The sequence below is a fragment of the Panicum virgatum genome, chromosome 7N, assembly GCF_016808335.1.
Source record: "Panicum virgatum strain AP13 chromosome 7N, P.virgatum_v5, whole genome shotgun sequence".
NCBI classification, from domain to species: domain Eukaryota; kingdom Viridiplantae; phylum Streptophyta; class Magnoliopsida; order Poales; family Poaceae; genus Panicum; species Panicum virgatum.
The window spans coordinates 37,589,188-37,707,573 of NC_053151.1; the positions used below are offsets into that span (position 1 = coordinate 37,589,188).

A 118,386-nucleotide genomic window follows, 5' to 3' on the forward strand; every position below is an offset into this window, starting at 1 on the left:
TTCTCAGAATACCAGGTGCTTCTGATAAACAATTCTGCATAGTGGGATTCCCATATACAGAAGGAAATGGAAATTCACCCCTTTTCAGGTGGTAGAAGGGCAGGCTGTGGTGCATAGATGCAAGGGAGCTGTCGAGATGGAGATTGACGGCTACCCGATGCACCCTGCTGTCGTGAACGACGAGAAGCTGCATCGCCACGTGGAGGGCGTCGGCAGGCGCCTGCTTGGCCTGGACAAGGTGAGGCCTGGGGAGAAGATCATGGCGGGCGAAGACTTCGCGTTCTACCAGCAGCTGGCTCCCGGGGTTATGTTCGGCATCGGCATTAGAAGCGAGGAAGCTGGCTCCGTCCACCCGGCTCACAACCCGCATTTCTTCGTCGACGAGGATGTCGTGCCCGTCGGGGCTGCACTGCACACGGCGCTTGCAGAACGGTATCTCGCCGAGGGCTCCGCCGTCAACCAAGGAGACCTGCATACCCCTGGCTGATCCTGAGGTGAGTAAATGGTTTGGCGAGTATAAAAACGCACTGTAAATTGAACTGTCGAACATGTTATTCAGAAAACTGAAACAGAGTTGAGTTGGAGTTCAGTTCAGAAAACTGAAACATGCCATCGAGTTTGATCTTCCTGCGATTGTTTATTTGCACTCGTGCCGTCGGTGATCACCGGCGGCCAAGCGGTGATAGTCGATCTCACGCTACGTTCCGAAGACATACCCCTGCAGCAACGCCTCATGAAGGGTGCACGACAGGATTCTTTTTTTCGCACCGGGCGTCGGGGTGCAGGTGTGACGACGGCCGCTGGGATCCAAAGCCCAAACCTCGCACCGTCCATGTTGCATTAGAAAAACCCTACCGGATCAGAATTCCATGCGCTGCTGCTGCTGCTCCGGTCCTGGACGAATTTAAAACAAAATCGGCGGATTTGAAACCTTTCTCAAGGGCACGAAATTAAACGGACCTGGATTGTGAGCGGACCGGGCCGGGCCGCCCGGCGTTCTAAATGCCCCCTATATAAACCCCGCTGCCGTCCCTTTCGGCACCGTGAATCCGTGAATCCTATGTATCTTCCGGAATATTTTTTCTTCCTCATCTTCCACAGTTTAAGATTCATGCAAACAATCATAACCCTTGGATCCATCTCAAACCCTAACTCCTCTCTCTCCTAACCTTCTCTCTCCCCCACCCGCCGCCATCTGCTCGTGCTGCACTGTGCCCGCCCGTGCCTCGCGTCGCGCCCTCTCCTCACGCCGCACGGCCGCCGCCCGCACCCCATGCGCCACCGCCGCTCGCGCCCCAGCGCGCTGCCCCGCCGCCGCGCGCCGCCGTCGCCCGCGCCCCCGGGAGCTGCCCCGCCGCCGCACGCTGCGCGCTGCCCGCTGTCCCGCAGCTGCGCGCTGCCCTGCTCCGCGCACCGCCCGCGCCGGCGCCGGAGAAGATGGCGCTCTGAGGGACCGAAAAGGCGACCAGAAGGGGGGGTTGAATGGGAGCCTCAAAACTCGATCCGAAAAAACCCGATACACACACCACACCACTGCTCCTAAAATGAGCCAACACTTCACAGCATGGACAAGCTGCTAGTGCTAGGAACACAATCGGAGTGTCGCAAAACTCTTGCGGAAGCAAAACCCGAGAGCACACGCAATCAGAAAGCAAAACGAGTTGAAATCAGGCAAAACGAGAACAGACCAAAACGAGAGGGTTAGTCGAACAAAAACTAAATTAAATGCTCAAGTAAAAACTAATCTAACCCTAGCATGCTAGTAGGCAAGATTAAAAGACTAGCAACTAATTTTTAGAGGTTTTTCTGATTTTAATTAAGCAGGAAATTAATTATGGCCTAGAGCAAGAAATTTAATTCCACAGCAAAACTTCAAAAGCTAGAAAGAACAAACTACGAGAATGTGATTAGGTGCATGACTAAATCCTAGAACAAATCTAACAAAATCAACGGAAAAGGAAAAAACCGGTGAAGCATACCATCGAACACCTTATGGGCACAGTTCTATTGTTGAAGAACGATCTGCATCAAAGCTGGGATTTCCCACACACGCACCCGAATCCAAGCACCTGCAAAGACAAACAAAAGCCAAGCATACATGTGCACACAGATCACAAGATCATTGATTTAATTTACTTGTGCTTGCTGCCGTGCAGTGCTGCACTGCCTGCTTGCTCTCGTCTTGGGCCTTTCACGAGGGCCGCTGCCTGTGCTCTGAATCAGCACTCGGAGCTCCCCCAAGAACCTGCGCAAGATCAGTAGCAAAGGGCACGGAAAAACCAGCACACAAGGAGACACAATAGAGCACAAAATTCACACGCAAATGAATGGCACGGAAAAACCAGCACACAATGAGGCACAATAGAACACAGAATTCACACGCAAATGAGTCGAATTAAAATTCCGGAGGACACTAGGAGGGAAGGACCTCCATTTCCGCGGATCCAAGGTACAAGTTCTTCAAATCGCAATGGTAAAATTCTAACCCTAGAGAGGAGAAAGGGGAACCAGCTGAACAAAAAAGAAAACTGAAGGGGGGCGACGGGAGCTGGTGGATGGATGCGGTTGGCTGCCCTCCTCTCTCTATTTTATCTCCTCTAACTCTCTAGACTAAAGACTAAACTACCCCTATACTCTATTAGACACTAGAAAGCCCGTAGGGGCAAAACCGGAAAAAGATACAAGGACTCATCCGACGGTCGAGGTTCTTTCTTCGAGTCGAAGTCTTCTCCGCGATGCCGCCGTGTGGATGAAGATCCGGTTTGCGGTTTTTGGGGGTCCGCGAAACCCGGGTAGGTGGCCGGTTTTGAGAAAACCGCCAAAACTCCACGCGCGGGAAGATTCCCGCCTCCACGCCGTGGCCCTAGACGCCGTTCCCGCCTCGGCCTTCTGACGGCCCTAGACGCCGCCCGACGCCCGTCACCTCCTCGCCCGCAGCGAGGCCCTAGACGCCGTCGACGCCCGTCGCCTCCGTCAGTCCCGAGACCGACGCCCGTGCCTCCACGACTTGGCGTCTTCAACCGCCGTCAGCTTCCTTGGTTTTGTGGCGCAAACCAAGAAACCCGCCTTCTGTCGCCGCTTGCGCCCTCGATCCAGGAGTGGACGCCACAGCTGCCGCCCGGCCCGAGCTCCTCCACGTCAACTCTCCGTCGACACTCGACGCCCGTGTACCTGCAATCCAAAGACCAAGCGCACGATCACACCGCACGGTTGACAATTCACTCATCACAAGCAGGATAGAGTACTCAACATTCCTCAATCTCCCCCTTGATGAGTGCATTGTCAACACACCACAAACGAACCAAGAGAAGTGAAACCAAAGAAGAACAAAGAAGCACGAAAGAGAAGAATTCAAGCAAGTGACGAAAAGCTCAGAAAGGCAAGAACAGTCACTTACTCAAGCAAAGATCGATCCCCTAAGACAAGGGCAACGGCTCGACGCAATCGATCAAAAGCCAAAACATGACTCCTCAAAGACAGAGGTAACGCTCGACGCAGTCAAGCAAGAAGCAGAGGGAAAACGAGGAAAACCCGGAGCCAAGAACAAAGCAGAAACTCCTCAAGCAAATCTTTTCCCTCTCACAAGTGCAACTCCCCAAAATAATGCACTCTCAAAGCCCTGTGCACAACAAGTTTTTCCAAAAATCAAACAAGTCTCCCCCTTGTTCGATCACTTCTCTCAAAATTCTCCCCCTTGTTGGCACATGCACACATCAAGTCTAAAAAGACCTAAAGCTCCCCCTGAAGCAAAAACTCCCCCTGAACAGATGCTATGCCATGAATGCAATGCAGGAGGTGTAAGTGAAAGCATTCAGGGATACAAAGATGTGATCAACATCTAGTCTTAAGCACGTGTGCATCCATAAACTAGACCTGCATCTAGCTCAACAGGGTATATCAAATCAATCTAGAGCTAGGCAAGTTCAGTTTAGGAGAAATAAAAGCATCACCCATGATCTAGCACTAACAAGTAGGGAATGAAAAGCAGTGCTACTCATACTCATACAGGTGAGCCAAATCAGCCAAAACAAGTTGCCAACATTCATTTTTCAATCAAATTTATATCAAGAAATTCTTTAATGCCAGGGGTTGAAAGCTTGTCATGCTTCACTTAGCAACAAGGCCAAGCCTATGCCAAAAGACAATCAGAAGCTTAAAGCACTCGTTTCAGTCATGCACAGCCTTGCCCGGGTTCTCACAAGTGCAAAGTGAGCCGTCCCGAAAGCTCGATCAGTGCGACAAGCAATCCCACCTGGATCTTTTCAATCCATTTCATGAACAGTTCAAGCAATTTTATCAGATTTATATCATTTCAAGTATGAATTGCTGAACGAAAAGGCACACTAGCATGAATAAGATGGCACAGCACATCAACACGCCCTAACATGCTAGTAGCCAAGACATGGTGATCATGTTTTCAAATTTTCAAATCAAAATAGCTTAACTCAGATGATGTCATATACACAGTGGAGCAAGCTAAACATGATCAAATTTATCAACTCACACTAGCAGGCACTAGAAGATCATAGCAATGTATACAAGAATGCTAGTGCAAGTGAGGCAATGCAAAATGCAAACATGTACAATGCATATGCACAATGCAACTACCAAACCTAGAAAACCAAGAGAAGCAAAACAAAGACCTACAAAGCTAACCAAAATAAAAGATAGCGATCAAAAGGGGTAACAAACCCCAAGCTCCCCTCGCAAGCGAGCAAAAGTGTCCTGCTCAAGCGGTTTGGTGAGAATATCTGCGGTTTGCCTCTCTGAAGGGACATGGATCAAGTCTATGTGGCCTCTCTCATGGTTATCTCGCAGGAAATGGAATCTGATATCTATGTGTTTGGTTCTGGAGTGTAGGACAGGGTTCTTTGCAATGCTAATGGCTGACATATTGTCTACAAAGATGGGAACCCTACCGAAACTCAAACCATAATCCTGCAAGGTTTGTTTCATCCAAAGTATCTGGGAGCAGCAGCTGGCAGCGGCAACATACTCAGCTTCTGTGGAAGAAAGCGCTACGCTAGCCTGCTTGCGAGAGGACCAAGACACCAAAGATGTACCGAGAAATTGACAAGTGCCGGATGTTGACTTGCGATCCAACCGACACCCACCGAAATCGGCATCAGAAAAACCCACCAAAACCAGAGAAGAATCCGCAGAATACCAAAGACCAAATTCAGGGGTGAATTTCAAATACCTGAAGATGCGTTTCACCACCTGCCTGTGGGAGGTGCGCGGCGAAGCCTGATACCGCGCGCAGAGGCAGACGCCGAACTGGATGTCCGGTCGCGTCGCCGTCAGGTACAGGAGAGAGCCGATCATGCTCCTGTACTCCTTCTGGTCCACCGCCTCGCCGTCCAAGTCCTCATCAAGCGTCGTCGATGTGCTGATCGGAGTCGGCTGAGGAGACAAGTCGCTCATGTCGAACTTCCGCAGCAAGTCTCTAGTGTACTTGGCTTGATGGACAAAAGTGCCCTGAGGAGTTTGCTTTATCTGCAGCCCGAGGAAGAACTGCAACTCATCCATCATACTCATCTCGAACTCCCTGGACATCTGCTCAGAAAACTTGGAGACAAGAGCGTGAGAAGAGCCACCAAAGATAACATCATCCACGTATATCTGAACCAAAAGAAAATCAGTGCCAGATCGCACGAGGAACAAAGTCTTATCAACACATCCCATTTTAAAGCCCTGAGCCAGCAAAACGGTTTTCAATCTATCATACCAAGCTCTAGGTGCCTGTTTCAAACCGTAAAGAGCTTTCTGAAGTTTATAAACGCGGTTTGGAAACTTGGGATTTTCGAAACCAGGGGGTTGCTTTACATAAACCTCTTCTTCGATAAAACCATTCAAGAAGGCAGATTTAACATCCATTTGGAAAACCTTAAAACCCTTGGAAGCAGCAAATGCAAGAAAAATTCGAATAGCTTCCAAACGAGCAACAGGGGCAAAAGTTTCCTCAAAATCAATACCCTCTTTTTGACAAAACCCCTGGGCAACAAGACGAGCCTTGTTTCGAACAACCAAACCATCCTCACCCTGCTTGTTTTTGAAAACCCACTTTGTTCCGATGGGATTACAAGCAGGTGGAGGCTCGACTAAGACCCAAACTTGGTTTCTTTCAAAATTTTCAAGTTCCTCATGCATGGCATTGACCCAATTAGAATCAGAAAGAGCGTGTCCAATATCTTTGGGCTCAAAAGAGGCAACAAACGCTGAATGGGCAAAGCCAGCGATACTTGTTACCTTGGACCTGGTGACTCGCTCGTTGAGATCACCTAGCATCTGTTGAGGTGGATGGCGACGCTGAATATGTCGTGGTGCTTCCCGTGTCGAAGTCGCCTCCTCCTCAACTAAAGCTGGTGTCTCCTTAGGATCAGCTGGTGTAGCCTGAGTCACCTCCTCGAACAACCCCCGTGAAGTAGACGTAGTCGGATCGGGGCCGTCTTCATCGTCCGAGCTCGTAGCAGAGATAGCTGGGTCCACAGCACGCGTGGTAGTCTCAGCCTCGCCATCTACAGCTTCTTCCTCCTCGTCTTCAAAGATGGAGGTGCCGAGCTCATCATCTCCTGCAACTTCAAAGACAGAAGAATTGCACGGTGCAGTCTCGTCGAAAGTGACTTCACAAGTCTCTCTGACGATGTTAGTATCAATAATCAGCACACGGTACGCTCTAGAGTGAGAAGCATAACCGAGAAAAATACCGTCAGACGAGCGAGACTCAAATTTATCAAGATTTCCATCTTTCAGCACAAAGCACCGGCAACCGAAAACTCTGAGATGGTCAACACGGGGCTGGCGTCCAAATCGCAACTCATAAGAAGTCCTGTGCATGAAAGCACGCAAGAAAATACGGTTGGACACGTAACAAGCGGTGTTAACTGCCTCAGCCCAGTATTTGCGAGGAGTCCTATGCTCATCGAGCATCGTCCTCGCCATCTCAACCAGCGTTCGATTCTTCCGCTCTACAACTCCATTCTGCTGTGGAGTGTAGGGAGAAGAATACTGGTGTTCAAGCCCTTGATTACTGCAAAAGGCGTCAAAACGAGCGTTTTTGAATTCTGTGCCATTATCACTGCGAATCGCTCGCATGGCCTGGGGTAGCTCGTTTTTCAACCTCAAGATCAAGTCTCGAACAAACTCGAAAGCCTCATCTTTGGTTCTCATGAAAAAGACCCAAGAATAGCGAGAAAAGTCGTCCACAATCACAAGCACGTACCACTTCCCACCAACAGACATCACCCTAGAAGGACCAACAGTGTCCATGTGTAGCAACTCTCCAGGGTGAGAAGTCATCACCTGATTAACAGGCGGGTGAGAAGCGGCAATCATTTTTCCGTGGCGACACGGATGGCAAACAAGGTTCTTCTCAAACTTCAGTTTGGGCAATCCTCGGATCAGGCCAAGTGAGCTCAATCTCGACAATAAATCGAAGCTCAAATGTCCTAGTCTCCTATGCCACTTCCACAAATCAAAAGAAGGACCAACCATCAAGCAACGAGAAGGGCTAAGAGGAGTTCCAGAGAAGTCAACCAAGAAAACCCGATCGTGAGGTGTAATCCGACAAACCAAATCTCCTCTGGAATCAAGAACACGCGAACAGCCCTCCTTGAAGCGAACCTCAAACCCCTCATCAAGAAGTTGAGAAACAGAAAGCAAATTGAACCCAAGGTTCGAAACCAAAGCAACCTCTCTCAGGGTAAAGCGATCAGAAACTCGAACAGCGCCAAGTCCACGTACCTTTCCTCTTCCATTATCCCCGAACACAATGTACTCCTTTGAGCGCATCAGGGTGAGGCTGGAGAACCATTTGTCATTCCCGGTCATATGGCGCGAACAACCGGAGTCCATGATCCACCTGTTCTCCAAGCCTCCAACCTGCACATCAGTAGTGAGACAAAGGGTGAGCAAATGTCTCAACACTGGGGTTAGCAAAGTGAGAAGCAAACCAGTGTCGAGCCATTTGCTCTACAGAAGGGTTAGCAAAACTAGACAAAGCGTATCCCTCGTCCCGTCTACCGCGTGACTGACGAACACCACCGCGAGGAAAGCGTGGAGCATCGAAACCTTCTCCAAAGCCTCGGTCCCGTGGTCCATAGCCGTGCTGAAAACGACCAGGAGCACGACCGGCAAAGCGACCACCAGCTGGAGCACGGTAACCACCACCGTCTCCCTGACCTCCACCTACACGGCGCGCGCTAGCATCTTGCCTACCACCACGCCGAAGAGGACCATGCACCCGAGCAGAGTACATGTCCGCGTTCCGTCTCTCCTGCTCTCGCCTCACAGCCCGCTTCCTCCTGAAGCAAAACTCCTCCAGGTGACCTTCCCTGTCACAATACTCGCAGTGGTACCTCACCTCACGCTTGGGAGGTGGAGGCCTAGCCTGCGGACGGGGAGGAGCAGCCCCCTTCTTCTGGGCAACCTGGGCTGTGGCAGCAGGGAGCGTGTCGAGGGGATTCCTCAGCTCATTGGGCTTTGGAACCCAAACCTGCTTCTGCGGAGGTGCTTTCGGTGGTTCTTTAAGCACACCATCCGCGGGGTCAACAAGCGAAGGCTGCGTGCTCGAGCTAGCAGTGTTTCCAGCAGCCTTGCCAATCTTACCATACAACCTGTCAAAGTCTGACTTTGTGTATGTGTAACCAACCCCAAACCCATCACCACGCTTAAACTGCTTGATCATCATGCCCAACTGCGGCTCACTGCTAGAAACCCAACTCAGAATTGCCCTAAGATAGGTATTCTCATTCTCTAAGTTGGCTTTTTCTACCGCAAGACTGTCCAGATCAGCAATCAAACCAGGGCAAACAGAGCAGTCAATAGGTGGGCTAGACTCTACGACCTTAGTCTTTCCAAAAGACTTGATCAAAGCGTTCTTCTCCTCTAGCTCCGACCTCAGCGTGGGACAAACCTTACAAGCACCAAGCAGAACTGGCCTAGACTTCATCTCCTCTAGCTCGCACACAACAGTAGCAAACTTGGACTGCAACGAAGCTAGATCGGACTTAAATATAGGACACTTGTCACATTCAAGCACATCGCTAACAATAGGAGCGTCCTTAACCAGTTCTAGTTCATGCTTGGCCTTAGCGAGCTCATGAGACACGTCAACAAGCGAAGTCTTAGCAACATCTAAGTTCACGACGTTCTCATCATGCTTGGCACGGAGAGCAACAAGATCGTTCATGTGAGATATGCAGCCAGCGCACTCATCCTCACTAGATTTCTCCATAGCACAAGCCAGCTCAGCCCTAAGCTTTCTACGCTCTCTAGCTGCTTCCTTAAGCAGCCTCTTCTGGTTGTCAAGAGCGGCGTACAACTCCCTAACCTCTGTATCAAGCAGGTCAATCGTGGAGTTTACCTCTGAATCGCTCTCGGATCCAGGAGAAGAGCCGGAGTGCGTCGGTGTAGCATGTCCACCCGAAGACGCACGAGCACCATCGGCTTCGCCCGCCATGGTGCAGAAGCTCTTGCGTCGACCGGCCGCCAAGCAAAGGCCGATGAAGCCGGTGGCTTCCTTGTCCCGCTTCTTCTTCTTCTTGTCGTCGTCATCGGAGGTCGGTGAAGAAGAGCGGTCGGTGTCGGAGCTCTTGTCGAGGTCGCTGAGCTGCGCCAGGAAGGCCTTCTCCCGCTTCTTGGCCTTGTACTGGAAGCGCTTCTTGAGCGACTCCTTGTCGAAGCGTCCTCCCCGGTCACGACTGCGGTGCTTGTGGCGCCGACGCTCCTTGTTGGAGCCTCCCTCGTCGCGGTCGCGGTGGCGGTAGTAGTCGAAGGAGTTGTTCTGGCCACCGCCGGACTTCTTGGGGCAATCGGCGATGAAGTGGTTCAGGTCGCCGCAGTTGTAGCACCCGGGGTTCTTCTTCCTCTGCCTGTTGTGGTAGACGCGCTGGAACTTGCTGATGAGGAGGCACAAGTCGTCGTCGCCCAGCGTCTCCAGCTGCTCATCTGAAATAGAAGGCAACGAGGCAAGAGAAAAGCCAAGAGCAGGGTTAGCGTTAGAGCTCGATCCACCTGGGCCAGTCACAAGAGCGACGCTCTTGGAAGGAGGGGCACCATTGAGCTTGGCTCGTGTCTGGTTATCCACCTCCGTGGCCTTGAGCTTGCTGAAAAGCTCGTTCACGGTCAGAGTCTCATAGCCTGCAGACTCAATGATCGTGTTCACCTTGAGATCCCACACAGAGCGGTCAAGTGCGTAGAGCAACTTGAGAGCCTTCTCGTGCTCTGTGTACTCAAGGGCACCAGCAGATCTGTTCGCATTGACCTTGTTCACAATCGACTGAAAACGACTGAACATCAGGTCAATGCTCTCACCCGGCTCCTGTGTGAAGTTCTCGTACTCACGCCGGTGAGTCTCGAACAGTCTGGCCTTCACCTGAGGTGTACCCTCGTGGTAGTTCTCAAGGCACGTCCAAATTTTGTGAGCTTCCTGAAAACCCTGGACGCGTGAGAACTCCGCACGAGAAACGCCAGCGAACAAGGCATTGACGGCCTTGGCGTTAGCCTCGTGCTGGGTCACCTGAAGAGGTGTGGTCCGAACAGCCAGCACCTCGTAAAGCTGATTCGTGGTAATTTCCCAGACCTCGGCTCCCATGCTCTGCAAGAAAGCTCTCATGCGAACCTTCCAGTAGGCATAGTCCTCGCCGGAAAACACCGGGATCTTACCAAGACTCGCCATAGTCGCCAAATGGTTTTCGAACCGGTTAAGGTACTGAAAACCTCAACCAAGCTCTGATACCAATTGAGGGACCGAAAAGGCGACCAGAAGGGGGGGTTGAATGGGAGCCTCAAAACTCGATCCGAAAAAACCCGATACACACACCACACCACTGCTCCTAAAATGAGCCAACACTTCACAGCATGGACAAGCTGCTAGTGCTAGGAACACAATCGGAGTGTCGCAAAACTCTTGCGGAAGCAAAACCCGAGAGCACACGCAATCAGAAAGCAAAACGAGTTGAAATTAGGCAAAACGAGAACAGACCAAAACGAGAGGGTTAGTCGAACAAAAACTAAATTAAATGCTCAAGTAAAAACTAATCTAACCCTAGCATGCTAGTAGGCAAGATTAAAAGACTAGCAACTAATTTTTAGAGGTTTTTCTGATTTTAATTAAGCAGGAAATTAATTATGGCCTAGAGCAAGAAATTTAATTCCACAGCAAAACTTCAAAAGCTAGAAAGAACAAACTACGAGAATGTGATTAGGTGCATGACTAAATCCTAGAACAAATCTAACAAAATCAACGGAAAAGGAAAAAACCGGTGAAGCATACCATCGAACACCTTATGGGCACAGTTCTATTGTTGAAGAACGATCTGCATCAAAGCTGGGATTTCCCACACACGCACCCGAATCCAAGCACCTGCAAAGACAAACAAAAGCCAAGCATACATGTGCACACAGATCACAAGATCATTGATTTAATTTACTTGTGCTTGCTGCCGTGCAGTGCTGCACTGCCTGCTTGCTCTCGTCTTGGGCCTTTCACGAGGGCCGCTGCCTGTGCTCTGAATCAGCACTCGGAGCTCCCCCAAGAACCTGCGCAAGATCAGTAGCAAAGGGCACGGAAAAACCAGCACACAAGGAGACACAATAGAGCACAAAATTCACACGCAAATGAATGGCACGGAAAAACCAGCACACAATGAGGCACAATAGAACACAGAATTCACACGCAAATGAGTCGAATTAAAATTCCGGAGGACACTAGGAGGGAAGGACCTCCATTTCCGCGGATCCAAGGTACAAGTTCTTCAAATCGCAATGGTAAAATTCTAACCCTAGAGAGGAGAAAGGGGAACCAGCTGAACAAAAAAGAAAACTGAAGGGGGGCGACGGGAGCTGGTGGATGGATGCGGTTGGCTGCCCTCCTTTCTCTATTTTATCTCCTCTAACTCTCTAGACTAAAGACTAAACTACCCCTATACTCTATTAGACACTAGAAAGCCCGTAGGGGCAAAACCGGAAAAAGATACAAGGACTCATCCGACGGTCGAGGTTCTTTCTTCGAGTCGAAGTCTTCTCCGCGATGCCGCCGTGTGGATGAAGATCCGGTTTGCGGTTTTTGGGGGTCCGCGAAACCCGGGTAGGTGGCCGGTTTTGAGAAAACCGCCAAAACTCCACGCGCGGGAAGATTCCCGCCTCCACGCCGTGGCCCTAGACGCCGTTCCCGCCTCGGCCTTCTGACGGCCCTAGACGCCGCCCGACGCCCGTCACCTCCTCGCCCGCAGCGAGGCCCTAGACGCCGTCGACGCCCGTCGCCTCCGTCAGTCCCGAGACCGACGCCCGTGCCTCCACGACTTGGCGTCTTCAACCGCCGTCAGCTTCCTTGGTTTTGTGGCGCAAACCAAGAAACCCGCCTTCTGTCGCCGCTTGCGCCCTCGATCCAGGAGTGGACGCCACAGCTGCCGCCCGGCCCGAGCTCCTCCACGTCAACTCTCCGTCGACACTCGACGCCCGTGTACCTGCAATCCAAAGACCAAGCGCACGATCACACCGCACGGTTGACAATTCACTCATCACAAGCAGGATAGAGTACTCAACATTCCTCACGCTCCGATCGCCGGAGAAGAGGTGCCTGTTCAACTTTCAATTTTAGTATTTTTCAACATTCCGTGACTCCAGTTTCAACATTCCGTATCTATACAACAATTCGAAGTTAAATGTTGAACATGTTTATGAAAAATGTTGAGGTGATTTTGTTGAAATGTTGAACTTATTTGCAGCAACTAATTGGGCTAAATGGGCTTTAAAGATGAAAGACTTATCTACCTTCCACAAGATGTATAGGAGCCCCCGTTCGGCACCGCGCAAACTGCAAGCCACCAGACACCAGTCCACTTGTAACAACGCCGTTCCGAGCCCGTGACCCGGTCTGAGAGTAGTCGAGCAGCAGGCAGCGAAATGGTGGCGTCGATGGCCTCCCGCCGCGCGGCCGCGCGGCCGCGCCCGTGCTCTTCTTCTTCCTGCTGCTCCTCGTCGCCTCAGGTGCGCGCACGCATGATTTCTCCTCGCTCGTCTCGTCTTCCTCACGCGCCCGCGCCCATTGTTAGTTTGCTTTTTTTATTCCTGATGGCACGAGACGGAGGGACGCGTGGTGTGCAGAGATGGGGCCGGCGCGGGTGGCGGAGGCGCGGCACTGCGTGTCGCAGAGCCACAAGTTCGTGGGCGCCTGCATGAGGAAGAGCAACTGCCAGCACGTGTGCCAGACGGAGGGCTTCCCCTCCGGCGAGTGCAGGCACCACGGCGGCATCCTGCGCAAGTGCTTCTGCACCAAGTCCTGCTAGCCGGCGAGGCGAGGCGAGCAGGGTCCGATCCAGTAGCGTCCCGGAGTTATTAGCACGCACCCCGCGCCGCAGCCATGCATGCTGGTGCATTTGATTTGCTGTAGCGTCCACTCAGTCGTCGTAATCACCCTTGCGTCTTTAATTAGTTTCCCGTGCTCTTATCGTGTACCGACTTAGTGTTTCTCATTTGTAGTAAGTTATTCGAAAATGCTAAACCGAGAGTGCTTGGCTAGCAGCTTCAACTGCTGGAATAATAATAAAAAAAACTTTGGCTTTGAGGTGTCAAAGGAGCTGTATGATCATTACATGTTAATATCCTTGAATGCATCTTGTTCTGTGGAGGAAGTATCTCGATCTACCCCGCTGATGGATTTGTTTACCATCAGTTTCCCGTAGATGTTGGCCGAGCATTCAACTTGTGGATGCTGAGGTCGGAATTATCCTTAATCTAAAATATCAGTTTCTGGTAGACGTAGAGTGGTGTTCTATGTAATTTAGCACTTCTTTCATTCTTAACTACATGATGTTTATAACAAGCAAATTATTTCAATTTTATTTAAATAGTTTGTTTTAAATGTTATATAATTATGGAGGAGTTACCATAAAAGTTGATAAAAGAAAGATATTCGACTGGCTCATCCTTTCAAAAGATATTTATTCACATGACTTGTGAACATCTGGCTTTCATTTAGGATAAGAAAGAAATAAATTCTCTTAAGGAGGAAAAAACAACATGATACCAGCAGTGCCTTACTCAGCACCTATGACTTACATGCATATACAACACACATAAAAAACAAACCTACCATGGGCCGATGGGCGGACCATAGTGGAGGCCAGAGGCGAAACTGGGCATCAGCCCCTTCTTCCTCCACGCGCTGCTTCACTGCAAGTCAACTTATTTTGTGCTTGTTTGCTGATGTTAACAAGCAGAAATTTACAGAAGTGAACTTATTTGGCCCCCGCTTGGTTTGGCTCCACGTTCACCTACTATATATGCTTCATCCCCATCCCCTTTCGTAATTGTTATCTACAGCAGTTTTATACTCCATCCGTTTCAAATTATAAGTCATTCCAAGAATCTTGGAGAGTCAAACTATCTCAAAGTTTGACCAAAATTATAGAAAGAAACACAAAGATTTATGACATCAAATAGGTACACTATGAAAATATAGCTAACAAAGAATCTAATGATACTTAATTGGTTTCATAATAAATGTTATTATTTTGTAATATAAATTTGGTCAAATTTGAAAATTTTTGACTCTCCAAAATTCTTGGAATGACTTATAATTTGGAACGGAGGGCGTATTAGAATTTGTGTAGAAGAAACTTTCCAAAAAAATGTATTAGAAGGAATTTGCAGGTTATTCTAAGATTCTTTTTCTATGAAACTTGTTCTAAGATGTAGCTAATTTTCACGTCATGTTTAAAAATACTAAAAACAAATTACAAAAATTGTTTGAGTGAGTTGTTTAATTAACATGTTTGAACATATATAATAAAGCTTCCGCGTTGTCACGAATATAAGCGACAAAAGTTGTTTGAATGTATTCGATTGCTTACGTGTTGCTGTTGCTGTTCATCTTCTTATCTGACGTGTGTGACCTCGATCCGCATGGTCGTACATGGATCACTCCCTTCACATCCTCCATCGAGCTACCATCGCATAACAGTACAGTACTAATATATGATACGCTAAACCAGCTCTACCAGGAACATATATAACGTAACACTCACTGCTAGAAAATCTCTCATTAGAACCGGTCGGGAACCCCCGGTTTGTACCGGTTTCCCGACCGGTACCGCTCCTCCGGTACTAAGTGCCCACGCAATCGTTGATGGTAACAAAAAGCAATGCTCGTAGGTCAAAATTCTCCTGTTTGTACTCGTCCCAAACACGTACACCTTCCTCCTTCCACAGCAGCAAAAGTTCATCAACCAACGGTCTTAGGTACACGTCAATATCATTGCCCGGTTGTTTTGGGCCTTGGATAAGCACCGGCATCATCATGTACTTCCGCTTCACGCATAGCCAAGAAGGAAGATTGAACATACAGAGGGTCACATGCCATGTACTGTGACTGCTGCCCCACTCGCCGAATGGATTCATTCCGTCCGTACTTAAACCGAACCTTATGTTCCTTGGGTCGTTATCAAAATCTGGGAAATCTCTATCCACGTTTCTCCACTTGGACCCATCCGCATGGTGTCTCAGCATCTGATCTTGCTTACGCTCTTCTTTGTGCCACCGCATCAATTTAGCATTGGATTTATTTCTGAAAAAGCGCTTCAAACGTGGTATTACTGGGAAATACCACATCACCTTAGCGGAAACTTTTTTCTTAACGGGCTCCCTGTCGACCTCACCAAGATCATTTTGCCTGATCTTGTACCGTTTTGCATCACAGACAGGACAAGCATCCAGTTTCTCATATTCTTCGCCTCGATAGAGAATACAATCGTTAGGACATGCGTGAATTTTCTGTACCTCCAATCCAAGAGGGCAAACAACCTTCTTTGCTTCGTATGTTGTAGAGGGCAGTTCATTTCCCTCTGTAAGCATGTTCTTTACGATTCCAAGTAGCTCATCAAATCTCTTATCGGTGACACCATTAGCTGCCTTCCACTGCAGCATTTCAAGTGTGGTACCCAACTTTTTAAGCCCCTGCTTGCAATCTGGATACAATAAGTTTTTGTGATCCTCCAACATCTTCTCAAACTTCTTTGACTCCTTTAAAGTTTCACAGTCTCTTTGTGAATCCACTAGAACCTGACCTAATTCATCAGGTGGTTGGTCTTCTGCTGCATTTTCTCCAGCCTCGTCCATTTCTTCAGCATCGTCCATGGGTTCGTCTTCAAAGGCTCTCGCTTCATATAGATGAGCCCAGTCTGCAATATTATGATCATCATCTTCTTCACCATCTTGCATCACAACTCTAGGTTCACCGTGCTTGGTCCAAAGAGTATAGTTATCCATGAAACCCTTTTCATAAATGTGGGCGTGTAGAGTGCTCCTCTTAGAGTATTCCTTTTTATTTTGGCAAACGCAGCACAGACAACACATAAACCCTTTTGATGACTTGTGAGCCTCCGCCGCATCGAGAAAAGACTTTAGACCATTAATCCACGCCATGGTGCACCGGTCGTCGTACATCCACTGTCGGTCCATCGATCTACAATTTTGAATTAAGTAACAACATTATTTTACTTGTATTCATATCATTTAAATTGGCACATAACATAATGAAATACAAAAGCTATTTTTGCGAATTTGACATTGAAATACAAAATTAATAGAAGTCCAAATTAATAAATACATGTTGCAAAGGCTTTGTTTCAGGGTCACTTCCTCTAAAACCATCGAGGATTTCATTATTGGGACCAAGACCGTACTCCTTCATCGCGTCCTCATATATACCGCACTGCATCGTGGATATCGATTCTAGCCCCAAATATCAGAGTTTTCACCGAAGGATCAAGGATATCGATTCTAGCCCCAAATATCAGAGTTTTCACCGAAGGATCAAGGTTAACGACATATTCATGATCCGAAACGTATATTTTTTAAACTTCTCGATGGTTTCCATATGAGCCCCAATAAATACATTATTAGAGTGCCAAAATAATACAACTAAATACATAACAAATACCAAACGATGCATTCCACAACACATACATAGATTCCACAACACATACACATTTTATTCCACGACACATACATTCCACAATGATCACCCCCACCGGTGCCACTCCCTCCAGCTGCTGAAGCCATATTTTACTGGAAAACACTATTATTTTTTACAATATTATAAATTCTTACAATTACAATAAAATCTGAATAAATTAATTAAAATAAATCACATTAATTTGCAAATTGATTGAAAAAACTCTTACAATTACAATGTAAATATGTACATCATTATATCCTCATATTCGAATTGCACAGGCACTTACAATGAAGTCTGAAATGTAATGAAATTAGAGTTGCTATTGAGGTATTAATCATCATTGTGTGCCGTGCTATGTCACAGCTCTCTCTAAGCCTTTATTCTTCGTCGGTCTTGACCTCACCCTATCTACATAATGAAGGGTCTAGAAAGAGCTATGACAGAGCAGGCACAATGTGACTAATGCCCCAATAGCAACACTACTTCGTTTACATTTCACACTTGCTGGTAAGTGTCTTTGAACTACATTTCCGGTTAATATGAACACAGCACTTGGCACTTGGCACTTGGCACAGACAGCGTGCTCGTTGATATGCTCTCAGTGCAACAACGGCCACGCTGACTGGGTCAAATGCTGTCTTCGTATCAATCGGAAGTGCTGGTGATGCGACCAGCCGATTCACGACGTCCATATAGCGCATAGTGTTTCCCCGAAAGGTAGTGTCGTCACTATTGGATGGAGATTAACGACGTATACTTGTTTCGAAATAAAGATTTTTTTAGCTTATAGATAGTGTCGGTACCCTGTAATAGGGATACCCACTCTTACTGCGGCAAGGCAGGACCCGCGTAGTTATCCGTAACTGCGCGCAAAGGACGGAGTAGCCAGGTCCCATGGGTCAGGCTCTTTCCTCACCAGGCCAATGGCCCCGGACCCGTTCCCCGCCTGGGGATGGGTCCGGAGATGCCACGTGTCCCTAAGGAAGGAAAGCTCCGAGCTGACAGCCGAGGCCTCGGACCCCCCATAGGGGTCCGGGACCTCCTGCGTCCATCCGGACCTCCCTTACCGTGTGGGGGTCCGGAGCCGCCATGTGTCCCAGAGGCACGGCGCGCGGACTCGTGCGCGAATCTTCCGCTGGAAGACTCGCCCACCCACCGCATTTAATGCGGATGGTTGAGGCGTGCTCTGTCGCCGCGGCACACGGGACAGCCTTTGTCAGGCCTCACTGTGCACCGCGTATTACCAAGGTACACAGTGCAGCCGCCTGTGCCGCACCCGCGCGGAGCCCATCTGCCGCATTAATAAGATACGACGGCACGGCACTTTTCCATCATGCCGCCTACGCCGCAAGCTACGCAGCCTGATCAGCTACGTGGCAGGCAACGCCGCTAGCTATGCCTGGCGCCGTTCCGACAAGACAGCGCCTGGACACGCTGAATGGGGAACTCCAGGAGCTCACAATGGAATCCAGGAGAGAGATCTCCTTCGCCTACAACGCCATAATTATGAGCAGTACGTTATCTTGTACTACATCGTTGGGCCCACCTGTCGGGGTCCCAACAGCCATGTACGCGTCCCCTTGAGATATAAAAGGGAGACGCTCGCTGTACACAATAGGCTCTCGGGAGACACACAGACAAGCTCTCGCGCACTCTCTCGAGGCAAGGTAATACAACACACAGTGGACGTAGGGTATTACGCTCCGGCGGCCCGAACCACTCTAATCCTGCTGTGTTCATCGTGTTCTTGAGCGAGGTCGAACTAGGACTAGCTAACCCCCGAGTACACACCCTCTGGGCTTAGGCGGGTGCTTTCCGCCACCCGGCTGTGGGTTAGCACATCACTACATTTGGCGCGCCAGGTAGGGGGCTTTAGCTGGTCGCAGTTCATCTCTTCCTCGTCTCCATGGTTCGTGTGGACGACGTGGAGATGACTGCGGGTGAGGCGTCCTCCACGCCACACGCCTCTCGCGTTCCTGCTCCAGGGGCAACTGTGCCCGTGGAGCAGCCACCGTCGGCGGCGGCGCGCGCTGCTCTCCGGCAAGGGTCAAGGCGGCCGTCACGGGCCCCCTCACAGGCTGCGAGCGGCGGAGCGCTGGCGGCGGCTAGGGAGTTGTTTCGCAACCCTCCGGCTGCTGCAGCCTCGCCAGACGCCCTGATGCAGTGGCGGGACGACGTTGACTGTCTCCTCCATCTGGCTCAGGCCTCCTCCAGTTCTGCAAGGACTGGGCAACGACCTCCGCCCGGCAATGCGGTGGTACCTTACCATCAGCGCCAGGGCGGTGCGTCAGCATCCGTGCACTCCCCCACCGTGAGGGGCGTACGAACAGAAGATCTGCGGGTGGAGCTCAACCGCCGGCGCGCGGGAGAGGATGCCCGCATCTCCATCGAGAGGGCGCGAGAGCATCGTCTCAACATTGAGGGTCGCAACCTCAACGCTGACTTGGACGTGGCAGCACCCAAGCCTCCAGTGAACGCCCGGATACAGGTGTGCGCCCCGGTGGCTGGGGTGGACTGCGCTGCGCTGGTGGAGCACCTCCGTGCAGTGGCATGGCCGTCCAAGTTCCGCCCGCACCTACCGGAGAAGTACGACGGTACCACTAACCCGTCGGAATTCCTGCAGGTGTACATTACTGCCATCACAGCAGCTGGTGGTAACGACGCCGTCATGGCAAGCTACTTTCATGTAGCCTTGTCTGGGCCAGCCCGGACTTGGCTCATGAACCTCACACCTGGGACGATCTAGTCCTGGGAGGAGCTCTGTGCGAGGTTCACAGCGAACTTCGCCAGCGCATACCAGCAGTATGGTGTGGAGGCACACCTCCACGCCGTGAGGCAGAAACCCGGAGAGACGCTCTGGGCATTCATCTCGCGCTTCACCAAGGTACGGGGTACCATTCCTCGTATCTCCGATGCATCTATTATCACTGCATTCCGTCAGGGGGTACGTGACGAAAAGATGCTCGAGAAGCTGGTGACGCAAGCCTTGTCTCTGGGGGTCCGGCAGTTTCTGGTGAAGGGGGACTCACAGCTAATCATCAAGCAGGTCCGAGGGGATTGCAGCTACAACAATCCCCAGCTCGCGGCATACCTCATCCACGTGAGGAAGCTCGAGAAGGACTTCGACGCCTTGGAACTGCAACACGTTCCCCGCGAACTCAACTCAGCAGCGGATGATCTCTCCACGAGAGCATCTACCTGGGCACCCGTGCCCGAGGGCGTCTTCGAAAGACGGTTGCTGAGACCTACCGCCCAGCCTGCTGAACTGGGTGAAGGGGATCAAGCTAGCACCTCGAAGCTAGCTGTCCCGGCAGCGTACCACCTCTGGTGCCCGCTCTGGGTTGTGAGCTTTGTTGAGGATCCTGGAGACCTCATAGAGCCACTCCCACCTGCTCAGGAAGCTCCCGATGCATGGATCTCCGAGATCCGGGACTACCTGAAAGACAATATCCTCCCTGATGACGATGTGTCCGCTGAGCGCATAGTACGATTGGCTAAACGCTACGCGGTAGTAGAAGGGGATCTCTACCGCCGTGGCGCCAATGGGGTCCTCATGCGGTGCATTTCCTAGGGAGAGGGCCGCGAGTTGCTCGCGGAGATCCATGGAGGCGAGTGTGGGAATCAATCCTCATCTCGCACGCTTGTTGGCAAAGCCTTCCGGCATGGCTTCTACTGGCCAACATCACTCCAGGATGCGGCTGAGCTGGTAAGGTCCTGCAAAGCATGCCAGTTCCATGCAAAGCAAATACACACACTGGCTCAAGCTCTGCAGATGATTCCGCCCTCATGGCCATTCGCCGTGTGGGGCGTGGATATCCTGGGGCCATTCCCCTGGGCCGTCGGCGGGTACCGGTTCCTCTATGTCGCCATCGACAAGTTCACAAAGTGGCCGGAGGTTACCCCTGTGGTGAACATCACCAAAAAGTCAGCAGTCGCATTCCTCAAGTCCATTGTGTGCAGATTTGGCGTCCCAAACCGCATCATCGCGGACAACGGGACCCAATTCAAAAGCAGACTCTTCCAAGAGTACTGCGAGGAAATCGGCATCCAGCTATGCTTTGCGTCCGTGGCACATCCCCGCAGCAATGGACAGGTTGAGAGAGCGAATGCAAAGATCCTCAGAGGACTCAAGACCCGCACCTACAACTGCTTGAAAAAGCATGGTGCCAAATGGGTTGATGAGCTTCCGTGCGTGCTATGGGGCAACCGGACCACACCCAGCCGAGCCACCGGGAAGACTCCATTCTTCCTGGTCTACGGGGCTGAAGCATGCCTTCCCCCAGAAATCCACCTGGGCTCACCTCGGGTCCAGGCTTTTGACGAATCCATGCAGGAGCAGCTGCGGCGTGACGACGTGGACTTCGTTGACGAACGAAGGTGGCGAGCAGCAATCCGAAATGCACGCTACAACCAGGCGCTCAGGCGCTATCACCAACGGTTCGTGCACAGTAGGGAGCTCCGGGCTGGCAACCTCGTCCTCAGACGGATCCTGAACCGAGCAGGGCTCCACAAACTCTCCCCCAGCTGGGAGGGGCCCTTCAAGGTTACAGAGGTGTGCCGGCCCGGGTGCGTTCGCCTCTCCACAGAAGATGGAGTGCCGCTGCCCAACCCATGGAACATAGAACATCTGCATAAGTTTTACACTTAGGTAGAGCGGCGAAATGAATTTTTCCTTTGTAATAAGATAGAATCAGCGTGCGGCCCGGAGCGGTTGGGGTCCGCCCCCGTAAACCCGACCTCTGGCATCCATCGCACCGTCGGCTAGCATTAACGCGCGGCCCAGAGCGGTAGAGGTCCGCCCTCGTAAACCCGGCCTCTGACATCCACCGCGCAAGCCATGTATATCAGGTTGCAAAGGAAAGATTTGCCCAATTCTGTCTTTGTGTCAAAATTTAATTTTGTAGTTCAATTCTTGAGATTTTACTTTTCTAACCCCCGCGCGGACCTCTACTCTTGTTGCTACAACTAAGATCTGTATTGAGCTGCTGGATTGCCGTACAGGTCCGGACCCTCTTGCTGCTGGAGAGGGGTCCGGACCCCTAGGGACCTGCTATGAAGAAGGGGTGCTCGTTTCCTGGGGTGGTCCAGAGCCCTGTGTAGCCGCTTAGCCGGTTCCGTACCCAAAGCCTACACACTCCACCACCCTGTAACGAGTGCTCTAGTACCTGGAGCCAGGTATTTAGGGGCCCGGACCTCGTTCCAGCTCAAGAGTTGGCTTCCTAAGTCCTACACGGCATGTCCAGCTCTATTTCTCAAAGGATCGAGTACGACAAAGTGACCTCACCCACTACTGGGAAGGGTCTGGGGTGTCAAAGCCGGGTCCGGAGAAATCGTGTTGTTTCCTGGAGTGGTCTGGAGCCTTGTGTAGCGCCTTAGCTCAGTTCTGTACCCTAAGCCTACACACTCCACCACTCTGTAATAAGCACTGAGCTACCTGGACCTGTGCATCTAGAGCCCCGGACCTGGTACTAGCCTGGGACCCGTCCAGAGTAAGTCCCGCGGGCCTGCTACTAAGCTGTAACTTTGAAGTGGTATATAGGTTAAGCCCTGACTGGTGGTAGCCAGCCTCAAATCATTGAGCCTACCTACCAGGGGGTCCCGGCATCCGCTTTAAAGGTTTCATGCAGATCGAAGTCCAGTCTTGATGGTAGACAGACTCAAAACAGCTGAGTCTATCTCCCAGGGGGCCGGGGCGTTTGCTTTGAGCCAGACACCAATGATCGATCCTGCATACATCAAACAGCTAAGTCACAGTATCGTTACTACCATGCGAACAAGTTGATTCTTCTCTCTGTAGTTCTTTCTGCTCCGCAGGGGAAGGAATAAGACGCTCGCTCGGCTTGCAAACTATGTGGCACCTATGCCCAAGGAGGTCCAGAGTATCTTCTACAGCTCAGGTGGCAGGCAGGTCCAAACAACTGAACCTATCTGCCAGGGGGCCAGGGCGCCGGGGTGCTGCATACCGCAAACCAGCAACTGACAAACAACTAAGTTGAAGGAAAGCTCCGAGCTGACAGCCGAGGCCTCGGACCCCCCATAGGGGTCCGGGACCTCCTGCGTCCATCCGGACCTCCCTTACCGTGTGGAGGTCCGGAGCCACCATGTGTCCCGGAGGCACGGGCGCGGACTCGTGCGCGAATCTTCCGCTGGAAGACTCGCCCACCCACCGCATTTAATGCGGATGGTTGAGGCGTGCTCTGTCGCCGCGGCACGCGGGACAGCCTTTGTCAGGCCTCTCTGTGCACCGCGTATTAAAAAGGTACACAGTGCAGCCGCCTGTGCCGCACCCGCGCGGAGCCCGTCTGCCGCATTAATTGGATACGACGGCACGACACTTTTCCATTATGCCGCCTACGCCGCAAGCTACGCGGCCTGATCAGCTACGTGGCAGGCAACGCCGCTAGCTATGCCTGGCGCCGTTCCGACAATACAGTGCCTGGACACCCTGAATGGGGAACTCCAGGAGCACACAATGGAATCCAGGAGAGAGATCTCCTTCGCCTGCAACGCCATAATTATGAGCAGTACGTTATCTTGTACTACATCATTGGGCCCACATGTCGGGGTCCCAACAGCCATGTACGCGTCCCCTTGAGATATAAAAGGGAGACGCTCGCTGTACACAACAGGCACTCGAGAGACACACAGACAAGCTCTCGCGGACTCTCTCGAGGCAAGGCAATACAACACACAGTGGACGTAGGGTATTACGCTCCGGCGGCCCGAACCACTCTAATCCTGCTGTGTTCAACGTGTTCTTGAGCGAGGTCGAACTAGGACTAGCTAACCCCCGAGTACACACCCTCTGGGCTTAGGCGGGTGCTTTCCGCCACCCGGCTGTGGGTTAGCACACCACGACAGATAGTTTCAATGTGAGCCTGAATAAATACATCACTAGAGTGTCAAAATAATCAATTCATAATAAAAAAATCTATTATAATTCTTTCATTAGTTCATTATAAAAAAATTAACTATCCACATTATGGTTATATCTACTACAATCACATGTTTTGTCTACACTCATTCTAAAAATTTCTACTATCCACATGGTCATCTGAATCTAAAAATAAAAAATATGCTACGGTCATTTGTAATATATAGAAAATGATTGAAAAATATGTCTATAAATTTTTCATATTCAACCTAGCCAATAAACCTACTCCCACATTCAAGTCATCGGTTCTATATATCTCAAATCATTGCATGAATCAAAGAAATCATACTCATCCTCACTATTTCTAAAAGTCACAAATTTATCTAACTATAGAGCATAAAACGAAGAATAAAGAATATCAATAAAGAGAGGATGAAGTTGCAAACCTTTGGCATACTTGGATAACTAGAACACTCACTAAAACTTGAACAAATGGCGGCAACTCTCTAAGGGAAGAACAACCCCGAGCTCGAGCTTCTCTGGTGAAATGGCACTGGCTCGGGCTCGGGGAAGAAGAAGGGTGCCAATTTATAGTGGGAGCATTTGTACCGTCTGGGGGCTCCAGCCGGTACTAACGCGCCACATTTAGTACCGGCTGGAGCCACCAGCCGGTACTAAATTTCCTCGCGGCAGTTTAGTACCGGCTGGTGGTTCCAGCCGGTACTAAACTGTCACTAGCTATTGGTGGCGGATGTCAGAGCCTGTCGGTGGCGGACATTAGTACCGGCCGGAGCCACCAGCCGGTACTAATAGGCTCCCAGGGCCACTGTTCCTTTGGCCCAGTACTAAATTTGCACGTTAGTACCGGCCAAAGCTATGACCGGTACTAATGGCCGCGGACAAATGTGCGTTTTTCCAGTAGTGACTCCCACCAACTTGGCTGGCCACGGGATTGTCCTCCGTCATCGCCATCCGAGACCTGCGGCAACCCGGCCGCTAGGTCGCCATTCACCCACAATCTGCCGCCATCACTGGTGATCAGGGGCGGAGCCTCATGAAGGCGAAACTGGGCTCTGGTCCCTCTTGTATGCAAACTTTGCATTAGTTAAACAGTGATTTTAACACTGTTCATTACTGTAGTAGGTTAATTAACAAAGGGTGGGCCCCCTCATTCTTGGATCATGCTCCGCCACTGCTGGTGATCATCAGCACTAACGTGTTCCGCACTAAGCCAAATCCTGACTACAGGGCAGCCCCGCTGGTGACAAGTCGAATCCGTAACCTAACCGGTGGCGGCAGCAGAGCCGCGCCAGCATCAGCATGCAAGAGGAGGATGAAGCGCTAGCTGGGCGCCCACCTGGCTGTGACAAATAAAGCAGGCGGTGTGGCACGTGATCGATCTCCTCCAGCAGCCCACGCAAGGCAGCATATTCCACCTGGTTCACGCCGCCATGGAATCCCGAGGTCCGACCCACGCTCTCCGTGCATGTTTTTCTTTTCTCCCCGATGACTGCAGCTCCGTCGTCGACGACTACAGAGCACCATGCCGTCCACGTCCCGTTTACCGGCGCCGAGATAAAGCTCCATGGCTCGATCAGCAGCTAGCCAGCCAGTCAGCACGCACCGACTAGTTGTCGTACTATACTGTGCACGGGCACGCAGTTTGATTAAGCTAGCGGCTGCGGACCCTGTAGCGCTGTGCTACATCCCGAGCTGGCGTCGATCTCGCTCCACACACAACACCATGTCAGGTCGGCCGTCGGCAGCAGCTCGATCCTGAAGAGCGCTGAAGCGATGGGAGGGGTGCAAAAACAGGAACGCATCAGCCACTACTAGAAAAAGTGCCATAGGCACCGGTTGAGATTACCCTTTGGTATCGGTTTCTTGAATCGGTACCCCGAAAGTGGTACCAATGACTCGAGCCTTTGGTACCGGGTAAAATAACCGGTACCTAAGGCCTCCAAAATGAGACAAAATATTCTTTCGCTGGGATTTGAACCCACGACCTCTAGCCTCGCACGCTGCCCCTTTACCATCTCAGCTACACAGTTGTTCTGATTGAGAAGGAGATATATTCCTTTTAAAGTAACCCATGTATGAGCCTAAGGTACCGGTTGGTGTTACCAACCGGTACCGAAGGCTCATCTATAGGTACCGGTTGGTGGTACCACCCGGTACTAATATAAAAAATTACCACCCGGTACCTATGGAGAGCCTTAGGTACTGGTTGATAATACCAACCGGTGCCTAAGGCCCATTCAAAGATTCCATCCACCCCAAAAGTACCGGTATGAAGATGAACTGGTACCTATGCTACTATAGGTACCGGTTCATCTTGATACTGGTACTTTTGGGGTGGACCTAAGACTTGTTTGGTGGACCTAAGGCTTGTTTTCTAGTAGCGAGCGTAGCTAGCCACCCCGGCCCCGTGCTCTGCACGCACCTCATCCTGAAAATCGTAGCCTACCCAGCACCACCATCCACGCACGTACGTGCACGCCCCCTGTCTGCTGCCCTGCCTGCCTCGATGCGCACTACATTCCAAACACATCCGCGCGCCAATCCTCAAGAATAAGAATGGTGCACAATACAGATTCTTTCTATATTTTTTCTTTCAAAAACAATAACAATAATTCTTTCTTTCTACGTTTTCCAAAAAAAAACTAGGAGTATAGAGTACTTTACTTGCACCGAGACGTTACTGTCGGGACACGACGAGCAAAGCTCGAACAAATTGCCGAGTTTGGATTTGTTTAAACAGGCGCCCTAATTAAACGTCTAAATCCCCTATATAAACCCCATTCCGTCCCCGTCGCCTCCGTGCCAACCCCTCCAGTTCGAACAGTACTTAGTAGCTAGCCATCACCGCCTACACACGCGCAGACGAGCCACCCCCGTGTGGTCGGACGCAGTTGATCGGACCAAGAGATGGCTTCGACGACTACCTCCTCACGCCGCGTGGTCGCGTCCGCACCTCTTCGTCGTCCTGCTGCTCCTCGTCGCCTCGGGTAATTAAGTGAAATCATCAGCGTAGCCAAGCCAAGCATAAGCATGCACGGACTTACCTGTTTATTTCCCGGTGATGGCACGGCACGTGACGTTTTCTCGCGCAGAGACGGGCCGGCGCGGGTGGCGGAGGCGCGGCACTGCCTGTCGCAGAGCCACAGGTTCGTGGGCGCCTGCATGAGCTACCGGAACTGCGAGGGCGTGTGCAGGACGGAGGGCTTCCCGTGGGGCGTGTGCAGGTGGCACGGCATCGAGCGCAAGTGCTACTGCAAGTGGCTCTGCTAGAGTAGGCGGCCCGGCCCGCGCAGCTTGCTTGTCTTGCATGCATGCATAGCTATAGCTTCGACGGGCCAGCCCAGGCCCGTTTGCTTGTTGACCGGCTGGCCCGGTCCATTTCTTGTTTACTTCATTGCACTGCATGCGCCATCCGGCCCGGCGGCAAGGACCAGCTAGCTTGAATCGGTCGCTCCGCCCCGTTGTTTGCCGTTATTCTGTCGCGTCCGCGTGTGCATCGTGTACCATTCCATGTCGCGTGCTTTATTACCGTGTAAAAGATGTTCTAGCTACCTGGAATCGAATAATAAACTACGTTGTCGCTGAATTATTACATCGGTGTCCCGTTTGCCGGCGCCGAGACGCTCCATCGCCCGACCAGCCAGTTGCTGCTCGACCCGAAGCTGAGGTTGCATCGCTCCACTTGGCAGATCACGGGTACCGCTCAACACTGTGTCAGGCTGATTTGTTATGAGAGAACAGTACTGCTGACTGGCTGGTAGCTGGTGGCTGGTGCTGATTTAGTATGAGAGAACAATACTGCTGGCTGGTTGGCTAACAAGCCAAGCGAACACAACGAATGGTTTGTGCCAGAAGCCCAGAGCTGAGGTCAGCCAGGAGCCATGGATGCTCCGTTGACCCTTCTTCGATCGGAGGTAAAAGAAGCTGCGTGCCCGCATCCATGGCGGCTAATATTTGGCACAGTGGAGCGCGTCTCACGCCGTTTGCTGGTGCTCCGTTCTGCGCAGCCAGGCCACAGCGAACACATGTCCGCGAGCGAAGCAAACATCTCTGGAAGGCCAGCAGCACGCGCGCGTTCTCTCCACGAACACAACATGGCGACGTCGTGTCCGCAGAATTCCAACCGTTTCCGGGCACGCGTGCAAGAGTTCTCGTCTCGCCATCCGTTACCGAGCACGCAGCTTCCTCGCAGGAATAGGCAGATGCTTTTGCCTGGGCCCTGGGGATCGGGGCTGGCAGATGGCAGCCATGCTCATGCACATTCCTGAGCATTGGTCCCTCGCAGACAAAGCAGCGAACACCTGAAGCGCAGCCACCGTCAACATGCCAACTGGCTCACGAGGTAGCAGACAAGCGGAAACGATAGCATCGGGGTCGGTCGTGTGTACCTTGCAGAGTAGCCCGTGCGGACGCGCTGGCTAAGGAGCCGAGAGCGTGGCGAAGACGAAGGCGAACGTGGCCCCAGCGTATGCAACGCAGCTCGTCGAAGCTGAACGGAGACGACGCCTCTGTATCCCGGCCCGTGGCTGGATGCGCGCACGAACTAATCCTCCACGTCGAGGCCGACCCTCCAGAAGAGCCGGGTCAGCCGTCAGCGGTGTCGACGATGCCAGGCCGTTTCGCGCCCGGCGAGCAGGAAGCTCGTGGTGAGTACGCCCCCCGGCAACCCCGGAGGCTCTCGTCACTTGCGGTCGGTGCGAAGCGCGACAGTACATCAGGACATGGGAAGTCGTCCCAGACTGGCAGGCCGGCGCGGCGGCGAGCCACGGCGTGCAGCGAAAGTGGCGTCGCGGGCTCGCGGTCATGACCAGGGTGGACGGTAACCGAAACGGCGACCGGGGGTGGACGGTAGTTGAGATACCGTCCACCTCTGGGTCCCTGCCAGCCGTTGGATCGTGCACGTTCGCTCCAGATCGGGCGAGATACGCGTACGCAGGGATTTGGGTCGTCGTCCTCAGTCGTCTGGCAGCGCAACGGAGCTGGATGGCGCAGGCCGGACGGCGCGGCGGCGTTGCTCGGTGGCGAGTGTCCACCGGTCGACGGCGTGTGCCCACCGGTCGACGGCGCGAGAGACCTCTCCCGATTACCTCTGGGCAAAGCGTCCGTGGACCCGGGCAGGGGATGACCGGCCGGCCGGCTTGGGCACTCGGCAGACCCCAGATGCGCGCGGTCGCCGGCTCGAACCACATCGCCGCCTCGCCGCCGCCCAGCTGCCTCCTGCTCCAATTTTGCAATGCAGGGCCCTAATCGCCGATGGATACAGAGCGTGACAGGCTTGAGTGTTTCACTGCTTTGCTTGTCCGTTCTAGTTCAGAGTTCAAATTGGCTATGCATTCCAGCCAATACACTCCATTTTCTTTAGAAATTTATTGGTGAATTCAGAGTTTAGGGATTTTATTATCCCTATAGAGCACATTGGAGAGTAGCTTCTGCCGAAAAGGAGAGACAGGATATGAATACGTAACTCGTGCTTGAACTTCTTGTAGAAGCCTTGCATACAGAAGAGGATGTCGTCGGTGGGGGACGCGGTGCCGCTGGCACGGAAGTCCGACGATCGACCGCGGACATGGCATCCATCTTGGATCTTTCTTTTGTGCTCACCGTTCCACCACCTGCCGGTGGTCAGCACTCCGGCTGCCTGCACTGCAAGAACTAATCCTCCACGTCGAGGACGGTGGAGACCCGCCAGAAGAACCGGTCAGCGTCGACGACGTCGTGTCGAGCCGTCGAGTACGAAGCTCGCGGTCGCGGCGAAGAGCGAACAGGACATAGGAATCCGTCCCAGATTGGCTAACCAGCGCAGCGGCGCTCCGACGAGCCACGGCATGCAGCGGAGCGCGGCGTCGCGGCCACGACCAGGGGTGGAAGGTAAACGAAATGGCATCCGGGGGTGGACGGTATTTGAAATACCGTCCACCCTTGGGTCCGAGTCAGCCGTTGGATTGAGCGCGTGCGGTCCAGATAGGGGGCAAGGTTCGCACGCCCATGGAATCGGTCGTCGTCCTCGGTCATTCGGCAGGCGCGGGAGCTGGGAGGTGCCACGCGGGTAGGGCCGAACGGCGCGGCGGCGGTGCTCAGGCTCGATGGCAAATGTTCGCCAATCGACGACGACCTCGATGGCGGCGCAGCGGTGGTACTCGGGCTTGAGCCTGTCGTCTGACGGAACAGGTTGAGGTCATGCCGCCCCAGCCGATGGCGAAGAGACGGCGTCGGTCTTCCCAAGCAACAATCTCGACGCAACGCCGCTGCACCGAGACGGCGCGAGCGGCGGCGTCTTGAGGTCGGCTGCCCCACGCCTCCGAGGTCTGGGCGGCGTTTTCTGGCTGCCCGCTGAAGCTCCGCCATGCCCATGCGGCTCTTCCTTCTCGCACGCTTGTGTCCGGACGATTGGTGGAGGCAGCAGCGCGGTGGACGTGCATCCGGGGGCGGCCGGACCTCCGCCGCGACGGCGCGAGCGGCCGCGTCCACATCTAGACGGACCACGGGACGGCGTCCGAATTCCTGGTGAAGCAGCGTGTACGGACTCACGGTCCGGTCCATTTTATGAAGCTTGTAGCCACACTCTCCAACGTGCACGCCGCAGACTTGGTCACCACGCCGCGCTCCAAATGCCGACCGGGGGTGGACGGTATTTGAGATACCGTCCACCCCTGGGTCTCCGACAGCCGTCGGATGGGCCACTTGCGGTCCAGATCGTGCGAGACTCGCACGGGCCGGGACTCGGTCATCATCCTCAGATGTCGTCTCGCAGCGCGCGGGGAGCCAACAATGGCGGCTCCGTTCCTCGATCGGAGAAGGTGAGAAGCTGCGTGCGGAGCGCTTCTCGCGCCGTTTGCTGGTGCTCCGTTCCGCGCGGCCAGGCCACCGCGAACACATGTCCGCTCGCGAAGCAAACATCTCGGTCTCGGAAGACCAGCAGCATGCGCGCGTCCTCTCCACGAAGCCACGAACACAACATGGCGGCGTCGTGTCGTGCCCGCAGAATTCCGAGCGTTCCCGAGCGCGCGCGCAAGAGTCTCGCCATCCATCGCCGAGCACGCATCTTCGTCGCTGGACTAGGCGGTCCGGGCTCTGCGTCAGTGGCGCGCGATGGACGCCTTCTTCAGCGGCCTCGACTCCCGGCTGCGGGTGTCGGTGAAGGCGGTGGACTCCATCATGGTGGGGCTAGTGAACGCCGCCATGGATGACGCCTACAGGAAGAGCCTCTGGAAGGACGGCGACCTGGACCGCCTCTTCCACAAGCTCCGCTTCGCCGAGGTCGCCATCATGCAGCTCGAGTGGTGCCTCCGCTTCGTGCGCGGCGAGATGGAGGACGACGACGGCCAGGAGCAGCTGCTCGACGACCTCCTCGAGACGCGGGACCAGATCCAGGCGCGCCTCGACGAGGCCGAGCTCGCCGTCGCCGAGGCGGACCGAGACTACATGCGCCGGAAGCGCGCGGAACTCGCCCCGGCGCGCGGCCGCGAGACGCCGCCTGCGGCCGGGCGCCAGGGCGCTGAGGAGGAGTGCGGCCGTGCGTTCGGCGAGCTTAGGGTGTCGGTGATCCGGAAGATGTCGAGGATGAGGGCCATGCTGGAGGACGCGAGCTCCACGCTGGCGGCGCTCATGGAGAAGGTGAGCGGCGAGGCGTCGCCCATGGCGAGGCTGCAGGAGGCCGGCCATGAGGGCGAAGGGGTCAAGGGGCTCTCGGGATTCTACGGCATGGCGCAGCTGCTCATGGAGTTTCAGGAAATGGTCCTGGACGCCGGCGTCGTCAGAGACAGCGTCGCGTCTTCGTTCGACGCCATGGAGAGGTCGGTCTCCGCGCTGGGGGCGGCCATGGATGAGCAGCAGTGGCTTATGGATGCAGAGAGGGAGATGTACAGCGCCGTTGTGGAGGGTTTTGTCAGGGAGATCAACGTGGGATCCGATCGCACGTCTTCTCCAGGTGATGGATCTCGTCCACCTACGTTGCATCATGACAGTGACGCTACTGAGAATAGCCTGGAAGAATTCCAATCTTCAGAGGATGAAACTAGGCAGCTGCAGTCAGGAGGGCATATGGTAGCAGAAAGTCAGATAGCAGACAGTGCTATCAATTAGGAGAGCATTGTATCCACCGTGAGGAAGCTGAAAGGCTAACAGGAGTAAAGATTGATTCAGATGTCAGATCTGATCTACAATGTGTGTTATATACAGCAGTATTCAGAGACTTGGTGAGGAAATTGGCTGTTCAGGCATATGATTTACAGAAACTAAAAGAAGAGAAGGATGAAATGGACATCGCAAGTAAACTGCAGTGCGAGATATATGGCTCTATATTCAAAGACTCGCTGAAGAAACTGGATGTTCTTGCTGATGTGCAGAAGGTAACTGAAGTAAGAGACGAGGTGGACATGAGAAGTGAACTGCAGAATGAAATATATAGCATACTAGTCACAGACTTGCTGAAGGAACTGGCTGTTGATTCTGCTGATCATTTTATCAAGACCTTAATCAAAGATGAAGTGCATGCGGTTTTTCTTGCCAAGACTTTAAATGCTTGGAAGAGCGCAACTGAAACGGTTCATAGTGAGAGACACATCAAAGAAGAGATGATGCAAAACAATGTAACCACTGAAGATGAAGGCCCAGATTCCAATCAACATGGAGTACCTGTGAAGCAAGAGATTTTAAGTTTCGGTGCAAACCACGACAGGCGAAATTCAAAAGGGGGTGATCAGCAGGCTGAAATGTCAACAGTCAGAGATGATGTCTCTTATTCAGTTAAGAACAATGTTAAGGACGGATTGGAATACCAAAGGAAGGCACAAAGAGGGGAGATAGATATAGGTTTCAGCATGACCCCTGAAAGCACAATCAAGGAAATGCTCATTCGATCAACAAAATTTCAGGCAATGTCCATGGATTTTGAAGCTGTTACCTGTGGAAAATTAGAAACAGCTGTTCTAAGGTTTGTGAGTCTCCATTCCCTTATTTTCATGGCATTGGGCAATCGGAGAATGATATCTGATCCTTGTCCAGATTGAGAGACTTGGATAAATAATTGGCGAATCTGGTTGAACAAGTGAGTTCTCTTAAAAAAAGTGAACTCATTTACCGGACGGCTTTCACCAGGAGATGTTGCGACCTCCAAACAGCAGAAGCAGAGGTTAGAAATTATAAGAAAACATCTTGCTGCCGATTGCTCCATGGCCAAAGATACTTAAATTTGCCTGCCACGAACCTTAGGTGGATCTTCTTGGCGATGAGGTGGATCTACTTCTGGGACTTCTCAGCAAGACATACAAAGTTCTGGATCACTACTCGCCAGTTCTTCAACACTATCATTGGGTAATTTTCTAGTTTCACCAAGTTGAATACCATGTCCATGTAAATTTAACAGGTGCAGTGTTATGTCATCGTGAAACAAATTTTTGTTGAAGCTAATGTAGTTACTGAATCTGCCATTTTTCTTACGTTCCCTGCCTGGCAGCTTGATAGCTAAGTTTTAGGGGGTGTTTGGATACAAATACTAATACTCTAAATGCTAAACTTTAGCACTAGCCCATCTAAACAAGAGTGCCAATAGGCTGAGCTAAACATTTGCCAAGACTTAAATATTTTAGAAGAGATACTTAAATATTTTAGAAGAGATACGAGTGCTAATAGGTGCTAAAGTTTAGCACTTAATTTAACACATCCAGATAGGCCATAAATACATTTCCATTGATGTATAAATATTTTTTCTCGTTTCATTCATTTTTGTTCGCCAGAAGTGAGGCTGAATTGTCCATTGGTTTGGTGTTTCAGATCAGGGAGACGCTGAGCATGCTTGGGAAGGAGCTTGCCCTAAGGCATCAGATTCGTTAATATAAATAAATAAATAAATAAATAGCATTCGGTGCATGTTGCCACTTATTTTCCACGTCTAAAACTGAACAGAGTCAATATTTTTCCCTTTATAAATATGAAAGAAAAATGTTTAGAAGTAGTACAGTACAAGAGGTATCATTTCGCAAAAAAAAAATTAAAGAAAGGGAAGAGAGGGTATAAAAAACTAAATTATGCCATTTTCAATGTAGCATTTGCAAACTTCCAGCTTGGATACACGTACTGATACTTCTGGAACCTTCCAGCCGTTACAGCTGCCGGCATCGCAGAAAACGGCACGGATTCTTACCGCCCCTCATCTCCGCCGCCGTCGTAGCTTCTCAGTTCCGTCTCCAAGAGTCGCCATGGAGCTTGATCTCCCGCCACAACAGGTCCCGCAGCTCACAGACCACGCCGCCGCCATCCACCGCGCAGCGGCTGCCGCTACCGCGCTCTCCACGCCCTCTCCGTCCTCCCACGCCGCCGCCGCCGCCGCGGTGGCCGCCCTCCGCGATGCCCACGCCGCCATCGGCTCCTTCTTCTCCAGACTCGACGCGGCCGCCGCGTTGTCCAGCGACGATCAGCCCATGGCAGAGGGCGGCCAGGAGCCGGAGGAAGATGGGGAGGGGGAGCACATGGTCGGGGAAGTGGAGGAGGGGCTCCGGGACTGCGTCCTGCAGGGGAGCAAGAGGCGGAAGCGGCCCGTGCCGCCGTCGTGGCCCCTAGGACGCCGCAAGAGCGGCGGTTGCGAGGCCGCAGAGGCGGCCGCCGCGGCGGTGCTGGACGTCGAGGGGCGGCGGCGCGCGGCCATGAATCTACTGCTACAGTTCCATGCTTGGTGCGTAGGAGGTGAGTTACTTTCGTGTTTCGTCGCAGTACTTTATTGTCTGAATTAAAGATTTGATGGTAAAATTGTGAGTGAGAATTGCCATTCTGGGTATTTTTATCCAGAAATCATCAATGTCAAGTTGGTTTCAAATACGATGATGAGATTGAAATGCACTATAACAAGAAATCAACCAAATGTATTCAGAATTTCAGATTTGGCCAACGGCTAATTCTAGATACAGCTCTAGGTAGGTTGTGGAAAGAAAATGATGGTTGATTAAAAAGCGTGTTTTGTGATGCTACTAAAAATATAGAAGCACTAATGGAAACTGAACTGTGAAATCTAAGAACTGATACTCTGCTAGGTTGCTTGCATTTCTGCCTTCTTGAGGAGGATAATTAGTATGTCAACAAACTTTAGATAACTTTGTCCAAAGTTTTCGTACAGCAAAGAACTAAAATCAGAAGTTCATGTGCAGTTGTTTTGAAAGTGGCTGGGGTTTGTCTGGAATAACGAGACACAGAGTTAGTGGCCTCAGTAGGTATTTTATTTGGTGCTCCTTGGCAGGCCAGTAATCTAGAGTGTTGACAGGGAAATTCTTGAAGATCATAGTAAACATTGGGAGTACAAGCACACAAGTATTGGGCTGTGTTTTAACTAATACTCATTCGACTTGATACTAAGCATTCTTGATTTATGTTTTAAAGCCTTTGTATTTACTATTTTAATGATTTAAGTTTTATTTCCTCACTGTTTAAGATTAAAGGCTTTAATTAATTACTATTGCACTTATAATCATCAGCCTTATCTTTATTTAATGCCCATAAGTATTTATTTCATATTTGAGATGTCTATTGTTTATAATTTTGCAAATAAGTTTATTGCTTGATTTTATCTATGATAAATATTTCTCAAAGTATGAATAGTGATATTTTCCATAGTTTTGATGTTATAAGATTAATTTAAAGAGTAACTATGGGAAATTATCACTGATAATGAGAATTATCATTAATAATGAGTTTATTTTGGGTTATTGATGAGTCTTGTTTTTCAGCACAATTAATTCATAATGTTAGATGTGCTTGTTAAATGAGAAAGAATCTAAAGATTAATGAGCCTTATCTTTTGTAAGTGCAATAAAGTTTAAATTTTCAGTGCAATTAAGTTTAATAAGGTTTTATGCACTAATTATATAATGCAAGTTTAAGATTTTATAAGGCTTATATCTACAGTGAAATTTAATCTCTTTATGATTTATGTGTTATTTCACTGTTTAAATTTGAGTTTAAAATTCCAAAATAAGTGTATTTGCCTTAATGTTTCCATTATGCTTTATTGATGAACATTGCATTAGTTTGCATTGTTTAAGCTGAAAAATTATATATTTTCCACCATGTACAATTAAGATGCTCTCTAATCAAATGGAACTATAGAGAAGTTTGAATAGAGTACACTTGTAATTAATTCTGACCATCGTTGTTTTAATTATGAGCTAATGATAAGTTTCGTTTGTTTTCCCCATCGGTGATGCAAATTGAAACTTATGGCATGATTTTAATCAGACCATCGTAGGGTTAATCTTGTGCTTTTATGTGCATCTTATTGTATAAGATTATTGAGACTTCAATTTTATGATTTTTCAGTGGATTATAAGGACTTACTAAGTACCATTGAGCCCTTTTAATGGCACCAACTTTCCTAAGTGGAATAATGAGGTGTGTGCAGTTCTCAGAGTTCTGGACTTTGATTACGCACTTTATGAGTATAAATCTGTCAATCCTTCTATAAGTACTGAGAATCATAATGAGCAATTAAGTTGGAGAAATGGTAAAAATCCAACGAATTTGCAAAATTAGTTATAAAACATTCGATCTCAGATGCCATAAGGGGAGCATTTCCTTACAGGAAGGATGATAGGGAACTAAATGTTAAGGAGTTTATGAACTCCATTAAGGAATGTTATAAAATTAATTATTCCAACTTCCTCATAAATAAGTTGTCTACCTCACGCTATGATGGGCGCAATGGACTAAGTATACACATTAAGAGCATGTACAATATGGCTGCGGAGTTGAAAGCACTTGGCAGGTTCATCTCTGATGATCTGCTGGTGCCATATCTTATGGCTTCTCTACTAGAGAATTATAATAAGCATGCTCAAAATGTGGATACTCCAGTAAGATATAAGTTATGTGAGTCACTTCATCAAGTGCAATGGAAGGATAATAAAGTTGTCTCATAAGCTCTTTTAAGTTAAAGTTTCCCCTAAATTTTGGTGGATTGATTGAGATGCATTCCCAGTAGGTCATTAAGTCTGACCCATAAGATCAGGGGAGTTCAAGGGGAGCAAAGTTTAATGATGATGATGATGATGAAGATGTTAAATGCTTCGCATTGGTTTTATATATTTAGCAATATTTGTTTTCAGTAATAAGTGATTCTGAACAATTGTTAAGTTTTGAGATAATAAGTATATCATCATTGTTGATTTTGCTATCTTGTCAAGGAATTATTTTATTTATTTCTTGCATATTGTGTAATGCTTCAATAAGTTGTTTATGAGACCTTGTCGAAATTGTGATATTATTAGTTAAATCACATTTCGAAGGGGAGAATTGGAATGTCTCATCAAGTATAAGAGATACTCCAGTTGTAATGTCTCGTAAGAATGAGAGATACTCCAGTCATTAGATGTAAGACTATAAAGAGTTATCACCATATTTTATTTGCCCATAAAGATTGATATTCAAAAGGCTGAATTAGAAAATTGGCTCATATAAAGGGTGAATATGATGGAGAACGCTAAAAAAAACCATTGTGACAGGAGAATTACTCCATAAAGCCAATTGTCTCAAATAAAGTTAAGTGTGACTTTATTCATTATTCTGGCCATCGCTGATTAATGGATACATGTTCACAAAGTTTTGTTGCTCTAGTTCATTTTAGCCATCGCTCTTTGACTAGTTCAATGAAGCTCGAGACTTTTGAAGTATGGCTTATATTTATCATTTCTGGCCATCGCTGTTTGGTAAATATTTGACCATAAACTTTACTGCTCTTGTTCATTTCTAGCCATCGCTGGTGTGAGCTTGATTAGTAAAGGAAATTGATCAATGGTATACTAAAGATAAAGAACTTATGTCATGATGAGCTAACATTTATGGATATCCTAATAAGTCTGAGGGTATCATTTCTACCACTATAATTGTCTCAACTATTGTGTTTCTAAAGGAATGCAAAGATTAGTTGTTTCAACTGTTGTGTTCTTAAAAGAATGCAGAGATTAGTGGGAGTCAGTGGGAGCTCACAAAGGAGGAAGAGATGATTTGGAGAGATGTGGGCTTAGTTACCCCGCATCGATGATTCAAGTAGCAGAATCTCATAATATTTAACTCATGACATTAGTTAAGTAAACCTCCATCTTAAGCTACCATATATTTTGTTGAGGATTCTCATAAGTTGATTAATCTCAACATGAATATGTGATATATAATAACGGTTGATGTTGGCATAAAAGAATGACCTCATTCGTTTTGAAGGTCACTATAAAAGAGGCCATAAATTGAGTCTATGAGCTTTAGTATAAATTTGTGATGGAATCAAATTAGTATCTTGCCATGATCATGATTCCGAAAGAAAATTAAAAATACTGAGCTTATAGCTTACCATGATTAAATGTTCATGGATAAAGGTATGTATTGAGATTAAGGTGGAAAAGTTACTATCCTAATACTTAAGTGGATGATGCTCTACTAAGTAAAGTGGTGATTAGAATATGCTACTAATATTGTGAGATTTCCTATCATCATTAAATTAAATTTAAAGTAATCTTGGTGAAAGCCTCTTATGTTTTTGGGCATCAATGTACACTAAGATTGGACCAAGAAAGTGTTAGGATCATCACTTGAGATGTAAGTTGTCTAAAGTGATACAATAAGAATAAATATTAAGATATGCTGTTCTATTAGCAAATTATGTCTAATACCCTAAGAATAAAGTTGAGATAAAGTTAAGAAAGACGTTCCTTATGCTTCAATCTTTTGAAGCTTATGCATGAGTCTCTAAGTGATTGACTTTGCATTTGTAAGCAGGAAATCCTTATGTGTTTAATATTATCCAAAAGAGGTCCATTGGATAATGTACAAGACACCATAGCATGCTTGTTTATTATAAATTATTTAGCTAAGAGTTCTGTAAGAGTGTATGGATGTAAAAGTGCACATTAGATCATGTCCTTCATTCTTGCAGAAAAGAGCAATAATATTGAGAGCTCTAAGCAAACTTGGCATAATGAAAAATTGAGATTGCATAAGGCATGTTTTAAGTTATCAAGCTTTAGAATTATATTCCGGTGTTAAGTTTATGGACAGCAAATTGATACTGATATGATTGCGGTATTCATTCGAGTAACAACATAATTATTGATGATGTCTAGACTACTGATGATTAAATATTATGTTGTGAAAGAAAGGTCCCAGAATCAACTTATTAAAGTTAAAGAAATAAGTTGAGTTTATGCTAGCAAATATTATTCAAGACTTGTCACTCATCCCATTTAATTTTTCGCGAAATTAAGTATGGGATTTGTGAACAGTCTTGGACCTGATTCTGGATACATGATCATTCCCAAATAAGTAATAAGCGTTCTATCGAGGTATTGCAGTGAACTGTGGGTAATGGAGTCCCGGTAGTGAATTAAATACTACTGACGACGCATTGGTCCGGTCTTACTATTGTACTGAGTGTGAACATAAGTTTAAAGCGAACCTAAGTTGTTAACCGTTCGATCAAGTGGGAGAATGTTGGAAATTTGTGATCTCAGGATAACAACCTAGATCTGCATGGCAAATAATTTCCACAAATTAGAGATAACATACCAAATAAGTCATGTACCGTGATTGGCAGGTACACCTAACGTTTCCATCTATAAGTCGGCCCCGGTCCCACAGTGCTGTATATAAATATGAGGTAGAGGGGAACCCTCTCTAACCCTAATCAGCTAATCTCGCGATTAGCAAAACACCAATCAATTAGGGCACTGGAGGGACTGGAAGCGCGACTTCCTCATCTACTTCGTGGTAGGCACCGACGGGAGTTGCTGGTTATCATCGACATCAAGATCTTCATCAACAAGAGATCCAAATCTCTCTAATTGGTGAAGATTAAACTCTACTTCATCTACATCAGCCCTACTACTACAACTACAGAGGCGTTCATGGATTCAAAGGTTCTGGTCAGTATTAATCTAATTAATTCCGCATTAAGTAATTAGTGATCATGATTAGACTAAGCTAAGATCCTGTTCATGGATAATTAAAACTAATAATAGGTGCTAAAGTTTAGCACTTAATTTAACACATCCAGATAGGCCATAAATACATTTCCATTGATGTATAAATATTTTTTCTCGTTTCATTCATTTTTGTTCGCCAGAAGTGAGGCTGAATTGTCCATTGGTTTGGTGTTTCAGATCAGGGAGACGCTGAGCATGCTTGGGAAGGAGCTTGCCCAAAGGCATCAGATTCGTTAATATAAATAAATAAATAAATAAATAAATAAATAAATAAATAGCATTCGGTGCATGTTGCTACTTATTTTCCACGTCTAAAACTGAACAGAGTCAATATTTTTCCCTTTATAAATACGAAAGAAAAATGTTTAGAAGTAGTACAGTACAAGAGGTATCATTTCGCAAAAAAAAATTAAAGAAAGGGAAGAGAGGGTATAAAAAACTAAATTATGCCATTTTCAAGGTAGCATTTGCAAACTTCCAGCTTGGATACACGTACTGATACTTCTGGAACCTTCCAGCCGTTACAGCTGCCGGCACCGCAGGAAACGGCGCGGATTCTTACCGCCCCTCGTCTCCGCCGCAATCGTAGCTTCTCAGTTCCGTCTCCAAGGGTCGCCATGGAGCTTGATCTCCCGCCACAACAGGTCCCGCAGCTCACAGACCTTGCCGCCGCCATCCACCGCGCAACGGCTGCCGCTACCGCGCTCTCCACGCCCTCTCCGTCCTCCCACGCCGCCGCCGCGGTGGCCGCCCTCCGCGACGCCCACGCCGCCATCGGCTCCTTCCTCTCCAGACTCGACGTGGCCGCCGCGTTGTCCTGCGACGATCAGCCCATGGCGGAGGGCGGCCAGGAGCCTGAGGAAGATGGGGAGGGGGAGCACATGGTCGGGGAAGTGGAGGAGGGGCTCCGGGACTGTGTCCTGCAGGGGAGCAAGAGGCGGAAGCGGCCCGTGCCGCCGTCGTGGCCCCTAGGACGCCGCAAGAGCGGTGGTTGCGAGGCCGCAGAGGTTGCCGCCGCTCCGGTGCTGGACGTCGAGGGGCGGCGGCGCGCGGCCATGAATCTACTGCTACAGTTCCATGCTTGGTGCGTAGGAGGTGAGTTACTTTCGTGTTTCGTCGCAGTACTTTATTGTCTGAATTAAAGATTTGATGGTAAAATTGTGAGTGAGAATTGCCATTCTGGGTATTTTTATCCAGAAATCATCAATGTCAAGTTGGTTTCAAATACGATGATGAGATTGAAATGCACTATAACAAGAAATCAACCAAATGTATTCAGAATTTCAGATTTGGCCAACGGCTAATTCTAGATACAGCTCTAGGTAGGTTGTGGAAAGAAAATGATGGTTGATTAAAAAGCGTGTTTTGTGATGCTACTAAAAATATAGAAGCACTAATGGAAACTGAACTGTGAAATCTAAGAACTGCTACTCTGCTAGGCTGCTTGCATTTCTGCCTTCTTGAGGAGGATAATTAGTATGTCAACAAACTTTAGACAACTTTGTCCAAAGTTTTCGTACAGCAAAGAACTAAAATCAGAAGTTCATGTGCAGTTGTTTTGAAAGTGGCTGGGGTTTGTCTGGAATAACGAGACACAGAGTTAGTGGCCTCAGTAGGTATTTTATTTGGTGCTCCTTGGCAGGCCAGTAATCTAGAGTGTTGACAGGGAAATTCTTGAAGATCATAGTAAACATTGGGAGTACAAGCACACAAGTATTGGGCTGTGTTTTAACTAATACTCATTCGACTTGATACTAAGCATTCTTGATTTTAAATTTCACTATCCATGTGTATCGACATTCCATACACTAGATATAATTCTTTTGAATGCTAAGCACTGAATAAACCTAATTTCCCCTTCGGGAGCTCATCTGTTGAAGTGTTACTAATTTTTTGGCCGAGGCTCTATGCTCATCTGCTGCTACTGGAATCTGGGAAGTGATCCTTGCGCTAGTAATATTTTCCTGTTGTTTTTTCATCTGGATATCATTTATTGCTTCGCCGAGGATCGCTTCTCCTGCTAATTCACTCTAGTGATTTTCAGGAATGGGTTTACAAGCGTCTGCCAATCATTGCTTGCTGCCAGGAACAAAGGTTTTCGACAATGTTTGTGGGTCATTCCGTTCTTCACAGAGATGCAGCCAATCAGACAGACAGTAGGCAACATTATCCCACAGTGCGGACGGTTGGGGATTGGGCTGAAGAAAGTGAGATGCCATTTCAGCTGAATCGTTTTCATAGTGAGACTCGATTTTTAGTAAGATTTGACCAATAAAGGGCCTGATCATCTTTCCTCATTGCTCTCAGTTCTGCTGTACCTGTACTGTTTATTCAGTAGTAGTACTTCTGAATGGAGTGACAGTTGCTGGCTCAACTTGATATGTCATTGCAATTGGTTTTGCACAATGATCCTGTTGTCCACTACAGAATTGATTGCTGAGAAGTTTTGTTCGTCGTCATGTTTTTCTGAAGTCGGGTGAAAAAAAGGTGCTGATTCGCATAGCGATCGGTGTAAGACTAAGAAAAAACAACCCCGACGGTCCATCCATTGGTCTGTCAGCGTCCGTTTTCACCGGCGAGCTTAGCAAAGTCCAAGTTCTCTCACCTGCCCGGAGTCCCCGGCCGGCCGCGAGAGCGGTGCCGGTGCGAAACCATGGCGGGTCCTCTCCTGCTGCTCGTCTTCCTGTTTGTCTCTCACGCCTCGGCGGCGGAGTACGGGGAGGAGCTGCTGCGGCGCGCGTGGGGGGAGCGGGAGTGGATGGTGGGCGCGCGCCGCCGCATCCACGCGCACCCGGAGCTCGCGTTCCGGGAGCACCGCACCAGCGCCCTCGTCCGCGAGGAGCTCGAGCGCCTCGGGATCCGCAACCGCGCCGTCGCAGGGACGGGCGTCGTCGCTGATGTTGGCTCGGGCGCGCCCCCTTTCGTCGCGCTCCGCGCCGACATGGACGCGCTCCCGCTCCAGGTCCTTTGTCCTGTACCCTCTCTCCCCTCTCTGATGCCGCTCATGGGTCCTGGCCACCTGGGGCTTCGGGTGTGGACATTGAACAGCAGTAGATGGTGCGAACAGCAGTAAGATGGCTTTTACGACTACGGCAGATGCTTGGTTGGATTGATTTCATTCTGTTGGTTGCGGACGACAGGAACTAGTGGAGTGGGAGCACAAGAGCAAAGTGGACGGGGTGATGCACGCCTGCGGGCATGATGTGCACACCGCGATGCTCCTGGGGGCAGCAAAGTTGCTCAGTCAGCGTAAGGATCAGCTCAAGGTAAAGTACAATTTTATAGTCCTGCTCGAATTCAATCATTCATGAATTTAAGTTTTGTTTATACTAAGTACCTTAGAGTAGAGGCAGAAAATGAAACTACCTGATCCACTAGCACTGCAGTCATTGTATAACATATGCTCTCTAGTTCAGATTTTTTTGGCCCGCATTGAATTTTATTTCTCAGATAAATTCCTGATTTTCAATGGACATCCTTATTTCAGTTGCAATGTTATCACTGACTGTAGGAACAGCTACTAGAATTTGGTTCCATATCCTAGTATTGAGTTTCTTTACCTCTAAATAAATGGAGGCAAATATATTTTTAATTTGATTTCGTCCTAAATATAATCTAGTGGATAGGATATTTCTGACAGAATATCGCATAAAATGAGGTTAATGCTACAGAGCGCGCGGTATTAAGACCAGAAAATTTCCAATAACAAGAAACTAGATTAAAAAAAAACTTTGTTTGACTACATATATTTCAAATTCCCTTAAGTTATGTGGTTTGCATAATGTACACTTGCATGGATTAATTAATAGATATTCATTTGTGGTGAAGGGAACAGTGAGACTCCTTTTTCAGCCTGCTGAAGAAGGCGGTGCTGGTGCATCTCATATAATAAAAGAAGGCGCTCTTGATGGGGGCGAAGCCATTTTTGCCATGCATGTCGATTATCGGATACCAACTGGGGTAATAGCAGCTCATCCAGGACCTACGCAAGCCGCTGTGTGTTTCTTTCAAGCCAAAATAGAAGGTAAAACTGGGATGGCTGATACCCCACACTTAAATGTGGACCCTATCGTTGCTGCATCATTCACCATCCTGTCCCTACAGCAGCTCATTTCCAGAGAAGATGATCCACTTCACAGCCAAGTATGATACTTTTCTTGGTAATGCTATTTTGCTATCTGATTTTTTAGAGCACTATAGAGAGGTGTTACAAATAAACCTAGATCAGAATGGACAGAACAATATTTCTTCTTACACAGTTAAACTGGGTGTTGGTTACTTCCTCAAAAAATAAATAAATAAACTGGTGCTTGGTTACACCTTGAAAAATCTAGGGTGAAGATGTCGTCCTGGCCCTGGTTTTGTTCAGACTTCAGAATCGTCCAAACTGGTGCTTGGTTACTTCCTCAAAAAATTATAAACTGGTGCTTGGTTACTTCCTCAAAAAAATAAATAAATAAACTGGTGCCCAAACCTCGCACCGTCCATGTTGCATTAGAAAAACCCTACCGGATCAGAATTCCATGCACTGCTGCTGCTCCGGTCCTGGACGAATTTAAAACAAAATCGGCGGATTTGAATCCTTTCTCGAGGGCACGAAATTAAACGGACCTGGATTGTGAGCGGACCGGGCCGGGCCGGGCCGGGACGGGCCGCCCGGCATTCTGAATGCCCCCTATATAAACCCCGCTGCCGTCCCGTTCGGCACCGCGCAAACTGCAAGCCACCAGACACCAGTCCACTTGTAACAACGCCGTTCCGAGCCCGTGACCCAGTCTGAGAGTAGTAGAGCAGCAGGCAGCGAAATGGTGGCGTCGATGGCCTCCCGCCGCGCGGCCGCGCCCGTGCTCTTCCACTTGTAACAACTGCTGCCCCGCTGCCGCGCGCCGCCGTCGCCTGCGCCCCCGGGAGCTGTCCCGCCGCCACAGGCTGCGCGCTGCCCGCTGTCCCGCAGCTGCGCGCTGCCCTGCTCCGCGCACCGCCCGTGCCGGCGCCGGAGAAGATGGCGCTCCGATCGCCGGAGAAGAGGTGCCTGTTCAACTTTCAATTTTAGTATTTTTCAACATTCCGTGACTCCAGTTTCAACATTCCGTATCTATAGTTTCAATAATTCGAAGTTAAATGTTGAACATGTTTATGAAAAATATTGAGATGATTTTGTTAAAATGTTGAACTTATTTGCAGCAACTAATTGGACTAAATGGGCTTTAAAGATGAAAGGCTTATCTACCTTCCACAAGATGTATAGAAGCCCCCGTTCGGCACCGCGCAAACTGCAAGCCACCAGACACCAGTCCACTTGTAACAACGCCGTTCCGAGCCCGTGACCCGGTCTGAGAGTAGTAGAGCAGCAGGCAGCGAAATGGTGGCGTCGATGGCCTCCCGCCGCGCGGCCGCGCCCGTGCTCTTCTTCTTCCTGCTGCTCCTCGTCGCCTCAGGTGCGCGCACACATGATTTCTCCTCGCTCGTCTCGTCTTCCTCACGCGCCCGCGCCCATTGTTAGTTTGCTTTTTTTTTTCTGATGGCACGAGACGGATGGACGCGTTGTGTGCAGAGATGGGGCCGGCGCGGGTGGCGGAGGCGCGGCACTGCGTGTCGCAGAGCCGCAAGTTCGTGGGCGCCTGCATGAGGAAGAGCAACTGCCAGCACGTGTGCCAGACGGAGGGCTTCCCCTCCGGCGAGTGCAGGCACCACGGCGGCATCCTGCGCAAGTGCTTCTGCACCAAGTCCTGCTAGCCGGCGAGGCGAGGCGAGCAGGGTCCGATCCAGTAGCGTCCCGGAGTTATTAGCACGCACCCCGCGCCGCAGCCATGCATGCTGGTGCATTTGATTTGCTGTAGCGTCCACTCAGTCGTCGTAATCACCCTTGCGTCTTTAATTAGTTTCCCGTGCTCTTATCGTGTACCGACTTAGTGTTTCTCATTTGTAGTAAGTTATTCGAAAATGCTAAACCGAGAGTGCTTGGCTAGCAGCTTCAACTGCTGGAATAATAATAAAAAAAACTTTGGCTTTGTGGTGTCAAAGGAGCTGTATGATCATTACATGTTAATATCCTTGAATGCATCTTGGTTCTGTGGAGGAAGTATCTCGATCTACCCCGCTGATGGATTTGTTTACCATCAGTTTCCCGTAGATGTTGGCCGAGCATTCAACTTGTGGATGCTGAGGTCGGAATTATCCATAATCTAAAATATCAGTTTCTGGTAGACGTAGAGTGGTGTACTATGTAATTTAGCGCTTCTTTCATTCTTAACTACATGATGTTTATAACAAGCAAATTATTTCAATTTTATTTAAATAGTTTGTTTTAAATGTTATATAATTATGGAGGAGTTACCATAAAAGTTGATAAAAGAGAGATGTTCGACTGGCTCATCCTTTCAAAAGATATTTATTCACATGACTTGTGAACATCTGGCTTTCATTTAGGATAAGAAAGAAATAAGTTCTCTTAAGGAGGAAAAAACAACATGATACCAGCAGTGCCTTACTCAGCACCTATGACTTACATGCATATACAACACACATAAAAAACAAACCTACCATGGGCCGATGGGCGGACCATAGTGGAGGCCGGAGGCGAAACTGGGCATCAGCCCCTTCTTCCTCCACGCGCTGCTTCACTGCAAGTCAACTTATTTTGTGCTTGTTTGCTGATGTTAACAAGCAGAAATTTACAGAAGTGAACTTATTTGGCCCCCGCTTGGTTTGGCTCCACGTTCACCTACTATATATGCTTCATCCCCATCCCCTTTCGTAATTGTTATCTACAGCAGTTTTATACTCCCTCCGTTTCAAATTATAAGTCATTCCAAGAATCTTGGAGAGTCAAACTATCTCAAAGTTTGACCAAAATTATAGAAAGAAACACAAAGATTTATGACATCAAATCGGTACACTATGAAAATATAGCTAATAAAGAATCTAATGATACTTAATTAGTTTCATAATAAATGTTATTATTTTGTAATATAAATTTAGTCAAATTTGAAAATTTTTGACTCTCCAAAATTCTTGGAATGACTTATAATTTGGAACGGAGGGCGTATTAGAATTTGTGTAGAAGAAACTTTCCAAAAAAATGTATTAGAAGGAATTTGCAGGTTATTCTAAGATTCTTTTTCTAGGAAACTTGTTCTAAGATGTAGCTAATTTTCACGTCATGTTTAAAAATACTAAAAACAAATTACAAAATTTGTTTGAGTGAGTTGTTTAATTAACATGTTTGAACATATATAATAAAGCTTCCGCGTTGTCACGAATATAAGCGACAAAAGTTGTTTGAATGTATTCGGTTGCTTACGTGTTGCTGTTCATCTTCTTATCTGACGTGTGTGACCTCGATCCGCATGGTCGTACATGGATCACTCCCTTCACATCCTCCATCGAGCTACCATCGCATAACAGTACAGTACTAATATATGATACGCTAAACCAGCTCTACCAGGAACATATATAACGTAACACTCACTGCTAGAAAATCTCTCATTAGTACCTGTCGGGAACCCCCGGTTTGTACCGGTTTCCCGACCGGTACCGCTCCTCCGGTACTAAGTGCACGCGCAATCGTTGATGATAACAAAAAGCAATGTTCGCAGGTCAAAATTCTCCTGTTTGTACTCGTCCCAAACACGTACACCTTCCTCCTTCCACAGCAGCAAAAGTTCATCAACCAACGGTCTTAGGTACACGTCAATATCATTCCCGGTTGTTTTGGGCCTTGGATAAGCACCGGCATCATCATGTACTTCCGCTTCATGCATAGCCAAGAAGGAAGATTGAACATATAGAGGGTCACATGCCATGTACTGTGACTGCTGCCCCACTCGCCGAATGGATTCATTCCGTCCGTACTTAAACTGAACCTTATGTTCCTTGGGTCATTATCAAAATCTGGGAAATCTCTATCCACGTTTCTCCACTGGGACCCATCCGCATGATGTCTCAGCATCTGATCTTGCTTACGCTCTTCTTTGTGCCACCGCATCAATTTAGCATTGGATTTATTTCTGAAAAAACGCTTCAAATGTGGTATTACTGGGAAATACCACATCACCTTAGCGGAAACTTTTTTCTTGACGGGCTCCCCGTCGACCTCACTAGGATCATTTTTCCTGATCTTGTACCATTTTGCATCACAGACAGGACAAGCATCCAGTTTCTCATATTCTTCGCCTCGATAGAGAATACAATCGTTAGGACATGCGTGAATTTTCTGTACCTCCAATCCAAGAGGGCAAACAACCTTCTTTGCTTCGTATGTTGTAGAGGGTAGTTCATTTCCCTCTGGAAGCATGTTCTTTACGATTCCAAGTAGCTCATCAAATCCCTTATCGGTGACACCATTAGCTGCCTTCCACTGCTGCATTTCAAGTGTGGTACCCAACTTTTTAAGCCCCTGCTTGCAATCTGGATACAATAAGTTTTTGTGATCCTCCAACATCTTCTCAAACTTCTTTGACTCCTTTAAAGTTTCACAGTCTCTTTGTGAATCCACTAGAACCTGACCTAATTCATCAGGTGGTTGGTCTTCTGTTGCATTTTCTCCAGCCTCGTCCATTTCTTCAGCATCGTCCATGGGTTCATCTTCAAAGGCTCCCGCTTCATATAGATGAGCTCAGTCTGCAATATTATGATCATCATCTTCTTCACCATCTTGCATCACAACTCCAGGTTCACCGTGCTTGGTCCAAAGAGTATAGTTATCTATGAAACCCTTTTCATAAATGTGGGCGTGTAGAGTGCTCCTCTTAGAGTATTCCTTTTTATTTTGGCAAACGCGGCACGGACAACACATAAACCCTTTCGATGACTTGTGAGCCTCCGCCGCATCGAGAAAAGACTTTAGACCATTAATCCACGCCATGGTGCACCGGTCGCCGTACATCCATTGTCAGTCCATCGATCTACAATTTTGAATTAAGTAACAACATTATTTTACTTGTATTCATATCATTTAAATTGGCACATAACATAATGAAATACAAAAGCCATTTTTGTGAATTTAACATTGAAATACAAAATTAATAGAAGTCCAAATTAATAAATACATGTTGCAAAGGCTTTGTTTCAGGGTCACTTCCTCTAAAACCATCGAGGATTTCATTATTGGGACCAAGACCGTACTCCTTCATCGCGTCCTCATATATACCGCACCGCATCGTGGATATCGATTCTAGCCCCAAATATCAGAGTTTTCACCGAAGGATCAAGGTTAACGACATATTCATGATCCGAAACATACATTTTTTAAACTTCTCGATGGTTTCCATATGAGCCCCAATAAATACATCATTAGAGTGCCAAAATAATGCAACTAAATGCATAACAAATACCAAACATGCATTCCACAACACATACATAGATTCCACAACACATACACATTTTATTCCACGACACATACATTCCACAACGATCACCCCACCGGTGCCACTCCCTCCAGCTGCTGAAGCCATATTTTACTGGAAAACACTATTATTTTTTACAACATTATAAATTCTTACAATTACAATAAAATCTGAATAAATTAATTAAAATAAATCACATTAATTTGCAAATTGATTGAAAAAACTCTTACAATTACAATGTAAATATGTACATCATTATATACTCTTATTCGAATTGCACAGGCACTTACAATGAAGTCTGAAATGTAATGAAATTAGAGTTGCTATTGAGGTATTAATCATCATTGTGTGCCGTGCTATGTCACAGCTCTCTCTAAGCCCTTATTCTTCGTCGGTCTTGACCTCACCCTATCTACATAATGAAGGGTCTAGAAAGAGCTATGACAGAGCAGGCACAATGTGACTAATGCCCCAATAGCAACACTACTTCGTTTACATTTCACACTTGCTGGTAAGTGTCTTTGAACTACAATGCAAAATCACATTATTTCTCAATCAAAAAAACTTGAATAAATTAATTGAGAGAAATCTCTAATTAATTGAAATAAATCTCTATAACTCCTAATTATTTTGACACCCTTCAGTTCCCGGAGAACACTCTTTTCAATATCCAGAAACCATCTAGAAGAAAAAAAACTTTATTTCGGAAAATGTATATGTCGGTAACCTCGACCCTGCGGTGATGAACAATGACTTTCGGGGGGACACGGTGTGGTACAAGGATGTCACCAATCGGCCAGTCGCAGCACCAATATTTCCGGTTAATATGAACACAGCACTTGGCACAGGCAGCGTGCTCGTTGATATGCTCTCAGTGCAACAACGGCCACGCTGACTGCGTCAAATGCTATCTTCGTATCAATCGGAAGTGCTGGTGATGCGACCAGCTGATTCGCGACGTCCATATAGCGCATAGTGTTTCCCCGAAAGGTAGTGTCATCACTATTGGAAGGAGATTAACGACGTATACTTGTTTCGAAATAAAGATTTTTTTAGCTTATAGATAGTGTCGGTACCCTGTAACAGGGATACCCACTCTTACTGCGGCAAGGCAGGACCCACGTAGTTATCCGTAACTGCGCGCAAAGGACGGAGTAGCCAGGTCCCACGGGTCAGGCTCTTTCCTCACCAGGCCAATGGCCCCGGACCCGTTCCCCGCCTTGGGATGGGTCCGGGGACGCCACGTGTCCCTAAGGAAGGAAAGCTCCGAGCTGACAGCCGAGGCCTCGGACCCCCCATAGGGGTCCGGGACCTCCTGCGTCCATCCGGACCTCCCTTACCGTGTGGGGGTCCGGAGCCGCCATGTGTCCCGGAGGCACGGGCGCGGACTCGTGTGTGAATCTTCCGCTGGAAGACTCGCCCACCCACCGCATTTAGTGCGGATGGTTGAGGCGTGCTCTGTCGCCGCGGCACGCGGGACAGCCTTTGTCAGGCCTCACTGTGCACCGCATATTACCAAGGTACACAGTGCAGCCGCCTGTGCCGCACCCGCGCGGAGCCCGTCTGCCGCATTAATTGGATACGACGGCACGTCACTTTTCCATCATGCCGCCTACGCCGCAAGCTACGCGGCCTGATCAGCTACGTGGCAGGCAACGCTGCTAGCTATGCCTGGCGCCGTTCCGACAATACAGCGCCTGGACACGCTGAATGGGAAACTCCAGGAGCACACAATGGAATCCAGGACAGAGATCTCCTTCGCCTGCAATGCCATAATTATGAACAGTATGTTATCTTGTACTACATCGTTGGGCCCACCTGTCGGTGTCCCAACAGCCATGTACGCGTCCCCTTGAGATATAAAAGGGAGACGCTCGCTGTACACAACAGGCTCTCGGGAGACACACAGACAAGCTCTCGCGGACTCTCTCGAGGCAAGGCAATACAACACACAGTGGACGTAGGGTATTATGCTCCGACGGCCCGAACCACTGTAATCCTGCTGTGTTCATCGTGTTCTTGAGCGAGGTCGAACTAGGACTAGCTAACCCCCGAGTACACACCCTCTGGGCTTAGGCGGGTGCTTTCCGCCACACTGCTGTGGGTTAGCACACCACGACATTTGGCACGCCAGGTAGGGGGCTTTAGCTGGTCGCATTTCATCTCTTCCTCGTCTCCATGGTTCCTGTGGACGACGTGGAGATGACTGAGGGTGAGGCGTCCTCCACGCTACACGCCTCTCGCGTTCCTGCTCCAGGGGCAACTGTGCCCGTGGAGCAGCCATCGTCGGCGGCGGCGCGCGCTACTCGCCGGCAAGGGTCAGGGCGGCTGTCACGGGCCCCCTCACAGGCTGCGAGCGGCGGAGCGCTGGCGGCGGCTAGGGAGTTTTTTTGCAACCCTCCGACTGCTGCAGCCTCGCCAGACGCCCTGAGGCAGTGGCGGGACGATGTTGACCGTCTCCTCCATCTGGCTCAGGCCTCTCCCAGTTCTGCAAGAACTGGACAACGACCTCCGCCCGGCAATGCGGTGGTACCTTACCACCAGCGCCAGGGCGGTGCGTCGGCATTCGTGCGCTCCCCCACCGTGAGGGGCGCACGAACAAAAGATCTGCGGGCGGAGCTCAACCGCCGGCGCGCGGGAGAGGATGCCCGCATCTCCGTCGAGAGGGCGCGAGAGCGCCGTCTCAACATTGAGGGTCGCAACCTCAACGCCGACTTGGACGTGGCAGCACCCAAGCCTCCAGTGAACGCCCGGATACAGGCGTGCGCCCCGGTGGCTGGGGTGGGCTGCGCTGCGCTGGCGGAGCACCTCTGCACAGTGGCATGGCCGTCCAAGTTCCGCCCGCACCTGCCGGAGAAGTACGACGGTACCACTAACCCGTCGGAATTCCTGCAGGTGTACGTTACCGCCATCATAGCAGCTGGTGGTAACGACACCGTCATGGCAAGCTACTTTCATGTAGCCTTGTCTGGGCCAGCCCGGACTTGGCTCATGAACCTCACACCTGGGACGATGCAGTCCTCGGAGGAGCTCTGTGCGAGGTTCACAGCGAACTTCGCCAGCACATACCAGCAGCATGGTGTGGAGGCACACCTCCACGCCGTGAGGTAGAAACCCGGAGAGATGCTCCGGGCATTCATCTCGCGCTTCACCAAGGTACGGGGTACCATTCCTCGTATCTCCGATGCATCTATTATCACTGCATTCCGCCAGGGGGTACGTGATGAGAAGATGCTCGAGAAGCTGGCAACGCAAGCCCTGTCTCTAGGGGTCCGACAGCTTCTGGTGAAGGGGGACTCACAACTAATCGTCAAGTAGGTCCGAGGGGATTGCAGCTGCAACAATCCCCAGCTCGCGGCATACCTCATCCACGTGAGGAAGCTCGAGAAGGACTTCGATGCCTTGGAACTGCAACACGTTCCCCGCGAACTCAACTCAGCAGAGGATGATCTCTCCGCGAGAGCATCTACCTGGGCACCCGTGCCCGAGGGCGTCTTCGAAAGACGGTTGCTGAGACCTACCGCCCAGCCTGCCGAACTGGGTGAAAGGGATCAAGCTAGCACCTCGAAGCTAGCTGTCCCGGCAGCGTACCACCTCTGGTGCCTGCTCTGGGTTGTGAGCTCTGTTGAGGATCCTGGAGACCTCATAGAGCCACTCCCACCTACTCAGGAAGCTCCCGATGCATGGATCTCCGAGATCCATGACTACCCAAAAGACAATATCCTCCCTGATGACGATGTGTCCGCTGAGCGCATAGTACGATTGGCTAAATGCTACGCGGTGGTAGAAGGGGATCTCTACCGCCGTGGCGCCAATGGGGTCCTCATGCGGTGCATTTCCCAGGGAGAGGGCCGCGAGTTGCTCGCAGAGATCCATGGAGGCGGGTGTGGGAATCATTCCTCATCTCGCACGCTTGTTGGCAAAGCCTTCCGGCATGGCTTCTACTAGCCAACAACACTCCAGGATGCGGCTGAGCTGGTAAGGTCCTGCAAAGCATGCCAGTTCCATGCAAAGCAAATACACACACCGGCTCAAGCTCTGCAGATGATTCCGCCCTCATGGCCATTCGCCGTGTGGGGCATGGATATCCTGGGGCCATTCCCCCGGGCCGTCGGCGGGTACCGGTTCCTCTACGTCGCCATCGATAAGTTCACAAAGTGGCCGGAGTTTACCCCTGTGGTGAACATCACCAAAAAGTCAGTAGTCGCATTCCTCAAGTCCATTGTGTGCAGATTTGGCATCCCAAACCGCATCATCGCGGACAATGGGACCCAATTCAAAAGCAGACTCTTCCAAGAGTACTGCGAGGACATCGGCATCCAGCTATGCTTTGCGTCCGTGTCATATCCCCGCAGCAATGGACAGGTTGAAAGAGCGAATGCAGAGATCCTCAGAGGACTCAAGACCCGCACCTACAACTGCTTGAAAAAGCATGGTGCCAAATGGGTTGATGAGCTTCCGTGTGTGCTATGGGGCAACCGGACCACACCCAGCCGAGCCACCGGGGAGACTCCATTCTTCCTAGTCTACGGGGCTGAAGCATGCCTTCCCCCAGAAATCCACCTGGGCTCACCTCGGGTCCAGGCTTTTGACGAATCCATGCAGGAGCAGCTGCGGCGTGACGACGTGGACTTCGTTGACGAACGAAGGTGGCGAGCAGCAATCCGAAATGTACACTACAACCAGGCGCTCAGGCGCTATCACCAACCGTTCGTGCACAGTAGGGAGCTCCGGGCTGGCGACCTCATCCTCAGACGGATCCTGAACCGAGCAGGGCTCCACAAACTCTCCCCCAGCTGGGAGGGGCCCTTCAGGGTTACAGAGGTGTGCCAGCCCGGGTGCGTTCGCCTCGCCACAGAAGATGGAGTGCCGCTGCCCAACCCATGGAACATAGAACATCTGCGTAAGTTTTACACTTAGGCAGAGCGGCGAAATGAATTTTTTATTTGTAATAAGATAGAATCAGCGTGCGGCCCGGAGCGGTTGGGGTCCGCCCCCGTAAACCCGATCTCTAGCATCCATCGCACCGTCGGCTAGCATTAACGCGCGGCCCAGAGTGGTAGAGCTCCGCCCTCGTAAACCCGGCCTCTGGCATCCACCGCGCAAGCCATGTATATCAGGTTGCAAAGGAAAGATTTGCCCAATAATGTCTTTGTGTCAAAATTTAATTTCGCAGTTCAATTCTTGAGATTTTACTTTTCTAACCCCCGCGCGGACCTCTACTCTTGTTGCTACAACTAAGATCTGTATTGAGCAGCTGGACTGCCGTACAGGTCCGGACCCTCTTGCTGCTGGAGAGGGGTACGGACCCCTAGGGACCTGCTCTGAAGAAGGGGTGCTCGTTTCCTGGGGTGGTCCGGAGCCCTGTGTAGCCGCTTAGCCGGTTCCGTACCCAAAGCCTACACACTCCACCACCCTGTAACGAGTACTCTAGTACCTTGAGCCGGGTATTTAGGGGCCCGGACCTCGTTCCAGCTCAAGAGTTGGCTTCCTAAGTCCTAAACGGCATGTCCAGCTCTATTTCTCAAAGGATCGAGTACGACAAAGTGACCTCACCCACTGCTGGGAAGGGTCTGGGGCATCGAAGCCGGGTCCGGAGAAATCGTGTTGTTTCCTGGAGTGGTCCGGAGCCCTGTGTAGCGCCTTAGCTCAGTTCCGTACCCTAAGCCTACACACTCCACCACTCTGTAATAAGCACTGAGCTACCTGGACCTGTGCATCTAGAGCCCCGGACCTGGTACTAGCCTGGGACCCATCCAGAGTAAGTCCCGCGGGCCTGCTACTAAGCTGTAACTTTGAAGTGGTACACAGGTTAAGCCCTGACTGGTGGTAGCCAGCCTCAAATCATTGAGCCTACCTACCAGGGGGTCCCGGCATCCGGTTTAAAGGTTTCATGCATATCGAAGTCCAGTCTTGATGGTAGACAGACTCAAAACAGCTGAGTCTATCTCCCAGGGGGCCGGGGCGTTTGCTTTGAGCCAGACACCAACGATCGATCCTGCATACATCAAACAGCTAAGTCACAGTATCGTTACTACCGTGTGAACAAGTTGATTCTTCTCTCTGTAGTTCTTTCTGCTACGCAGGGGAAGGAATAAGACGCTCGCTCGGCTTGCAAACTATGTGGCACCTATGCCCAAGGAGGTCCAGAGTATCTTCTACGGCTCGGGTGGCAGACAGGTCCAAACAACTGAACCTATCCGCCAGGGGGCCAGGACGCCGGGGTGCTGCATACCGCAAACCAGCAACTGACAAACAGCTAAGTTGAAGTTTTCTTCTATTTCAAAATTTTCAACTAGTACAACGTTTGTTACATAAAGAAAAAAGAAAAAAAGATACAATGCCCAGCTCAAGGGTCTGCAGGCTCCCGCTTGAAGTAGGCGGCGACGAAGTCGACGACCTCCCGCACGCTGTCCCGAGCAGCGGCCTCCATCTCCGCTACAGGGCCATCGACCACGGGCGTTAGCGAGATGGCCGGGTCGTGGCTCCAGAGGCAGGTCAGGATGTGCTCCGCCACTATCCGGATCAGCTCTCGGCCCTCGGCTTCGAGCTAGCCGGCAAGGACCAGCTCCAGACGCCGGAGCCTGTCCGAAGCGGAGCTCAGCACTGGAAGGGCATCAGCAATCGATGCTAGCGCCTCTGCCACTTGGATTGGGCTCATTCCAAAGGGCACCAGTGCTAGGCTCGCTTCGGTCGCCCAGTCAGGGATCCGCTGGGCCCCCATGCACTGGTCCTCCTGGTGCTTCCGGACCGCCTCCTGGACCGCCTCCTGCACCCGGGCATCCAGAGCCGCTTTGGCTACGTCCATCTCGCGGGACCTCTCCTCGAGCTCAGCCTTATTCTTCGCCACCGACTCCTTCTGCTTTTTGAGGGACTCGCGCTGAATCCCAAGCTGCTTCTCTATGCCGGTGGTGTGGGACTCCCGCTTGGAGAGGGACTTCCGGTCCTCCTCCAGCTCCGACTCGGCAACAGCTAGCTTGCTGGCCCTCTCCTCCAGCTGCTTCTGCCATCCGGCTAGGGTCCCAGAGAGCTCGTCCAGCTCTTGCTTACGGATCTCAAGACCCTGGCTGCGGGTCTCAAGCTCGGACCGATGGGCAGCGAACCTGGTCTCCAGTTCGGACCGCTGGGCAGCGAAGCTGACCACCTCCAAGGCAAAAGTCTCCTCCCGCTGGGCCAGGGCCTTCTCCCGGCTCGATACTGCAAGCTCCCGGTTGAAAACCTTCAGAAGGTTGGCTCGATAGGCCTCTTGGTCGGCCTTGAGCTTTGACCGGGCTTTGGCAGCACGGAAGGCTTCAGCCTTCGTGTGCGCTTCCAGGCGGGTGTGCCAGTCCGAGAGGCGCTGGCGCTCGCTCTCCAGAGCAGCCCACTCCCGCCGGAAGGATGCCTCAGCGGAGGAGGTTGCCTCCTCTATCTATCGCCGGACCTGGATCAGCACCTGGGGAAGGGGAGTCGCTTCCTCCTCCGGGAGTTGGAGCTGCAGGAGCTGCCTGCCAAAGACCACCTCCAACTCCTCCTCTGCAACAGGACTGGAGCTGGAGGTGGGAGCTTCCGCTGCAGCACTTGTCTCCGGCGCCTCCTCCGCCGCCGCTACGTCGGGTGTGGCTGCGCCCAGCACCGGCGCCTCCGTCGCCGCTGCGCCAGGTGCGCCAGCGCCCAACACCGGCGCCTCCGCCGCCGCCGCGTCGGGTGCGGCTGCGCCCAGCACCGTCGCCTCCGCCGCCGCCACGTCGGGTGTGGCTGTGCCCTGCACCGGCGCCTCCGCCTCGTCGGGTGCGGCTGCGCCCAGCACCGGCGCCTCCGCCGCCGCTGCGTCTACCGCGCCCGCCACAGGCGCACCCGCCACAGGCGCACCAGCCACTGCAGCGTTGGGGACCACCGGGCTGGCAGAAGTCGCTGCACCCGAGGATCCCGCACCCGCCGTCGCCGCCGCTGTCGCCGCCGAGGCCGCGGTCGCCTGGGCATCAGTCGACGAGCCGGCGATGGTGGAAGGGATGCTTGGGTGAGGAGCCCTGGCGAAACAAAGAAAATGAGCCTTTAGCATAAGCGGTGCACCGAGAATAAGGGGCGTGACCAGAATAACACTAACCCTGAAGCGCCGGGTATCCAGCGTCCTCGGAGGCCCGACGTCCGTTTTTGCTGCTGCTGCTCCCGCGGCTGCGGCGCAACCTGTGACTGTTCCTCCTGCTGCTGCTGCTCCCGTGGCCGCATCGCAGGCGCAACCCGGGGCTGCTCCTGTTGCTGCTGCTGCCTCTCCCGTGGCTGCTGCTGCTGCTGTTGCTGCCCGCGGGAGGTATCTCTCGGCGGCGATGGTGGCGGCACGACAGCTCCGGAGGTCCCGTGAAGACCGGATGCCCGGGAACTACCCTGGCCCGCGTCCTCAGCGCACCTCTGACGCTTCGCAGCGGGCTCCGTGACTGGGGTCCCGTCGCCCCTGAGTAGCTTGCGCCGGCCCGTCTCCCCCGACGATGCACTGGAGCTGCTCCGGGCCTGGCTGGGAACACTCGAGGCGGCACTTCCAGCCACGGCCTGCTTTGCCCTTGGCGGCGAGGCCGGACCCCGCGACGTCCGGCGCATCTTGATTCCCGGATGCACCAGGAATCCGGAGCCCACGGTTCGGGTCACCTCCGGTCTGGCGTGTGGCCAGCCCACCATCGTCAAGAGTCGGCAGGGTGGCCAGCACCGCGGTCCTCAGGCGTGAGTCCTCGCAGAGGGGGACGACACCCTGGGGAAGGATCAGCTGCTCCGGGATGAAGGCATCCCCCGTCACCGCCCGCACCAGGACTTCCAAGGCTTCCTGAGTCAGATCGCTCCCCTCTCCGCGGTGGGTCCTGCTGCAGTCGTTGAGGCCGGTGAAGTTCCAAGCAGGACACGGCCTCTGCTTCAGGGGGGCAATCCGGCGCTTCATGAAATCTCCGAGCACGTGCAGCGAGGTGAGGCCGCTCTCTGCAAGCGACCTAATCTTGCCCAGCACGGAGTCGAAATCCGGCTGCAGGATTGGCTTGGCCCTCCAGGATGCACGGTCGGTGGCGAGTCCCTCGGCCGGCAGGGCGAGGTGCTCGTTGGCTTCGGTGGTGGCCCTCCCACTTCCCGCCAATAAGGCCGGGAATGTAAGGCGTCGGCAGGTCACTCCTCATCTGGAAGTAGTACCCCCCACTTCGTCCTTGCTCCTTCCGGACTTCACCAGGACGAAGAGATGGCGAAAAAGGATGACGCAAGGCTGCACCCCCACGAACATCTCGCACAGGTGCACGATGATGGCCGTCAAAAGGATGGAGTGCGGCGTGAGGTGCTGAAGCTGGAGGCCGAAATCTTCCAGCAGTAGTAGCAAGAACGAAGAGATCGGCAACCCCACGCCATAGGAAATGTGCGAGGTAAAAAGCACAAATTCCCCGGCGCGGAGGTTGCCGAGGGGAACCGAGCCTGATCGGATCCCCCACCCAGTCTCCTATGGGCTCACCCTAGCAGGCGGCGCACCATGTTCAACTCTTCCTCGGTCTAGAACCGGCGGGGATGAACGAGGGAAGCCATCTCTCTGTGGAGGGGAAGAACAATCTGCGTGGGGAGCAAGGGGCAAGAAAAGCTCGAAGGCAAAGGGGCGCAAAGGTTGGAAGGAAGAAGACGAATGCGGGAAAGTAACCGCGGTATGCGGTTCGCCCCATTATAAAGCCTGACTCAACCGGCGTGCCCCGGAACCGTCGCTGGAACCCAAGCGACGCCCGCACCTAATGTTAACTGCCGGCCCATGACAAGGGGGCCCAGGCCCATCTGTCAGGTAGAGCGAGTAACCAACAAAGGTGTGAAAAGGCGGGATCTGAACTGTTGCTCATGCGCAAAGCGAGGCGGAAGCTAAGCTGACGTGCGCGTATTAAGCGCTGGCGTGGCCGGGCTTTTTCGGAACTGCGCCGGTGGTAAATGTACCGTTTACTCCGGCCACAACAATGCCGAGCGTCTCGCGCGTGACTAGGTGAACCACTGTACGTGGGGGCCATGAGTCAGTAAGCCGTTGCGATGTGATGAGGCAGCAAACAACTCGATGGATGGTCAAAGCCGGTCGACCCCTGCAGTAAGAAGCTTCAAGCTATGCAGAGCCAAATCGCAGTAGTGGCCCCACCTGCGGGTTCGTACCTCCCCCAAGGTGGGCCCGGGGGCCACTATCGGTACCCTGTAATAGGGAGACCCACTCTTACTGCGGCAAGGCAGGACCCGCGTAGTTATCCGTAACTGCGCGCAAAGGACGGAGTAGCCAGGTCCCACGGGTCAGGCTCTTTCCTCACCAGGCCAATGGCCCCGGACCCGTTCCCCGCCTGGGGATGGGTCCGGAGATGCCACGTGTCCCTAAGGAAGGAAAGCTCCGAGCTGACAGCCGAGGCCACGGACCCCCCATAGGGGTCCGGGACCTCTTGCGTCCATCCGGACCTCCCTTACCGTGTGGGGGTCCGGAGCCGCCATGTGTCCCGGAGGCACGGGCGCGGACTCGTGCGTGAATCTTCCGCTGGAAGACTCGCCTACCCACCGCATTTAATGCGGATGGTTGAGGCGTGCTCTGTCGCCGCGGCACGCGGGACAGCCTTTGTCAGGCCTCACTATGCACCGCGTATTACCAAGGTACACAGTGCAGCCGCCTGTGCCGCACCCGCGCGGAGCCCGTCTGCCGCATTAATTGGATACGACGGCACGGCACTTTTCCATCATGCCGCCTACGCCGCAAGCTACGCGGCCTGATCAGCTACATGGCAGGCAACACCGCTAACTATGCCTGGTGCCGTTCCGACAATACAGCACCTGGACACGCTGAATGGGGAACTCCAGGAGCACACAATGGAATCCAGGAGAGAGATCTCCTTCTCCTGTAACGCCATAATTATGAGCAGTACGTTATCTTGTACTACATCGTTGGGCCCACCTGTCGGGGTCCCAACAGCCATGTACGCGTCCCCTTCAGATATAAAAGGGAGACGCTCGCTGTACACAACAGGCTCTCGGGAGACACACAGACAAGCTCTCGCGGACTCTCTCGAGGCAAGGCAATACAACACACAGTGGACGTAGGGTATTACTCTCCGGCGGCCCGAACCACTCTAATCCTGCTGTGTTCATCGTGTTCTTGAGCGAGGTCGAACTAGGACTAGCTAACCCCCGAGGACACAGCCTCTGGGCTTAGGCGGGTGCTTTCCGCCACCCGGCTGTGGGTTAGCACACCACGACATATAGTTTCAATGTGAGCCTGAATAAATACATCACTAGAGTGTCAAAATAATCAATTCATAATAAAAAAATCTATTATAATTCTTTCATTAGTTCATTATAAAAAAATTAACTATTCACATTATGGTTATATCTACTACAATCACATGTTTTGTCTACACTCATTCTAAAAATTTCTACTATCCACATGGTCATCTGAATCTAAAAATAAAAAATATGCTACGGTCATTTGTAATATATAGAAAATGATTGAAAAATATGTCTATAATTTTTTCATATTCAACCTAGCCAATAAACCTACTCCCACATTCAAGTCATCGGTTCTATATATCTCAAATCATTACATAAATCAAAGAAATCATACTCATCCTCACTATTTCTAAAAGTCACAAATTTCTCTAACTATAGAGCATAAAACGAAGAATAAAGAATATCAATAAAGAGAGGATGAAGTTGCAAACCTTTGGCGTGCTTGGATAACTAGAACACTCACTAAAACTAGAACAAATGGCGGCAACTCTCTAAGGGAAGAACAACCCCGAGCTCGAGCTTCTCTGGTGAAATGGCACTGGCTTGGGCTCGGGGAAGAAGAAGGGTGCCAATTTATAGTGGGAGCATTAGTACCGGCTGGTGGCTCCAGCCGGTACTAACGCGCCACATTTAGTACCGGCTGGAGCCACCAGCCGGTACTAAATTTCCTCGCGGCAGTTTAGTACCGGCTGGTGGTTCCAGCCGGTACTAAACTGTCACTAGCTGTCGGTGGCGGATGTCAGAGCCTGTCGGTGGCGGACTTTAGTACCGGCTGGAGCCACTGTAAGGATAACCGGGGTGTCCGACCCTAGAGGGGAGGGGGTGAATAGGGTCGCTAATCGCTTTTTAACCTACGGCTCAAACTACTTGCATAAGATAAACCTAACACGTCCTCTACATGTTAGTTATGACTAAAATTTATCTATGCTACTCTCTACTTACCCCTAAAAGACTTGCAACCTAGCCAATCCTAATCAAACTAACTAGGAAAGTAAAGGTACGCAAGATGGAGTAAATACGGAAACGTAATGGGGTAAGTAAAGAGGTAAGTGCAAGAGGGATGCAAACTCCCGAGTAGACACGGTCATGTAACGTGGTTCGGCACAAACGCCTACGTCCACGGGACACCGAGGCTCTTCCGATCACCGTCTTGCACTACGCCACCAAGGCAATGCCGGCAAGCAAAGGCAAGTGCCCACAAGACTCCGAGTCTCGTGCACCGCCACCATCTCTCACGGTCACCTAGCCGAAATCCACTACGGAGCTTCTCCACCAAGGAGGGGGCCTCCTCTTCCCCCGCACAAAGTGTCGTTGTCACTCCACACCAAGACGGAGGGTCACACGACGGATCACAAGTTGCTTGCCGCAGCAAGACTTCTCTCAAGGGAGCTCTCGCAAGAACTAATCCCTATTACAAGCACTAAGCACTCTCACAAGTGTGCTTAAGCCTATATGATGTATAATGAAGCTCTATGGTGGTTGGAGATGTTCTTTAGCTCTTGTATACTTTCTTGAACTCCAGCACTTGCAAATGACCCGGCCTTGGGGGTATATATAGGCAGCATAAGCAAATATAGCTGTTGGAGAAAAGCTGCCAGAAAACTGCGTAACGCCGGTTAATCCGACGTACCCCAAAAGCCATCATCGGTTCAACCGGTGTATGTAAACTGCCATTTGAAAAACTAGCCATTAGCCATCAACCGGTGTATCGCCGGTTTAACCAATGTAATCAACCGGTGTATGTAATATTAGCGTCGGTTTAACCGGTGAGTGTAACTTCTTCACGTTCCTCCAAAAACCACCTCTCTGGACAACTGAACCGATGCAATTGACCGATGCATCGTCGGTTCAACCGGTGTAGGTATTTTCCTCGGTCTTCATCTGCCAATGCACCGACGTATATAACTTTTGTAGCGTCGGTTCATCCGGTGTAAAACCCTAGCCCGCAGACCTTCTTTGTGATTGCACCGGTGAGTTCATTTTGCCCTACGTCGGTTGATGGCTATCTTCTCTTTGTCATCACTTGAACCTAAAAGCCTGAGAATAGTCATCTTAACAATCACATTAGTCCAAGTGTTGTGTGTGTCATCAATCGCCAAAATATTATATTGAAATATGGCATGAGAGGCCATTTTCGCTACAATCTCCCCCTTTTTGGTGATTGATGACAACACTACCAAAGCAAGCAAGATGAATTGCAAGAATATGAAATTGATACCAATTTGAAAAGTTAGAAACTACTTAGCTTGCTTGGATGACATTTCAATGCTCATTTTAAAAGCCCTTGATACCAATTGTAGAAAGAATTGTAGAACAATGGCTTGTGTGTGGTTTGAACCATATGAGCAATGAAAAATTTGTACCTTAGTCCATGGGATCATCAAATTGCACTTCTCCCCCATATTGACTAAGTACCTCCCCCTATCACCATGCATCCTTTTGCATTGCATTTTCCATTCCTCCCCCTTGCTAATGGCATCATTTTACTCCAAAATATTTGCTTGCTTTTAGGATAAATTTCTCCCCCTTTGTCATCAAACACCTAAAGACCCGCGAGGGGCGGCTCCCCCCTCGACCCCCATCCGCTAACCGGGTAGCGGAACCCCCGTAGGGGTGGCCCTTCGGGCCTTGCTACGCTTCTCTTCTCTTTGTCATCACTTGAACCTAAAAGCCTGAGAATAGTCATCTTAACAATCACATTAGTCCAAGTGTTGTGTGTGTCATCAATCGCCAAAATATTATATTGAAATATGGCATGAGAGGCCATTTTCGCTACAGCCACCAGCCGGTACTAATAGGCTCCTAGGGCAACTGTTCCTTTGGCCCGGTACTAAATTTGCACGTTAGTACCAGCCAAAGCCGTGACCGGTACTAACGGCCGCGGACGAATGTGCGTTTTTCCAGTAGTGACTCCCACCAACTTGGCTGGCCACGGGATTGTCCTCCGTCATCGCCATCCGAGACCTGCGGCAACCCGGCCGCTAGGTCGCCATTCACCCACAATCTGCCGCCATCACTGGTGATCAGGGGCGGAGCCTCATGAAGGCGAAACTAGGCTCTAGTGCCTCTTGTATGCAAACTTTGCATTAGTTAAACAGTGATTTTAACACTGTTCATTACTGTAGTAGGTTAATTAACAAAGGGTGGGCCCCCTCATTCTTGGATCACGCTCCGCCACTGCTGGTGATCATCAGCACTAACGTGTTTCGCACTAAGCCAAATCCTGACTACAGGGCAGCCCCGCTGGTGACAAGCCGAATCCGTCACCTAACCGGTGGCGGCAGCAGAGCCGCGCCAGCATCAGCATGCAAGAGGAGGATGAAGCGCTAGCTGGGCGCCCACCTGGCTGTGACAAATAAAGCAGGCGGTGTGGCACGTGATCGATCTCCTCCAGCAGCCCACGCGATGCAGCATATTCCACCTGGTTCACGCCGCCATGGAATCCCGAGGTCTGACCCACGCTCTCCGTGCATGTTTTTCTTTTCTCCCCGATGACTGCAGCTCCGACGTCTACGACTACAGAGCACCACGCCGTCCACGTCCCATTTATCGGCGCCGAGATAAAGCTCCATGGCTCGATCAGCAGCTAGCCAGCTAGTCAGCACGCACTGACTAGTTGTCGTACTGTACTGTGCATGGGCGCGCAGTTTGATTAAGCTAGCCGCTGCGGACCCTGCAGCGCTGTGCTACATCCCGAGCTGGCGTCGATCTCGCTCCACACACAACACCATGTCAGGTCGACCGTCGGCAGCAGCTCGATCCTGAAGAGCACTGAAGCGATGCGGGGGGGGGGTGCAAAAACAGGAACGCATCAGCCACTACTAGAAAAAGTGCCATAGGCACCGGTTGAGATTACCCTTTGGTACCGGTTTCTTGAACCGGTACCCCGAAAGTGGTACCAATGGCTCGAGCCTTTGGTACCGGGTAAAATAACCGGTACCTAAGGCCTCCAAAATGAGACAAAATATTCTTTCGCTGGGATTTGAACCCACGACCTCTAGCCTCGCACGCTGCCCCTTTACCATCTCAGCAACACAGTTGTTCTGATTGAGAAGGAGATATATTCCTTTTAAAGTAACCCATGTATGAGCCTAAGGTACCAGTTTGTGTTACCAACCGGTACCAAAGGCTCCTAAGGTACCGGTTGGTAACACCAACCGGTACCGAAGGCTCATCTATAGGTACCGGTTGGTGGTACCACCCGGTACTAATATAAAAATTACCACCCGCTACCTATGGAGAGCCTTAGGTACCGGTTGATAATACCAACCGGTGCCTAAGGCCCATTCAAAGATTCCATCCACCCCAAAAGTACCGGTATGGAGATGAATCGGTACCTATGCTACTATAGGTGCCTGTTCATCTTAATATTGATACTTTTGGGGTGGACCTAAGGCTTGTTTTCTAGTAGCGAGCGTAGCTAGCCACCCCGGCCCCGTGCTCTGCACGCACCTCATCCTGAGAAACCGTAGCCTACCCAGCGCCACCATCCACGCACGTACGTGCACGCCCCCTGTCTGCTGCCCTGCCTGCCTCGATGCGCACTACATTCCAAACACATCCACGCGCCTATCCTCAAGAATGGTGCACAATACAGATTCTTTCTATATTTTTTCTTTCAAAAACAATAACAATAATTATTTCTTTCTACGTTTTCCAAAAAAAAACTAGGAGTATAGAGTACTTTACTTGCACCGAGACGTTAATGTCGGGACACGACGAGCAAAGCTCGAACAAATTGCCGAGTCTGGATTTGTTTAAACAGGCGCCCTAATTAAACGTCTAAACCCACTATATAAACCCCATTCTGTCCCGTCGCCTCTGTGCCAACCCCTCCAGTTCGAACAGTACTTAGTAGCTAGCCATCACCGCCTACACACGCGCAGACGAGCCACCCCCATGTGGTCGAACGCAGTTGATCGAGATCCAAGACCAAGAGATGGCTTCGACGACTACCTCCTCACGTCGCGTGGTCGCGTCCGCACCTCTTCGTCGTCCTGCTGCTCCTTGTCGCCTCGGGTAATTAAGTGAAATCATCAGCGTAGCCAAGCCAAGCATAAGCATGCACGGACTTACCTGTTTATTTCCCGGTGATGGCACGGCACGTGACGTTTTCTCGCGCAGAGACGGGGCCGGCGCGGGTGGCGGAGGCGCGGCACTGCCTGTCGCAGAGCCACAGGTTCGTGGGCGCCTACATGAGCTACCGGAACTGCGAGGGCGTGTGCAGGACGGAGGGCTTCCCGTGGGGCGTGTGCAGGTGGCACGGCATCGAGCGCAAGTGCTACTGCAAGTGGCTCTGCTAGAGTAGGCGGCCCGGCCCGCGCAGCTTGCTTGTCTTGCATGCATGCATAGCTATAGCTTCGACGGGCCAGCCCAGGCCCGTTTGCTTGTTGACCGGCTGGCCCGGTCCATTTCTTGTTTACTTCATTGCACTGCATGCGCCATCCGGCCCGGCGGCAAGGACCAGCTAGCTTGAATCGGTCGCCCCGTCCCGTTGTTTGCCGTTATTCTGTCGCGTCCGCGTGTGCGTCGTGTACTATTCCATGTCGCGTGCTTTATTACCGTGTAAAAGATGTTCTACCTACCTGGAATCGAATAATAAACTACGTTGTCGCTGAATTATTATATCAGTGTCCCGTTTGCCGGCGCCGAGACACTCCATCGCCCGACCAGCTAGTCAGGCACCGGCCAGATTGTCGCCCTGTACCGTGTACTGCTCGACCCGGAGCTGAGGTCGCATCGCTCCACTTGGCAGATCACGGGTACCGCTCAACACTGTGTCAGGCTGATTTGTTATGAGATAACAGTACTGCTGGCTGGCTGGTAGCTGGTGGCTGGTGCTGATTTAGTATGAGAGAACAATACTGCTGGCTGGTTGGCTAACAAGCCAAGCGAACACAACGAATGCTTTGTGCCAGAAGCCCAGAGCTGAGGTCAGCCAGGAGGAGCCACGGATGCTCCGTTGACCCTTCTTCGATCGGAGGTAAAAGAAGCTGCGTGCCCGCATCCATGGCGGCTAATATTTGGCGCAGTGGAGCGCGTCTCACGCCGTTTGCTGGTGCTCCGTTCTGCGCGGCCAGGCCACAGCGAACACATGTCCGCGAGCGAAGCAAACATCTCTGGAAGGCCAGCAGCACGCGCGCGTTCTCTCCACGAACACAACATGGCGACGTCGTGTCCGCAGAATTCCAACCGTTTCCGGGCACGCGTGCAAGAGTTCTCCTCTCGCCATCCGTTACCGAGCACGCAGCTTCCTCGCAGGAATAGGCAGATGCTTTTGCCTGGGCCCTGGGGATCGGGGCTGGCAGATGGCAGCCATGCTCATGCACATTCCTGAGCATTGGTCCCTCGCAGACAAAGCAGCGAACACCTGAAGCGCAGCCACCGTCAACATGCCAACTGGCTCACGAGGTAGCAGACAAGCGGAAACGATAGCATCGGGGTCGGTCGTGTGTACCTTGCAGAGTAGCCCGTGCGGACGCGCTGGCCATGGAGGCGAGAGCGTGGCGAAGACGAAGGCGAACGTGGCCCCAGCGTATGCAACGCAGCTCGTCGAAGCTGAACGGAGACGACGCCTCTGTATCCCGGCCCGTGGCTGGATGCGCGCACGAACTAATCCTCCACGTCGGTGGACCCGGGCAGGGGATGACCGGCCGGCCGGCTTGGGCACTCGGCAGACCCCAGATGCGCGCGGTCGCCGGCTCGAACCACATCGCCGCCTCGCCGCCGCCCAGCTGCCTCCTGCTCCAATTTTGCAATGCAGGGCCCTAATCGCCGATGGATACAGAGCGTGACAGGCTTGAGTGTTTCACTGCTTTGCATGTCCGTTCTAGTTCAGAGTTCAAATTGGCTATGCATTCCAGCCAATACACTCCATTTTCATTAGAAATTTATTGGTGAATTCAGAGTTTAGGGATTTTATTATCCCTATAGAGCACATTGGAGAGTAGCTTCTGCCGAAAAAGAGAGACAGGATATGAATACGTAACTCGTGCTTGAACTTCTTGTAGAAGCCTTGCATACAGAAGAGGATGTCGTCGGTGGGGGACGCGGTGCCGCTGGCACGGAAGTCCGACGATCGACCGCGGACATGGCATCCATCTTGGATCTTTCTTTTGTGCTCACCGTTCCACCACCTGCCGGTGGTCAGCACTCCGGCTGCCTGCACTGCAAGAACTAATCCTCCACGTCGAGGACGGTGGAGACCCGCCAGAAGAACCAGTCAGCGTCGACGACGTCGTGTCGAGCCGTCGAGTACGAAGCTCGCGGTGACCACGCCCACAGGAGGCTCTCGTCGCTCGCGGTCGCGGCGAAGAGCGAACAGGACACAGGAATCCGTCCCAGATTGGCTAACCAGCGCAGCGGCGCTCCGGCGAGCCACGGCATGCAGCGGAGCGCGGCGTCGCGGCCACGACCAGGGGTGGAAGGTAAACGAAACGGCATCCGGGGGTGGACGGTGTTTGACATACCGTCCACCCTTGGGTCCGAGTCAGCCATTGGATTGAGCGCGTGCGGTCCAGATAGGGGCCAAGGTTCGCACGCCCATGGAATCGGTCGTCGTCCTCGGTCATTCGGCAGGCGCGGGAGCTGCGAGGTGCCACGCGGGTAGGGCCGAACGGCGCGGCGGCGGTGCTTAGGCTCGATGGCAAATGTCCGCCAATCGACGACGACCTCGATGGCGGCGCAGCGGTGGTACTCGGGCTTGAGCCTGTCGTCTGACGGAACGGGTTGAGGTCATGCCGCCGCAGCCGATGGCGAAGAGACGGCGTCGGTCTTCCCAAGCAACGATCTCGACGCAACGCCGCTGCACCGAGACGGCGCGAGCGGCGGCGTCTTGAGGTCGGCTGCCCCGCGCCTCCGAGGTCTGGGCGGGGTTTTCTGGCTGCCCGCTGAAGCTCCGCCATGCCCATGCGGCTCTTCCTTCTCGCACGCTTGTGTCCGGACGATTGGTGGAGGCAGCAGTGCGGTGGACGTGCATCCGGGGGCGGCCGGACCTCCGCCGCGACGGCGCGAGCGGCCGCGTCCACATCTAGGCGGACCACAGGACGGCGTCCGAATTCCTGGTGAAGCAGCGTGTCCGGACTCACGGTCCGGTCCATTTTATGAAGCTTGTAGCCACACACTCCAACGGGCACGCCGCAGACTCCAAATGCCGACCGGGGGTAGACGGTATTTGAGATACCGTCCACCCCTGGGTCTCCGACAGCCGTCGGATCGGCCACTTGCGGTCCAGATCGTGCGAGACTCGCACGGGCCGGGACTCGGTCATCATCCTCAGATGTCGTCTCGCAGCGCGTGGGGAGCCAACAATGGCGGCTCCGTTCCTCGATCGGAGAAGGTGAGAAGCTGCGTGCGGAGCGCGTCTCGCGCCGTTTGCTGGTGCTCCGTTCCGCGCGGAGCAAACATCTCGGTCTCGGAAGACCAGCAGCATGCGCGCGTCCTCTCCACGAAGCCACGAACACAACATGGCGGCGTCGTGTCGTGCCCGCAGAATTCCGAGCGTTCCCGAGCGCGCGCACAAGAGTCTCGCCATCCATCGCCGAGCACGCAGCTTCGTCGCTGGACTAGGCGGTCCGGGCTCTGCGTCAGTGGCGCGCGATGGACGCCTTCTTCAGCGGCCTCGACTCCCGGCTGCGGGTGTCGGTGAAGGCGGTGGACTCCATCATGGTGGGGCTAGTGAACGCCGCCATGGAGGACGCCTACAGGAAGAGCCTCTGGAAGGACGGTGACCTGGACCGCCTCTTCCACAAGCTCCGCTTCGCCGAGCTCGCCATCATGCAGCTCGAGTGGTGCCTCCGCTTCGTGCGCGGCGAGATGGAGGACGACGACGGCCAGGAGCAGCTGCTCGACGACCTCCTCGAGACGCGGGACCAGATCCAGGCGCGCCTCGACGAGGCCGAGCTCGCCGTCGCCGAGGCGGACCGAGACTACATGCGCCGGAAGCGCGCGGAACTCGCCCCGGCGCGCGGCCGCGAGACGCCGCCTGCGGCCGGGCGCCAGGGCGCTGAGGAGGAGTGCGGCCGTGCGTTCGGCGAGCTTAGGGTGTCGGTGATCCGGAAGATGTCGAGGATGAGGGCCAGGCTGGAGGACGCGAGCTCCACGCTGGCGGCGCTCATGGAGAAGGTGAGCGGCGAGGCGTCGCCCATGGCGAGGCTGCAGGAGGCCGGCCACGAGGGCGAAGGGGTCAAGGGGCTCACGGGATTCTACGGCATGGCGCAGCTGCTCATGGAGTTTCAGGAAATGGCCCTGGACGCCGGCGTCGTCAGAGACAGCGTCGCGTCTTCGTTCGACGCCATGGAGAGGTCGGTCTCCGCGCTGGGGGCGGCCATGGATGAGCAGCAGTGGCTTATGGATGCAGAGAGGGAGATGTACAGCGCCGTTGTGGAGGGTTTTGTCAGGGAGATCAACGTGGGATCCGATCGCACGTCTTCTCCAGGTGAAGCATCTCGTCCACCTACGTTGCATCATGACAGTGACGCTACTGAGAATAGCCTGGAAGAATTCCAATCTTCAGAGGATGAAACTAGGCAGCTGCAGTCAGGAGGGCATATGGTAGCAGAAAGTCAGATAGTAGACAGTGCTATCAATTAGGAGAGCATTGTATCCACCGTGAGGAAGCTGAAAGGCTAACAGGAGTAAAGATTGATTCAGATGTCAGATCTGATCTACAATGTGTGTTATATACAGCAGTATTCAGAGACTTGGTGAGGAAATTGGCTGTTCAGGCATATGATTTACAGAAACTAAAAGAAGAGAAGGATGAAATGGACATCGCAAGTAAACTGCAGTGCGAGATATATGGCTCTATATTCAAAGACTCGCTGAAGAAACTGGATGTTCTTGCTGATGTGCAGAAGGTAACTGAAGTAAGAGACGAGGTGGACATGAGAAGTGAACTGCAGAATGAAATATATAGCATACTAGTCACAGACTTGCTGAAGGAACTGGCTGTTGATTCTGCTGATCATTTTATCAAGACCTTAATCAAAGATGAAGTGCATGCGGTTTTTCTAGCCAAGACTTTAAATGCTTGGAAGAGCGCAACTGAAATGGTTCATAGTGAGAGACACATCAAAGAAGAGATGATGCAAAACAATGTAACCACTGAAGATGAAGGCCCAGATTCCGATCAACATGGAGTACCTGTGAAGCAAGAGATTTTAAGTTTCGGTGCAAACCACGACAGGCGAAATTCAAAAGGGGGTGATCAGCAGGCTGAAATGTCAACAGTCAGAGATGATGTCTCTTATTCAGTTAAGAACAATGTTAAGGACGGATTGGAATACCAAAGGAAGGCACAAAGAGGGGAGATAGATATAGGTTTCAGCATGACCCCTGAAAGCACAATCAAGGAAATGCTCATTCGATCAACAAAATTTCAGGCAATGTCCATGGATTTTGAAGCTGTTACCTGTGGAAAATTAGAAACAGCTGTTCTAAGGTTTGTGAGTCTCCATTCCCTTATTTTCATGGCATGGGGCAATCGGAGAATGATATCTGATCCTTGTCCAGATTGAGAGACTTGGATAAACAATTGGCGAATCTGGTTGAACAAGTGAGTTCTCTTAAAAAAAGTGAACTCATTTACCGGACGCCTTTCACCAGGAGATGTTGCGACCTCCAAACAGCAGAAGCAGAGGTTAGAAATTATAAGAAAACATCTTGCTGCCGATTGCTCCATGGCCAAAGATACTTAAATTTGCCTGCCACGAACCTTAGGTGGATCTTCTTGGCGATGAGGTGGATCTACTTCTGGGACTTCTCAGCAAGACATACAAAGTTCTGGATCACTACTCGCCAGTTCTTCAACACTATCATTGGGTAATTTTCTAGTTTCACCAAGTTGAATACCATGTCCATGTAAATTTAACAGGTGCAGTGTTATGTCATCGTGAAACAAATTTTTGTTGAAGCTAATGTAGTTACTGAATCTGCCATTTTTCTTACGTTCCCTGCCTGGCAGCTTGATAGCTAAGTTTTAGGGGGTGTTTGGATACAAATACTAATACTCTAAATGCTAAACTTTAGCACTAGCCCATCTAAACAAGAGTGCCAATAGGCTGAGCTAAACATTTGCCAAGACTTAAATATTTTAGAAGAGATACTTAAATATTTTAGAAGAGATACGAGTGCTAATAGGTGCTAAAGTTTAGCACTTAATTTAACACATCCAGATAGGCCATAAATACATTTCCATTGATGTATAAATATTTTTTCTCGTTTCATTCATTTTTGTTCGCCAGAAGTGAGGCTGAATTGTCCATTGGTTTGGTGTTTCAGATCAGGGAGATGCTGAGCATGCTTGGGAAGGAGCTTGCCCTAAGGCATCAGATTCGTTAATATAAATAAATAAATAAATAGCATTCGGTGCATGTTGCCACTTATTTTCCACGTCTAAAACTGAACAGAGTCAATATTTTTCCCTTTATAAATATGAAAGAAAAATGTTTAGAAGTAGTACAGTACAAGAGGTATCATTTCGCAAAAAAAAAATTAAAGAAAGGGAAGAGAGGGTATAAAAAACTAAATTATGCCACTTTCAAGGTAGCATTTGCAAACTTCCAGCTTGGATACACGTACTGATACTTCTGGAACCTTCCAGCCGTTACAGCTGCCGGCACCGCAGAAAACGGCGCGGATTCTTACCGCCCCTCGTCTCCGCTGCCATCGTAGCTTCTCAGTTCCGTCTCCAAGGGTCGCCATGGAGCTTGATCTCCCGCCACAACAGGTCCCGCAGCTCACAGACCTCGCCGCCGCCATCCACCACGCAGCGGCTGCCGCTACCGCGCTATCCACGCCCTCTCCGTCCTCCCACGCCGCCGCCGCGGTGGCCGCCCTCCGCGACGCCCACGCCGCCATCGGCTCCTTCCTCTCCAGACTCGACACGGCCGCCGCGTTGTCCTGCGACGATCAGCCCATGGCGGAGGGCGGCCAGGAGCCGGAGGAAGATGGGGAGGGGGAGCACATGGTCGGGGAAGTGGAGGAGGGGCTCCGGGACTGCGTCCTGCAGGGGAGCAAGAGGCGGAAGCGGCCCGTGCCGCCGTCGTGGCCCCTAGGACGCCGCAAGAGCGGCGGTTGCGAGGCCGCAGAGGCGGCCGCCGCGCCGGTGCTGGACGTCGAGGGGCGGCGGCGCGCGGCCATGAATCTACTGCTACAGTTCCATGCTTGGTGCGTAGGAGGTGAGTTACTTTCGTGTTTCGTCGCAGTACTTTATTGTCTGAATTAAAGATTTGATGGTAAAATTGTGAGTGAGAATTGCCATTCTGGGTATTTTTATCCAGAAATCATCAATGTCAAGTTGGTTTCAAATACGATGATGAGATTGAAATGCACTATAACAAGAAATCAACCAAATGTATTCAGAATTTCAGATTTGGCCAACGGCTAATTCTAGATACAGCTCTAGGTAGGTTGTGGAAAGAAAATGATGGTTGATTAAAAAGCGTGTTTTGTGATGCTACTAAAAATATAGAAGCACTAATGGAAACTGAACTGTGAAATCTAAGAACTGCTACTCTGCTAGGCTGCTTGCATTTCTGCCTTCTTGAGGAGGATAATTAGTATGTCAACAAACTTTAGACAACTTTGTCCAAAGTTTTCGTACAGCAAAGAACTAAAATCAGAAGTTCATGTGCAGTTGTTTTGAAAGTGGCTGGGGTTTGTCTGGAATAACGAGACACAGAGTTAGTGGCCTCAGTAGGTATTTTATTTGGTGCTCCTTGGCAGGCCAGTAATCTAGAGTGTTGACAGGGAAATTCTTGAAGATCATAGTAAACATTGGGAGTACAAGCACACAAGTATTGGGCTGTGTTTTAACTAATACTCATTCGACTTGATACTAAGCATTCTTGATTTTAAATTTCACTATCCATGTGTATCGACATTCCATACACTAGATATAATTCTTTTGAATGCTAAGCACTGAATAAACCTAATTTCCCCTTCCGGAGCTCATCTGTTGAAGTGTTACTAATTTTTTGGCCGAGGCTCTATGCTCATCTGCTGCTACTGGAATCTGGGAAGTGATCCTTGCGCTAGTAATATTTTCCTGTTGTTTTTTCATCTGGATATCATTTATTGCTTCGCGGAGGATCCTGTTTACAAGCGCCTGCCAATCATTGCTTGCTGCCAGGAACAATGGTTTTCGACAATGTTTGTGGGTCATTCCGTTCTTCACAGAGATGCAGCCAATCAGACAGACAGTAGGCAACATTATCCCACAGTGCGGACGGTTGGGGATTGGGCTGAAGAAAGTGAGATGCCATTTCAGCTGAATCGTTTTCATAGTGAGACTAGATTTTTAGTAAGATTTGACCAATAAAGAGCCTGATCATCTTTCCTCATTGCTCTCAGTTCCGCTGTACCTGTACTGTTTATTCAGTAGTAGTACTTCTGAATGGAGTGACAGCTGCTGGCTCAACTTGATATGTCATTGCAATTGGTTTTGCACAATGATCCTGTTGTCCACTACAGAATTGATTGCTGAGAAGTTTTGTTCGTCGTCATGTTTTTCTGAAGTCGGGTGAAAAAAGGAGCTGATTCGCATAGCGATCGGTGTCAAGACTAAGAAAAAACAACCCTGACGGTCCATCCATTGGTCTGTCAGCGTCCGTTTTCACCGGCGAGCTTAGCAAAGTCCAAGTTCTCTCACCTGCCCGGAGTCCCCGGCCGGCCGCGAGAGCGGTGCCGGTGCGAAACCATGGCGGGTCCTCTCCTGCTGCTCGTCTTCCTGTTTCTCTCTCACGCCTCGGCGGCGGAGTACGGGGAGGAGCTGCTGCGGCGCGCGTGGGGGGAGCGGGAGTGGATGGTGGGCGCACCCACGCGCACCCGGAGCTCGCGTTCCGGGAGCACCGCACCAGCGCCCTCGTCGGCGAGGAGCTCGAGCGCCTCGGGATCCGCAACCGCATATATTTCCAATAACAGCTCGCGGGGTATTAAGACCAGAAAATTTCCAATAACAAGAAACTAGATTAAAAAAAACTTTGTTTGACTACATATATTTCAAATTTCCTTAAGTTATGTGGTTTGCATAATGTACACTTGCATGGATAAATTAATAGATATTCATTTGTGGTGAAGGGAACAGTGAGACTCCTTTTTCAGCCTGCTGAAGAAGGTGGTGCTGGTGCATCTCATATAATAAAAGAAGGCGCTCTTGATGGGGTCGAAGCCATTTTTGCCATGCATGTCGATTATCGGATACCAACTGGGGTAATAGCAGCTCATCCAGGACCTACGCAAGCCGCTGTGTGTTTCTTTCAAGCCAAAATAGAAGGTAAAACTGGGATGGCTGATACCCCACACTTAAATGTGGACCCTATCGTTGCTGCATCATTCACCATCCTGTCCCTACAGCAGCTCATTTCCAGAGAAGATGATCCACTTCACAGCCAAGTATGACACTTTTCTTGGTAATGCTATTTTGCTATCTGATTTTTTAGAGCACTATAGAGAGGTGTTACAAATAAACCTAGATCAGAATGGACAGAACAATATTTCTTCTTACACAGTTAAACTGGGTGTTGGTTACTTTCTCAAAAAATAAATAAATAAACTGGTGCTTGGTTACACCTTGAAAAATCTAGGGTGAAGATGTCGTCCTGGCCCTGGTTTTGTCTTAAGAGAGGGGAATATCGAACCCTCTAGGCAGGTACTCACATGACCTGCGAGCGCTCGGGTTCGAACCCGGGTGGGTGTCCTTTCAACTGGAGGCTAATGGTAATACCTTTAGAGAAGACTAATAGTGCTCCCTATTGCTAAAGATGGAGAATCATATAATGCAGACTAATTGTAATAACATTGACTTGCTAGTTGTTAGTTCACCCTTTTTAAGACATAAGTATCAATGGATCGTTCTCAGCAACTACCACCTAGCACTTAACACTGCATTTCAGACATAAGGATCATTCTCAGCAAGTACCACCTAACCTAGAACTGAACATGGACCACTTAGTACTGATCACTTGATCCTGCATTTGTTCGAATGTGGATTTTGGGCACTCGCGGTGCACCAATATTGCTGATTTCACGCAGAGTACCTTAAGGGAATATGGAACCTCTTTTTGTTGACTATACAGAATTACATTAAAAAAACCTCAATTACGGTCATGCTACTCATGTTTACACTTGAACTCACTCTAGTTGAGAGGATGTTTTTTCCCTTAATTACCAATGGACCCCATAGTAGGTTTAACAGTGTGATCAACCTGAAGGGAATATCGGTATTTGTATGTCAAGAATGCAATTGGCCAAAATCTTCTTGTAACATAAACCTGAAAGGAATTTGTATATTTATTCTGCTCAGGTGGTGTCGGTTACTTATGTCAAAGCTGGAAATGCCCTTGATGCCACCCCTGGAATTGTTGAGTTTGGAGGTACTTTGAGGAGCATCACTACTGAAGGCCTCTACCGTCTGCAGAAAAGAGTTATAGAGGTTAGTAAGATCATGCATCATGCACGACTTAATTTATTAGAATTATTTTATCGTAATATAGCTGTCTTCTGAATGCACTAGGACCTCCAGAGCACTGACTGCACTGATGCATTTTCCTTGGATAATTGCTTTCAAACTACATATATGATGAATGGTATTAATATTATAGACTTGTAACTGGCCCATACACATGCATGAACGTGGCAAGTCATGTTTCTTTATCTGAGTGGTACATGGCAATGTTGCTTGTCTTGACAAATTAAAGCTGCATTAGTGTTTCCCTCTCAAAAATAAGCGCCACCGTGTACCTAATTCTCGCAATAGCAGGTGGTTCTGATAAACAATTCTGCATAGTGGGATTCACATATACAGAAGGAACTGGAAGTCCGCCCCTTTTCAGGTGGTAGAAGGGCAGGCTGTGGTGCATAGATGCAGGGGAGCTGTCGAGATGGAGATTGACGGCTACCCGATGTACCCTGCTGTCGTGAACGACGAGAAGCTGCATTGCCACGTGGAGGACGTCGGCAGGCGCTTGCTTGGCCTGGACAAGGTGAGGCCTGGGGAGAAAGATCATGGCGGGCGAAGACTTCGCTTTCTACCAGCAGCTAGCTCCCGGGGTTATGTTCGGCATCGGCATTAGAAGCGAGGAAGCTGGTGTTACGGGCCAGGAGCAGCCGGCCCAGGCCCAGCCGGCGCAGCAGCCGACGGTCCCGGCGTGGATCACGTACCAACGCTGGGGGCGCCGCCCAAGTGGCTAGGAGAGCCACGATTTATTTCCTTAGGATTTTATTCGCTTTCCTAAAGTGTGGGACAATTTGTAAGTTAAATACTCTCATCTAGATGAAAACAGATCGGGCTGGGAATTGATTCCAGTTGGCCTCAAGGGGCCCCTCGCGATCTCCCTCTCACGCGCGCGTCCCCTTCCACGTCGCCGCCGCTCCCCTTGCTGGTCGCCACGGCACCCATCCGCCGGTGACCCCCAAGGCCTCGCCCTCCATCCACGCACCCCTACAACCTTTGCGGTCGCGGTAGGAACTCGGTTCCTATCAACCTGGTATCAGCAATGCCAGGCAATGGGAAGAGCCCCCCATCATCATCACCGCCGCCGATTACGGTGGATGACCTCACCGCCGCGATGACAAAGCTGCTCCAGGGCCTGGAGACACGCATGGAGGAGCGCATCGCCACCGCGGAGGCGCGCTGGTCCGCGCAACCAAACCCTAGCGCCTCCATACCCTATGGAGTGCCAGGCTATGGGTCGACTACGCTGGCGAGCCCCTCGTCAACGGCCCCGACGTTGTAGTTTCGTCCACATGCACTCAACCACCAGCGCGCACCTAGTAGCACAATCGCATGGTGGCCACACACGCGAGACCCTAGGTTCCGTCGCGGCACTAGAGGTCATGGAACAAATCTCCACCACATAAGAACCAATAATAACAACCCGAATATCACAAATAGATCGAATGAGATTACAGAAGTCGAAAGCAACCAGAGAATGTACTTAAAAGCATGAATACATATTAAGACCAAATGTAGAAAACACCAATATTTGAATAAATTGGAAAGGTCATTGAGTCATGGCTAGGAAAAATTTTTCTCGTGCGATAGTATATTAAGAAAATCGACTAGGAGATTCTTCTTTAGATAATATCCTTATTTGGGCTTTCAAAGATAATGAGAATGTTAAGAAAGACCTGACCATTACTACTGAGTCGTAACTATAAGCATAGAAGACACTGGATCAAGGGGCCAAGTTTAGTCTGGAGATCCATATGAACATTCCCCTAAGGTCGCTAAAATTTCTATAATATGTAAATCTATAATTTCTCACATCTTTCTCATAATCAAGTTTTTCAGAAAAAAAATTATTTGGATAGCTAGATGTTGGATCGACAGTAGTGCAGCGCAAAATTTCAAAACAGCGATATATGCTCTTAGTGAACGAGTGAGTATTGGATGCACTAGAAAAACCACCCAAAACTCCACACATGATGATATGATGATGCATGCTCGTCTAATTTCGTCCTCTCCAAAATTTGCCAACATAATTATATGGCAATATACGTGAATACTCGGTGGCAAACACACGTACTCTCCCTATTATATATCTAGTCGTTTTGTACTCGTTCTAACTCACGCAATCGTTTGTTAGTGTACCTGCAAAAAATCACATGATATATATATATATATATATACACACGACTGGACCCTTCGTGCCAGCACACACGAACGGCCCCCATGTGTCCTACGCCACATGGATAACGCATATGCAGTTGCCCACATATTCACACATACATCACCATCCACTATAGAGATGGCGCCCATGCGTTTAACGCTGCATGGACAGCGCTGCATACGTTACCGAGGCAACGTATTCACTTCCCGTACAAATCGCCTTACGGGACATCTAAGGGTAAACGTGTCCCAAGGTACACGGTCATGACCAATCGCATGACAGATTTACATCTCGTAACATTGCTTTACGAGATGACCGTGCTCACAATCACACGGTGGGAAGTCCGCACTCCATATCAGGCGGCAGATAGCGACAGTCTCATTTGAATGGAGACTTATCACCTCCTCGTATGCTCATCATACGGGACCTGCGCACATATGAAACACGTGGGCTATTCTAAGGGACTACCAAGAATGCTTATCTTGCTTACCTTAGCGTAGATGCGTCGTTACAATATTAAATAAAGGTTATGCAAGAAAGTAAGTTTTGACATAAATGTAATGTGCTAGAAGTTAGTTGGTATTATATAGCCACCTGATATAACCCAACTATAAACATCGGGCTTATGTACTAATCTCTCTTTAATCCCTTAAGCGCAAAGAAACATATTTTTCTAAAACTCTTTTTTAATTTTGAAAACACTAAAAATAATCATGCTAGTACCCTCCCTGGTGCATTTCAGCTCTGATACCAGCTGTGACAGAACTGCCAAGTTAAACGGCTTAATTAAGCGTAATGGCCATCATTTGAACGCATCAGGCGCATTAGCTTAATTAAGTGTAACCTGACAGCCTGTTTCCAACCCACAGGCCGATCGAAACACACCAGAAGTCTCGCGCGACGGCGAGCACAGACGGTACCAGCATAATATAATTTCACAAAAATAGATAATAACATAAATATTTACAAAACAGCTTTAAATTTAGAATTTACATAAAATAAATGACAGCAGCGGAAGAGAATATGACCTGAGAGAAGGAAATTTGATTGAGAACCAATAAAACAAAACGATAACTATAAACACGTGAGGACGTCACATCGAGCCCACTGATGCGAATCCTGGTTAGCTTCTATACCTGAAACAGGGTAAACAACAAACCCTGAGTATACTAATACTCAGCAAGACTTACCCGACTATGGGTATACATAGCCCACATATCTAGACATGCATAGCTTTCTGGCTGGTGGCTTTATTTGCAGAAAAGCATCTAAGGGTAGATCCTTAATTTTAAAATTTTAGCTCCAAATTATAGTTATAAAGTTGCCACACATCTATGATTTGCATATCTATAACAATCAATGTGAAAACACAATTGACTCGGAGATCAAGGTGCTCATGTCCGAGAGCGACTGACGGCGAATCGATCCGATTTAACCTTGCAAGGTGGACCTAACCAACACGGCACGTATTTGCCCCGTCGGACAATACAAACCAACCATTCCCCTCCCCGCCTCGAACTACAGGAACCAGCCCAACGACATATGGTCAGCCGAGCTCAACGTGAGACCACCAAAAGTAAACATATGCATCCCCATTTCTCCGCGACTACTCAACTACCCCAGGAGTTGGGTGCGGTTTCCTGTACTTTCGAAGCAAGGCAGTACTCGGCTTACCGGATTCGACTACCTCCTACTCCCGGTATGCGGTTAGTACAATTCAAACATGATCAGCAGGACCGTACAACCGACACAGACGGACTAGACAATTCCCGCCGGTCTCCAATTTCTTTCCTTTCCTCCATATTCCAATATTCCATAATCAAATCATAATGACATCCTATATCTCGCGAGTAACAAGAAATTACTCGACTTCTACCGAATCCTATTTTTATCATGGCAAGGATAACGACATACACATACTAGTATTCCGACCAATGGAACCTAGGAATCATTCAACTAGGGTTTCATCCAACGCCTAGAAACTTAATGCATAATCAAGTAAATATATATATAACATTTCATAAGTTAAAATAATAGGTTATGCTCCGGGGCTTGCCTTGATTTCAGTTTAAGTTAGTTTGCTTGACATCGAGCTTGATCCACAACGATTGCACCTGAGTGGACTCCAAACTTGATCAACCGGGACTTTGTGAACGATATGCGTAGCTTCTGGCTCTACATGAAATGATAGAATGCCATGTATGAGTGCAATGTATGAATGCATACTGACATTTTATGAAACAATCATGATGTTAAATGGTGAAGAGTGGTGACTATTCAGTTATTAACTGATAGAACAGTCATTTACCGAAAAACCAGCTAACTAGTCCTTTGTTGAACGCACGGATGGTCCTGTGGTGATGCTCTGGTTACCCCATTACTCTTGTCTAAAGTATTCCTCACGCTAAAGCTACAAGTTAACCCTAACAATAGGTAACCTATCTACTAAACCACTGTAAGAGGCAACGTTAGCATATCTACTAACAACAAGAAAACTATTTTAATTAACTAAGCCCTAATTAAATTTAACTAGTTTATCAAGCATAAAATAATTATTAGCAACTAACTCAATTATTTTGGCATGAACCCCAAAAATATGTTTTTAATACAAACTAGCTAAATTCGCCACGAGCAAAATAGATTTATTAAAGTAGATCATGAGTACATTCTAGTGATGAGCGAAATCTAGCATGAAACAGCTACTGATACAGTGTTCTAATTTAAATTAACAAGATTTTTCTTACATATAATTTATTCCTTAATTTATAGATATACTAAGATATGGAGAACCCAATTAACATATCAAACTATGTTTTCTGGACATGAATTTTTTTATAGTGGCCTACACATGCATAAAATGAAGTACCGCATAAATTTCATAATTTTTGGACTAGCAGATTTGCATAAATTAATTAATTAAGCCTAAACACAATTTAAATTTTTGCAAGGGTAAAAAGATCAGTTTGCAAGAATTAATATTTTTCCCTTATAGATACCGATGCAACCACTCTAACAAAACTAATTTTGTATTTTTACTATTTTTCCTTGATTTGTTATGCAGTCTACAAGTTTTCGTCAAATGAATAAAAATCAGAAAATCTTACCCACCGGTAAGACAGGTCACGGCCGGACCATGGCCGGCGGCGTGGCGAGCTGCTCTCGCCGGCGGCGAAGCTGCTCGGCGGCAGGGCAGGGCAACGCGGCGGCTAGCACAGCCGAGCGGAGCTGGCGCGCTCGGCGGCGCGGCGCAGAGGCGCTGGCGCACGGCCCACAGCAAGCAGCAGCAAGGCAGCGACGGCAACGCCACGAACGAGCGCGGAAACTCGCGGAACGTGCAAGAACGAGGAGAGCACGAGCATCAGTGCCTCACCTAGGTTCGATTTGAGCTGCCGGACGAAGAAAACGGTGGCCGGAACTAGGAGTTCGACGTTGAGGTGGAGCTCGATGGCCATGGATGGCCGGCGGCCGGAGAACCTTCGTTTCCCAGCTATACGGTGGCCGGAGCTCGTGTCGGAGGGGTTGAGGGAGCTAGAGAGGTGAGGGAGCTTCGGTTGGCGGCGATTTGAAGATGGTGGGGCAGAGGCCGGGGATTTGGCTGGTGGACGGGAGCCGCACGAGCTCGTTCGAGCTCTACTCGAGGAAGAAGAAGAAGGGGCAAGCTGAGCGTGAGAGAGAGGGGGGGGGGGAATATCACGCGGCCGACTCGGGATAAGGACGAGGACGGGCGATGCCATGGATGACTAGCGCGCTCGCCGGTGTCGACGCCCGACGCGCGGACGCCGTGATGCGTGCTGCCCGGCGTGCTACCGGTCTGACTGGCCGATTATACCGGTCGGACCGGTCCAGGTTGAGCCAAACCCAGTTTGGTAATATTGGTTCCAACTTTTGCAAATTCAAAGTTTTATTAATTGAAAACCGAATCAAAAACTTTTAAGCATCCTGAAGCACCTCATTTCGTGTGTTTAGATGTTTACACAAGAATACAATTTGATTTGATTTCTAAGGGATTCCATTTGAAAACTTTTGCTATAAATTTATTACCATTCCTAGTTACGGATTTCTACTATTACTTAAACGAAATATGATATGAGCTCTCGTTAAAAACATCCTCAAACAAAATTTCGTCATCGCGTGTGTTAAAACGCAACGCTAATCGCCATGCTAATCCCCTGACTAAACTTAAATATAGGTGATTAACACTTGGGGTGTTACAATCCTACCCCCTTAAAAAATCTCGTCCCGAGATTAAATGGAGAAGAAATAATGGAGAACAATCCATAAACTCAGGGACAAAGATCGGCCGATGTGGGGTGCTAGTCTCTAGATTAATCAACGTAGCTGAGTTTAACAGTATAAACATTGCCAGCTGATTTGCTAATCTCTTGCTCGACATGGTTCCCAAAGAAATAAGTTTCATAGCAACTCTACTGTCATTATCCAACTGGAGATTAACCGTGCCACTGTATGAACTAATCAATTGTTTTCTTTCCACACTAAAAGCTCTAGGAATTCAGCTTCTGCAACGAGCGACTGTGGATAATATATGTGGATACAATCACCATCAAAGTCGGCTGAAAAGACCCGGTTGATTATGCTAGTACTAGCATATGGTAGGATTTTGCAGAAAAGAGGTTCTAAGTCCCGGAAGAATCAAATTCTCATTTTGGTGGTGAATCTAGATAGAAAAGACATCCAGGCGAGTTTTAAGGAACTCAGGGAAACCGGAAAGAAAGGGTATCAAGACAAGTTTTTCTCAAGAGCATTCTTGCTCGATATTATTTGTTAATTAATTTGCGTGATGCAGGATGCACATGATGCCATGCCAGTTAGTGTACTACTACCCCAGAAACTCAAACCTGAAACAATCCGTTCGCGTCGTTATTTGTCTAGGGCCTACCCCCTTAAAAGATCAAACCAGAGAAAAAAATGATTCCAAAGATTTCACAAAAAGAATTGGTGTTGTAGTTTCGCCCACATGCACTCGACCACCAGCGCGCACCTAGTAGCACAATCGCATGGTGGCCACACACGCGAGACCCTAGGTTCCGTCGCGGCACTAGAGGTCATGGAACAAATCTCCACCACATAAGAACCAATAATAACAACCCGAATATCACAAATAGATCGAATGAGATTACAGAAGTCGAAAGCAACCAGAGAACGTACTTAAAAGCATGAATACATATGGTTAGCCGAACTACCACCGATGTTTCCTTAACCCTGCCTGGCCCAACAATGCAACGTGATGTCATGCAATAGTATGGTTGCCATGCAACAAATATGTGACCTCATTCATGTTTATTTGAGCAAGAATGTAAGCGGATCGGAGTTAGGTGTATGAATCAAGACGATTAGAATTGAACGAATATGAATGCTAGAAGAACAACATGATGCTTCAGATCATCGAGAATAGCCGGAGGTGCGCTGTGGAACAAATGGATCACCACTAGAGTCACTAATGAGAGAAGCAAGATGGTCTGTCTCAGACATGGCAATGAGCTTTTGGTCCATGACAGCCGGGCCCGAGCCCACGTATCAGGTACAAGTATCTTCATAAGCATAAACTACCTGCTCCATCCCAAGAGATAATAATAATACTAAATACTAGTACTCTACTACTCAGTTATTAGAACTACTAGCTCACTCTTCAGTGCTGACCTTGAGGCTGAGGTCTGACCTATGTTCAAATAAATGAAACTAGGGCACCAGAAGCTGGTCGAACAAATGGTCCAGAGATGAGGACATACGATTCCCAACTAACATAGACCAAATGTAGAAAACACCAATATTTGAATAAATTGGAAAGGTCATTGAGTCATGGCTAGGAAAATTTTTGCTCGTGCGATAGTATATTAAGAAAATCGACTAGGAGATTCTTCTTTAGATAATATCCTTATTTGGGCTTTCAAAAATAATGAGAATGTTAAGAAAGACCTGACCATTACTACTGAGTCGTAACTATAAGCATAGAAGACACTGGATCAAGGGGCCAAGTTTAGTCTGGAGATCCATATGAACATTCCCCTAAGGTCGTTAAAATTTCTATAATATGTAAATCTATAATTTCTCACATCTTTCTCATAATCAAGTTTTTCAGAAAAAAAATTATTTGGATAGCTAGATGTTGGACCGAAAGTAGTGCAGCGCAAAATTTCAAAACAGCGATATATGCTCTTAGTGAACGAGTGAGTATTGGATGCACTAGAAAAACCACCCAAAACTCCACACATGATGATATGATGATGCATGCTCGTCTAATTTCGTCCTCTCCAAAATTTGCCAACATAATTATATGGCAATATACGTGAATACTCGGTGGCATACACATGTACTCTCCCTATTATATATCTAGCCAACATAATTATATGGCAATATACGTGAATACTCGGTGGCATACACACGTACTCTCTCTATTATATATCTAGTCATTTTATACTCGTTCTAACTCACGCAATCGTTTGTTAGTGTACCTGCAGAAAATCACAAGATATACATACCTATATATATATATATATATATATATATATATATATATATATATATATATATATATATATATATATATATATATATATATATATCCACGACTGGACCTTTTGTGCCAGCACACACGAACGGCCCCCATGTGTCCTACGCTACATGGGTAACGCATATGCAGTTGCCCACATATTCACACATACATCACCATCCACTATAGACATGGCGCCCATGCGTTTAACGCTGCATGGACAGTGCTGCATACGTTACCGAGGCAATGTATTCACTTCCCGTACAAATCGCCTTACGGGACACCCAAGGGTAAACGTGTCCCAAGGTACACGGTTATGACCAATCGCATGACAAATTTACATCTTGTAACATTGCCTTACGAGATGGCCGTGCTCACAATCACACAGTGGGAAGTCCGCACTCCATATCAGACGGCAGATAGCGACAAGCTCATTTGAATGGAGCCTTATCACCTCCTCGTATGCTCATCATACGGGACCTGCGCACGTATGAAACACGTGTGCTATTCTAAGGGACTACCAAGAATGCTTATCTTGCTTACCTTAGCGTAGATGCGTCGTTACAATATTAAATAAAGGTTATGCAAGAAAGTAAGTTTTGACATAAATGTAATGTGCTGAAAGTTAGTTGGTATTATATAGCCACCTGATATAACCCAACTATAAACATAGGGCTTACGTACTAATCTCTCTTTAATCCCTTAAGCGCAAAGAAACGTATTTTTCTAAAACTCATTTTTAATTTTGAAAACACTAAAAATAATCATGCTAGTACCCTCCCTGGTGCATTTCAACTCTGATACCAGCTGTGACAAAACCGCCAAGTTAAACGGCTTAATTAAGCGTAATGGCCATCATTTGACCGCATCAGGCGCATTAGCTTAATTAAGTGTAACCTGACAGCCTGGTTCCAACCCACAGGCCGATCGAAACACACCAGAAGTCTCGTGCGATGGCGAGCACAGGCAGTACCAGCATAATATAATTTCACAAAAATAGATAATAACATAAATATTTACAAAACATCTTTAAATTTAGAATTTACATAAAATAAATGACAGCAGCGGAAGAGAATATGATCTGAGAGAAGGAAATTTGATTGAGAACCAATAAAACAAAACAATAACTATAAACACGTGAGGACGTCACATCGAGCCCACTGATGCGAATCCTGGTTAGCTTCTATACCTGAAACAGGATAAACAACAAACCCTGAGTATACTAATACTCAGCAAGACTTACCCGACTATGGGTACACATAGCCCACGTATCTAGACATGCAAAGCTTTCTGGCTGGTGGCTTTATTTGCAGAAAAGCATCTAAGGGTAGATCCTTAATTTCAAAATTTTAGCTCCAAATTATAGTTATAAAGTTGCCACACATCTATGATTTGCATATCTATAACAATCAATGTGAAAACACAATTGATTAAATAACATCAACATGTATCATATCATTTTGTTTCATTTCCTTACTACGATGTGACTCGGAAATCAAGGTGCTCATGTCCGAGAGCGACTGACGGAGAATTGATCCAATTTAACCTTGCAAGGTGGACCTAACCAACACGGCACGTATTTGCCCCATCGGACAATACAAACCAACCATTCCCCTCCCCGCCTCGAACTACAGGAACCAGCCCAACGACATATGGTCAGCCGAGCTCAACGTGAGACCACTAAAAGTAAACATATGCATCCCCATTTCTCCGCGACTACTCAACTACCCCAGGAGTTGGGTGCGGGTTCCTGTACTTTCGAAGCAAGGCAGTACTCGGCTTACCGGTTTCGACTACCTCCTACTCCCGGTATGCGGTTAGTACAATTCAAACATGATCAGCAGGGCCGACAACGGTACGGTCCTTAACCGACACAGACGGACTAGACAATTCCCGCCAGTCTCCAATTTCTTTCCTTTCCTCCATATTCCAATATTCCATAATCAAATCATAATGACATCCTATATCTCGCGAGTAACAGGAAATTACTCGACTTCTACCGAATCCTATTTTTAGCATGGCAAGGATAACGACATACACATACTAGTATTCCGACCAATGGAACCTAGGAATCATGCAACTAGGGTTTCATCCAACGCCTAGAAACTTAATGCATAATCAAGTAAATATATATATAACATTTCATAAGTTAAAATAATAGGTTATGCTCCGGGGCTTGCCTTGATTTCAGGTTAAGTTAGTTTGCTTGACATCGAGCTTGATCCACAACGATTGCACCTGAGTGGACTCCAAACTTGATCAACCGCGACTTTGTGAACGATATGCGTAGCTTCTGGCTCTACATGAAATGATAGAATGCCATGTATGAGTGCAATGTATGAATGCATACTGACATTTTATGAAACAATCATGATGCTAAATGGTGAAGAGTAGTGACTATTCAGTTATTAACTGATAGAACAGTCATTTACCGAAAAACCAGCTAACTAGTCCTTTGTTGAACGCATGGATGGTCCTGTGGTGATGCTCTGGTTACCCCATTACTCTTGTCTAAAGTATTCCTCACGCTAAAGCTGCAAGTTAACCCTAACAACAGGTAACCTATCTACTAAACCACTGTAAGAGGCAACGTTAGCATATCTACTAACAACAAGAAAACTATTTTAATTAACTAAGCCCTAATTAAATTTAACTAGTTTATCAAGCATAAAATAATTATTAGCAACTAACTCAATTATTTTGGCATGAACCCCAAAAATATGTTTTTAATACAAACTAGCTAAATTCGCCACGAGCAAAATAGATTTACTAAGTACATTCTAGTGATGAGCGAAATCTAGCATGAAACAGCTACTGATACAGTGTTCTAATTTAAATTAACAAGATTTTTCTTACATATAATTTATTCCTTAATTTATAGATATACTAAGATATGGATAACCCAATTAACATATCAAACTATGTTTTCTGGACATGAATTTTTTTATAGTGGACTACACATGCATAAAATGAAGTACCGCAAAAATTTCATAATTTTTGGACTAGCAGATTTGCATAAATTAATTAATTAAGCCTAAACACAATTTAAATTTTTGCAAGGGTAAAAAGATCATTTTGCAAGAATTAATATTTTTCCCTTATAGATACCGATGCAACCACTCTAACAAAACTAATTTTGTATTTTTACTATTTTTTCTTGATTTGTTATGCAGTCTACAAGTTTTCGTCAAATGAATAAAAATCAGAAAATCTTACCCACCGGTAAGACAGGTCACGGCCGGACCATGGCCGGCGGCGTGGCGAGCTGCTCTCGCCGGCGGCGAAGCTGCTCGGCGGCAGGGCAGGGCAACGCGGCGGCTAGCACAGCCGAGCGGAGCTGGCGCGCTCGGCGGCGCGGCGCAGAGGCGCTGGCGCACGGCCCACAGCAAGCAGCAGCAAGGCAGCGACGGCAACGCCACGAACGAGCGCGGAAACTCGCGGAACGTGCAAGAACGAGGAGAGCACGAGCATCAGTGCCTCACCTAGGTTCGATTTGAGCCGCCGGACGAAGAAAACAGTGGCCGGGACTAGGAGTTCGACGTCGAGGTGGAGCTCGATGGCCATGGATGGCCGGCGGCCGGAGAACCTTCGTTTCCCAGCTATACGGTGGCCGGAGCTCGTGTCGGAGGGGTTGAGGGAGCTAGAGAGGTGAGGGAGCTTCGGTTGGCGGCGATTTGAAGATGGTGGGGCAGAGGCCGGGGATTTGGCTGGTGGACGGGAGCCGCACGAGCTCGTTCGAGCTCTACTCGAGGAAGAAGAAGAAGGGGCAAGCTGAGCATGAGAGAGAGGGGGGGAAATATCACGCGGCCGACTCGGGATAAGGACGAGGACGGGCGATGCCATGGATGACTAGCGCGCTCGCCGGTGTCGACGCCCGACGCGCGGACGCCGTGATGCGTGCTGCCCGGCGTGCTACCGGTCTGACTGGCCGATTATACCGGTCGGACCGGTCCAGGTTGAGCCAAACCCAGTTTGGTAATATTGGTTCCAACTTTTGCAAATTCAAAGTTTTATTAATTGAAAACCGAATCAAAAACTTTTAAGCATCCTGAAGCACCTCATTTCGTGTGTTTAGATGTTTACACAAGAATACAATTTGATTTGATTTCTAAGGGATTCCATTTGAAAACTTTTGCTATAAATTTATTACCATTCCTAGTTACGGATTTCTACTATTACTTAAACGAAATATGATATGAGCTCTCGTTAAAAACATCCTCAAACAAAATTTCGTCATCGCGTGTGTTAAAACGCAACGCTAATCGCCATGCTAATCCCCTGATTAAACTTAAATATAGGTGATTAACACTTGGGGTGTTACACGCTGCGAGCAGTTCTTCTGAGGACAGCGTACACTAGCCTCGGATCGGGTCTGGCTCGCTTCGTACCACATGACCGGAGTGGTGCAGACCTGGTACTATGCCCTCGAGCAGGACGAGGGGCATGCCGTCGTGGGAGCGCTTCAAGGAACTCGCCAATCAGCGCTTCAGTCCAGCCGTCCGCACCAACCGCCTCTCGGAGCTTGCACGACTCCCTTGGCACGGCACCGTCCAGGAGTACCAGGTGCGTTTCAACGCCCTAGTGTGCCATACGCCGGAGCTCTCTCCACTCCAGAAGTCCGACCTGTTCGTGGGTGGCCTCTCGGATCACATCTGTGTCGACGTCGAGCTCCGGGTGCCCCAGGATCTTCAGGCCGCCATGCACTTGGCGCGGTCCTTCGAGCGTCGTACGGCTGCCATGGCGACCGTTCCGCCGCAGCATGCCGGGCGCCTACCTCAGCATCTGCCCCCACCACCGCCAGCTGCGCCACACGCGGCCCCTCCAGCATTGCCCGCTCCGGCAGCCTCGGCGCCAGCCCTATCGACGCCACCGCCTCGGCAGTTCCGCCGTCTCTCCCCCCCGGAGATGGTGGAGCGCCGCCGCCAGGGCCTCTGCTACAACTGCGACGAGCCCTACGTCCGCGGACACCAGTGCCTGCGCCTCTTCTTCCTGGAGGTGAGCGACTACACGTCCGACGGCGAGGACAGCGTGGCGGCCGCCGCCGCTGACGCCCTGCAAGCCGAGGAGGCCGCCCCGGTGATCTCCTTGCACGCCATCGCCGGCATCCGCACGGAGGATATGATGCTGCTGCCCGTCTACATCCACGGTCACCGCCTCACGGCCCTCCTCGACAGCGGCTCGACGCACAACTTCGTCCATGTGGACCTAATGCACCGCATGGGCCTGGCGACATCGACGACCAAGACCCACGTGACGGTTGCCAATGGCGACCTCGTGCCTTGCGGGGTGGTGGCCCGCAATGTCGCCTTGCACATCAGCAAGGAGGAGTTCACCATCAGCTGCCTCGGCATTGACCTGGGCGGCTTCGACGTCATCCTCGGCGCCGACTACCTGCGCACCTTGGGCCCCATCCTATGGGACTTCGAGGACCTCTGCATGGCATTCACGCGGCACGGCAGCCGCGTCTTCTAGCGGGGGATTGGATCTCCCCGCGACAACATCTTCGAGCCGAGCCTACGGGCCTTGGCCGCTGACCCCGAGCGCCCCCTCCTCGATGTCTTCCTCCAGCAATACGACAACGTCTTCGCCGAGCCGTGAGGGCTGCCCCCGTCCCGCCCGTACGACCACAGGATCCACCTTCTGCCGGGCACGGCTCCAGTGGCGGTCTGCTCGTACCACTACCCCCAGCTGCAGAAGGATGAGCTCGAGTGCCAGTGCACCACGATGTTGTCCCAGGGCATCATTCGGCCCAGCACCTCGCCGTTCTCGGCGCCTGTGCTGCTGGTCATGAAGGCGGACGACACTTGGCACTTCTGCATCGACTACCGCGCGCTCAACGACAAGACCTTCAAGGACAAGTTCCCGATCCCTGTGGTCGACGAGCTACTCGACGAGCTGCATGGCGCCAAGTTCTTCACCAAGCTGGACTTGCGTTCCGGCTATCACCAGGTGCGCATGCACTTGGCCGACGTGGAGAAGACGGCATTCCGCACCCACCACGGCTACTTCGAGTTCCTCGTCATGTCGTTTGGTCTCTCCAATGCGCCGGCTACGTTCCAAGTGCTCATGAACGACGTCCTACAATGGTTCCTTCGGCGGTTCATGCTCGTCTTCTTTGATGATATCCTGATCTACAGCTCTTCATGGTCCGAGCACTTGCAGCACGTCCGCGTCTTCTTCGACGCGCTCCGCGCCCACGACCTCCACCTCAAGCACTCCAAGTGCTCCTTCGGGTCCAGCTCGGTCGCCTACCTCGGCCACGTCATCTCGGCCGGGGGCGTTGCCATGGACAGCGCCAAGGTGGAGGCTGTGGCGTCCTGGCCTGAGCCCCGCTTGGCTCGGGGCGTCCGCGGCTTTCTAGGACTCGCCGAATACTACCGCAAGTTCATCCGGAACTTCGGGACCATCGCCGCCCCCCTGACTCGCCTCCTGCGCAAGGAGGCCTTCGCCTGGACCGAGGAAGCAGCGGAGGCGTTCGCGGCACTGAAGCAGGCGCTCTCCACCGGGCCGGTTTTGCAGATGCTGGACTTCGAGCGGCAGTTTGTGGTTGACTGTGACGCCTCCGGCACCGGCTTTGGCGCCGTTCTCCACCAGGGGTCCGGACCCCTAGCTTTCTTCAGCAGGCCATTCACCTCCCTCCACGTCAAGCTAGCGGCCTACGAGCGGGAGCTCATTAGCTTAGTTCAGGCGGTGCGGCACTGGCAGCCCTACCTGTGGGGGCGCCGCTTCCTGGTCCGCACCGATCACTACAGCCTGAAGTACCTCCTTGACCAGCGGCTGTCCACAATCCCGCAGCACCAGTGGCTTAGCAAGCTGTTCGGCTTCGACTTCACCGTGGAGTACCGCCCAGGGCACCTCAACTCCACGGCCGACGCCCTCTCCCGCCGCGACAGCGAGTCCAGTACGGACGACGCAGCGGCACTCCATGCCATCTCCGGGCCGTCCTTCAGCTTCATCGACGACATTCAGACGGCTACCTCCACCGATAGCGAGGCCGCACAGCACTAGGGCGAGGGCCTCACGGCTCCTTGGCGCTGGGACGCCGGGCTCCTCCTCCACGGCAAGCGCATCTTCGTGCCTGCCTAGGACGACCTTCGCAAGCGGGTGCTCTCATTGGTCCATTCAGCAGGCCATGAGGGCGTCCAGAAGTCCCTACAGCATCTCCGCGCCGACTTCTACGTCCCCCACGACAGGCGGCTGGTGTAGGAGTTTGTCCACGCCTGCCCGACGTGCCAGCGCAACAAAACGCCGACGCAGTGGCCAGCCGGGCTGCTCCAGCCCCTCGAGGTCCCTTCCCAGGTGTGGGCGGACATCTCGATGGACTTCGTCGAGGGGCTGCCCAAGGTCGGCGGGAAGTTGGTCATCCTCACTGTGGTGGATCGCTTCTCGAAGTATGCGCACTTCATCGCCCTAAGCTACCCGTACACGGCGTCGTTGGTCGCCCGCGCCTTCTTCGACGGCATCGTTCGACTCCACGGGTTCCCGGCGTCCATCGTCAGTGACAGGGACCCTGTCTTCACGAGCCACATGTGGCGGGACCTGTTCAAGATGGCCGGCGTCCAGCTCTGCTTCAGCACGGCGTTCCACCCCCAGACGGATGGCCAGTCGGAGATCGTCAACAAGGTGCTGGCCATGTACGTGCGGTGCGTCACGGGCGACCGCCCACGAGCCTGGGTGGACTGGCTCGCATGGGCCGAGTACTGCTACAACACCTCGTACCACACGACGCTTTGGGCGACGCCGTTCGAGGTGGTCTACTGGCACCCCCGCCAGCGCTCCTGCCGCACACCGCCGGTGCGACCCAGACGGACGCGGCTGACACGCTACTCCGCGACCGCGACTCCTTCCTCGCCGATGTCCACAAGCATCTTCTCCAGGCTTGTCAGCATGCCAAGCACTACTACGATGCTCATCACCGCGAGCTGGAGTTCGCGGTGGGTGCCTGGGTCTGGCTTCGCCTGCTGCACCGGCCGACCCTCTCGCTGGAGCGCCGTCCCAAGGGTAAGCTCGGCCCCCGCGTGGCCTATCGTCTATAGCTCCCGGAGGGGTCTTGCCTCCACGATGTCTTCCATGTGGGGTTGCTGAAGCTCTACTACGGCGATCCCCCTGCGTCCACTCCGCCATTGCCGACCATTCATGATGGCCGGGTGGTCTTGACTCCTGCTCGGGTGCGGCGGGCACGCTTTCAGCAGGGCGATCCCCCTGCGTCCACTCCGCCATTGCCGACCATTCATGATGACCGGGTGGTCTTGACTCCTGCTCGGGTGCGGCGGGCACGCTTTCAGCAGGGCACTTGGGAGGTCCTCGTGGAGTGGCAGGGGCTCCCTGCCGATGATGCGACCTGGGAGCCACGAGAGTCCTTCGTCGAGCGCTACTGTAACACCTCTGGTGTTTAACACTATATAAAATAGGCAATTAACATGCAATGACACGTTAAACCCTCCCCCAACTTCTCAATTACTGCAAAGCCGAAATTCTGTTTAAACACGCCAAAAAGTCAACTCTCACACTTTTGCTCAAATGAACTTTTGCCCAAAACAAAAGTCGTAGAGTTGGACAAAATAAACAACTTTCGTGTTCAAAGTTTTTCAAGTTCTAACATGAAAATTTGAATTAACCCCGAAAAACAAGCGGGATCATTAAACTTGAATTCAAATTTTGAACTTCCAAACCATCGCTCAAATGAAGTTTTGCCTGAAAGGAAAGTTGTAGGAAATTTAATTTTGAACAACTTTCGTATTCAAAATTTTTCGAGTTTCAATTGAAAATTTCGAGTTTTGGCTAAGTCAAACAGTGGACTTTCTTTTCTCTCTCTCGACTCCCTTTTTCTCTCTCCTCTCTCTCTCCCTCGCTGACTCCCCCCTCTCTGCGCGCGCAGGCGTTCAGGCACGCCGCGCGTGCGCCCGCTGCCGCGCTGAGCCGCTGCCTACCCCCGCGTATAGCTATTTACACTAAATCAAGAAAAATAGTTTATTTGCATAGAAAAATCTGATAATTTTTCTAGGGGATTAAATTGATAACGATACTGGTAAAATATGAGGCTCTGGAACTTAGTATAACAGCCTATGGAATTTAATTTTGATCCATGCAGCATTACTTTGTGCTATTTTTCATGCCCTGTAAAATGCTTGTTTAATTTTGAAAAATTTATGGCAGGCTTATCTTTAGGTATAAAACCTTCAGTTAAAATTTCATTACCAGTACTTGCGTATTTTGACCTGTAAAATTCATTTTTGTTTCCAGCAGTAGCTGTTTGTTTTATTTTTCGTGGTTAATAGGCTGCATAAAATGGGCTGAAAGTTTCACAGTAGGCAAGTTATTTAGATATGTATCATACATAAAAATTTCAAACCCAGAATCTCTGTTTAACATTATTTATGATAAGGACATGCTTAACCTTTTGTAAATCATCATGAGTTTGTGTTGGAGTACAATTCTTTAGTGAAGAATTGATTAAATCGTATCACTAAAATAACTCACGCGTATGCATTTCATATAGATTCGACTACTCTCCCTGACGGTACGTACGAGTTGGTGCCGGAGTCCGAGAGTGAGCAGCGTGAAGCTCAAGTAAATCTGACTGAAGCTACCGAAGACCCGAACCCAGTTTCGGAAGAGCCCACAGCTAGTTACGCTCAGGAAGGCAAGCCCCGGAGCATGTCCTACCTATTTTAATTTATGCAACTATTTGTATTCCTGTTTATTGCGCATTTAAGTTGCAGGAATTGTTTGGAACCTTAGTTGCATGATCCTAGGTACCTATGCTTGAACACTAGTATGTGTAGGTCGCTAGTTGGCTATGCTAATGGTTCGGTAGAAGTCGAGTGATTTCCTGTTACTCGCGAGCTCATAGGAGTTGAATGCTTACTACACACTGCAATATAAGGTTTACGGGCGGGGTTGTTGTACTTGTGATACCCCGTCTGTTTAGTCAAAATGGATAAGGCCGCGGTGTGTGGTAGTGGTGGTTAAGCGTTTGAACGTACTAACCACATGCCGAGAATATGGTAATCGGTAAGCTTAAGTACCTGATGGAACCGGCCGAGGAACATACTCCCCACTGTCTGGTCTATGGTCACGCACGGGTGCAGGGCACCCTAGGACGGTGGGCCTGTTTCATGCCCGGGGGAAAAGGGGAAAAGTCGCGTGGGTGACTGCATTTCCCATGCGTGTGTTTAGGTCTGCCTGGCCAGGTTAATAAATTCGATTCGAATCGTCTGTCTCTCACGGATATTGAGACTGCTTAACCCTTTTGCCACATAGAGTAAGAAGTGGAACAATGATGATGAGAAATATGGTCGAATGATGAAAAATAATTGCTTTCCACCATGTATGCTTTAGGATAGATGCTAATGTAGAATGGTTAAGCCTAATAGAACTTGAAAGCTAAAATCGGAAAATAAGGACTTACTGCTTTTCGGCAAAGACAAACCCCTCAAGCCAAAAGCCTTGCATGTCTAGTTAGAGGGTTAGTTATATCCTAGTCGGGTAAGCCTTGCGGAGTATTAGTATACTCAGCCTTGCTTGTGGCTAAATTTTTATTTCAGGTAATAATTTTGAGGACATGATTGCTAGCTTGACTTGGCCGTGTACCTTACCCCCTGGTTGGTCGGTGGAGTGGGATACGACTCCGGCCAACGATGGCAATGCCGAGTGATGTCATGTACGGGTTTCATCATGACATCATGTATCGTCGTTTAGAACTCGTTTTATTTCCGCTGCAGTGAACTCTGAACTACTTTCTTTTCGAATTTCAAGTACCTTTCAATGATTTTGAACTTGGTTTGTAATAATTAAGTTAAGACTCTGTAATGTAATATATTTGTGAAATGTTGTACTCTCTGGACTCACCTTCGTGTGGGTTACATGTAAGCTTTGGGTTCGATCGACGCTCAGGTGGATTCTTCGGGACTTTACCCGACAGCACTGCCGAATTACTCCGTTTGAAGTGCGTGTTAGCCGGGATTGTCTTTAAGATGATGGTTAGCGCACTTGAGCCGGATTAATTAGGGCGGTACTGCCACAGCTGGTATCAGAGCCGAACAAAGCGCACACCCGGGAGTACGACTAGATTTCAAAAGTCTTCCTTAAAACTTAGCCACAAAGTCGCGTTTGGAAAATACGTTGGTTCGTTAAGGATCGTGCATAGTACGTAAAGCCCTAGGGAGAATTATGGAAGTTGCTAGGTGGCTAATTAACTTATGGTTTATTTATAACTGACTTCCAGCACGTTTCTTTCTGTACTTCAATTCAGTACTTTACATTATGTAACGACGCACCTACGCTAAGGTAAGACGGTAAGGATCCTCAGTCAGCTGAGGGAGTCTGACCTTCCCGTCGGTGATGCGAGCCGAACGCTGCCCTCAAGCAGTGGCTTACTTGAGGTGCTTCCAATATACCAACTATTAGTTGGGTATATTGGGAGTAAAGTATACTCAGTCAACTGAGGGAGATTGACCTTCCCGTCGGTGATGCGAACCGAACGCTGTGCTCAAGCAGTGGCCTACTTGAGCTGCTGCCAATATACCGACCATCGGTCGATTATATTGGGAGTAAAAGAAAACGTGAATACGTCACCTCAGTAACGTATGAGCGCTGTCCATGCAGTGTTGGACGCATGGATGCCGCTTCTATAGTGAGCGGTAATGTATGGGGACGCTTTCATGTGTGCTGGCATGAAAGGTTCAATGAAATTTATATCTGTCAATTTTCTGCAGGTACACTAACCGCGATTACGTAAGTTAAGCACGGTTAGAACTCGGCTAGAAATATATATAGGGAGAGACGTAAGTTGTGCCATGCCACCGGTGCTAACCCCGTAAGCCCAAAGCTATTTGGCAATTGTTTCCTTTGGGAGGACGATTAGGTCGTGCATGCATCATGCTCATAAAATTGAAAGCCAAAGAAAATAGATGTGGGTTAGTCGGGAATGTTAAGGTTGCACGTGAGCACGGTTCCTCTCCTCTCACTTAAGGTCTATCTAGAAATCTGTCATTTTCTGCTATAGCCTGGAAGATGAATTTATTTGACATGGTAGATGACTTTATCTGTAGAAGCGCCAGTGGATGATTTTGCCCCAAAACCTGCCTACTAGCTGCTGTGTAAAAATGAGAATTTTTCGACTAGTATACAGTGGGGTACACTAGAAACTTTGACACCCTGTTTTCTGTCAGCTTTGAGCACCTGTGTTGCACGAATTTTTAGGCCTTCCTAGAAATGTTTTCTGCAGATGTGTTCAACACAAAACTTGCGCCAAATTTAATCACCAAGCTTCTGTAAAAATTTAGTAAATTTAGGCTTAGTAGTTTGTCCTCAGCACTCAGTTTACTAGCTCTCTGGTCACTGAAAATTCTGGGCTGACAGCAAAGCAAAACTATAAGGATAAGACTTTCTTAGGATCTGATCTAGATCTTGAGTTGACTAGCAAAGTTGTTCCTAAAAACCTTAGGAATGTTCCTGTAAATTTTGAGAATTTCTAGAGCTCTGTGCTTCCAGTTGTACTCGTTTTCGTGCACTACCCAAAATCTGTTTCAACCATCACTCACTTGTGTACATCTTTTGTACAGATGGCTGCCCCTGCTCTCCTGGTGTTTGATGAGGATGGGCGTGCACACTCCGAGTGCACACACTGGCAGGGTTTTCCCTCCATTCTTTGGGAGGTGATGCGCGATGCCGGATATCCCAGTCCCCCGCGCTATGTGGGCGAGGAGTTCCATGAGATGGGAGTTGCGCGCTGTCGCGTGCGCATGACTCATGCTCCCCACCCTTTTCCAGATCACTGGGCTTCCTTGGAGCTGGAGGTAGTTGGACACCGTCTGGTTGACACTTGGGAAGTTGCAGCCATGACAGCACTCAACAAGTTTTGTGAGAAGAATTACGCAGCTGTCACACTAGCTCCTATTGGCCTCTTCCCAGCAGAGCAGCCCAATGACGCTAACTGGCTTAGTCGGGTCGGACACACTGGGTACCTTCAGCAGAACAGAGCTGCAGAGACTATCTCCATGTCAGTGAAGTGCATGAATGCACTATACCGCTTGCAGACTTTACAGGCCAAGGCCATGACCCAGATCATTGCTTCTGCACGAACTAGCCACGAGATAGTGATTGCTAAGAATGAGCAGATCAGGGATTTGGATGCCCATGTTGGCCAACTGGAGGGTCTGATTGAGGAGCGTGATGTTCTCTTGGACAACAGGGATGCTGACTTTGCACTTCTGGAGCAGCAGTTCACTGCCCAGCAGGTTCAGTTGAATGCTGCCTTTGATCACATTGAGATGTTGGAGGCTCAGCAGGCCCAGCCCGAGGCCATGGAGGAGGAGCCCCAGGAGGTTCAGGGTATCTCAGGACTTGACACTATGTCTGGAGTGCCCCTGCCACCACTTCCGGGAGCTCACTCTCCAGTGAGGAGCGAGTCTTCCGTCAACAACCTGGACGACTTTTAGATGATGTCTTAAGTAGTCGTTCGCGCATACTCCTCTGTAGGGTAGCCTAACTTTGGATGGTGATGTAATAGGCTAACTAAGAGTTGAGTACCTCGCTTTTGTCAAAGAGTACCACTCCTATGTAAAAGTATCTTAATCGTTTAGGCTGTAGCTAAGAACTTGATGCATGGTTGTAATGGTTTAATTGCAGTGGAGTCTATCGCTGCAGAAACTTGTCTGAATTTTTATCCATGTTTCCTTGCATTTCTGGGCTGTGTGTTGAATACCAAAGTGGTTGGGAATTTCATGATCTAAGTGCTCACCAAATTTCAGCATTTTTAGACCTGTGTGTCAAAAGTTATGGCCCGAACATTGCACCTCGGCCTGCTGAAAAACAGACTGGACAGAGCGGCAGAAACTGAATTTTTCGCCCACCTTAACTATAGATTTAGCTTTGGAGTTGAATACCAAAGTTGTAGTATGATGAATTATTTATCTGTTGTAAAAATTTGGGCGCATTTCATTGAACAGAGTGCAAGTTATGAATTTTCTTGTAACGAACCGCGTTGCTGTCCCTGTTAATATTATACTCATTCCAGTACTACTTTTTCGCGCTTACCCTTGTGTACTTGGGGAAGTCATATGTCACCCTACTAATGAGAGAAATTGCCATTCCAGATGGTGGGAGCGACACGTGGCAACCCTGAGGGTTTCGGGGACGCGAATGGTAGCAGTTCGCAGCGACCGCCACCACCGCCACCCAACTTCGCGGAATATCTGGCTGCCCAAACCGAGTTACTCCGTCAACTCGTCCAGGGACAACAACAACAACAGCAGCAACGGGGTGGACCCAATGTTCATCAACCTCAAGCTGCTGGTTATCCAGATTTCTTGGCAACTCAGCCCCCTCTGTTCAACAAGACAGAAGAACCACTGGATGCGGATGCCTGGATTCGCACAATTGAGTCCAAGTTTTCACTACTTCTGGCACCATGCTCAGAGCAAAACAAGGCTCGCTTTGCCGCGCAACAGCTTCGCGGTTCGGCACGTCTTTGGTGGGATAACTACCTTGGCATGCTCCCAGCTGATCACGTTGCCACTTGGGATGAATTCAAGGCTGCATTCAAGGGTCACCATATTCCAGAAGGACTCATGGATAGGAAGCTGAATGAGTTCCTGGCTCTTACTCAAGGGACACGTACAGTTCTCCAATATGCCCAAGCTTTCAACAATCTCTGTCAGTACGCGGGCTATCATGCTGACACAGATGTTAAGAAGCGTGATCGTTTCCGTAGAGGCTTAAACACCAAGCTCAAGGAACGACTAAACCCCATTAGGGTCGATACATACAATGAGCTGGTTAATCTCGCACTCACTCAAGAAGACTGTATCATGACTCACCGTGCTGAGAAAAAGAGGAAAGCGCCAGCTGGACCCTCTAGTGCGCAGCCACAGAGGTATCGCATAGTACAGAATGTTGCACCTTAGATTCCTCAGAAAGCCCCTCAGCCAGGGCGTTGGGTTATCAGGCCTCCACTGCAGCAAAGCGTGGCACGTTTCCCTATTCCTCAGTTAACTGGCCCAAGGCCAACTGCTCCACCGCCAGCCCGTCCAAGTGAGGGAAATCATTGTTTCAATTGTGGGAGCTCAACTCATTTCGCCCGTGAGTGCCCGCAACCCAGGCGACAAAACCAGGGCCAAGGCTTTAATCAAAACAACAAGAACAAGGGCAGAAGGCAAACTGTTCAGGTCAAGCAAGGGCGCATCAATTTCACCACTCTTGCAGAACTACCTGAGGGCGCACCAGTGATGATGGGTACATTTTCTATCCACAACAAACCTGCAGTTATATTATTTGATTCTGGTGCATCGCATAGTTTCATTGATGCAAAATTTGGTGCAAAAGTGGGTTTGGATTTTATTCACACGAAAGGGTCATACATGATATCAACCCCAGGAGGTAAAATTGCTTCAAACCAAATAACACGACTTGTGCCAATCAAGTTGGGTAGCTTAATCGTCAACACCGACCTTATACTCCTACCACTTGAGGGTATAGATATCATCTTGGGGATGAATTGGATGACTCAGCATGGGGTTATAATAAATATTCCCGCCAGGGCGGTGGAATTAAATTCGCCAAAATATGGAGCCACTACTCTCTATTTACCCTTCCGAGAGTGTGTCAATTCTTGTGCATTTGCCCTGAGCACACCCAACCTAGAAGAGATTCCTGTGGTATGCGAGTACACCGATGTGTTCCCGGATGACTTGCTAGGAATGCCACCAGATAGAGAGATTGAGTTTATTATTGAACTACAGCCAGGCACTGCCCCTATCTCAAAGAGGCCATATAGAATGCCACCCAAGGAGTTGGCCGAGTTAAAAATTCAACTTCAAGAGCTGCTGGATAAAGGTTTCATTCGCCCCAGTGCATCACCTTGGGGTTGTCCAGGCCTCTTTGTAAAGAAAAAGGATGATAGTTTGAGGTTGTGTGTGGACTACCGACCTCTCAATGCGGCGACAATCAAAAACAAATATTCCCTTCCCCGCATTGATGTTCTCTTCGATCAACTGGCTGGAGCTAGGATTTTCTCAAAGGTTGATCTTCGCTCCGGCTACCATCAGATTAAAATTCGTCCATGTGATATTCCTAAAACCGCATTCTCCACATGGTATGGACTCTATGAGTATTTAGTCATGTCTTTTGGTCTCACAAATGCACCTGCCTATTTCATGTATCTCATGAACTCGGTATTCATGCCGGAGCTCGACAAGTTCGTCGTGGTTTTCATTGATGACATCCTTATTTATTCCAAGAATGAGGAAACCATGCTAAGCACCTGCGCATTGTTCTCCAACGTCTTCGGGACCATCAGCTCTATGCTAAATTCTCCAAATGTGAATTCTGGCTAGATAGTGTGAAATTCTTGGGCCACACTATTTCCAGCGAAGGCATAGCTGTGGATCCTAGCAAGGTGCAAGAAGTGATGGACTGGAAACCTCCTACCTCCGTTCATCAGATTCGCAGTTTTCTTGGTTTAGCCGGATATTATCGCCGATTCATTCCGGATTTCTCCAGAATTGCTAAGCCAATGACTGAACTATTGAAGAAAGGAGTAAAATTTGTGTGGGATGAAAAATGTGAAAAGGCTTTCCACACCCTAAGGGAGCAGTTGACTACCGCACCTGTCTTAGCTCAACCTGATAACACCAAGTCCTTTGACGTGTATTGTGACGCGTCGGGTACGGGTCTTGGTTGCGTGCTCATGCAAGACAATAGAGCTATCGCCTATGCGTCACGAGCTCTTCGACCTCATGAACAGAATTATCCTACTCACGACCTTGAATTAGCAGCTGTCATTCACGCTCTAAAGATATGGAGGCATTATCTTATGGGTGCGCATTGCAATATCTACACCGATCACAAAAGTCTCAAATATATCTTCACTCAAGCTGATATAAATATGAGACAGAGACGGTGGTTAGAATTAATCAAGGACTATGATCTTGAGGTGCACTATCACCCAAGCAAGGCTAATGTTGTAGCAGATGCACTCAGTTGCAAAGCTCATTGCCATTGCCTATCCGTGGAATCCTATTCGGAAACCCTCTGTCATGAGATGAGGAAGCTCCAGTTGGAAATGATTCCCCAAGGTACCTTAAATCACATTTCAGTTGAACCAACCCTTCATGATCAGATCATTATGGCCCAATTACATGATAAGGGTGTTGGGATCATTAAACAGAAACTCTCTCAAGGAGAAAGGAAGTATAAGTGTTTTCGTCAGGACCATAAGGGAGTCCTATGGTTCGAAAGTCGTTTAGTTGTTCCGAAAAATCATGATCTTCGGAAGCAAATTCTCGACGAGGCACATCTTTCCAAATTTTCTATTCACCCGGGCAGTACCAAGATGTATCAAGATCTTAGGAAGAATTTCTGGTGGACTAGGATGAAAAGGGAAATTGCTAAATATGTCTCGGAATGTGACACCTGCCAGAGAGTAAAAGCCAGCCACTTGAGAGTAGCCGGTTTGCTTCAACCTCTACCTATCCCGTCGTGGAAATGGGAAGACATAAGTATGGACTTCATTGTTGGATTACCCAACACATCCCAGAGACATGATTCCATTTGGGTTATCGTGGATAGACTCACCAAGACGGCACATTTTATTCCAGTACATACTACTTACATTGCCAAGAAGTATGCCGAGATCTATCTCGATCGTATTGTTTGCTTGCATGGTGTACCCAAGACAATCATTTCTGATCGTGGGACACAGTTCATTGCGCGCTTTTGGGAACAGTTGCAAGCATCTCTTGGGACAAAATTAATTCGAAGCTCAGCTTATCACCCCCAAACTGATGGGCAAACTGAGAGGGTGAACCAAATCCTGGAAGACAAGTTGAGAGCTTGCGTCATTCATTATGACAAGAGTTGGGACAAATGTCTAGCTCTAGCGGAGTTCTCATATAACAATAGTTATCAAGAGAGTTTGAAAATGGCACCATTTGAGGCCTTATATGGTCGACGGTGTCGTACCCCTTTGAGTTGGTCGCAAGTCGGAGAACGAGTGGTATTCGGACCCGATCTCGTAACAGAAGCAGAAGAGAAGGTGAGGGTAATACAAGAGAATTTAAAAGCCGCCCAGTCTAGGCAGAAGAGTTATTTTGATAAAAGAAGGGACCCTTTGCAATTCGAAGTGGGTAATCATGTTTATCTTCGAGTCTCACCAACCAAGGGTGTGCAGAGATTCGGCGTGAAGGGCAAATTAGCTCCATGATATGTTGGCCCTTATGAAATCACTGAGGTTTGTGGACCCGTGGCCTATAGACTACAACTTCCTCCTCGACTGGCAGCAGTACATGATGTTTTCCATGTTTCTCAACTCAAGAAATGTGTTCGGGTTCCCACCGAGATAATTGAACAAACAGAAATATTGGTAGAACCAGATCTCTCGTATGTCGAGTATCCTATCAAGGTTCTTGATAACATGGAAAGGGTCACTCGAAGGAAAGCAGTTAGAATGTACAAGATTCAATGGAGTCACCATACCGAAGAAGAAGCTACCTGGGAAACTGAAAGCTACCTAAATCAGAATTTCCCCGGTTTTCTGAATTCAACTGGAGGTACACCTCTTTCCTGCACTTAGCTTGCTTATCTGAATCTCGGGACGAGATTCTTTTAAGGGGGTAGGTTGTAACACCTCCGGTGTTTAACACTATATAAAACAGGCAATTAACATGCAATGACACGTTAAACCCTCCCCCAACTTCTCAATTACTGCAAAGCCGAAATTCAGTTTAAACACGCCAAAAAGTCAACTCTCACACTTTTGCTCAAATGAACTTTTGCCCAAAACGAAAGTCGTAGAGTTGGACAAAATAAACAACTTTCGTGTACAAAGTTTTTCAAGTTCTAACATGAAAATTTGAATTAACCCCGAAAAACAAGCGGGATCATTAAACTTGAATTCAAATTTTGAACTTCCAAACCATCGCTCAAATGAAGTTTTGCCTGAAAGGAAAGTTGTAGGAAATTTAATTTTGAACAACTTTCGTGTTCAAAATTTTTCGAGTTTCAATTGAAAATTTTGAGTTTTGGCTAAGTCAAACAGTGGACTTTCTTTTCTCTCTCTCGACTCCCTTTTTCTCTCTCCTCTCTCTCTCCCTCGCTGACTCCCCCCTCTCTGCGCGCGCAGGCGTTCAGGCACGCCGCGCGTGCGCCCGCTGCCGCGCTGAGCCGCTGCCTGCCCCCGCTCGCTGCCCGCTGCCTGGCCGCGCGCCGCTGACTCCCTCCCCTCTCTCGAGTGCGCACGCCCCGCGCGCCGCTGACGCCCAGCCCGTTGACGCGCACGCCGCGACAAGCGCACGGCGACGCGCCGCCTCGCCGCCGTAGCACCCAAACGGGCCGGCCGTGCACCTGCCGCACGCACGCCACCCCGCCATCATCGCCCCGCCCCCGCTGCGTCGCTGCCCCGCTGCTGCCTTGCCGCTCGGCCACGCCGACGCGCCTTAAACGCGCACGCAGAGCGCCACGCCACCCTCGCCGCCGACGCCCTGCTTCCCCCGCGCGGGCGCCTAGTCCCCTCCTCGCGCCCTCACTTCGCCATTTAGCTCGCGCCGCGCGTGTGCCCGCTCGCCCACACCCCATTCCCCACGCCCACGCCCCACCCCTTCGCCTAGAACGGCCAGCGCCGCCGCGCCACTGCACAGCGTCGCCGCGCCCCCATTCCCGCCCGCCGAGCTACGGCTCTCGTGGAGAGCCCAGCTCACCCCTCCTCCACCCCCACCGAGCATCCCGCGGGCTCCATTCCACCCCCAGGCAACTCCCAGGCCCGCCCATCTCCGCTCGGAGCCTCCCAGTGCCGCGGAACGCCGCCGCCCACGCCATTGCCGCCGTCGAGCACCCCCTCACCGCGGAGCCCCTTCCCCGCCTTTCCCCGACTCCAATCGACCCCCGAGCTAGCTTCCTCATGGCGCCGTGAAGCTCCCCGGCCTGCTCTTGCCCCTCCTCCCGCACCGGAGCGCCGCCGCCCGCTGCAGCCGCCGCCGCCGCTCCCTGGGCGCCGCCGCCGACCCTGCTCCGACCATCCCCGTCGACCACATCACCCACCCCTAGGTAGAGCTCGGTGAGCTCTCACCCCTGGACCCCATCCCCGCCGCCGGCGAGCCTCCTCCTCGCCGGGAAAACCCCCGCCGCCGCCTCCCCTGTCTCCTACCTCCGGCCAGGGACCCCGGCGCAATTTTTTTTAGGTTTCCAGGGGGTTAAGTGAAAGATTCCGGGGCCCCTTTGCAATCTGTGTTTTTGTATTTTCTAGATTTTCCAGTGAACTTGTAAATTCGATTAAAACTCGTAGAAAAATCAGAAAAATTCAAACTCAACTGTTATGGAATCTTTGCAAAGAGATCTACAACTTTTGTTACATACACTTTTTCATTTGCTCAATAGTTTTTACTTCATTTAAAATACAAAGAAAATGTACTTTATATTAGATCTCGAGTTAAAAACATGAGTTGTTAACCATTTTTGGCCAGTAGGGTACATATTAGGTGTATAACCTTGTGTAAAAGTTTCATAGACTTTTGATATGCCTAGCTATCGGTTTATTTAAATCTTGCTTTATGCCTACTTTAAATTAGTTTGTTTGTACATACTGTTTAGCTTGGTTTAATGAGCTCAAACGTTTACAGTGCCTTTAAATTGATGTTTAGTTACTGTACAAAAATTTTGAGAAATTTTAGATAGGTGGAACCAGTCCAACTAATTAATAGTATAGCTATTTACACTAAATCAAGAAAAATAGTTTATTTGCATAGAAAAATCTGATAATTTTTCTAGGGGATTAAATTGAGTTTATGACCATACTGGTAAAATATGAGGCTCTGGAACTTAGTATAACAGCCTATGGAATTTAATTTCGATCCATGCAGCATTACTTTGTGCTATTTTTCATGCCCTGTAAAATGCTTTTTTAATTGTGAAAAATTTATGGCAGGCTTATATTTAGTTATAAAACCTTCAGTTAAAATTTCATTACCAGTACTTGCGTAGTTTGACCTGTAAAATTCATTTTTGTTTCCAGCAGTAGCTGTTTGTTTTATTTTTCGTGGTTAATAGGCTGCATAAAATGGGCTGAAAATTTCACAGTAGGCAAGTTATTTAGATATGTATCATACATAAAAATTTCAAACCCAGAATCTCTGTTTAACATTATTTATGATAAGGACATGCTTAACCTAGTAATAAATAAGAAAAATCTTCTTTTGCTGCATAGGGATAAAAGAGAAAACCCATCCGAGTTACTTTGTGAAGTCAGTACAATGATTATTACTCTATAAATGGTTGTCCAAAATGATGTAACATAATCTTTTGTAAATCATCTTGAGTTTGTGTTGGAGTACAATTCTTTAGTGAAGAATTGATTAAATCGTATCACTAAAATAACTCACGCGTATGCATTTCATATAGATTCGACTACTCTCCCTGACGGTACGTACGAGTTGGTGCCGGAGTCCGAGAGTGAGCAGCGTGAAGCTCAAGTAAATCTGACTGAAGCTACCGAAGACCCGAACCCAGTTTCGGAAGAGCCCACAGCTAGTTACGCTCAGGAAGGCAAGCCCCGGAGCATGTCCTACCTATTTTAATTTATGCAACTATTTGTATTCCTGTTTATTGCGCATTTAAGTTGCAGGAATTGTTTGGAACCTTAGTTGCATGATCCTAGGTACCTATGCTTGAACACTAGTATGTGTAGGTCGCTAGTTGGCTATGCTAATGGTTCGGTAGAAGTCGAGTGATTTCCTGTTACTCGCGAGCTCATAGGAGTTGAATGCTTACTACACACTGCAATATAAGGTTTACGGGCGGGGTTGTTGTACTTGTGATACCCCGTCTGTTTAGTCAAAATGGATAAGGCCGCGGTGTGTGGTAGTGGTGGTTAAGCATTTGAACGTACTAACCACATGCCGAGAATATGGTAATCGGTAAGCTTAAGTACCTGATGGAACCGGCCGTGGAACATACTCCCCACTGTCTGGTCTATGGTCACGCACGGGTGCAGGGCACCCTAGGACGGTGGGCCTGTTTCATGCCCGGGGAAAAAGGGGAAAAGTCGCGTGGGTGACTGCATTTTCCATGCGTGTGTTTAGGTCTGCCTGGCCAGGTTAATAAATTCGATTCGAATCGTCCGTCTCTCACGGATATTGAGACTGCTTAACCCTTTTGCCACATAGAGTAAGAAGTGGAACAATGATGATGAGAAATATGGTCGAATGATGAAAAATAATTGCTTTCCACCATGTATGCTTTAGGATAGATGCTAATGTAGAATGGTTAAGCCTAATAGAACTTGAAAGCTAAAATCGGAAAATAAGGACTTACTGCTTTTCGGCAAAGACAAACCCCTCAAGCCAAAAGCCTTGCATGTCTAGTTAGAGGGTTAGTTATATCCTAGTCGAGTAAGCCTTGCGGAGTATTAGTATACTCAGCCTTGCTTGTGGCTAAATTTTTATTTCAGGTAATAATTTTGAGGACATGATTGCTAGCTTGACTTGGCCGTGTACCTTACCCCCTGGTTGGTCGGTGGAGTGGGATACGACTCCGGCCAACGATGGCAATGCCGAGTGATGTCATGTACGGGCTTCATCATGACATCATGTATCGTCGTTTAGAACTCGTTTTATTTCCGCTGCAGTGAACTCTGAACTACTTTCTTTTCGAATTTCAAGTACCTTTCAATGATTTCGAACTTGGTTTGTAATAATTAAGTTAAGACTCTGTAATGTAATATATTTGTGAAATGTTGTACTCTCTGGACTCACCTTCGTGTGGGTTACATGTAAGCTTTGGATTCGATCGACGCTCAGGTGGATTCTTCGGGACTTTACCCGACAGCACTGCCGAATTACTCCGTTTGAAGTGCGTGTTAGCCGGGATTGTCTTTAAGATGATGGTTAGCGCACTTGAGCCGGATTAATTAGGGCGGTACTGCCACAGCTACCCCGACTTCCAGCTCGAGGATGAGCTGTTTCCGAGGAGCGGAGAGATGTTACGGGCCAGGAGTAGCCGGCACAGGCCCAGCCGGCGCAGCAGCCGACAGCCCCGGCGTGGATCACGTACCAACGCCGGGGGCGCCGCCCAAGTGGCTAGGAGAGCCACGATTTATTTCCTTAGGGTTTTATTCGCTTTCCTAAAGTGTGGGACAATTTGTAAGTTAAATACTCTCTTCTAGATGAAAACAGATCAAGCTAGGAATTGATTCCAGTTGGCCTCACGGGGCCGCCCCTACTCTCGCGTCTCTCTCTCCCTCGCGATCTCCCTCTCACGCGCGCGCCCCCTTCCACGCCGCTGCCGCTCCCCTTGCTGGTCGCCACGGCGCCCATCCGCCGGCGACCCCCAAGGCCTCGCCCTCCATCCACGCACCCCTACAACCTTCGCGGCCGCAGTAGGAACTCGGTTCCTTTCAACTGGCTCCGTCCACCCGGCTCACAACCCGCATTTCTTCGTCGACGAGGATGTCGTGCCCGTCGGGGCTGCACTGCACACGGCGCTTGCAGAACGGTATCTCGCCGAGGGCTCCGCCGTCAACCAAGGAGACCTGCATACCCCTGGCTGATCCTGAGGTGAATAAATGGTTTGGCGAGTATAAAAACGCACTGTAAATTGAACTGTCGAACATGTTATTCAGAAAACTGAAACAGAGTTGAGTTGGAGTTCAGTTCAGAAAACTGAAACATGCCATCGAGTTTGATCTTCCTGCGATTGTTTATTTGCACTCGTGCCGTCGGTGATCACCGGCGGCCAAGCGGCATTACACCCACGGCCCCATTGGTAGCTAGCGTTGCTGGCCCGCTGCCCGGTGGCTCGTCGCGCCCACACGCGGCTGATCACGTGCGCCGTCGGCCATCCCGCTGCCAGGTCGGTGCACTGCACCCTGCCCAGCATCGATCAACGCATGCGTCACCGCCGGCCGCGCTCGATAGTCGATCTCACGCTACGTTCCGAAGACATACCCCTGCAGCAACGCCTCAAGAAGGGTGCACGACAGGATTCTTTTTTTCGCACCGGGCGTCGGGGTGCAGGTGTGACGACGGCCGGTGGGATCCAAAGCCCAAACCTCGCACCGTCCATGTTGCATTAGAAAAACCCTACCGGATCAGAATTCCATGCGCTGCTGCTGCTGCTCCGGTCCTGGACGAATTTAAAACAAAATCGGCGGATTTGAATCCTTTCTCAAGGGCACGAAATTAAACGGACCTGGATTGTGAGCGGACCGGGCCGGGCCGGGCCGCCCGGCGTTCTGAATGCCCCCCTATATAAACCCCGCTGCCGTCCCATTCGGCACCGCGCAAACTGCAAGCCACCAGACACCAGTCCACTTGTAACAACGCCGTTCCGAGCCCGTGACCCGGTCTGAGAGTAGTAGAGCAGCAGGCAGCGAAATGGTGGCGTCGATGGCCTCCCGCCGCGCGGCCGCGCCCGTGCTCTTCTTCTTCCTGCTGCTCCTCGTCGCCTCAGGTGCGCGCACGCATGCTTTCTCCTCGTTCGTCACGTCTTCCTCACGCGCCCGCGCCCATTGTTAGTTTGCATTTTTTTTTTCTGATGGCACGAGACGGACGGACGAGTGGTGTGCAGAGATGGGGCCGGCGCGGGTGGCGGAGGCGCGGCACTGCGTGTCACAGAGCCACAAGTTCGTGGGCGCCTGCATGAGGAAGAGCAACTGCCAGCACGTGTGCCAGACGGAGGGCTTCCCCTCCGGCGAGTGCAGGCACCACGGCGGCATCCTGCGCAAGTGCTTCTGCACCAAGTCCTGCTAGCCGGCGAGGCGAGGCGAGCAGGGTCCGATCCAGTAGCGTCCCGGAGTTATTAGCACGCACCCCGCGCCGCAGCCATGCATGCTGGTGCATTTGATTTGCTGTAGCGTCCACTCAGTCGTCGTAATCACCCTTGCGTCTTTAATTAGTTTCCCGTGCTCTTATCGTGTACCGACTTAGTGTTTCTCATTTGTAGTAAGTTATTCGAAAATGCTAAACCGAGAGTGCTTGGCTAGCAGCTTCAACTGCTGGAATAATAAAAAAAAACTTTGGCTTTGTGGTGTCAAAGGAGCTGTATGATCATTACATGTTAATATCCTTGAATGCATCTTGGTTCTGTGGAGGAAGTATCTCGATCTACCCCGCTGATGGATTTGTTTACCATCAGTTTCCCGTAGATGTTGGCTGAGCATTCAACTTGTGGATGCTGAGGTCGGAATTATCCATAATCTAAAATATCAGTTTCTGGTAGACGTAGAGTGGTGTACTATGTAATTTAGCGCTTCTTTCATTCTTAACTACATGATGTTTATAACAAGCAAATTATTTCAATTTTATTTAAATAGTTTGTTTTAAATGTTATATAATTATGGAGGAGTTACCATAAAAGTTGATAAAAGAGAGATGTTCGACTCGCTCATCCTTTCAAAAGATATTTATTCACATGACTTGTGAACATCTGGCTTTCATTTAGGATAAGAAAGAAATAAGTTCTCTTAAGGAGGAAAAAACAACATGATACCAGCAGTGCCTTACTCAGCACCTATGACTTACATGCATATACAACACACATAAAAAACAAACCTACCATGGGCCGATGGGCGGACCATAGTGGAGGCCGGAGGCGAAACTGGGCATCAGCCCCTTCTTCCTCCACGCGCTGCTTCACTGCAAGTCAACTTATTTTGTGCTTGTTTGCTGATGTTAACAAGCAGAAATTTACAGAAGTGAACTTATTTGGCCCCCGCTTGGTTTGGCTCCACGTTCACCTACTATATATGCTTCATCCCCATCCCCTTTCGTAATTGTTATCTACAGCAGTTTTATACTCCCTCCGTTTCAAATTATAAGTCATTCCAAGAATCTTGGAGAGTCAAACTATCTCAAAGTTTGACCAAAATTATAGAAAGAAACACAAAGATTTATGACATCAAATCGGTACACTATGAAAATATAGCTAATAAAGAATCTAATGATACTTAATTGGTTTCATAATAAATGTTATTATTTTGTAATATAAATTTAGTCAAATTTGAAAATTTTTGACTCTCCAAAATTCTTGGAATGACTTATAATTTGGAACGGAGGGCGTATTAGAATTTGTGTAGAAGAAACTTTCCAAAAAAATGTATTAGAAGGAATTTACAGGTTATTCTAAGATTCTTTTTCTAGGAAACTTGTTCTAAGATGTAGCTAATTTTCACGTCATGTTTAAAAATACTAAAAACAAATTACAAAATTTGTTTGAGTGAGTTGTTTAATTAACATGTTTGAACATATATAATAAAGCTTCCGCGTTGTCACGAATATAAGCGACAAAAGTTGTTTGAATGTATTCGATTGCTTACGTGTTGCTGTTCATCTTCTTATCTGACGTGTGTGACCTCGATCCGCATGGTCGTACATGGATCACTCCCTTCACATCCTCCATCTACGTCTCTATATCAGCTACCATCGCATAACAGTACAGTACTAATATATGATACGCTAAACCAGCTCTACCAGGAACATATATAAAGTAACACTCACTGCTAGAAAATCTCTCATTAGTACCGGTCGGGAACCCCCGGTTTGTACCGGTTTCCCGACCGGTACCGCTCCTCCGGTACTAAGTGCACGCGCAATCGTTGATGGTAACAAAAAGCAATGCTCGCAGGTCAAAATTCTCCTGTTTGTACTCGTCCCAAACACGTACACCTTCCTCCTTCCACAGCAGCAAAAGTTCATCAACCAACAGTCTTAGGTACACGTCAATATCATTGCCCGGTTGTTTTGGGCCTTGGATAAGCATCGGCATCATCATGTACTTCCGCTTCACGCATAGCCAAGAAGGAAGATTGAACATACAGAGGGTCACATGCCATGTACTGTGACTGCTACCCCACTCGCCGAATGGATTCATTCCTTCCGTACTTAAACCGAACCTTATGTTCCTTGGGTCGTTATCAAAATCTGGGAAATCTCTATCCACGTTTCTCCACTGGGACACATCCGCATGGTGTCTCAGCATCTGATCTTGCTTACGCTCTTCTTTGTGCCACCGCATCAATTTAGCATTGGATTTATTTCTGAAAAAGCGCTTCAAACGTGGTATTACTGGGAAATACCACATCACCTTAGCGGAAACTTTTTCCTTGACGTCCTCCCTGTCGACCTCACCAGGATCATTTTGCCTGATCTTGTACCGTTTTGCATCACAGACAGGACAAGCATCCAGTTTCTCATATTCTTCGCCTCGATAGAGAATACAATCGTTAGGACATGCGTGAATTTTCTGTACCTCCAATCCAAGAGGGCAAACAACCTTCTTTGCTTCGTATGTTGTAGAGGGCAGTTCATTTCCCTCTGGAAGCATGTTCTTTACGATTCCAAGTAGCTCATCAAATCCCTTATCGGTGACACCATTAGCTGCCTTCCACTGCAGCATTTCAAGTGTGGTACCCAACTTTTTAAGCCCCTGCTTGCAATCTGGATACAATAAGTTTTTGTGATCCTCCAACATCTTCTCAAACTTCTTTGACTCCTTTAAAGTTTCACAGTCTCTTTGTGAATCCACTAGAACCTGACCTAATTCATCAGGTGGTTGGTCTTCTGCTGCATTTTCTCCAGCCTCGTCCATTTCTTCAGCATCGTCCATGGGTTCATCTTTAAAGGCTCCCGCTTCATATAGATGAGCCCAGTCTGCAATATTATGATCATCATCTTCTTCACCATCTTGCATCACAACTCCAGGTTCACCATGGTTGGTCCAAAGAGTATAGTTATCCCTGAAACCCTTTTCATAAATGTGGGCATGTAGAGTGCTCATCTTAGAGTATTCCTTTTTATTTTGGCAAACGCGGCACGGACAACACATAAATCCTTTCGATGACTTGTGAGCCTCCGCCGCATCGAGAAAAGACTTTAGACCATTAATCCACGCCATGGTGCACCGGTCGCCGTACATCCATTGTCGGTCCATCGATCTACAATTTTGAATTAAGTAACAACATTATTTTACTTGTATTCATATCATTTAAATTGGCACATAACATAATGAAATACAAAAGCCATTTTTGCGAATTTAACATTGAAATACAAAATTAATAGAAGTCCAAATTAATAAATACATGTTGCAAAGGCTTTGTTTCAGGGTCACTTCCTCTAAAACCATCGAGGATTTCATTATTGGGACCAAGACTGTACTCCTTCATCGCGTCCTCATATATACCGCACCGCATCGTGGATATCGATTCTAGCCCCAAATATCAGAGTTTTCACCGAAGGATCAAGGTTAATGACATATTCATGATCCGAAACATACATTTTTTAAACTTCCCGATGGTTTCCATATGAACCCCAATAAATACATCAATAGAGTGCCAAAATAATGCAACTAAATGCATAACAAATACCAAACATGCATTCCACAACACATACATAGATTCCACAACACATACACATTTTATTCCACGACACATACATTCCACAACGATCACCCCACCGGTGCCACTCCCTCCAGCTGCTGAAGCTATATTTTACTGGAAAACACTATTATTTTTTACAACATTATAAATTCTTACAATTACAATAAAATCTGAATAAATTAATTAAAATAAATCACATTAATTTGCAAATTGATTGAAAAAACTCTTACAATAACAATGTAAATATGTACATCATTATATCCTCATATTCGAATTGCACAGGCACTTACAATGAAGTCTGAAATGTAAAGAAATTAGAGTTGCTATTGAGGTATTAATCATCATTGTGTGCCGTGCTATGTCACAGCTCTCTCTAAGCCCTTATTCTTCGTCGGTCTTGACCTCACCCTATCTACATAATGAAGGGTCTAGAAAGAGCTATGACAGAGCAGGCACAATGTGACTAATGCCCCAATAGCAACACTACTTCGTTTACATTTCACACTTGCTGGTAAGTGTCTTTGAACTACAATGCAAAATCACATTAATTCTCAATCAAAAAAACTGAATAAATTAATTGAGAGAAATCTCTAATTAATTGAAATAAATCTCTATAACTTCTAATTAATTTGACACCCTTCAGTTCCCGGAGAACACTCTTTTCAATATCCAGAAACCATCTAGAAGAAAAAAAACTTTATTTCGGAAAATGTATATGTCGGTAACCTCGACCCTGCGGTGATGAACAATGCCTTTCGGGGGGACACGGTGCGGTACAAGGATGTCACCAATCGGCCAGTCGCAGCACCAACATTTTCGGTTAATATGAACACAGCACTTGGCACAGGCAGCGTGCTCGTTGATATGCTCTCAGTGCAACAACGGCCACGCTGATTGCGTCAAATGCTGTCTTCGTATCAATCGGAAGTGCTGGTGATGCGACTAGCCGATTCGCGACGTCCATATAGCGCATAGTGTTTCCCCGAAAGGTAGTGTCGTCACTATTGGATGGAGATTAACGACGTATACTTGTTTCGAAATAAAGATTTTTTTAGCTTATAGATAGTGTCGGTACCCTGTAATAGGGATACTCACTCTTACTGCGGTAAGGCAGGACCCGCGTAGTTATCCGTAACTGCGCGCAAAGGACGGAGTAGCCAGGTCCCACGGGTCAGGCTCTTTCCTCACCAGGCCAATGGCCTCGGACCCGTTCCCCGCCTGGGGATGGGTCCGGAGACGCCATGTGTCCCTAAGGAAGGAAAGCTCCGAGCTGACAGCCGAGGCCTCGGACCCCCCATAGGGGTCCGGGACCTCCTGCGTCCATCCAGACCTCCCTTACCGTGTGGGGGTCCGGAGCCGCCATGTGTCCCGGAGGCACGGGCGCGGACTCGTGCGTGAATCTTCCGCTGGAAGACTCGCCCACCCACCGCATTTAATGCGGATGGTTGAGGTGTGCTCTGTCGCTGCGGCACGCGGGACAGCCTTTGTCAGGCCTCACTGTGCAACGCGTACTACCAAGGTACACAATGCAGCCGTCTGTGCCGCACCCGCGCGGAGCCCGTCTGCCGCATTAATTGGATACGACGGCACGGTACTTTTCCATCATGCCGCCTACGCTGCAAGCTACGCGGCCTGATCAGCTACGTGGCAGGCAACGCCGCTAGCTATGCCTGGCGCCGTTCCGACAATACAGCGCCTAGACACGCTGAATGGGGAACTCCAGGAGCACACAATGGAATCCAGGAGAGAGATCTCCTTCGCCTGCAATGCCATAATTATGAGCAGTACGTTATCTTGTACTACATCATTGGGCCCACCTGTCGGGGTCCCAACAGCCATGTACGCGTCCCCTTGAGATATAAAAGGGAGACGCTCGCTGTACACAACAGGCTCTCAGGAGACACACAGACAAGCTCTCGCGGACTCTCTCGAGGCAGGGCAATACAACACACAGTGGACGTAGGGTATTACGCTCCGGCAGCCCGAACCACTCTAATCTTGCTGTGTTCATCGTGTTCTTGAGCGAGGTCGAACTAGGACTAGCTAACCCCCGAGTACACACCCTCTGGGCTTAGGTGGGTGCTTTCCGCCACCCGGCTGTGGGTTAGCACACCACGACATTTGGCGCGCCAGGTAGGGGGCTTTAGCTGGTCGCAGTTCATCTCTTCCTCGTCTCCATGGTTCGTGTGGACGACGTGGAGATGACTGAGGGTGAGGCGTCCTCCACGCCACACGCCTCTCGCGTTCCTGCTCCAGGGGCAGGGCTGCCGTCACGGGCCCCCTCACAGGCTGCGAGCGGCAGAGCGCTGGCAGCGGCCAGGGAGTTGTTTCGCAACCCTCCAGCTGCTGCAGCCTCGCCAGACGCCCTGAGGCAGTGGTTGGACGACGTTGACCGTCTCCCCCATCTGGCTCAGGCCTCCCCCAGTTATGCAAGGACTGGGCAACGACCTCCGCCCGTCAATGCGGTGGTACCTTACCACCAGCGCCAGGGCGGTGCGTCGGCATCCGTGCACTCCCCCACCGTGAGGGGCGCACGAACAGAAGATCTGCGGGCGGAGCTCAACCGCTGGCGCGCGGGAGAGGATGCCCGCATCTCCGTCGAGAGGGCGCGAGAGCGCCGTCTCAACATTGAGGGTCGCAACCTCAACGCCGACTTGGACGTGGCAGCACCCAAGCCTCCAGTAAACGCCCGGATACAGGCGTGCGCCCTGGTGGCTGGGGTGGGCTGCGCTGCGCTGGCGGAGCACCTCCGTGCAGTGGCATGGCCGTCCAAGTTCCGCTCGCACCTGCCGGAGAAGTACGACGGTACCACTAACCCGTCGGAATTCCTACAGGTGTACGTTACCGCCATCACAGCAGCTGGTGGTAACGACGCCGTCATGGCAAGCTACTTTCATGTAGCCTTGTCTGGGCCAGCCCGGACTTGGCTCATGAACCTCACACCTGGGACGATCCAGTCCTCGGAGGAGCTCTGTGCGAGGTTCACAGCGAACTTCGCCAGCGCATACCAGCAGCATGGTGTGGAGGCACACCTCCACGCCGTGAGGCAGAAACCCGGAGAGATGCTCCGGGCATTCATCTCGCGCTTCACCAAGGTACAGGGTACCATTCCTCGTATCTCCGATGCATCTATTATCACTGCATTCCGCCAGGGGGTACGTGACGAGAAGATGCTCGAGAAGCTGGCGACGCAAGCCCTGTCTCTGGGGGTCCGGCAGCTTCTGGTGAAGGGGGACTCACAGCTAATCGTCAAACAGGTCCGAGGGGATTGCAGCTGCAATAATCCCCAGCTCGCGGCATACCTCATCCATGTGAGGAAGCTCGAGAAGGACTTCAACGCCTTGGAACTGCAACACGTTCCCCGCGAACTTAACTCAGCAGCGGATGATCTCTCCGCGAGAGCATCTACCTGGGCACCCGTGCCCGAGGGCGTCTTCGAAAGACGGTTGCTGAGACCTTCCGCCTAGCCTGCCGAACTGGGTGAAGGGGATCAAGCTAGCACCTCGAAGCTAGCTGTCCCGGCAGCGTACCACCTCTGGTGCCCGCTCTGGGTTGTGAGCTCTGTTGAGGATCCTGGAGACCCCATAGAGCCACTCCCACCTGCTCAGGAAGTTCCCGATGCATGGATCTCCGAGATCCGGGACTACCTGAAAGACAATATCCTCCCTGATGACGATGTGTCCGCTGAGCGCATAGTACGATTGGCTAAACGCTACGCGGTGGTAGAAGGGGATCTCTACCGCCGTGGCGCCAATGGGGTCCTCATGCGGTGCATTTCCCAGGGAGAGGGCCGCGAGTTGCTCGCGGAGATCCATGGAGGCGAGTGTGGGAATCATTCCTCATCTCGCACGCTTGTTGGCAAAGCCTTCCGGCATGGCTTCTACTGGCCAACAGCACTCCAGGATGCGGCTGAGCTGGTAAGGTCCTGCAAAGCATGCCAGTTCCATGCAAAGCAAATACACACACCGGCTCAAGCTCTGCAGATGATTCCGCCCTCATGGCCATTCGCCGTGTGGGGCGTGGATATCCTGGGGCCATTCCCCCGGGCCATCGGCGGGTACCGGTTCCTCTACGTCGCCATCGACAAGTTCACAAAGAGGCCGGAGGTTACCCCTATGGTGAACATCACCAAAAAGTCAGCAGTCGCATTCCTCAAGTCCATTGTGTGCAGATTTGGCGTCCCAAACCGCATCATCGCGGACAACGGGACCCAATTCAAAAGCAGACTCTTCCAAGAGTACTGCGAGGACATCGGCATCCAGCTATGCTTTGCGTCCGTGGCACATCCCCGCAGCAATGGACAGGTTGAGAGAGCGAATGCAGAGATCCTCAGAGGACTCAAGACCCACATCTACAACTGCTTGAAAAAGCATGGTGCCAAATGGGTTGATGAGCTTCCGTGCATGCTATGGGGCAACCGGACCACACACAGCCGAGCCACCGGAGAGACTCCATTCTTTCTGGTCTACGGGGCTGAAGCATGCCTTCCCCCAGAATCCACCTGGGCTCACCTCCGGTCCAGGCTTTTGACGAATCCATGCAGGAGCAGCTGCGGCGTGACGACGTGGACTTCGTTGACGAACGAAGGTGGCGAGCAGCAATCCGAAATGCACGCTACAACCAGGCGCTCAGGCGCTATCACCAATGGTTCGTGCACAGTAGGGAGCTCCGGGCTGGCGACCTCATCCTCAGACGGATCCTGAACCGAGCAGGGCTCCACAAACTCTCCCCCAGCTGGGAGGGGCCCTTCAAGGTTACAGAGGTGTGTCGGCCCGGGTGCGTTCGCATCGCCACAGAAGATGGAGTGCTGCTGCCCAACCCATGGAACATAGAACATCTGCGTAAGTTTTACACTTAGGCAGAGCGACGAAATGAAATTTTCCTTTGTAATAAGATAGAATCAGCGTGCGACCGGAGCGGTTGGGGTCCGCCCCCCGTAAACCCGACCTCTGGCATCCATCGCACCGTCGGCTAGCATTAACGCGCGGCCCAGAGCGGTAGAGGTCCGCCCTCATAAACCCAGCCTCTGGCATCCACCGCGCAAGCCATGTATATCAGGTTGCAAAGGAAAGATTTGCCCAATTCTGTCTTTGTGTCAAAATTTAATTTCGCAGTTCAATTCTTGAGATTTTACTTTTCTAACCCCCGCGTGGACCTCTACTCTTGTTGCTACAACTAAGATCTGTATTGAGCTGCTGGACTGCCATACAGGTCTGGACCCCCTTGCTGCTGGAGAGGGGTCCGGACCCCTAGGGACCTGCTCTGAAGAAGGGGTGCTCGTTTCCTGGGGTGGTCCGGAGCCCTGTGTAGCCGCTTAGCTGGTTCCGTACCCAAAGCCTACACACTCCACCACCCTGTAACGAGTGCTCTAGTACCTGGAGCCGGGTATTTAGGGGCCCGGACCTCGTTCCAGCTCAAGAGTTGGCTTCCTAAGTCCTACACGGCATGTCCAGCTCTATTTCTCAAAGGATCGAGTACGACAAAGTGACCTCACCCACTGCTGGGAAGGGTCT

General features: G+C 49.8%; 6 protein-coding genes and 4 pseudogenes across 6 annotated transcripts; all 10 read left to right on the top strand.

Annotated features, from left to right (window-relative positions):
- The window catches only part of LOC120682865, a 3,522-nt pseudogene extending 2,912 nt beyond the window's left edge, over positions 1 to 610 (top strand).
- A 30,129-nt stretch (positions 611 to 30,739) lies between these two features.
- Positions 30,740 to 33,752, top strand: LOC120683646 (annotated as a pseudogene).
- Positions 33,753 to 34,029: 277 nt separating this feature from the next.
- LOC120683240 lies at positions 34,030 to 35,203 on the top strand. Its single transcript, XM_039965294.1, has one exon. It carries the CDS (start codon positions 34,052 to 34,054, stop codon positions 34,580 to 34,582), a length of 531 nt encoding a protein of 176 aa, XP_039821228.1. The 5' UTR covers positions 34,030 to 34,051; the 3' UTR covers positions 34,583 to 35,203.
- Positions 35,204 to 40,344: 5,141 nt separating this feature from the next.
- On the top strand, positions 40,345 to 42,214 carry LOC120682332. Its single transcript, XM_039964176.1, has 2 exons — positions 40,345 to 40,903; positions 41,853 to 42,214. The coding sequence occupies exons 1-2, from the start codon at positions 40,426 to 40,428 to the stop codon at positions 41,966 to 41,968; spliced, it is 594 nt and encodes a 197-aa protein (XP_039820110.1). The 5' UTR covers positions 40,345 to 40,425; the 3' UTR covers positions 41,969 to 42,214.
- A 108-nt stretch (positions 42,215 to 42,322) lies between these two features.
- LOC120682331 (IAA-amino acid hydrolase ILR1-like 5) lies at positions 42,323 to 108,054 on the top strand. Its single transcript, XM_039964175.1, has 6 exons — positions 42,323 to 42,770; positions 42,949 to 43,074; positions 74,470 to 74,784; positions 75,695 to 75,823; positions 76,224 to 76,477; positions 107,904 to 108,054. The coding sequence occupies exons 1-5, from the start codon at positions 42,462 to 42,464 to the stop codon at positions 76,461 to 76,463; spliced, it is 1,119 nt and encodes a 372-aa protein (XP_039820109.1). The 5' UTR covers positions 42,323 to 42,461; the 3' UTR covers positions 76,464 to 76,477; positions 107,904 to 108,054.
- On the top strand, positions 45,047 to 45,831 carry LOC120682334 (defensin-like protein CAL1). The gene is made up of 2 exons (XM_039964178.1): positions 45,047 to 45,246; positions 45,363 to 45,831. The coding sequence occupies exons 1-2, from the start codon at positions 45,171 to 45,173 to the stop codon at positions 45,542 to 45,544; spliced, it is 258 nt and encodes an 85-aa protein (XP_039820112.1). The 5' UTR covers positions 45,047 to 45,170; the 3' UTR covers positions 45,545 to 45,831.
- Positions 65,330 to 65,873, top strand: LOC120682335 (annotated as a pseudogene).
- LOC120682330 lies at positions 68,955 to 71,289 on the top strand (annotated as a pseudogene).
- LOC120682333 lies at positions 71,987 to 73,325 on the top strand. Its single transcript, XM_039964177.1, has one exon. The coding sequence runs from the start codon at positions 72,092 to 72,094 to the stop codon at positions 72,614 to 72,616; it is 525 nt and encodes a 174-aa protein (XP_039820111.1). The 5' UTR covers positions 71,987 to 72,091; the 3' UTR covers positions 72,617 to 73,325.
- A 727-nt stretch (positions 108,055 to 108,781) lies between the features above and the next one.
- On the top strand, positions 108,782 to 109,535 carry LOC120682966 (defensin-like protein CAL1). Its single transcript, XM_039964975.1, has 2 exons — positions 108,782 to 108,951; positions 109,069 to 109,535. The coding sequence occupies exons 1-2, from the start codon at positions 108,876 to 108,878 to the stop codon at positions 109,248 to 109,250; spliced, it is 258 nt and encodes an 85-aa protein (XP_039820909.1). The 5' UTR covers positions 108,782 to 108,875; the 3' UTR covers positions 109,251 to 109,535.
- Positions 109,536 to 118,386: the final 8,851 nt, after the last annotated feature.

Excerpts from the sequence above, each read along its gene's own strand:
- LOC120682333 (XM_039964177.1), top strand. The coding sequence starts at position 72,092 with ATGGAGCTTGATCTCCCGCCACAACAGGTCCCGCAGCTCACAGACCTC.
- LOC120682332 (XM_039964176.1), top strand. The coding sequence starts at position 40,426 with ATGGAGCTTGATCTCCCGCCACAACAGGTCCCGCAGCTCACAGACCTT. Across the intron at positions 40,904-41,852 it reads CCATGCTTGGTGCGTAGGAG|GAATGGGTTTACAAGCGTCT; the intron begins GTGAGTTACTTT and ends AGTGATTTTCAG.
- LOC120682334 (XM_039964178.1), top strand. The coding sequence starts at position 45,171 with ATGGTGGCGTCGATGGCCTCCCGCCGCGCGGCCGCGCCCGTGCTCTTC. Across the intron at positions 45,247-45,362 it reads GCTGCTCCTCGTCGCCTCAG|AGATGGGGCCGGCGCGGGTG; the intron begins GTGCGCGCACAC and ends CGTTGTGTGCAG.
- LOC120682331 (XM_039964175.1), top strand. The coding sequence starts at position 42,462 with ATGGCGGGTCCTCTCCTGCTGCTCGTCTTCCTGTTTGTCTCTCACGCC. Across the intron at positions 42,771-42,948 it reads TGGACGCGCTCCCGCTCCAG|GAACTAGTGGAGTGGGAGCA; the intron begins GTCCTTTGTCCT and ends TGCGGACGACAG. Across the intron at positions 74,785-75,694 it reads ATGATCCACTTCACAGCCAA|GTGGTGTCGGTTACTTATGT; the intron begins GTATGACACTTT and ends TATTCTGCTCAG.
- LOC120683240 (XM_039965294.1), top strand. The coding sequence starts at position 34,052 with ATGGAGCTTGATCTCCCGCCACAACAGGTCCCGCAGCTCACAGACCAC.
- LOC120682966 (XM_039964975.1), top strand. The coding sequence starts at position 108,876 with ATGGTGGCGTCGATGGCCTCCCGCCGCGCGGCCGCGCCCGTGCTCTTC. Across the intron at positions 108,952-109,068 it reads GCTGCTCCTCGTCGCCTCAG|AGATGGGGCCGGCGCGGGTG; the intron begins GTGCGCGCACGC and ends AGTGGTGTGCAG.